We start from the raw sequence: 121896 nt of genomic DNA, 5'->3' as shown, positions 1-121896 counted from the left end.
GTAAAAACATCATACAAGATATTCACTAATTCAGACAACTGAAAATTAGAGACATATAATGAAAGTTTCATCAGTTTATCCCTTTGCAGTTTACAATTTATTGTAAGGAATTATCCCCATGTACACATATGAGCGCTTACTCTAAAAAAAAAAAAAAGCTCCCGAAATGACAGGTATGCTTTACTTAACTCAAAAGTATTTACCAGTTTTAGAAATAGTCTCTGAAGACAATAAATACACAAGAAAACTTTCTTTTTGCTTTATTTAGAAATAAATCAAACCAATTTAGATAACTGAATCTTCAATTATATAAAATATTTACATACAAAATATCAATTTTTAAAGCTTGGAAACAATATGACTTTTTTTCCATTTTATGTTTTTTTGTAGTAAATGACATCAAAATCCAGTGCTATACACATTGAACATGAATGATTTATCAGAGTCTTCACCCATTACTTCACACAGTAAGCTGACATTGAGGAAGCAAGCCTAGGAAATTACAATGAGAAAAAGCAAGACTTCCCTTTTGAATTGTGAATCACTTATTTTGTGCTGTTCGTTTCAATATAGTTGAAATATAGGACTCTAAAGGTGAATATATACAAATGTTTAGGGAAAAAAAACTGAAAATGGCAGTTTAAGACTAGAAGCCCTTATATTAATAAAATAAATCTTATTTGGAAGTCCTGTTATCCCAAAAATACAAAAACGTAAAAAAAAAAAGGTATGAAAACAAATATACAAAATGTTTATAATATCAGTGCTATAATAGGCGGTAGCACAATGATATCTGCCAATTTACAGTAAAGCTGCCATCTTTTTGGCCTTACATTATGTAGTTTATGAGTAAAGAGGTCAAATATTCTTACACAGTATAGGCCCATAAAAATGACAGTGAATGAAAAAAATTAAGTGCCTGACCAGATATAATCATTAGCGGGATATACAAAATCTCATGTATACAGCAGATTGCCTCAGGTCCCTTTCCCAAGAAGCAGCTTATTTTGCCAGAAAAAAAAAGCCACATGGCGGCCATTTAGGCACAGATGTAACAAGAACCATCCTATCCATAGTGCTACTCCATGCTACAGTGTGTCTATGCTATTTATGTGTGGCCAGGAGTTCACCTAATTTTAGAACAGCCAAGCCATGAAAAAGGGTGGAGCCGTACGGTGAACGCAACAGCGTAGCGATGGGGATGGAAAGGTTCTTGTTTTATCTGTATATATTAACAATTCCTATACAAGGAAGACCCAAGCCATCAAGATGGGCAGCTGCTTCAGAGCTGCATTTTGTTCTGGCTGATAGTGGAGTGTTCCGAGTAGACGACCCTCCTCTATATCGTACATATGCCCTCAATGGGCATGTAAACTGAGGTTGCCTGTATAAGACAATCCAGAATAGAAATCCTATAAACATCATAGTTTATTGTCACAATGGAAAGAAAAATACTTTTTGTCTTACAAATAACCATATTATATCTATACAATGTAGCCTGGAGTGACCTCTTGACATTATGATATAATTGACAACTGTACAGCCCATTACCTACCCAATTTAATTTAGAAGCAGGGACTACATCAACAACTCCCCAACCACCAATTAATAGATGCTAAAAATTTAACTTTTTTTTAAATTGAGAAGTCACATTACATAAGGTGGAGAGTTGGTGTAAATCTACTAGCACAACCTAGTTGATCACCCTTAATAATAATCACAGGTCACTGGATGGAAGCCATTAGAATTGCCTTTACCCATCTACATCTGTGGCTCTTCTTTTGACACACATGTATCAGACAGACCTTTACGATGACATCAAGTCATGCCAGCTAATCAAATGAAGAGAAGCAGATACCGCCAAGAAAGGTTTCGTTCTCGCCACGGTCACCCAACAGCCTGAGATTATGGTATTTGCCGATTAATCGCGACATGCAAATTGATTGATACCAACTCTAACCCTATGTATTAAAAATGTCTTGCTAGACAAACAAAAACATTGGCAGCAATAGTCAAGAAGAAAAGTGGTGTCTGCAGATAAAACCAAGTGCTTTTACAGACTTGTGTCTAGATTCTTTGGGCTATGAAATATAGAAGCATAATGAAATGTAAAACACTTTGCTATTGTGCATAGGCTTTTTTACACCAAATTCCTTGTATGCCAATTTAATCAACTGTAACAAATGCAAAGCTCCCTAAATAACGGGGCAAAAATGGAAGATTATACTCAAATCTACAGACAACTACTCCTATTCGTCTAACCTTGTTAATTTTCTCCTGTTCAAAAAGAACAGCAACGTTTTAATAAGTGCAACAAGATCCATGCTCATGTGCAATATTCTAGCTCATAGTCAAACTAGAAAAGAAAGCGATATTGACAGGGCCTACAAAAACTGGCACTGGCAGGTACAGAGATATTCTTTTCTTTTAGCTACAGAGAGAAAGCTTCCAGATGTAACAGTGTAGACACAGGGTGAAGAGATCTATCCCCCCCCTTCACCATACAGAAAAACAAAAATATGGCCACCAATTTTACAATGAAATGTAGTCTTAGGGATAAATAGCAAATTCCTTGTTCTTTCATATGAACGTATGGCAGTTTATGGATGATATATATGGCATGTGATCAAATCCTTCTAGACAACAGTTTGTCATCATCCTTCGTTAAGATTAATTAGTCATGCTGATATTTACTATGTAACCACAGTTGATGCATCATTGTCTACACAGGGCTTTATAGCTATGGAGTATTCTTGCTTACATCTCCAACTAATGTCTGCTCACCACTCATCCCTATATATATATATATACACATAAATACAATGACAAATGATTGAAACAGTAGATGAAAATATTATATTGGCCCTGCATAGCAACGTTAACAGGAAAAGCAAGAAGATAGTCATTCTCCCTCTTCCTTTATGCGCTGCTGCTTATTTCTACGAGCATCCATATCGAAATTGAAATCATTCCAGTCATCACGTGGAGGGAAGGAGATGGTCTGGCGCAATGTGAATCGCACGGCATCAATGACTCGCTCTCCACGAGATTCGTTGGATCCCACGCTAACAGTAGAAGCGCTGCTTGTTGTCCGCAGCAGGTGGGGAGGTGATGAGAACTCGTGGATTTGCCGGTGTTCTACTAGACCTTTCCAGATTGCATGGCGAAACTGCTCTGGTATCTTGAGACTTATCAAGTCCTAAAATATAAACGGTAATAGTTTGGTCAAATATAGAAATTAATACGTGGACTCCATCCTTTCTACAAATAGTTTATTAATAGTGATAAGCTGGCGTGATCGGATATAGCATTTTCCAAGCATGCTTGGGTGTTATCGGAGTATTATGGGTGCTCGAGTAATATGTTCGAATCCTCGAGGCTGCTTTTTGCAGCTGATAGACAGCCGCAACACATGCAGAGTTTTCCAATTTGTTAGGCAATCCACACGTGTGTTGAGACTGTATAAAAGCCGCAAATCATGCAGACGCAGGGACACAAACATAATACTCGAGAACCCACAATACTCGGATAACACTCGAGCATGCTGTGATAATGCCATACCCATGCTCGCTCATCACTATTGATTACTCTAGCTGGACCAAATTTGGGTTCATTTGTCACAGCTTCTGAATGTTTCCACGAGGTACAAATAAATTCATCATATATTCAAAAAGAGAAAAATTAAAAATCTTTTCATTTTTCTTGAACCTAGTTTATCTTTAAAATTAGCAACAAAGTCAATTATAGTACTGTAGCAGTGATTTTTATTTTTTTTTTCTTTGTAAATTTAACTTTTATATAGCAGTTCACAAAGATTACTTGGTTATTGGGTATTTTAGTTTCTTTACTAAATTTCTTGAGGACAAACTAACATTGTAAAACTTCAAGCTGGTCTGCATATAACTCTGCAATGATACTTTAGAAAGTCATTGCACAGTCAACAGCTGTGGTAGTTGGAATTTGGCTGTCAAAAATGGCAAACTGCTCCCAGAGAAAGCAGAGATGGTTTGTTACTAAAAAGGAGACAGCAGATTTACAGGGCTCCAATCCATCAGCCAAGTCACTTGTCCATGACGGCTGGACAAGAGGCCTGCAAAGTCATCTTACCTTTCGGCATTTCGGAATCTTCATTGAATTATCAGAGCTGGTGCAATATCTTCATTGTAACATGATATACATACAACTGAGCACCATCCTGACTAATCAAAAGAATCAGGAATGCCGGGAAGTAAGGAGATTAGCATCCCATCCAGGAGTCAGATTATTGGCCAGGTCGATGAATCAGAGTCCTGCGAATCAATAGTCCTTTCTCTATTTATACAACGATCAAGAAGGTAGAGATAATCAACAGTGCCGATCGAGAACGGTGTATACAATACAGGAAGCACTAGCAGCTTTTCCTCTTCTAGCGCAGCAATCATGTGATTGTTCAGTATTAGGAAGAAGCAGGAGCTGTTGGGTCTTCGACCCAGATCAGCTCAAAATTTGCCCTGCAACTGTGGTGAATATGAAAGCCCCAATTAAAGGGGAAATCTTGAATAATAATATATTCAAATGTCAAAATGCTCCCCTGAGTTCTCTTATGACTTTACAGGAGCACAATGTATGAAATAAATAAAAACCATAGAAAGTGGGTAAAAAAAGCCACTGCAAGTGAAATAACTGTTTCAAGCCCCGCCACATCAACATGAAAAGAAACAACAAACGTAAAAATAATCTCTATGGAAAGCAGAATATACAATTGAAAGCATATTTAAGTGGTTCTTTTTGGTTGCAAAGAAAAAAATATAGATAGATAAAAAAAAAAGTTAAAACCAAAAATAAGGGAATACATGTCTGCTTTCATGCCTCCCCCCACCCCCAATACCAGCCAAAAAATATATATATATATAAAAATTAGGGCACACGTACAATGAAAGAGGCAAAAATTATGTAAATGTACAAATAAGAAAAAAATTACAGCTTTAAAAACTGCATGTAAGAAAAAAAAAAACCTTAATGAACCAAAATGAACAGGAGGAAAATTACCTGTCCACCACTAGTTAATGGCAACATATAAACAAGGCCCTAACGGTCAAACAGTAACCACCTACTATATTAAGAACAAAAATAGGAAGCCTTCATTCAATATGTAAAAAATATACTCAATTTACCTAACCACTTCTTGATCTAAAAGCATTTTTTGACATAGGGAATTATTCTTAAAGATCATTGTTGGATCTGAATGCCAAGTCCAGGATTTTAAACTTTCATAGTAAAAAAGGGGTTCCCTTGCTAGATTATTATTAAAACAAAATTTGTCCAAGTTTTAGATTTTCACCAATTTGCTCTCTACTAATTAAGAAGAGACATTCAGATGTGAAAATATTATTAAGTCCCTACGTCACATCTGAAGTTTTCACCAAAATGTAAATGGGCTGGAAACTCACCTCCATGGAGTAGTTCTCAATCTGATAGATGCTGCTCAGGCCCTGGGTAGTGAAATAGTCCAGACAGGATGAACATCCCAATCTCGCTAAAAAACTGCAAGACAAAAAAAAAAGTACTTTGTGTCAAAATCAGGTTCTGATTTAGAACAAGAAACATTTTTTCAGCATACTACATGATATTTTAGGCAACATAACATCTGTTATGTGCTTTCTGAATCTTTTAGCAGTTTGAGGCTTTTCGAAAACATCCCATTTAAGAACACTGACATCAAAGCTATGTCATGTGATTACTAAAAGTGGAGAACCAATCTGCACAGAATTTTATTATAATGGCAGTTTCTACCCTGATTAATGAGAGATGAAGGTTTCTGCTGGAGTATTCAGTCATGCTCTGAAAGTAGAAAAAGCATCAAGACCTAGAGGGACCCAATGAAAGCAAGAAGAATCAACTCAGGAGTATAACGGCAAAGATCAAAGCACCTGACCAAGCAAGTAGCATAGCTGAAAGTGGCAGAGTTGTCGGGTACTTCTAGGTGAACCTCAGTATTTCAAAGTTGAAAAGATTTTGCACAGTTTCACTAATTTGATGTGAAGTCCCCAAAACTTAGCCATGTTTAGCCAGAAATATTCCTCGATACAAAAATGAGTAAAGGACTGGGTTGTAGAGGTAAAACTGGTGTGATCTCACCTCACGTCTTTCTTTTACTTGTCCATACGCATGCACAAATTGATTAGGGGCGGGGGATGAATCCAAGCCCAGGTGACTGTAAGGGGGTGCAAAATACAACCCCTTACTTTCCATATATTTAATAGGATTTAGATGTTGAAAAATAAAGATGCAGAAGGCACGAGTCATACAACAAGTAATTATGTTTATGCTAATAACAGACATGTAATCTATTCTAACACATCTTAGTGAGAACAACATAATTTATAGTTAGCATGATGTATGGAAATTGTTGGAGGTTCCATCACAGGGTACAACAAAAACAACTCGAGACATTCCATACAAACATAGGGCAAAGCAGGATTTTGAAATGATGCCAAATGTTGTGCATATTCAAGCCTGCAGGTCAATTTTGGCTTAAACATATCCAATGCATATTAGCCTAGTATATCAAACATATCTCATGGGTCTTTCTAGAGGGATGGGTATTTGGCATAATGAATGGTGGTGGTATGGTATCTGTAGAACCAGTAGTAGGAGATCTGTAATAAAGATCATCCTTTTAAATACGGAGGAAGCTACTAGATAACCTTCTATGGCTGTATTTCTCTTGGTGCACTTACCTGGAGATGCTACAGTCTGTTGGATATGGAGGAGGTGGTGTACAGTGGGATGCGCTCGTCATAGATAGGGAGGGAGGCAGCGTTTGTGTTGGGCTTAGACCATTAAGATCTCCGGGCATTGGCAAATGTGCACTCATCATGGGAACTAGTAACAAGAAGAAGAGACTCATTATAATGCAACTCAGAGACGTGAAGAACTTTTATTTTTCTCTTTATACACAATTATTTGACAACCATGTGATATTAAAGAGTCGCTATATGTAACATCTGTATGTAAAGCAGCAAAATGAAAAATGGCGGTGATGAACAGATTGAAAAAGGAGCCCATTTTTGGAGCAGGAAAATGGAATCATTACGGATATCGGAGATGGTGATGCTATACTACAGTATATCTGACTCTTAAGTAGAATTCCAACTCGTCTCCAGCTTCTATAAAAACACTGCATATGGGACTCACAATTAACAGTCAATCTAAAATAGACAAAGTGAAAAAAAACTAATCAAAGACTAGTACAGCGCTGGTACTCACTGTTCGCGCCCATGCCATCTGTCATGGCATTTGGAGTAAGGGAATTTCTCTGCTGTGGATTCATCAGCTGGCTAACTGAAGGGAGCTTATTCATGCTGTTCATCTTGCTGAGGGGAGGAGATGCGGATCCATAAGATGGCTGTCCTTGTAATGACCTGCCGAGGTGTAAAAATCCAAGGGTTAGATAGGACAACAAATATTGAGTGAAAATACTCAAACTAATTTTTATTTGATCTTAAAACCCCAGCTTTACAGAACTAATAAGTTGCCCAGATTAAAGAGAATGTAATGTACACGTCCACTGATCCAATACTAGACCAAAGATAGAAAAAAAGGTAGAGTCATTGCTTTACTTCAATCTTGTAGTATTTCATCAATTCATCACACTTTGGTGGTGAGTTAGCAGACGTTTTGGACAAGGCAGATTGCGATATGGAGCTTTTGTATACAACGCCACAAATCTTTGTTCACATATAAGTATGCTACCCAATTGACATAATAACCTTTAAAAGTCCAGATTTTCTATTTTTTTTTTTTATTTCCTGAGCGGAAGAAGTGATCGTTTTCCCCTGACTCCATCATTTCAGTATCAGTGAACACATCTTCCGGGCAGGTATGTGAAGAGATAGGATCACTCTCACCCTCCAGCTATACGGCATCAAGCCAAGCGGAGGAGGTGGTGAGCGCACACCCTGCGGCATTGGCTGCAGGACCTAAAGATTCAATTACACAACTCAGATTCCAGACTTCGTTCATTGGTGTTTTGATAATGAGGAAAGATATATAGTGCATTGCAGGCTATCGCTGACAATGATTAAATGCCTGATTACAGAAAGGTGTATTTAAAATTACGATTTTATCATCATAAAAATGCAGGATTCAGCTTTTATTACTGAACATGATTGGCACTGCTGTCTCAATGGCTGGAGCACAGAGTACAGACCAAAAGTTTGGACACACCTCATTTAAAGATTTTTCTGTATTTTCATGACTATAAAAATTGTAAATTCACACTGAAGGCATCACAACTACGAATTAACACATGTGGAATTATATACTTAACAAAAAAGTGTGAAACAACTGAAAATATGTCTTATATTCTAGGTTCTTCAAAGTAGCCACCTTTTGCTTTGATGACTGCTTTGCACACTTTTGGCATTCTCTTGATGAGCTTCAAGAGGTTTTCACTTCGCAGGTGTGCCCTGTCAGGTTTAATAAGTGGGATTTATTGCATTATAAATGGGGTCGGGACCATCAGTTGTGCTGTGCAGAAGTCTGGTGGATACATAGCTGATAGTCCTACTGAATAGACTGAATAGAATTTGTATTATGGCAAGAAAAAAGCAGCTAAGAAAAATGAGTGGCCATCATTACTTTAAGAAATGAAAGTCAGTCAGTCAGTCTGAAAAATTGGGAAAACTTTGAAAGTGTCCCCAAGTGGAGTGGCAAAAACCATCAAGCGCTACAAAGAAACAGGCTCACATGAGGACCGCCCCAGGAAAGGAAGATCAAGAGTCACCTCTGCTTCTGAGGATAAGTTTATCCGAGTCATCAGCCTCAGAAATCGCAGGTTATCAGCAGCTCAGATTAGAGACCAGGTCAATGCCACACAGAGTTCTAGCAGCAGACACATCTCTACAACAACTGTTAAGAGGAGACTTTGTGCAGCAGGCCTTCATGGTAAAATAGCTGCTAGGAAACCACTGCTAAGGACAGGCAACAAGCAGAAGAGACTTCTATGGGCTAAAGAACACAAGGAATGGACATTAGACCAGTGGAAATCTGTGCTTTGGTCTGATGAGTCCAAATTTGAGATCTTTGGTTCCAACCACCGTGTCTTTGTGCGATGCAGAAAAGGTGAACGGATGGACTCTACCTGCCTGGTTCCCACCGTGAAGCATGGAGGAGGAGGTGTGATGGTGTGGGGGTGCTTTGCTGGTGACACTGCTGGGGATTTATTCAAAATTGAAGGCATACTGAACCAGCATGGTTACCACAGCATCTTGCAGCATCATGCTATTCCATCCGGTTTGCGTTTAGTTGGACGATCATTTATTTTTCAACAGAACTATGACCCCAAACACACCTCCAGGCTGTGTAGGTGCTATTTGACCAAGACGGAAAGTGATTTGGTGCTCCGCCAGATGACCTGGCATCCACAGTCACCAGACCAGAACCCAATCGAGATGGTTTGGGGTGAGCTGGACCGCAGACTGCAGGCAAAAATGCCAACAAGTGCCAAGCATCTCTGGGAACTCCTTCAAGATTGTTGGAAGACCATTTCTGGTGACTACCTCTTGAAGCTCAAAAAGAGAATGCCAAGAGTGTGCAAAGCAGTAATCAAAGCAAAAGGTGGCTACTTTGAAGAACCTAGAATATAAGACATATTTTCAGTTGTTTCACACTTTTTTGTTAAATACATAATTCCACATGTGTTAATTCATAGTTTTGATGCCTTCAGTGTGAATTTACAATTTTCATAGTCATGAAAATACAGAAAAATCTTTAAATAAGAAGTTGTGTCCAAACTTTTGGTCTGTACGGAACATACCTTACAAAGTCCTAGGCCAACAGGTCAACATGGCTAATGATCTTACACTTAATTTACTTTTTTTTTTTAATTTGTAAAGTTATTTAAAGCTACTTCCTTGGTCTTTCATCATTTATAGCTAAAAGTATAATGTTAAAATAAATCTCAAGTTAGACATATGCTTTAGATAAAATTGTGAAAAATTGCTATTAACCATATGGGGTTCATCTGTGGGTTGATAGCGTTCTGAACCTGCCTGATGCCCGCACTTCGAGCCCCGCTGCCATGAGGAAATTAACGTTTTTCCTCTTGACATCATTTGGGTTTCAGTTATGGGGTTCAATCACGTGGTGGCGCTGGTTAGGGCTCTGTTACCGCTCTGATTGAACCCACTCCAGTGTCACCCTCATGACTGAATACCGAACGCTGCCTGGGGAATAAAGTTAATTTCCCCCCAGCAGTGGGGGTAGAAGTGTCGGCACCAGGCAGGTTCAGAACGCCATAAACCTGCAGATTAACCCCTTTTCTGCATGTTAATAGTTTTTCACATGACAGGTTCCCTTTAACATACTTGATTCTAATTATGAAAAACTGAACAGCTCTAGTTTTTGGGTTGAGTACTTAACAAGTAGCTACACTGATGTGCTTGTCTAAATGACCTTAAGACAAACCTGGGATAAGTTCAAGAAACAGAACAGGAAATGGAAGCAAAAGACAACTGATGTCCAAGATAAACCAGTATAAATATTTATTGGCAATTTAGAACATGCAGCCACTCGAAGCAGCAAGTCAAGCGGATGCCAAGTGAAAACCTAGAGAATTTGTTTAGGAAAAAAAAAAAATAGTAATTTCCAATTTTTGTGCAAAATCACATTTTATTATTTTAAAGTGAATGACAAAATATACGAATCACAGTAAGTTTAATGTATACAATCCAGTACTAGCCTTGGTATTAACAGTACAATGGTAACATCAGTAGCGGAAACGGCATTGTAACATGGATAACTGTACCACATTTTCCAATGGTGTTGACAATATTCAAATTAAAAACAAATACAATACATAATACCACCAAGTGACTGATGACCATATCGTAGCCACAAAAGTACATTGTAACAGTTAGTATTTTTCTTCCTTGTTTTCTCCAGTAGAGCATCTTCAAAAAAGCCATTCTAATATGGTTCCACCATGTTACCACCATGTTTAAATCTATTGCAGTTTCCAGGAATCAATATATAACTTCATTATGATGCAATGATAGAGCGATCTTGGAGTCTTAACTATATTATGCATTCTAATATTAACTAAACTACCGTATACCAATTTGCAGATGTTTAAACTGAATCTTCTAGCGAGATGTTCAATAATCCAATGAACATTCCTTCCAGATAGCACCAGTCATTTTTTTTTTCATACATATGCAACCAACTCATTTCTGTTGTCCACCCAAAATGTCTATTAAATATGTGTCAATTCTAAAATGTCATATATAGCCCAAGCCAAAACTGTTGCTCGCACATATAATATACGCCTCTATCTGTCCAGCAGCACATAATCTCACATGCCCAGCATTCACAAACATCAGCAACCTGGAAAAGAAAAGATTTTCCCAGTGTTTTACATTTTTAAAACAAGTAAACGGTCATAAAAAAATAAATGTATATACTTGAGGCCAGCTCAAATAGACACGTATTACAAACACCAATCCATACACATCTGCCATTGAAAAGGACAGGCTAGAAGGCACAAAGTCTGTCAAATTGACAGATCAGTGCTTGAGTCCCTTAATAATAAAACTACATAGCTTTTAAAAACAAGCAAATCTAAAGTAAAGCTGTAAAAACAACTCTCCCTACACCCCATATATCTACTTTTCACAAAAAGAACTTTTACAGCACGTCATCAAAGAGGACCAGTTATGGTGGAACATGATGTACATCTGTTATGACTCCTGCTCCTGATACAGATGCTTAACCCAGGTCCTGGGATTTGTTTCATTATTAAATTACCTTGTCTATCCATTAAGGAAACTTGTCCTCAATCAGGAACCCTTTACATCAGAGGGTTACCTACCATTGCTCAAAAAAACTTGAAAATTATCCACTGAATGGAAGTGATCATCAATCTTGACAACTTCTGTAGTACAGGTACATGTAGGTTACAAATTAAATTAAATTAGTCTTATTACTATAATTTTACATGTGTTCGATTAAAAAAAAAAAAAATAAGCAGCCCCATTTTATTGGGAGCTAGCCTTAAAAGGTTGCCTGCTCAGATCCAGCCCTGTCCAAGAGGTTCGGTGGTTTAAGTACTTTTCAGATCAGAGAGCTGCTCTAAAAAGCACCTCTAACTCTGACATATACTGTATATCCAGCCGGCAAGGGTGTGCACCAGTTTGCAGCTTTCTGCAGTAATAGCAGTTGTTAATTGGGAGATCGATAGAAAATGGACCACTAGAGGGTCTAGCCTTAAGACCCAGAAAAAAATGCTATTTTTGCAATTAATTTGCAGTTAATTAAAATAGAGGGAAAAGATCCTAAAACTTTAGATGTCATTTTTAATGTAAGGCCAATAGTGAAACAATGGTGCGAACATATCACAGGTTGTTTAACTTATCCGAACTGAGTGAATGGGACTGGCTACTTCAATTTTTTACCACAACAGCAAAACAGTGCGCAGATGCTGGGAAAGTTCAAAGATCCCCGGCGCCTGCGCACTGCAGTGCCTTGCTCTGCCCTCAATAGGTCAGATAAGTACGCCTGCGCAGGAGCGCGATGCCGAGGAGATTGTGTGGATGATGCAGGGACGCGTCATCCACATGAAGCAACCAGGAGGACGGTGATCGTAAGAAGATGGGAGGTGCTGGACCAAGAAGAGCAACACCACTTGGACCGGACCCCCCACAGGTAAGTATAATAAAAGCTATTTTTCTTCTCTTACAGGTCAGGTTCGGGGCTGATATACAGCATTATAGAATGCTATATATAAGCCCTGAAAGGGGGTGGCCTTACTTCATATTGGCCAAAACTGGCGACAGGTTTCCTATAAATACAGTCAACTTTCTGCGCACAAAAACGCAACAGAAAGACACCGCAATATTTACGCCACGTGGAAACCTGGCCTTAATGCTAATGAAACCAAATGCGTAGAAACAAACCTTCAGGGAAAACTCGACTCTTGCAGTGATTTCCCAATGAGCGTATATAAACCTCTTGGTTGCCTCTCATCACTTGTAACAGATACTGTGCACACATTACAGAAATTAGTAAAACAGTTACTTAATCGCTAGTAAGGGTTGCAAGAATAAACTTACGAACAATTGCTAAACTTTTACAATTCAAAGCTATACCTCTGATGTAAACAGACCCCAAAATATGGGTGTTATATGAAATATAAATATATATGAAATGCATCTCTAGCTCTATATCCAGATAGTATACTCATTATCATACATACAGAGCCGTCAGTGAGTTATTCCATTAACATTCACAGTAGGTAAAAGTGAATATATGCCATATGCAGAAGAGATATTCTTAAATCTTCTTAAGAAAAACATCCATAAGTATAGTTTATGTAATCTTTGATCAAACGTTCTCGTGAAATTAAGTGCATAAAGGTAGAACTGAAGACTGCTTTATGGCCTCTATATACTGTATAGCAGTCGGCATAGAGAAATACATAGGAAAATGTAATGTCTAGATCTGGTGGAATCCATGACAGCAGTATTGTTCTACAGCAAGGCACGAATGATGAATAGCCTATATTTTATGGAAACATTGCAAGGTGGGGGAATGTTGAGTGTTTTGGGAAGGTATCTTTGTCTTTCAGAGGTTCTCCTCGAGGTTCCATGAGTTCATTCCGGAAACAGGCAGATAGGAGACTGTGAAGAAGAAACCAGAGAAGAAAAGAAGAAAAGATGAAGATAATGAGGAGCTGGAAGTTCAGCGGCACCACTATGACCACAGTATGACATACTAGAGGATGGGAGGAAGAAATGTTGTTACCTACACTAGCATCTATTTTGCAGTAGGAGACTTTCATAAACTTCCAGAAGAAGTGAATTAAGGACAGCAAAGTAGAGCATGCTCCTCTTAACAGTGTGTACCCACTGGCCAGGTGTTAAGAATGTCTTATTCTGTCCTTTATTCTGCTAGAATTGGCACACGTCGAACAAATATTCATACAATATTGCCTTTCTGGGAAAATGGACGTGAGAGAGCAAGTGTACCACAAAGATCTAAAAACAAAGGCTTACAATGTTGGGATTACAACACGTGCCAGCTCTGTAATTTCCTGAAATTCAAGCCAATAGCAGGAGTGCAGGACAAACAGTATGGTTTAGGTGGAATGAAACATAATGCTTCCTCCTACTGTTCCATCTTGATATGTCTCCAGTAACAAAACAATCTTAATGCTTTAAGTTTAAATTATCAGCAAGTCAAGCATACGATTACACAAAACAGCCATTATGATGGTGAGATTTGGACACTGTGATAGAAGGTTATTATTCTTGTGCTATATGTGTTTTCTAATTGGTTTAGCCATCATCCTGTTGACCGAGATTTGCAAAGTTACTTTTCTATAGTCTAGTCTCATCCTGACCCTTAATATGGGAGGATAAAGTGCACTAGTGGAAGAACCTGCTGCCATAATTACGCTCACTTTTATACTCACTGTACAAATAAGGTTTGTTTTCCATCAGGTCATCTTTATCATAGTCATTTTTTTGTATTCTGGCTGCTGAAAAGCTTTCTATATGTTCTGTAGAAGGCAGGTGTGCATAAAACCACAACACACTGCATCACCAGAGATAAAGGAACAAAGCATCAACACCTTAATGGTACAATGGGCGATGAGGGTTTTTGCTCTCTTTGTGGGTGAGCTGTAATTTTAGGAGTCACGCTGTGATCATAGAGGTGCGGGGGTTAGTGAGGAAAAACAAAGGAAACACATTAAACGAAATGTGACATGCAAAATGGAAGACATGAAGACATGAAAAGAAGAGCAGATACAGGAATTATCCACTGCAGTGACAATCTTGAAAAGACCGTCAACATTTCTCCAGACCATATTGTCTTACTATAAAGGAGTACACCACATTTACCCATTAGGCACCTTCTGGGAGCGTCAACAATAGTCTGTGAAAACGCCGAAAGGTGATTATCAGACTAGGTGCAGGGAGCTTACATAAGAAGCACCACTTCAGCGCTGCAGTAAAAAACAAATAAATGCTGGAGTGGTGCTTTAAATGAAAGACTCTCTCAGGACTTTACAACTGAAGCTAGTGATTTCTGATGTGCCATTACTGAGAAATTCAGCTTTGATGCCACTTGCAAATAATCCTGAAAGTGCAATAGAGACATGGTGACAGGCTAATTTACTTATGGTTTCATAGCTTGATTTCTCAGCGATTGCACATCTGATTATTACAAAACCGATATTTTTTATTTTTGTACTGGGACCTATGCAGTAGTACCTTGAAATGCCTGACCTCAATTATGAGACCTGTTCACATACCTTTGGTCATACATTATATCTGGTATCCACTCAATGCCCATTTACCTACAAACATCCGTGAAAAAATCTAGCTAGTTTTGAACTGCATATATATCTATGGCTCTTATGAATCTGTAGGTTGTCAATAACATACATTGTCTCACTGTGAGCTTTAGGAAACCCACATGCATAATAATGGTAAAAGACCAAGCAGTATATACATTACAACCAAAAATCTTATTTTTAGATTAATGTAATTGACAAAAACATTATAAAAACTTTTTTTTTTTCATTTTATGATGGTCTGGACACATACACAGTTTCTTACCCCTCTCAAGCATCTAGAATATATCCAAGGGGGTCACTTTTTTTTGGACAGTTTATTAATAATTAAGCAAAGTTACTTGTTTATTCCTTGTACACGACAAGGCGCTACCTCTAAAGCCGTTTAAAAAGCCAAAAAACAACAATTTTGCATAAACTGAGAACAACAATATTGTAAAGATAAATCTTCCATGTTCGGGAAGGACTTCTAGCTTTGGCTTCAAAATACTGACTAAAATACATCAGCGTGAACATGACCCAACAGTGATTCCTCATAACTACAGCAACTTAATGCTAACTGGGATTTTAGCTCCAAATAAAAAAAATATCTTGTAGTAGGCACTTGTAGTTTTCCACCTTCTTGTCCAATGTGCCACTTTTTATCTATATTTTTTTCAGTTTTCATAAATTTTAATCCGTTCAAAGAACATCAAATGCCAATGATATTTTAATTGTGCTCCAATACATACATCTTAAAATCCTACATCATTTCTACATACACAATATACATAAAACAGTGATATGATAACCTACTCCTACATCCTATAGTACACTGCAGACAGAGCCAGAACATCCATGGATCACCTATATTTGCATATCACGGTGAAGTAAACTAACACAGGTTAAAAGATGGTAGTGAAGTTGTACCGTTCATTTAGGTAATTTTCGTCTCTGACATCTTGTTCTACTGGAGAATACTTTAGATTGTGTTCCATGTAGTTGGGGCTGTTTTGCACTCTTTTTTGCCATTGATGTCTGGAGAAGATGTCACTCCTCCCCGTATTTCGGGGGCCAGGCATGTTGCTTTGTAGGCTTCTGTCCCTAAGCAATTTAATGTCATGTATTAAGAGTTTTAAAGCCAAGTTGATGAAATCTAGCCTATCCTAGGAAGCGTGGATATTTTATTATATGCAGGATATGAATAATTATATCCTGAGATGGGCAATCTTCTTACATGCTAACTAAGACAAAAGGCAACAATCTCACATTTGCATTCATGTGTGCACTTATGGATATAGTGGCATAACTGCAACAAATACATACAATGCTAGGTAGAAAAGCGGAAAAATACTGCAAAAGTAGTCACCTTATAAGCAATAATAAAACATGCAACAAATATTTATCACAGCAAACAAAGCACACACGTAGATCAGTTTAAGAGGTTGTCCAGTCTAACGCTACAAGTCTGCAACCACTATATGACTGCAGACTTGTGAATCTTCACATGACGCACATTGCTGCCTGTGAGGATTCTCCAATGCCAGTAGTGGAAGCAGGTGGTCATGTGAGTGCCAGTATACAATTTACATACATCCGGACACATTCCGACAAGACCGTTTCCAAGTTCACTCAATACACTTGCATTGAGAGTCGGCAAAATTCGAGACTGCATGTATGCAAATCACATATTGCGCTCATGCACACCATGCCAGCGCAGACAATCCTCAAGTTTGAAGTCATATAGAGCGACTACTGAGCTGTACCTTAAGAATGAACAACCCTATTAATTGCTATGTATCTAAAGATACTTACTGTTTCTGCAGTAAATGCTGCTGTTGCTGCCTATAGCTGTCAAGGGTATGTTGTGGAATGTACTGCATAAGCTCTAGAGACTCTTTAATCTTTAATAAAGTCTCGTATATTTCCCGACCTTTCACCTACAATTAAAAAAAATGCATAATGAAGACTAAAATATCCAAATTATTAACCCCTTACCGGCATCGGACGTACTATACCGTCCGATGCCGGCTCCCCTGCTTTGATGCAGGGCTCCGCGGTGAGCCCGCATCAAAGCCGGGACATGTCAGCTGTTTTGAACAGCTGACATGTGCCCGTAATAGGCGCGGGCAGAATCGCGATCTGCCCGCACCTATTAACTAGTTAAATGCCGCTGTCAAACGCAGACAGCGGCATTTAACTACCGCTTCCGGCCGGGCGGCTGGAAATGACGTCACCGCCGACCCCCGTCACATGATCGGGGGTCGGCGATGCTTGTATATTGTAACCATAGAGGTCCTTGAGACCTCTATGGTTACTGATTGCCCGTCGCTGTGAGCGCCACCCTGTGGTCGGCGCTCACAGCACACGTGCAATTCTGCTACATAGCAGCGATCAGCAGATCGCTGCTATGTAGCAGAGCCGATCGGGTTGTGCCTGCTTCTAGCCTCTCATGGAGGCTATTGAAGCATGGCAAAAGTTAAAAAAAAAAGTTTAAAAAAATGTGAAAAAAATAAAAACAACATAAAAGTTTAAATCACCCCCCTTTCGCCCCAATCAAAATAAATCAATAAAAAAAAATCAAATCGACGCATATTTGGTATCGCCGCGCTCAGAATCGCCCGATCTATCAAATAAAAAAAAGTATTAACCTGATCGCTAAACAGCGTAGCGGGAAAAAACACTCGAAACGCCAGAATTACGTTTTTTTGGTCGCCGCGACATTGCATTAAAATGCAATAACGGGCGATCAAAAGAACGTATCTGCACCGAAATGCTATCATTAAAAACGTCATCTCGGCACTCAAAAATTAAGCCCTCAACCGACCCCAGATGATGAAAAATGGAGACGCTACGAGTATCGGAATATGGCGCAATTTTTTTTTATTTTTTTTTTAGCAAAGTTTGGATTTTTTTTTCACCACTTAGATAAAAAATAACCTAGTCATGTTTGGTGTCTATGAACTCGTAATGACCTGGAGAATCATAATGGCAGGTCAGTTTTAGCATTTAGTGAACCTAGCAAAAAAGCCAAACAAAAAACCAATGTGGGATTGCACTTTTTTTGCAATTTCACCGCACTTGGAATTTTTTTCCCATTTTCTAGTACACGACATGCTAAAACCAATGATGTCGTTCAAAAGTACAACTCGTCCCGCAAAAAATAAGCCCTCACATGGCCAAATTGACGGAAAAATAAAAAAGTTATGGCTCTGGGAAGGAGGGGAGCGAAAAACGAACACGGAAAAAAGAAAAATCCCCCGGTCATGAAGGGGTTAATCTTGCATGCTGAGCAAGTTATAAGTTTAAATTCTACTTTTAAAAGGATGGTCTTATCTGAATGGGTTTGTCTCTGAATGTAGCAGCTGTGGATCCGGGTACAACTAATTTGGTTAAGGAGAGCCGAATTTGACCATATATTTTCCCTGCAGTGTTTGCAGTAGGAGAAAAATTGTTTTACATAACAGCTATTCATTCTGTCTGAAGAAGGAGGTGTAAGCAATCCTTTAGTCATGTTAAATTTAAAAACATCATAGTATAATTTGGAAAAAAGAAGAGGTCACAGAGATAGGCATGAGCCTTGCATTGCTCTGTGCCTTCTTGCTGGAGGTATTCATTAAGGAGTTTCAAGGAATTTCGTTGAGGCCCCAATACACAGACCAACTAATATTGGCCAAACCAACTGATATTGGCTTGGTCTACTGGAGGTCTAATATATAGGATGCCTCCTTTTTTTCATCGACAGATGATATCAGGGGAGAAAGATCTGGCACCTCAAATTCAACTGATATTGGCTTGGTCTACTGAAGGTCTAATGTGTATGGTGCCTCCTTTTTCTTCATCGACAGATGATATCAGGGGAGAAAAAGATCTGGCACCTCAAATTTACAATGACTGATCTTTTTTTCTATCCGAATAGGCAACTTGAACAATCAGCAGATAAATCATTGTGCCAACAGTGTTAATGAGGTTTTAATATACGAATGTAAAGGTTACTTTGGCATCTAAGTTGACATCAGATAATGGGTGGTGCAATGTTATCTTAATTCTCTGAAGTGAGATAAAGATCTGTGACAAGTTATCAAGGTAGTACATTGGAATCATAATAAACTTTGCATCATCTGTATATATTGAATCATACAAATAATGGTAGGCTTGAATAGTGTGTGTGACTTACCGGTATGTATAGCACCTCATCATCTGGTAACCGCCGTTTTTTCACAGATGTCATCTGAATACCATGCGTTGTCTGTCGAAAAGCTGTTAAATGACAACAGTGATAAAGATAAACCTTGAAGGCAATTTACAGGTCAAGTAGTGTCTTCTGAATCTACATGACACTAATTGCCAGACTACACTATGGACAATGCAGACCTTCAATGACCAAATATTTCATAGTAAAAACAAAATCAGGCTACATGCCCTCTAACAATTGAAACAATAAAAGTTGCTAGCTTTCTTGGAAAACCAGTGTGCCCTGTAGAAATACAACAGTACTGTGGCAAGTAACCTGATAGTTAGACCAGTGTCATATAGCAGTTTTACAGCTGCATTTTAGGTGCCCTTAGTATGGCTGCAATACACAGATCGCCCAGGCTTCTATTTAACTGGATCACCATAGGGAGTGATGTTCAGTTTTGCAGAACTTCATAACATCCAGATATCGTGGCCATAATATAGATATGAATAAGACTATAGTGCGTGAACTTACATTGTGTCATACCTTCTCCATTTTTTGAGCTGTCTGAGACCTGCTGTTTGCGGATACTGTCCTCATCTGCCTTTCTGTCTCTGCCTGGACAAGCACAAATTCGAGCCTCAAAACACCTGCGTCCAAGTACTTGACCACTGAGAAAAGTCAGAGAACAACATTTAACCTTTTAACAAAGACCCTTAGTGTGGTGAAGCGATTTGTCATCATGACGTATCTTCACAACACTCGTGTCGTGAAAACTATTCGTGAAGCTGGTGAGAGATGTCCAGATACTCACTCTCTAGTTTCCAGGGTTACAATAATCAAAATGGGCCGACGATTCATTCCTCCAACACAACTGCTGTTGCACATAAAATTATACAATATCGTTGTGAATTCGGTGCCAACCTAAATGAAGAGTGAATAGAAGCCAGTTATATTTTTTACATGGTACTGACCGTACCTTGAGGGCACTGCCATTAACAATGATCAATACATATGAATAAACTATGCCTATTAACATTACTTCTTACCTGTGGAGGCTCATAGGGCACCAGAACACTCTGTCTTCCGGTTATTGGATCTTCCACATATTGTGCATGGCTGTTTCCCTCCACTCTTATCAGGTGGCTGGCAGGTGCTATTTGACCTGCAAAATAAAAAATTCACAGAAGTGTCATTCTACAGCTCTACTATGGATCCAATATTAAATATTACCTTTAAGGAGTTGTCCAAGATTACAAAAGTATGGTGCATTTTTAGGAAACACATAAGGGGCAATTCATCAAAGCTTTTTTGCCAGATTTCTTACAAAAAACAGCTTTGTGCAACCTTCTGTAGAGCAAAAGGACTGCAACTTTTTAAAGAAATACAACTTGTAGCATTTTCACTCCATTTTCGCTCTAAGTCCGACAAAGTTGGCAGAGATTGAGTATGATTGGGGTGGAGGGGTCGGTGATGGGACATGGTCATCCCCGCTTGTCAAATTCATGACGAGCAGGAGCGTCTGCTATACCACAAATCTTACTCCACAAAGGCTGAGTACGCCACTGCACATCACGCCTGATTCATTAATAAGTGTGCCCCTCTTAATAAATCTGGAGGGTCTGTTCCAACACACCATCTTGATGAGAGAATCAACGATTTTGATGAATCGCCCCTTTAGATTTGTCTGGTATTTGATCTTAGCCCAATTGAGTTGAGAAATGCGGAGCTTTAAAACACACAACCTGTGTGCAACCTGTAAAGCGCTGCGGAATATGTTAGCGCTATATAAAAATAAAGATTATTATTATTAACCTATGGACAGGTGTAACTTTTTTGAAGAAATGAGTCATGGGATTAAGGGACTGTCCGGGATTAAAGTAAGAAAAATGGCATTTTTAAGTTATCGTACCCTCATTGAACTCTCTGCTGAGCTCATGGTTTGGGCAACGTTTTACAACTTCTGTGACATGTTCGGCCTTCTTGTAGACTGGCATTGCCCTTATAACAGCCCCTTGTGGTGGTGGAGTCATCACTTTAATCTGAATTGGACACGTCTTGGCAATTTGGCAGTAGAGCTTCTTAAGATCTGTAGAATACTAGAAGACAACACATTTAAGAATTACTAGTAAATTCAGCAGAATACATACTAGAGGGTATAAACATGTGAGCCATCTATACCAGTCATTGCTGCCACAGTGCCTACTGTAGGTGTGGCAACAACGCTTAATCCTAAACCTGTCCCGTTCTCAAACATCTTATTGAATTGTTAAGACATTTAACAATAATTCACCATATCCCTGAGATCATAAAATTAACAACAATAAGATTAACACCATTTTCAACTTCATAAGCCTGCAAAGCAAACAGATGAGCAATGAGAAATAGCATTGTCACGGAACCAGGTGTTGGTAGGGTGCAGCACTAACCGGATTAAACCTGTGGATTAGCAAAAGAATATTTACTATTTCATTTTGATAACTTAGTATAAAAGACTGGATAATAAAGTACATTCAAACGCATGTCAAAGAAAAAGCTGCAGTTTTGTTAAAACTAATATATACATTTTATGGGGGGGGGAACTATTGTGATAAACCAAAGTGAAGCCAGGAGGGAACCAAAAATGTCCACAGATGATGATCCAGAGGAAACTGCAGGGAAATTTAGAGTGACATATTACAGTAAAGTCATACCTCTCCACAACCTGGCCTCCTAAAAAAAATATTTTATCACGTGTGACAACTTTAGCTTGTGACTTGTTGCAGCAATCATGTAATGATGAGTTAGCACTATGGACACACATTAGTGGTAGCCTAAGCTTGCATGGCACACGGTAGCACCAGTGGATGGGAGTGTTGTGGCTTTTTTTTCTTCATTTTAAACTGAGGAAAAATGTTTGTTTTTGTCAACCAGCATATTTTGTTATAGGGTAATATGCACCAAAGTTCACCACAATTGGGATTTTCTACACATTTTGACTTCTCATTTAGCCCTAATTGGGAAAATGTGCAAATGCTCAGTGATGGAATTGACTGAACTAAACAACTTTACATTTTTAAATAAAAAAAAAAAAAAGTCCAGTGTGACATGAGAAATTTACAGCAGAAGATTTTTCACTCATTAGTACAACCATTTTAAAATCTCATGTAATCTGCTGATAGACAATTGTGCAATTTTTTTCTGTGCCCTCAGGCAGGGGATTAAAGCATAACAGCTTCCAGTAGCCTGCGGATATACCAAATGCTGCCAGAGGATAAATAGATTTGTGAATACATGTTGTGCAAGATGTTCGTTCTACTTCCCTCTTACAAACTTGAGAAAAGAAGTACATTAGGCAGCTGGCTCAAAAACAAACAATAAAAAAAAAAAATCATGATTGTATGAAAGCATGACTCTAGATCATCTAAGCCTAGTACTTCTGAATGTTCTTTTAACCAGATTTTTTAAAAATTCAGAAACCCTATTTTATAAAGTTAAAGGGAACCACAGGCAACAAATCACAGACAGGTTCCATCTTTACAAATATCCATGTTTCACTCTAAAAGGCTGAATCATTTTAGAGAAAACCTTAAATGGGGTGATTGAGATGACTACTCACAGGACGGGAGGTTTTTTTTTCTACTTCTAACTGGCTATGCTTGACGGAAAGGTCTCTCTTAAGGCTCCTTCTCACTTGCGAGAAATACTCCAGAGCGGAGCGTGCAGCTCCATGTATTGCTGTGTGGCTGCACGCTCCTCTCTGGAGTGTCGGCGCCAGAGCAGGGTTTTAACCTACAAGACTCGAACGTATTTCTCGCAAGTGAGAAGGAGCCCTTATAGGGAGGAACCGGTCAGTCAAACAGTAGGACAAGGAGAAGCCAACTGGACCCACCCCTGTGACTCATCATCGAAGTCACCCAAGGTTTGTTCGCTCTGTGAGACCTTGAGGTTTGCAAAGATGTAATCTACCTCTGATTTGTAATGGAGTCTACTTCTGATTCATGCAGACTGTGGTTTGGACAACATGAATCACCTGACAAGCTTCCACTAATAACAGAGAATCCAATGATCATCACTTATTTACCGCAGGTTATAAAATGTGTTCCCTGCTCTTAAGCACTAGTCTTGTTTTGCATTACACAAACAACCGTCTCATTTACATGGGTAATGCCTTGTAATGTTTAAAATGGCAGGATTTTTCTTATTTTCGAGATGGGACTAAGCACTTATCAGTAGGTAGTCGATAAGTACCTGCCTGTGCTGCCTTGCAATAATCTCTCCAAGCGCAGAACGGCCACAAACCACTCCTTCTGGCAATTCTCCTGTCTCCTCTAACATCACTTAGAGCAGTTCCTTCTCTTCCACACTGCTCTGTCCGTCATTAAGGTTCACTGCCAAGGACAGGCTGACTGACAGCCAACACAACCTAAAAAAAAAAATACTAAATGTATCTCTAAGATGTGTTAAGGATGCTGTATTTACTTTGAAATCCACATCAGAAAGACTATATAAATCTTTAAGAAAGTTTCCCTCAATCTTCGTCCTCCTATACCAAGTGATACCTCATCTGTGTCTTTACTCTCTGCTGAGATCTCCACTGCTCAGCACAAGCTGCAGCTGTCAGGCTGGATGGGCAGAGACTGAATACACTTGGGACTCATGAGCCATTTTATTCTTCAAACAGTACAGGGGATAATGGGTCAAGAAAGCAATGAAGGGAAAAGAAGGTAACCAAACAAAGGAAAAGAGGAAAGGGGTTTATGGAGCAAGAGGAGAGAAGGAAAGACATTTTATTCTGTTATGCTCATCCTACTCTCAGAATTATACAATTATTTTGATGTGCAAGTTCACCAGCCTCATTAGATCTAATATAATATATGCAGTTTAGATTGTGAAATCTGGTGACAGATCAGCTATAAGGCTTATAGCACATGTCAAAGTCGGTCCTCTTACGCCACTGTAGAAATGTCGGAGAAGCAACTCGTCTGTTAAGTACCTGTCCATGACAAGCACTTCTCTCACTCAGCTCCTGGAGATTACAGGGTTATCTGTGTCGCTATACAATGACTACATGGGCGACAAGAGTTTTGGATATCAGAATTGAGTAACACATGGACTTTACATTATGAACTTATATAACAAACATATTTGTGCTCTTCTCCAAATGGCAGGTATACAGAAGTAATGATTGCCTGACTTTCCATACAGTTGCAGTATCTTAATCGCCTTGAAGGTTTATTTGGATCTCAAATATACCTGCTGACCTAAACTAATCCAGTTTAAAAGCCTCTAAATACCCATCCCACGGCCCATCCAATTATTCTGTATGCGCTGGTAAATAAGAACAAACAGTAAAAAATCTAGCCTGGGGAAATATGTCTTGCAAGTGATATCCAGTATTCGTATTGCTGCAATCTCGGATCAGATTACCTGGCATGCCATTTCTATTCAGCCGCTTGTTTTCAGGTTCACCCGCAATGTCATGTTTAAATAAGCAGGCTTCAGGTAGGCAAACCAGGAGAACAACGGCAGATTCGGGGACATTAATAATAACACGTTTTAAGAGAACATTCCAATGAATATGACCCTACTAGCACCACCTGCCTTCTGAGTCACATAGTCATGGCATCCGAGCCAGATTCTATAAAGACAATGGCATGCATGCAAGTTACTGACACTAGACACCTGTCGAATTTCTGGAAATAAAGAAAAAAAAAAGGTTTCGCATCTTTTTTAGCGCATTTTATCTGCAGTAGAGGAAAAAATACATTTTTAAGAAAGAAACCAGTCACTGGATTCATGTTGTGATTGTAGCCAGGTATGTCTTCCGGTGAAAGACATTGGTGTCAAAGACAATTTTGAAAACTGTCCAGGGATCATAAAGAGGCCTGAGTAGTCTTGGCGTAGCCCCCCTGCTGGCTTCTGCCCATCCCATTGCATCACGCAAGGAAGAGGTTCAAAATCATGCTGACCGTGGTTCGGGCAACACGAATCTAGTGACAGGTTTTCTTTAATAATGTGCACTGGCCAGATTTTCATTCACATGGATGCACCAAGGTCTATGTAAATGCTATATGAAGTTTTAACTGCATTATTACTATATAGTCTGTACTTACAGAATATAGATGGTTACCGCACAAGTTGGCCAATTTGTGTGTGCCCATTTTCTATGATAAGGCGTACCCTGTTACAGATGGGAACCCACACTTATCAAACTTACCTCTCCACGTCTCAGGATAGATAGGATTTTTAAATACTGGGCCTCAAAAAACAAAAAATATCTTTTCAACCAATCAGATCACCTGTTTCATTTAGTAATAAGATCTAGAAGATGAATGCTGCATTTTTATTGCTGGTAATGATATTGACATCATCTTTTCTTAGAATTGTTTCTTCATGCTTTAAGAAAAAACAAAAAAAGGACTGTATTATTGTGGCTCAAAACAAAGCATATGGCTTACACAAACTGAATGTTTCTAGCCATATCATTTCTACACTACTTTTTAAACCCTGAATTTACAGGAGGTCTTAGGGAATTTTACCTTAAAGGGAATCTCGGCATGATTTCAGCTCCCAAATTATTTATATGCTCATGTAGCTCTTGCAAAGACAAATCCAGTAATACCTTTACATGGCTGGTCGGTTGCTCAGTTACTGAGAAATCAGTGCTTGAACACATATGCAAATGAAGCGAAACTGCTTTCGACACATGTGAACATTTCCCAAGCCTCTGGCATTCCAGCTCTATTCATTACCCAGGGAAGCCTCCTGACATACAGCTCCTTTACTTGAAGTCACATAACAAAGAAAGCTGTCGATCAAGCAAGAGAATATATTGAAGAAAACAGCCGCACTCAGGTTTGGATTTTTTGAATGCATAACAGAAGCAAAAAGTTTATTCAAGTCACCACAATGTTAAGGCAATTAGGAGAGGGACTCCGTGGCAGGTATAAAGTAGGTAAGTAGGCAATGTTTCGACCACGTGGTGGGTCTTTGTCAAACCTCACTTGAAAGAGGATAGGAATAGTAAAACGGAGATGCAGTGTAGAGAAATCTGGAGAAATTCCCATTACGGACTATAGTTAATGCATGTGGAGATCTGAAATAGCACGGAAGGGGTATGTCCCTGGAAATACTGCAGGAGCTGGAGCTGTGCCTGGTGGTGAAGACATCACCAGGCACCGCTCCAGCTCCTGCAGTATTCCCAGGGACATACCCCTTCAGTGGCATTCCGGATCTCCACATGCATTAACTATATGGAAACAGGAACACATGGGCTACTTGCACAGTGAACAACTTGTTCACTGTGCAAGTAGCCCATGTGTTCCTGTTTCCATAATTGTTCTCTTGTGTCTACAAGACTAGGGAGTTACCCACCACTCCTTGTGGGCTATCTGAACAAAAGCTGTTCCACTCAGCGTGTCCACATGGACATTTCCTCTCTGAACCCTGTTCACACAGGTAATATACAGATGATCAGGTTTTTAAATACATCAGATAAGGATTGCATACGTCAGTTAGGACTGCACTATATGGGTATACCTTGACGTTTGGTGGAGCAGCTTAGTATACATTACCTACTCGAAACATTACCTACTTACCCACTTTATACCTACCACGGAGTCCCTCTCCTAATTGCCTTAACATTGTGGTGACTTGAATAAACTTTTTGATACGGTTATGCATTCAAAAAATCCAAACCGGAGTGCGGCTGTTTTCTTTAATATATGACTTTGTTTGGATCATTTCCACGTCCAGCCAGCACCTATCTAACTATACAATGAGTGCACGCCTTCTCTATAATTGATCAAGCAAGAGAAAGCAGCACTGGGCACAACATAGAGCTGTAGAGAGCAGAGACTTGGGAAGAGCTTTGGGAAGCATTTCAGCATCATTTCCATGTCAATCCAGTAAATAAATATATATATATATATATATATATATATATATTCTAACGCATCGGGTATTCTAGAATATGCATGTCCCCGTAGTATGTGGACAATGATGATTCCAGAATTCGCGGCAGACTGTGTCCGTTGCTGATTGATCGAGGCAACCTTTATGACATCATCGTCGCCATGGCAACCATTATGACATCATCGTCGCTGTGCCCGTTGCTGATTGGTCGAGGCCTGGCGGCCTCGACCAATCAGGGACGCGGGATGTCTACGTCCTTTATGACATCATCGTTGCTATGCCCGTCGCTGATTGGTTGAGGCCGCCAGGCCTCGACCAATCAGAGACGCGGGATTTCTACGTCGATACTGTGTCCATCGCTGATTGGTCGAGGCCTGGCGGCATCGACCAATCAGGGATGCGGGATTTCCAGGACAGACAGACAGACAGAGACAGAAAGACAGACAGACGGAAAAACCCTTAGACAATTATATATAGACTAGATTGTGGCCCGATTCTAACGCATCGGGTAGTCTAGAATATGCATGTCCCCGTAGTATATGGACAATGATGATTCCAGAATTCGCGGCAGACTGTGTCCATCGCTGATTGATCGAGGCAACCTTTATGACATCATCGTCGCCATGGCAACAATTATGACATTATGACATCATCGTCGCTGTGCCCGTTGCTGATTGGTCGAGGCCTGGCGGCCTCGACCAATCAGAGACGTGGGATTTCCAGGACAGACAGACAGAGAGACAGACAGACGGAAAAACCCTTAGACAATTATAGATATACTAGATTGTGGCCCGATTCTAACGCATCGGGTATTCTAGAATATGCATGTCCACGTAGTATATGGACAATGATGATTCCAGAATTCGCGGCAGACTGTGCCCGTTGCTGATTGGTCGAGGCAACCTTTATGCCATCATCGTCGACATGGCAACCATTATGACATCTACGTCGATACTGTGCCCGTCGCTGATTGGTCGAGGCGAATTTGCGGCAGACTGTGCCTGTCGCTAATTGGTTGAGGCAACCTTTATGACATCATCGTCGCCATGCTGTGCCCGTCGCTGATTGGTCGAGGCCTGGTGGCCTCGACCAATCAGAAACGCAGGATTTCCAGGACAGACAGACAGACAGACAGACAGAAAGACAGACGGAAAAACCCTTAGACAATTATATATATATAGACTAGATTGTGGCCCGATTCTAACGCATCGGGTATTCTAGAATATGCATGTCCCCGTAGTATATGGACAATGATGATTCCAGAATTCGCGGCAGACTGTGCCCGTCGCTGATTGGTCGAGGCAACCTTTGTGACATCGTCGCCATGGCAACCATTATGACATCATCATCGCTGTGCCCGTCGCTGATTGGTCGAGGCAACCTTTATGACATCATCATCGCCATGGCAACCATTATGACATCATCGTCGCTGTGCCCGTCGCTGATTGGTCGAGGCAACCTTTATGACATCATCGTCGCCATGGCAACCATTATGACATCTACGTCGATACTGTGCCCGTCGCTGAATCAGAAACGTGAGATGTCGACGTCCTTTATGACATCATCGTCGCTGTGCCCGTTGCTGATTGGTCGAGGCCGCCAGGCCTCGACCAATCAGAGACGCGGGATTTCTACGTCGATGCTGTGCCCGTCTCTGATTGGTCGAGGCCTAGCGGCCTCGACCAATCAGAGAGCCGGGATTTCCAGGACAGACAGACAGACAGACGGAAAAACCCTTAGGCAATTATATATCTATCTATCTATCTATCTATCTATCTATCTATCTATCTATCTATCTATCTATCTATCTATCTATATAGTGCACCCCTATGCCAATAGTGATACAGGGTGCAAAACCTAGTCTGTAAGTCAAATTTGGTACAACACAGAAGAAAACACTGACTGCAGCGTATTGTGTGCTACTAGGCCCATGAGCTAGAGGCATTTTTGCATTTGTACAACCAACTGTACTATTTATATTGATTTGTATCTGTATTTTTTGGCTGTGTTACACCATGTATGTGATATATAGGGGTGATGGTCATTGGTCTTATACTAAGGGTACCGTCACACTATACGATTTACCAACGATCACGACCAGCGATACGACCTGGCCGTGATCGTTGGTAAGTCGTTGTGTGGTCGCTGGAGAGCTGTCACACAGACAGCTCTCCAGCGACCAACGATGCCGGTAACCAGGGTAAACATCGGGTTACTAAGCGCAGGGCCGCGCTTAGTAACCCGATGTTTACCCTGGTTACCATCCTAAAAGTAAAAAAAACAAACGCTTCATACTTACCTTCCGCTGTCTGTCCCCGGCGCTGTGCTTCTCTGCTCTGGCTGTGAGCACAGCGGCCGGAAAGCAGAGCGGTGACGTCACCGCTCTGCTTTCCGGCCGCTGTGCTCACAGTGAGTGCAAGAAAGCACAGCGCCGGGGACAGACAGCCGAAGGTAAGTATGAAGCGTTTGTTTTTTTTACTTTTAGGATGGTAACCAGGGTAAACATCGGGTTACTAAGCGTGGCCCTGCGCTTAGTAACCCAATGTTTACCCTGGTTACAAGCGAACGTATCGCTGGATCGGTGTCACACACACACACCGATCCAGCGATGACAGCGGGAGATCCAGCGACGAAAGAAAGTTCCAAACGATCTGCTACGACGTACAATTCTCAGCAGGGTCCCTGATCGCTGCTGCGTGTCAGACACAGCGATATCGTATGGATATCGCTGGAACGTCATGGATCGTACAGTCGTAGCGTAGCGTGTGACGGTACCCTTAGACCTTTTTAAATGGTTTTATTCTGTGTCTGTCTTTTCTGAGGTGTAATAAAAGTATTTTTGATTTTTTCATATTATTCATGGGTGTGCATACCATCATTAGTCTAGTCTTTTTTTCTTCTGTGTTCTTCCATGTCAATCCAAACACTGGTTCCTCAGTAATGGAGGAATGTCCGTGTAATGGTGATGCTGGAATTGTATTTGAAAGAGCGACGTACACATATAATCAATTTGGGTGGTGATATCCTACGTACAGGAGGATGGGTCAGGATCCACATTCACAGAGGTTCCGAATCCCCATCTCTTGTCCACAGTGCAGGCAAATTACAAAAAGCATCTCAGGAGGATCTGACCTGTTCAGCATTGCACAGATAATCCATGAATTTTAAATGGTCATTATTTTTCCTAATGGTGGCACTGCAGGTCTATACACCAATACAGCTGATTGCTAGGGTTTCCAGCATAGAGATCTTGTGATAACTTTATTGTTAGGGGTGCTTATAACAAGTAGGGATTGTTCAAAGTAGAGAATCCCTTTAAGACAACATAAATCCAAGCTTAGAAAATACTGTTCGGAAAATGTTTTGAAGACAAAAGACCGATGAACCTTTTTAGGCACAATATAGAGGGTATTGCACCTAAGTGACATAGCTCAGTCACAGTTGGCTTAATCATAATTATTGGATAGGAGTAATATATTCAGAAATTACTGTTCCCAAAACACAGATAATCAGAAATCGAAATTTAGGAATCCTATTTAGAAATGGTCTACCTGAGAGAGAAAGGAAAAGGTTTAACCCTTTCAGAGCACACTTTCTGAATGTAGAAAAATACCTGTTTAAACAACTACTTCACCATTTTGCTGAAATGGTCAATAGAGTGATGAATAGATTTATAATGTGGATGAAGAGGTGTTTATTCAGTCTACATAGTATTCTTCAGTGCAGCCCTTTAGCTCAGATGTTGCCTCCTGCCACCTGTCAGTCAAAGCAGATTAATTACTTGGGCGGCCAGTGCTGGGAGCGGCACATTCCAACTTGGCCGCACCCAGAGGTGTTGACATCAGACAGGTGAGGTCCCCCTCCTAAACTACTTGGAAGGTTGCAGACTAACCCCACCCTTCAATGTCCCACTCACTATATGGCCCCTCCAGGCAGAATATGATAGAGGTACATCTCTATGCTGCATGCGGTAAACACTCCCTTAATTTAGCCATGATTAGTCTAAGGCGAAGAGCTATGTCCTCAGGCACAGTTTGAGCAAATCAGTACATTGTTGTCTACTCTGCACATATTTAATCTTAGGGGATTCCAATGAATGCATGGTGCCGAGAGCAAGGCATACTTTTACATAATTGCAGTATCATTGTATTAAGAGTAATATTCCTTACCCATCGCTACTCATTGCCATAAAGTAATTTTTCGGAAAAAGCTAGTATGCGCTTTTTACAACATAGACACCAATCTATACTATTACCTTGTCTTTACTAAACATGTGTGAGGCTGTGGCTGCTGTTCAGTATCTCAGCGCCATTGGGAGAGTTAAAAAACCAGGAGAATATCTGGGATGACCGAAAAGTCCAAAAAACAAACAAAAAAAACCCAGACTTTTCTTTACCGATCCATCATTTCATAAATGTCTGGAGGGCACTTTACATTTTAATTGCATCTGAATCATTTTCAGCGCCATTGATTTCTTCCAGAAGTGAAATCGATAAACAGAGGTTCCTTAGGAAAGTAGTATGGCTTGTGGGTTGCACAATATCAGCTCAGATAAAAACGTTAAGGCTTCCAAGTTTCCAAGTATAAGTTGGAGGGAGGGATATGGCTGTCGTGTGCCTGTAATTGCAGCACCTCCTGCCTGGCTGACAGCCCCGGGGGCTATGCCTCGCCCTGAGGTTTTGGGCCACGTTCCAGCCACGCTGCCCCAGTATAAATGAGAAGAAAGAATAATAGGAAAAACCTGATAACTACCTCTAGTCAAACATAGTTCAGTTTACAAAGAAATTAAAAAGAAAAAGGTTGGAGGGAGGGAACTGCATACTTCAGTTTCTTTGGCATGTATGCCTTCAGGCTATATATATGGACAGAACGGAGGAAGAAAAGAAGTGTTTGAAAAGGCAAACCATTCAGTCCATTAAGCAAGAGGAATGCATAATACAGTCGGCTATGCTTGTTACATCACTGCCAACTAAATAAACAGAGGAAGGGTACAAATGAAAAGGAATAAGCTCTTCGGAGACACTATGATATCACAAAAAAGCACAAAGCTAATTCTGCGTGGTACTGCATGCGGTCTGTGGACTGCTTTCTTGACAGAAGTAATGCTGTATTGTAGACAGTAAGTACACTACATGCATGAACCATGACACAAACAGCAGTTTAGATGTCGAACAAAATAAAATGGTCAAGACAAGAGCATTTTACACACTATCTCGGTAGACCTCGGACTGTGTTCACACTATCGTTCTGTTTTTACCTGAAGCCCCAAGTCTCTGCTGACTCCACCAAACAGATACCATTGGTACCCAACAGAACCTTACAACCCTTAGGCTGTGTGCACATGTTTCGTTTGTCAGGTTTTTTTTTTCTGCGAAGTTGTCAGAAAACCTGAATGGATTCCTGATAAGAGCAAAATGAATAAGAATTCTTAAGTCTCATGCACACGTTGCTTATTTTTGACTTGCAGAATTGGAGCAGCTTTAAGTTCGCAGCATGTCATTTTTTCCTGCAGATTTCAGTTACTAATAAGTGGGGAAAAGTCTGCAGCAATAATGTATGTAAAAAAACAAACATCAAAAACGTACCAAAACCGCAGGTATTATACACTCTTTCCTGCCAAGACGTGCGGAAATGGTGAAAATTTCTTAACCAAATACATTACATGTGCACATATGCATAGGCTAGATTCACACATCAGTTTGTCTATGTCTGAGCACAGACTATGATGCACGAAGTAGTCTCCTGAACCATATTTAGCAGCCTCATAGGAATATATGAAGATGGTGTTATAATAATAAATAATAATAACAATGTAAAGTTCAGGTCAGAAGACAAGTGGCAGCTTCGCGCATCACGACCGTGACAAACGGACATCTGAATTTAGGTTAAAATAATATTTGTCAGATTCCATTACAGTTTCTGTCTTTTTGATGGGATAAATAGTGCTGCGTTCACCATTTCACTAAAAAAATACTTTAAGAATTTCTACGACCATGTAGAGGGAAGAACAGGAAAGTGAACGTTAAAATTACCACTATGAAAAAGTTTAAATTCCACAGGATGCACATGTATGCTTTTATTAAACCAACATAATTAAAAATGCCAAACAAACATCAGAAAGTTATATTAAGGTAATGCTTCATACATAAATTTATAGCAATCAGTATTGCTTCAAGCAACAACATGGCTATCCAATCACTCAAAATTAACCGGCACGCCTAAAAAAGTTGAGTAATGCACAAAATCACAAAGGATAACATAATATCAATAATCAGTAATGCTAAACATGACAATGATAGAGGCAGACTGTAAATAATATGGATGTACATTCAATTAAACAAGCATAGGGTTCAAACAAAGTACACTACAACTGGTGTATATGGTGTATTACTAGTGATTAGTGATGAGCGAGTGTACTCGTTGCTCGGGTTTTCCCGAGCATGCTCGGGTGGTCTCCGAGTATTTGTTAGTGTTCGGAGGTTTAGTTTTCATCACCGCAGCTGAATGATTTACAGCTACTAGCCAGCCTAAGTACATGTGGGGGTTGCCTGGTTGCTAGGGAATCCCCACATGTAATCAAGCTGGCTAGTAGCTGCAAATCATTCAGCTGTGGCGATGAAAACTAAATCTCCGAGCAGTTATAAATACTCAGAGGGCACTCGCGCGTGCTCAAGAAAACCCGAGCAACGAGTACATTCGCTCATCACTACTAGAGAAGAGCTAACGTGCTTGGATAAGGTGTTATCTGAGCAGGCTCGGGTGATAACCGGGTGTCTACAGCGTGCTCAAAAAAATGTTAGTCACCGCCCCTGCTTTTGCCTAACAGGCAATCCCTGCATGTGTTACAGCTTTTGAACAGCCGTGAGACTTGCAGCCGTGGGGACTCAAACATATTATTCGCGCACACCGAATAGACTCAGCACCAGAGCATGTTCGGATAACACCTCATCCAAGCACGTTAGCTCTTCACTGTTTATTACCACCTTACAAAAACCATTGATCAAAAAATCTTATGTGTGAGGCCAATTTCTTTTCATTTTTAAGGACTGTTATTAAAGCTCATTTTTATACATTTTGTGGGGTGGACCTCTTATTTTTAATGGTTATGGAATAATCGCATTGGTAATGATGTGTATTTAAAGTACGGTAATTACTTTATCGATGGCTTGTATAGGTGCTATACATTTCTTGAGATAACTTCGAACTTCAATTAAAAGGGCAGCTTGTAGTCGGGCACTTGTTAGAGTTCTTACAGCTCAAAAGGAGCATAGTATAATTTTCAAAGATCAAACACTTTTGTATTCACATCATAGGCTGGGAACCCAAGACCAAGGCTGATGCCACAATTATGACACTTGTTTCTGCTCTAGGTGTATTGTAAGAAGAAAGTCCTCATAAACCTTTCCCTCTTATTAAAAGACAAATGTAGTAATCATAGATAAATGTAGTGGATCCATTTAAAATGGATTGCTCAGGGGAAGAGTTGTCAGTCTGGAGTCTTAGCTTTAATATGAGTCAGCAGTGTCTGGTTTAGGTCTATACCACTAACATGGAAAATCATTTGATGTTCACATTGAATACTGAAGAATAAGTCAAGTTGGTGTGTTTCGAAATTCACAAGTTTAAAGAGTAAATGAATGAAGAAATGGTAGTCTGAAAATTTCAAAAACACTTATAAAACAGCAAAATCACCTATTCAGTTTCCCACCAAATCCAGGGCAGATGTTCTGGTGTTCCTTGATTTTTGTTTACAGGTGTCTGACTTGTTACGGTTCCAGCATATGAGTGGACTGAGTGTTTATGTGCCGTATGCTGACATCATTCCTCCCGTCAACAATTGGAAATGCTAGCAATACAACATATGACTGCTGAAGCTACTGATGTGCTGGAACAGAGTCATGCCAAGTCTCAGGGAAACTGGGAGAATCTTCGGAGCTTCATACCTGTAACAGCAGGAAATCAGGGGAGTATTGCTTGTTGTTTTTCGTTAATAACAATTGCTGCTGTTTTACTTATTTTTTCAGGTTCGCATAATCCCATTTTTAGTTCTCACATTGTTATTGCTCAGAAAAGCTTATGCTTAAATTACACTATTTGGTGAATGCTAAAATGTTTTTGATAATATAGTGTATTCAGCACTAAAAAGCTATGAAAAACCTAATGAAGACCAGAACAGAACGTTTGCCTCCGGCTTCACAGAAGTGATTATTACAGTCCTTTCTCTGGCCACAGACATCTATGCCCAAGCATCACAATGTACATTAGATAGAGAAGCAGTGGTAATTCTAAAAAAAACAGAACATTCGTACATAAAAATATTGTGCAAATTTAATTTACTAAAAAATTTTTTGTTTTTCTGTTTGTACCTATTTTAATAGATTTTCAAGGTCATATTTCCTGCATTCAAACATAGCAGTTTTTACATTTATCGTTAAAGTTGAAATAAATTAAAATCCATCATTGAAAATCAACACTGGCCCTTGTACACTATGCCAGTAGTCATGTCATTAAGTACCTTGTCCGGCCTTATGCTACAAATCTGGTGTCACAAATCCTCACAAGTGACCGCATGTATGCAAATCCCATACTTGCGGTCAGCACAGGAGAATCCTCACACAGTGCACTAAGTGAGAATTCACAAGTCTGCAGTCACATAGTGACTGCAGACTTGTAGACGAAGTCAGGACAACCCCTTGAACAGCTTTGCGTGGTGTAAGTTCACTTTGATTTCTTAATGCACTGTCTTCTGATAAAAGAAAAACAGAATTAAAGGGGGTTTCCCCACAAACAAAGTAAAATTTTTATCGCTAGATCTTGGAATAATATCTAGTTCCACAATTTAATGTGTTTAAATAAAATGTTCCTGTGCTGACATAATATTCTAAATGTGCACCTGCTGTGTACTGTGTAATGTCTGCGTCTGACCGTGCAGGAACATGGTCTGATCATACTGGGCAGGAGAGGAAAAAAAAAAAAAAAAGTATATACAGCATAGCATGGGATTACTGCTTATTCATTCTTTGAAGTAAAGTATTGATTAAAAAGAGGTAGTAAAATTTTTTGACTTAAAAAAAAGCATCAGTTGTGATCCTGCTCTTTCCTCTCTCTATACTCTTTTCCTTCCTCTCCTGCCCAGGAAATGTGGCATGATCAGAACATGTTCCTTCACGGTCAGACACAGCCATTACACAGTGCATAGAACTTTTTTCCAATTGTGAAATTCATTATTCAAAGATTTATTGAGCAAAATTTTCTGTGTTCGTGTTAGCTCTGATATTGTGAGGACAATACAACAATGTATTTAATTAGGAAAAGAATAGTAAAGCAACCTACAGTGGGTACGGAAAGTATTCAGACCCTTTTAAAATGTTTCACTCTGTTTCACTGCAGCCGTTTGGTAAATTCAAAAAAGTTAATTTTTTTCTCAATGTACACACTGCTCCCCATCTTGACTGAAAAAAGACAGAAGTGTAGTAATTTTTACAAATTTATTATAAAAGAAAAACTGAAATATCACATGTTCGTAATTATTCAGACCCTTTGTTCAGTATTGAGTAGAAGCACCCTTTTTAGCTAGTACAACAATGAGTCTTTTTGGGAATGATGCAACAAGTTTTTCACACCTGGATTTGGGGATCCTCTCCAGTTCTGTCAGGTTGGATGGTGAACGTTGGTGGACAGCCATTTTTAGGTCTCTCCAGAGATGCTCAATTGGGTTTAGATCAGGGCTCTGGCTGGGCCAGTCAAGAATGGTCACAGAGTTGGTCTGAAGCCACTCCTTTGTTATTTTTGTTGTGTGTTTATGGTCATTGTCTTGTTGGAAAGTGACCCTTCGGCCAAGTCTGAGGTCAAAAGCACTCTGGAAGAGGTTTTCATCCAGGATATCTCTGTACTTGGCTGCATTCAAGTTTCCTTCAATGAAAACCAGTCGTCCTGTCCCTGCAGCTGAAAAACACCCCCATAGCATGATGCTGCCACCACCATGTTTCACTGTTGGGATTGTATTGGGCAGGTGAGGAACAGTGCCTGGTTTTCTCCACACATACCACATAGAATTATCACCAAAAAGGTCTATATTCATCTCAACAGACCAAAGAATATTATTTCTCGGTCTGGGAGACCTTCATGTGTCTTTTTTAGCAAACTATATGGGCTTTCATATGTCTTCCACTGAGGAGAGGCTTCCGTCAGGCCACTCTGCCAAAAATGCCTAATTGGTGGGCGGCAGTGACAGTTGACTGTGAAACTTTCTCCCATTTCCCTACTACATCTCTGGAGCTCAGCCACAGTGATTTTGGGGTTCTTCTTTACCTCTCTCACCAAGGCTCTTCTCCCACGATTGCGCAGTTTGGCTGGAAGGCCAGATCTAGGAAGACTTCTGGTGGTCCCAAACTTCTTCCATTTAAGATTATGGAGGACACTGTGCTCTTAGGAACCTTGAGTACTGCAGAAATTCTGTTGTAACCTTAGCCAGATGTGGGCTTTGCCACAACTCTGTCTCTGAGCTCCATGGCCAGTTCATTTGACCTCATGATTCTCATTTGGTCTGACATGCACCGTGAGCTGTGAGGTCTTATATAGACAGGTGTGTGCCTTTCCAAATAAAGTCCTATCAGTTTAATTAAACAACTGGACTCCAATGAAAAAGTAGAACCATCTCATGGAGGATAACAAGGTAATGGACAGCATGTGACTTAAATATGAGCATCTGAGCAAAGGGTTTGAATATTTATGACCATGTGATATTTCAGTTTTTCTTTTTTAAGTTTGAAAAAATGTCCACATTGCATCCCATCTTGACTGAAAAAAAAGAAGAGTGTACATTAATGTGAAAAAATGAACTTTTTTGAATTTACCAAATGGCTGCAATGAAACAAAGTTACAAATTTAAAAGGGGTCTGAATACTTTCCATAACCACTGTATATACAAAATTAGTTATGCAGATCATACCTACAGACTGTTGGACAGTCTTGTTTTGTGAGCAATCTTAAGGCTTGATCACTCGAGCGCATTTAGACAAGTGCTATCTGTCACTCAAACCAACGTTATACTGTGAGGCATTGCAGACCCATTCTTTTCTAATGCAGACTTTGCATGAGAAAAAAACACAGCATGCTGTGAGCGGCTCTGCAAATAAGTGATCATACTCAAAGTGGTAATAAATAGTTGCACATCCAATTGGAAAAGTGTTTCAAGTGGGGTACCACAAGGCTCTTTCCTGGCCCCAGTGTCGTTTAACATTTTTATAAATGATCTTGATAAGGGAACTGAAGGTAAACTAATCAAATTTGCAGACGATTCAAAGCTAGAGGGATAGCTAACACTAGAGAAAACACAAAAGGATTCAGAAGTATCTAGATACATTTGAACAATGGACAGCAACTAATAGAATGGTATTTAACAGGGAGAAATACAAGATTCTACATCTGTACAAGAAATATGAAAATTACATCTATAGAATAAGAGGAATAGAACTAAGCAACTGCACGTGTGAAAAAGACTTGAGTATACTAGTAGATCACAGACTGCACATGAGTCAACAGTGTGATGCAGCAGCAAAAAAGGCAAACAGTTCTAGGATGTATTAAGAGAAGCATAGAGTCTAGACCATGTGAAGTAATTATTCCCCTCTACTCCTCCTTGGTCAGGCCTCATCTGGAATACTGTGTCCAGTTCTGGGCAACACATTTAAAAAAAAAGACATTGGAAAACTGAAGTTCAGAGAAGAGCTACCAGGATGGTAAGCAGACTGTAAAGTATGTCCCACGAGGAGCGGTTAAAGGATCTGGGAATGTTAGACTGCAAAAAGAAGGCTAAGAGGACACTTAATAGCGGTCTAGAAAGATTTGAAGGAATATCACAGTGTGGAGGGATCATCCTTATTCTCATTTGCACATGGGAAAATAAGAATCAATTGAATGAAACCGAAAAGGAGAAGATACAGATTAGATATTCGAAAAAACTTTTTGACAGTGAGGGTGATCAACGAGTGGAACTGGCTGCCACGAGAGGTGGCAAGTTATTCTTCAATGGAAGTCTTCAAACAGAGGCTGGAACGATATCTGCCTGAGATGCTTTAGAGCAGTGTTCCCCAACTCCGGTCCTCAAGAGCCACCAACAGCTCATGTTTTCAGGATTTCCTTAGTATTGCACAGGTGATTGAATGCTTGCCTGTCCAGGTGATGCAATTATCACTTGTGCAATAGTAAGAAAATCCTGAAAACATGACCTGTTGGTGGCTCTTGAGGACCGGAGTTGGGGAACACTGCTTTAGAGAATCCTGCATTGAGCAGGGTGTTGGACACAACATGCATTCTAGCTAATCTTTCCCTACCAATCAATATGTCAATTTGCTCAAGTCCTCTTGCTCTATAATGTAGATTCCATAGAATAAACGGAGATGGGTACTCCGAGACTTAAAAATGGGAGATCTGTTAAGAAATTCAGACATATGTACAGCAGTTTTTCCCAACAAGTAGATTCGTCAAGCAATAGTGTAAATTGAAGCTTGTGGGCCCCAATGCAAAATTTCCAAAGAGGCCCCCAACAAACAGGTTTTTGATAGCAACAGTTTTTTCTAGTCTTTTCACACAGGGTAAAGAGAACCCCCTAGTCTCCAGGGCCCAAGTGTGATTGCAACCCCTGTACCTATTATAGTTACATCCTTGGAATCAAGACAGTTCATATTGTAGAAAATAGATGTTCAGTCATATGACATTTTCATAAATACTTCGCAGAATTACAGGTAAAGCTAAAAATGTTGGATAAAAGCAATATTGGTACATGACCCAATGATGGGTCTACAAGCAAGCATTCGTTTGATTTTTAATGACAGTCTAGATTTTCAAAGCTAACATGAAAGTCAAACACTCAAGAAGATTATATTTCTTTAAATGCATCCTCCTAACTTTCAAAGCATAGGTCTATGAACACATATGAAACAAAAACAAGAGGAAGACTATCTAAGATCAGACAGCACAAAGGGAAGATAATCCACTGCCTAATTCTTATTAGTTTCCAGAAGAATTTTTGCAATCAAAAAGTGTAGACTAGAGACTTCCTTCCAGGAGTAATGGTGTCTGACCAGTCAAAACACATTTCACATACACATGGTACATGGACTTATGCCAACATTAAGTATTGTGCAATGCTATTTTTCAGGGCACATGAAAAAAAACCCTCATTGAAATACTCTTTAGCAATACTTGCATATGCTCCAGAGGGTGTGGAAGGCTTGTTCCAGTTCGGAGTTATAGAATTGATATTATACTGTGATAAATTATATAAGTCTATCAAAGTATTATCTCTGCCAGTAAAACACATCATTATAGAGTGAGTAATTCCCCTGTTTACTTCAAACACTTTTTCCCAACATGGGCAGGTCTGATCAGGCAGCATTTTGGAACGAGTCTCAGCGTCCCAATTTCTACATAATGCTGTAGGCCACAGGAGAAAGGCAAGTCCCAACTGCGCACTATACAGTAATCAAGCTTTACGGCGCCTCTGGTCTTGCCTGCTGCATATTTCACAAGTATCGTCATGTCTTCAAAATCTGTCTCATCTGCAGGACGCACACACAAACATGCTTATCTAGCCTTTACATTTTTACATTTCACACAGTTAAACATTTGGTCTGTTTTACATATTCATAGTTTCCCATCATGGCATTTCCCCAAGAAATTAGATAAAGGTAGCACGTAATTATTGTTACTAGGGTTCACAGAGAACATGGACTAAATGACAAAGATCATAAATGTCTTATCTATAGTACATTTCTCAGTTATTACATTCTGCAAGAGATTATGCTCTTCGCAAAACTGTTCAATCGTGAAGAAACCATACGACTTGTATTCATATGTACCGCTTATTTGATCTTGAGTTCAAAACTACGTAGCTTGGTGGCAGAATATCCAATGCAAATCTTCTACGATCGAAAATACAATTGTGCCAATCCAAATCAGTTGCATGGGAGAGATTATATTCTGTAACATTGAAATATCAATAATTGATCAAATTGTAGAAGATTGTGCTCCTGTAAATAGGGGACATATAAGCTGCTCAAATACACTAGAACATCCAATACCTTTGGCTGGTAATAAGTGGTGTGTTTCAGTTAACATCGTCCCAGTGGTGCAGGCAACAGAGATTCCAGATCACCTGTCTTGCAGTATAGTCTTTATACAGGTGCTGACTAATTTGTTCTGCCTAAATTTATGTTCCTGAATTAAAATTTGAAGATTTTAGCCCACTTCCAGAGTGTTGGATATCTTTTCATTATTATTATTGTCCAAGTGGTGTTGCCAATAAACACTGTTTTCTATGAAAAATGCCTGGCTCAAACAATTACGGTTCTTCTGATTATAGGCTGGATGCCACTGCTCTATGTAATCTAGATTCCTTCACTGCACTATACTATATGAAAAGAAAATGTACAAAATAAAAAAAGAAGGCACACTCACCATTGAAATTACAATACCAAGAAGGAAAAGTTGAGGAATTAAGTAACTTACAAACTTACAGGATCAATAGACTTGTTAGTGATATACAAATGAAAAAAAATGGAAGCAAAATTGTAAAAACATCTGGATTTGTTCAGCATTGAGAATAAACACCAGATGCAGAAATACATTTCACCAACATAACTTGGCAAGCCATTATTGAGGTTATTAATGGTTTCTGAGCATTGTTCTGCCACGATGAATGCTCCCAGGCTTGAAAATCATCAAGATCCACTGCTGGCAGCTTCCTTTGCAATCGCCGACCAATGACCCATTAGATGCGCTTGATGAGAGACAAGTTCAGCAATTAAAATAGAAAAAGAGCCTCCCCAATACTCCTCATTACCCCGATGAAGCCACTAAAGGTGAAACATGTTTGGGAAGCCTTTTTTTTTATTTTAATAGGACCAATAAGGACCAGAGTTTAATGTGTACCTTAACATCTGATTTGCACTAATAATGCTTTTAGTGTAATCAATCCAAAGTAAAACACAACTTTTAATTGTTAAAGTGGGATTTTTGGCCTTTGGCTAGTAGATTTTAAATATTAGGTAATCTCCACTAATGCCATAATGCAGTTTTGGTAAGCGCACGCATGCACACACTACTGTGCATCACTTTTCCATACCTACCTAAAACATTTACAAAGTAAAAATGCTTTAAAAAAAATGTAAGTATTAGTTTTCATTTCATCAATTAACAATGTAAACTAAATTAAAAACAGTGAAATGTAAATTGAATCAATATTTCGCATGACCAAATTTTGCCTTTAAAACATCAAAGTACCAATTTTTTTTTAACTATGTCTACAGTTTAAAAAAAAATGTGCAGGGACATTGTTAAAAACATCTTTGAGATGGATGTAGGCTTTTGTAAATCCTTGTACCTCTTCATATATTTCCACACAGACTATGATGGTGAGATTAGGGTTCTGTGGGGGCCATATCACTTCTAGAGCTCCTTGTTCTTATTTATATTGTAGACAGTTCTTCACTGTATGTTTGGGGTCGTTGTCCTGCTGCAGATTAAATTTGGAGCCAATCCAATGCCTGCATGATGGTTTTTGCATGATGGATAAGTATCTGCCTATATTTCTCAGCAATGAACGCTAGTGAGCAACATTGAAGGCTATAGGTGTAATGGTCAGCCATGGAAACTTACTGCACAAGATGATATTTCCATTGATCTCGGAAGATGCTCAGCATTGTCATCAGCTGAGAACTGGCAGAAAACATTGGAACTGAGCTACACCCATCTAAGGTTTGAAAATAATTTTCATGGAAAAATTTGCAGCCAAAAGCTATGCCTTTGACATGGAAACAAGGACAAGTTACTCAACTAAGCTTAAAAACATATGAACTGGGGTGCTGAAAAATGGCAGCAGGTGCTCTGCAATGATAATTCAAAAAGTTTTTTCATTACAGCCACATTTTATTCACTGAAGGGCTCGAGAGCAATGCAATAATGAGTGTCTGCAGACAACAGAGAAGCACAGGCAAGGTTCCTTGCAAGTTTGAGGCCATTTCAGTCAATAGATTTGAAAATTTGGTCAAGATAAATTGTGTCCTCAATGCTGAAAAATGCAGGCAGATACTTATCCATCATGCAATACCATCAGGGAGAAGTCTGGCTCCAAATGTATTCTGCAGCAGGACAATGACCCCAAATATACAGCCAATGTCATTAAGAACTATCTTTAGCATAAGAACAAGGAGTCCTGGAAAACATTATATGGCCCCTTAGATGCCTGATCTCAACATCAGTTAGTGTCTTGTATTAAAATGAAGGGACTGAAGAATTTGTACAAAAGATCTGTGGTTCGTTCTCCAATATGTTTAGGAGATCCTCCCTGCAGAGTTCCTTCAAAAACTAGGTGCAAGTGTATCTAGAAGAATTGATGCTTTTATGCTGTTTTGAAGGCAAAGGAAAGTCACAAAAAATAGTCAGATTTTGTCGATTGAAAAATACAAACGTCAATTTATTTTTAAGCATTCTTACGCTTTTGAATTTTCCAACACCTGCCTAAAACTTTTAGACCGTACTGAATCTAAAATGAAATGATAGGTACATGTAAATGCTTTTTACTGATCACATTCACTCATTGTTCTCATCCTGTCTAAAGGCCCCTTCACATTAAGCGACGCTGCAGCGATACCGACAACGATCCGGATCGCTGCAGCGTCGCTGTTTGGTTGCTGGAGAGCTGTCACACAGACCGCTCTCCAGCGACCAACGATGCCGGTAACCAGGGTAAACATCGGGTAACTAAGCGCAGGGCCGCGCTTAGTAACCCGATGTTTACCCTGGTTACCATGCTAAAAGTAAAAAAAAAAAAACACTACATACTTACCTACCGCTGTCTGTCCTCCAGCGCTGCGCTCTGCTTCTCTGCCCTCCTCCTGTACTGTCTGTGAGCCGGAAAGCAGAGCGGTGACGTCACCGCTCTGCTTTCCGGCTCACAGCCAGTACAGGAGGAGTGCAGAGCACAGCGCTGGAGGACAGACAGCGGTAGGTAAGTATGTAGTGTTTGTTTTTTTTTACTTTTAGCATGGTAACCAGGGTAAACATCGGGTTACTAAGCGCGGCCCTGCGCTTAGTTACCCGATGTTTACCCTTGTTACCAGTGAAGACATCGCTGGATCGGTGTCACACACGCCGATCCAGCGATGTCAGCAGGAGTCCAGCGACGAAATAAAGTTCTGGACTTTATTCAGCGACCAACGATCTCCCAGCAGGGGCCTGATCGTTGGTCGCTGTCACACAACGATTTCATTAACGATATCGTTGCTACGTCACAAATAGCAACGATATCGTTAACAATATCGTTATGTGTGAAGGTACCTTAAGCCAACGTTACTCACTTTACAGAGACGTGCGGATTTCCATTCTTGCCAGACATGATTCCCACTTAGACAGCCACCAATGTTAGTCATTTGCAAAGTGTAAAATTAACTATTGAAATCACATTCATAGGTATCTGTGAATGACTGCAATTACATAAAACAGTGGTCAACAAATTGGCAAAGACCACATGCCCCAATTGAATTACCTTATCACCAAATTTCAATCATCTCACTACTGTATTTTCTAGTAATTCCCTCAGAGTTTGCATTGTCAAAGTGCTCTCATTTAGAATAGTGGGAAGGATAGTGATCCATTTAAGCCGTTTTGTTTTTATAGCTATCAAAATATACAAATACTACAGCTGCTTAAGCAATTCTGGGAAAGTAATATATCACGGTAGTTAAAAGACCCTACTGCTGTCACTATGTGAGAATAACTGGATCCGCAATGTGCTACATACTACTACAGACTAGAGGGGAATTGCATATGCATCTGAGAGACAAAGGAAAGCAATGTATTATCCATTAAGTAATCCAAGGACAATATTTCTATTCACTCACTCTTGGCTGAGGGTTATTCTCGACATAGGTGATGCATCCTTCCTGTTCCGAACTCATAATTTCATATGAAAAGTTGACTTAATTCAATAATTCATCCTTATCCCTTTTACATCAGGTTTGTAATAAAGGCTCCTTAAAAAGTCATGAAAAGCAAAATTCCTCATCAAATCAACTGTTCTTCCTTTTCTTTTTTCTTTTTAACTTTAAAAACCACTAATACTCCTAACTTGTTATGGTTCCTTACATCTGTCTAGACATTTCTAGAAATAATATGGGGTAACATGAAGTAGGTGGGCCCGCCAGAATCATGTACTTGCCTATGGCAAGAAAACCGCCTGAACAATACATGGTACCAAGCCCAAAGGTGTTTCTTTACTTCTTTAAAAATCAACATGGAATAGAGTTAACAAAACACAAACATTTGACATCATTCATTGAGGGTTCTTTTTTCCATCCCACTTGTGCTTTACAAAGACAGCAAAAATCAACAGTTCCGAGACCTGTTCAGGTAAATGCAGATAGTACGATGCACCACCAGAATTATTTGTTCGCTCCAAAAGAAAGGTTATTTAATTAAAATCAGACAACACGTTTCAAGATTAATCATAAAATAAGCCTGGAAAATAATGAAATTTCAGTCTAAAGTGATTTGGTGGGGGGCAAAATCAGAGGTGGACATATCAAATGGGCAGCCGTTTTAGCTGCACAGGGGCTCCAGTGGGACTAGAGCCAAGACAGGAAGATATGTGGTAAAACGTATGCTGGTGAAGAAATAGCTTTCTCACTCACAATGCTACAATGTTCTTTACTCCCCCTGCGTAGATTCTGCTACTCTGACTCAGGAAATTTACAGATTCCATGGGCCCCTCCTTCACTGCTCAGAAGATTGCTTTACATATAATTATATGCTTTTCTTGAATTGTGGTCTTTCTCAGAATTCAAAGTCACAACCTGTAGCCTAGCAGACAAACTTTTACAGTGAGTCAGTCACTGGCAGCACTAAGTATAGGGGGATCTTCTCTGCCTAAAGATCTAAATAGTATTCCTCTTTACAGGGATATGGTACTGAGTTTATAGAGATGTATCTATATACTGATAGAAACGGGATACAAAAAAGTAGTGTTACTTTACTATAAAATTACTAAACCGAGACCAACACTTCTGTTTTCACAGTCTACCAGGTAAAAGCTCTGTATTTGTAGCAGACACTGACTAATACTTCAGCTCACTTAAATGGGAATAAAAACTGCAAAATTAGGAACAACTACTACCAAAAGAAGACCAATGCCTATAACCCTTTAGTGACTGGGCCATTTTTAAAAAGTCTCACATGCGTCACTTTATGTAGAAATAACTCTGAAATGCTTTAACATCTCCCATTGATTTTGAGATTTTTTTTTGTGAAACATTGTACTTTATGATAATGGTAAGTTTAGGTTGATGTGTTTTGCATTTATTTATAAAAAAATATCAGAAATTTGACAAACATTTTAAATAATTTGCAAGGGATATCATTTTATCATCCGCTCCCCTCAACGTATTCGAAATGGTTACCGGTAGTTCATTAATCCTTCAGGTGCTATTCAGGAATTAATGCAAAGTAGCATGACCAGAATGAAAATGGTTACTTTTATCACCTAAATTTTGATAACTTCTGAATATGCTGCAGTAGCCGGCAATCTCTAAGGCCGTTATTTGGATGTGAATTGCCATGGCAAACATTAGAACCACACGATCAAGATCTCAGGCTGCCAATGGAGTTAAAGAGGAGGCCCCAAACTCTATTAACCATTTAGATGCTGTAGTCACTAATGACAGCGGCATTTAAGGTTTTAAACGACCATTACCAGTGCCAACACTGATCGTGGCTGATGCAGCAAGTTGTCAGCTATAGTGTACAGCTAACAGCTACAGGATTGTCACCTGTCGGGGGATACTAGTCTCTTATCGCAGGTCAGTAAAAAGACATTTGGTGGTCACTAAGGGGATAAACAATTAAGAGATGTAGAGCTCAATGGAGTGCCACGTCTCCTTCACTCAGCTAACTGTTGGCGGGTTCTGGTAGTCAGACACTTACCAATCTGTTATTAACCAGCTAGACAAAGAATAGGAATTTTGTAATTAATAGAATTGTTTTAAAAATTGTAATATTTAGATGATATAGTTAAGGTTATTTTTACAACTGTTTCATTGTCAAGTTCAGTTTACAGCCTGTATTCCATCACTGACTGCTCAGAGGAGCTACAGTAATACCAATGATCTAAGAGTCTTTGTTGTAATACATCTCCAAATCAGAGCACCTCCTTAGGTTCAAAAACATTGCTAGTTGTGTAGGTACATAAGAAGTAGAAAGTTATTTTAAAATGTATTGGCACCAATGCAGGAAATTTCCCGTTATAAACTATTGTGCTCCCTGTGAAGAAAATATCATTCCTGTATTACATTTCTGATATAAGACAGCACCACACATCCCTTAAGCTACTTTCACACTTGCGTCGTATGACGCACGTCGCAATGCGTAGTTTTGGTGAAAAAACGCATCCTGCAAAGTTTGCTGCAGGATGCGCTTTTTCCCCATAGACTAACATTAGCGATGTATTGCCACACGTCGCAACTATTGTGCAACGGTTGCGTCGTGTTGTGGTGGACCGTCGGAACAAAAAAAGGTTGCTTGCAATGTTTTTCTGTGCGTAGTGTCCGCCATTTCCGACCACGCATGCGTGGCCGGAACTCCGCCCCCTCACAATGGGGCAGCGGATGCGTTGTAATAATGCATCCACTGCCCCGTTGTGCTGCGTTGTCACAGGATGCTTTGGTACGTCAGCCCGACGCTAGTGTGAAAGTAGCCTTAAAGGGAACCTGTCAGCAGGCCACTGCCTTTCAGGGCTTATCTACAGCATTCTATAATGCTGCAGATAAGCCCCCAGTCCAACTTGCAAGATAAGAAAAATAAGTTTTATTATACTCACCCAGGGGGCAGTCCGGTCCGATGGGTGTCGAAGGTCTGGGTCCGGCACCTACTATCTTCTTGCGATGCTGCCTTCCTACTTGCTTCATCACTCCCCGGCATCACGCTCCTGTGCAGGCATACTTATCTGTCCTGTTGAGGGCAGAGTAAGGTACTGCATTGCGCAGGCGCTGGGCCTCTGACCTTTCCCAGCACCTGCACACTGCAATACTTTACTCTGCACTCATTGGGGCAGATAAGTAAGCCTGCGCAGGAGCGCGATGCCAGGGAGCGATGAAGCAAGCAGGCATGCGGCATCCCAAGAACATGGGAGGTGCCGAACCTGCGACACCGATCGGACCAAACTTATTTTTCTTATCTTGCAGGTCGGACATAAGCCCTGAAAGCAGTGGTCATATCTTATATCAGCCAAAACTGTTGACGGGTTCCCTTTAATACAATTCTAACTTTATACAGAAAATTGTAAGTTTAACTTAAAGCCCCTGACGGTATGACTTCTGGATTATTAGTCTATGGCAGTCACAGTTCTCATCCCTCTTTGACCTGATGTAAAAAAAAAAAAAAAAACAGCAGTTGATATTGCCAAATTCATTGACTAATGATGTGCACATTCATTTTCCAGACATAAATCAATATGCACTGTATGATTTCTTTTCTCTAAAAGTATACTGTAGGTATTCTTTCTGCCTTCTGCGTGTTATGACAGGCATCAGGATACAAACAAGTCTTGGCCCCATCTCATACAGAACGGGCTGGCTGCAGATGTTCTCCTACATGCCGCATCTTGTCCCAAGCAAGAACAATCATCTCGGAAACACATCGTTTTGTATTCTTTGCCCTCAGCAAAACTGAGGAGTGGTTATATTAATACTTGTATAAAATACTTTCCTGAAGGAACTCAAAATATATGTGTTGTGCTCCTGACTAATTCTTACAAAACAAAGTGTGAAAGCCTTCAATTTTGTCATTTCTTTCCTTGGTGGGTTCTTACAATTAAAATGATTAGATAATATCTGTAGAATATATAGCACTGTCAAAATGTTTGCTTATGTAGATCTGTAAATCGTATCCCAACTCAGATCACTGGCATAAAGTAGTGAAGAGGTCAATTAGGAGATAAGAAATCACTATAAATATCCCTCTATTGACCCAATGGGTAATAAATTCCCAGGTCTTTCTTTAATAGGAACATAGCATGGTGGGAAAAAGGGGACACATTTCGAAAAAATTAAATCAAGGGATGGTGAAGGATATCGATGAATTGAAGGGTTGCGTGTAAACTGTATTTTTTTTTCTGTCCTGTGGATCCAGAGGAAGTCCTAAAATTCCAAAGAATCAAATCAGCCATAAAAAAATCCAAACTATTACTAAAAAGACTGGATAAAGTTTACTATGAATTATGAATCTTAAAAAAAAGTGTTATTTTTAGAGGATCTATGCGTTGACGTATAAATATAAAACTATTCTTAATGTATGCATGTGTGAGGAGTCTCAACTAATCTAAGTAAAACATATGTAAAGATGAATGACATTAGATGTTAAACATGACAACGGCATACGTCAGGGATGCCATCTATTGTGCATTAGCCATCCATAGATGCCATTATTATTATTTTTTTTAATTTATGTATGTTTTAACAAAAATACTTCAAAATTAGATTCTGGTTATAATTTTTTTTTTCCATACACTTGTTTCGGCACTTCGTTGACACTCCTCTAGAATCTTCATAGGGATATTGCTGTTGTGCGATATCCTTATCGTTTGACTTGGGCGCGGTCAAGGGTAATATTTCTTGATATTGTTGTGTAGCTTCCATTTCAGTTGATATATTGTTCACAATTAAGGTATCTCATAGTGGGGGGCACGGAGTTATCCCTGGAAGTTTAATTAACAGCCTGCTTGCACACTTACTGCACACATACGCTGCAGTCAAAGCAATGGGGAGTGATTACAGCCTTGCTCATAGTACAGTTGTACTCAAAAGTTTACATACCCCAGCAAAATGTTTGCTTTCTTGGCCTTTTTTTAGAGAATGTGAATGATCACACCAAAACTTTTTCTCCACTCATGGTTAGTGGTTGGGTGAAGTCATTTATTGTCAAACTACTGTGTTTTCTCTTTTTAAATCATAATAATGACAACCCATAACATCCAAATGACTCTTGACCAAAAGTTTACATACCCCATTTCTTAATACCGTGTATTGCCCCTATAACAAGAATTACAGCTTGACGTCTTTTGTGGTAGTTGTGGATGAGGTTCTTTATTTTCTCAGATGGTAAAGCTGCACACTCTTCTTGGCAAAAAGCCTCTAGTTCCTGTAAATTCGTGGCCTGTCTAGTATGAACTGTGTGCTTGAGATCTCCCCAGAGTGGCTCAATGATATTGAGGTCAGGAGACTGAGATGGCCACTCCAGAACCTTCACTTTGCTCTGCTGTAGCCAATTTTCCTCCAGTATTTGCGGATAACATGCTGCATCCATCTTTCCTTCAACTTTGCCCAAATTTCCTGTGTCTTTGTAGCTCACCCATCCCCAATACACCAGCGATCCACCTCCATGCTTTACAGTAGGAATGGTGTTCCTTTCATCATAGGCTTTGTTGACCGCTCTACAAATATAACGTTTATGGTTGTGGCCAAAAAGTTCAATTTTAGTCTCATCACTCCAAATTACTTTGTTCCAGAAGTTTTGAGGCTTGTCTCTGAGGTTTTGCATATTGTAGGCAAGGTACTTTGTGGCATTTGCGCAGTAATGACTTTCTTCTGGTGGCTCGACCATGCAGCCCATTTTTCTTCTAGTGCCTCCTTATTGTACATCTTGACACAGCCAAACCGCTAGTTTTCAGAGTCCTGTATGTCAGCTGATGTTATTTGTGGGTTTCCTTTGTATCCTGAACAATTTTCCTGGCAGTTGTGGACGACATGTTTGTTCTACCTGATCGTGTTTTTTTTTTTTTTTTTTTTTTACAGAGCCCCTGATTTTCCATTTGTTAATCACAGTTTGAACACTGCTGACTGGCATCAATTCCTTGGATATCTTTTTGTATCCCTTTTCTGTTGACAATTATTTTGCTTTCCTCATGACTCACAATCCAGAAACGTCAGTGACTGGATGAAAGATGCAAGAGTGTCTGTATCCCAGAAACTCACTTTGCTTGTAATCGGTGTGTGAGCAAAAAAAGCGAACAGGTCACAAGTCACAATGCTACCTTTTGTAGCCATTAAAACCCATTTGTGTCAACTTCTGTGCATGTTATCAGGCCAAAATCACCAGGGTATGTGAACTTTTGATCAGAGTCATTTGGATGTTTTGGGCTGTCATTATGATGATTTAAATAGAGAAAACACAGTAGTTTGACAATAAATGACTTCACCCAACCACTAACCATGAGTACAAAAAGTTTTGGCGTTCTCATTCATATTATCTGAATAAAGGTAAAAGAAGCAAAAATTCAGCCGGGGTATGTAAACTTTTGAGCACAACTGTATATAGAGAGTGATGACCGGTACATCTCCCTGCACCGCCCCAATAACTGGAAGCGAGAGGCTTTACGGAGAATAAAAGTTTATTTCTGTTCCATAACCATTGCTCTAGTAACAAAGATATGATTTAAATGCTATTTATCTGCACATCAAGAGATACTGAGACAGCGAGACCAAAAGAGCAAGGACAAGAGAGCAAGCGCGCGAGAACAAGAGCGCGCGAGGACAAGAGCGCGCGAGGACAAGAGAGGACAAGAGAGGACAAGAGAGGACAAGAGAGGTCAAGAGAGGACAAGAGAGGACAAGAGAGGACAAGAGCGCGAACAAGAAGAGAGCAAATGAAGAGAGCAAACGAAGAGAGAGCAAACAAGAAGAGAGCGCAAACAAGAGAGATACCTGCTGATCATAAGAGCTAACATTCTATAGAAGAGATGTACCCAGTGATTCTAGAGATGGGAAATTACTTTGCTGTGCAAAGCTGTGCTCCATTGGGAACCACTGATTTGAGATGGCCCCAATCACAACAACTGTACAAGGAATGATAATCCGCTTGATGTCATAGCAGCAGAGCATTTTGGGAAGCCTACCTGCAATGCATATATCATTGGCCCAAGAACATCTTATTTAAGTATATAGTGATCTACCTTTTATATCAAATTGTTTTAGGTTACAGATTATACATATTTTATTTAAAAGTCTAGGAAATGGACACAGCCTACAATAACTAAAGTATACTGTTCACCTCCTCCATCCTCTTATGGCAAAGATTTTGCCACCGCTGAGGTCACTAATTCACTGAACAGGGGGCCAACCCCTGTATCTGCTAAGGTTTATAAAATCAAGATTTTTTTTGTCATTTTAGAGCATTTTCTGCAATTTTGTTTATTACAAAGGCAGAGAGACCATTTGAATTGTAAAGTAAAAATAAGGGTTCGCCTCCTTCTTTAATACCGATCAGTGGTCAGTCACAACAGGACTATAAAACACTAGCATTCAATAGCATATTAGGAAATTATAAATTGCATTTGTGACCTTAAGACATTTTAGAATTAAATTAACGGCTCGTCATGCAGTACATTAATGAGCAGCACAAGAAGCCAGAAATGGCAATAAGTTATCAACAGTCAACGCTCGTGATAACATCTTCAGGGTAGGTGGTAAATCTCTTAAATTATTACTTGGCAACAGACAAGAAACCAGGTGCTTCTATTTTACGGTAAGTTAAAAGCAGAGATCTAATGTTCTGACCACCTGTCTGATCGCCAGCATGTTTGTAGGGCTGACATGAAAGAAAGCAGACAAAAATCACAACATCCTTATCCTCATAAAAACACAAAACTAAAAGCAAATACATAGCAAATGCCTTTTCTAGGCAACTAACAATATATATGAAGCAAAAGCATGAGACAGAGAAAATCCCAACTTCTGTCATATTCAGTAATCCAATAATCTGCCACTTTCAGTAAACTTGAGACAGATTTTTTATATGTCTACAGTTGCTATTTGGCTCATAAATTCTAGTCTCATTGAATATCGCCATAGGCTTTGGAATGTATTTATTGTTCACCTTCACACGGTGATTTCATTTTTATATGCTGAAAGCAGTTTTAATCCAGGCTTCCAGTCCCATTTTCTATAGTAAAACAGGGTGGAGTTTCATTTTAGAATATGGCAATTAAAAATAACGATCACCCAAAACTAAGAATCAAAGTCCGCACTCACAGCAGGTTAAATCAGAGATACTGGGTGGAAAACCACAAAACATGCGTTTCTTCAGCCAGTATTATGGATTTGGGTGCTCCTTGTGAAAAAACAGGGTCCAAAATTCAGTACAACGAAGTAGAAGTAGAAAGGAGCACTCACCATCCAGAAGAAATGTTCAATCTTTATTGCGGCATAAAATGTATAGCAAGGTCTCACAGGAGAACGTGGGTGTCACGAGACGACGGCCGTTTCACGCTGCTGCGCTTCTACGGGTCTCACGGGACCCGTAGAAGCGCAGCAGCGTGAAACGGCCGTCGTCTCGTGACACCCACGTTCTCCTGTGAGACCTTGCTATACATTTTATGCCGCAATAAAGATTGAACATTTCTTCTGGATGGTGAGTGCTCCTTTCTACTTCTACTTCGTTGTAAAAATAACGATCAACTTTACGAATCTACAAGTCTGGTAGAGGTGTAGTCAATCATTTTTGTATAGTTACAAAGGGTCAAATTTCTATGGGCATTTAAGGAGCAATTATGAGGTTGAAATCGTTGAACTCTGTGAGATGCAGCTATAGACAAAAGGGGCATATTGCTTAGAAGAGAACTATGGACCTTAAGAGGCTGGTGAGGAAACTTCTGTCATCTTCTGTCCTGCCTCTGACCAATATAGTCAATGTTTGTAGGAGGGATATGGATACCATGAAAGTTTCTCTTTAAATGGCTTTTATTTGGGATTAGTTGAAAAGGTAGTAAACGGCAGAGCGACAACCAGAGATAATACCCCAAAAATCTACCTTTGCTTAAGTGCTGCCACTACAGTGCTCCCCAACAGTGTCTGATTACTTCCCTGGAGTAATCATTTGCTTCCGACCGATGTGTCCACTGCAGCCATTCACTTGCCTCAGTGGTGATGCTGGCATGTAAAGCACCAGGCCACTGAGATCAGTGATTGGCTTCAACAATCACATTAGTAAAAGGCATGGAACCACTGCAAAGACAAAAAGATTGACCAGGAGCACTGGAGTCACAGAGCATAGGTTGATTTTCCAGGTAATGTAATGGTTCTTTTGTTATTTTATAATATATACTTTTTTATGATTTTTTTTCCCCAAAAAATATTGAAATTTTAGTTGCAAAGAGATAAAGTCTTAATAGAAAAATAGAAAACAGTAATTAGAGTGTGTTGTGAGAACTTTAGAATGGGTTAAAGAGGACATTTCTTCTCTCCTAATGTGCATACATTATATACACACATACATACATGTATTTGCCATAACATAAAAATTCTGCAGCATATTTTTACATAAAGCCATGTTGTATTGTCATACTGCTATTCTTCCTAAAATGGATGAATTAATTGACAAATGGGTGTCAACTGCCACTATGCAAATCAAGTTCAGACTGTGAGACTGTAGGAGGACACACCCCTTTGACAGGGGAAGTGGTAATGCCCAACTGACATTCTGTTATTCTTCCGATTTATGAATTAACAGCACAATGTAGAGTTGAGAGAAACATGACTTAAAAATGATTTCAAAGGAAATTAAAGTGTTTATTAAACTGGAGAATTTGAAATACTGTGAGGGCATGCTAAAATATGAGAGTTTTGTTACTAACGAGAGGCCAAAAGCAACCACCTGTCAATACACAAATCAATTTTGCTTTTTTTTTCTTACTAAAAAACACTGTATAGAAGATGTAGCTTTATCATATCCTAATAATTACCGGTATATACTGGCACTTAACTTCTAACTCATTTAAGAAAGATAGTAAAGATAGTCTGAGTAAAAACATCTTCCAATAATCAAATAACAAATCAAAATTACAATTTCATGAATGTGATCACTCAGATCGGCCAAACACTGGTGGTGTAACATATGACCACACACTCCATCGGAATTAGATTTTAAGTCAAGCCAAATTAAAGTCACTAAAAATAATATCTAAAGGGCAGGTCAATCACAGCTGCAATCTGATGCGAGTTGATTTAATTACCTCTTAACATACTGACCACACATCTATGTGCACAGAACGATTGTTAATGTGATGCGAGAACTACAATTTTCATGCTTGCTTAAAATTCATCTCACCCAACGATCAAGCATTTTGCTCTTTCACCAAGCGATTGCTGGCCTTTTTAGATAGGAAAGTCATGTTCCCAATGTTCAGCCTGATTAATGGCCATTCTACTTGAGTCTTTAAGGAGTATGTCACGTCAAAACTCAAACTGAAGCACTTATACAGTCAAAAAGGGGACTTAACCCCAATAAATATCACACCAGTAATGAAGATTTCATTACTTTATGTAATAAAATGGTTTTCATGTCAATTTAATTAGTGGTCTTTGATGCACCTTTGGCATGGTCAAGGGCTCAATGCACTGCTCCGACCTTCAATTAGCATCCTATGTAGTGCTGCTTAGTTTGATGGACAGCGCTCGCTTTTAACATGGCATGAATTGAATCCCCATGAATTTGCACTGGTAAGTGGTCCCATAGTTCGAGATAAGCGAATCTGTTTGGGTCCTTCCTTATTCGGCAAGCCATAGCACTTACCGAATAGCCTGTTTGTTGGGCTCTCTATGTACAGTATGTGTTGTGATAGTGAAACAGCCGCGTCACATGCAGCTGCGACACCGGACAACTGATCAGCAGTTTATTCGGTAAGCGCTATAACTTGTCGAATAAGGAGGGACCTCAACAGATTCGCTCATCTCTACCCACAGTGCAAATGTGGGTATACTCTGTCCGCTAATATATGATCCTGAGTGCTGCGAGGTGCTGCTGTCACCCCCATTAAATGATGCCGTGTGTGCGCTCAGCTCCTGAAGGTTCAATTTAGCCATGCAAAACCAGATGTACAATTCAGACATCACTAAAAAAGCGATGTCAATGAAGCCATGTTGAAGTGCAGAGGATGCTCAAAGGGTTGAAGTCGTGCACTGAGTCCATAGCCATTTCAAGGATGCAGCCAAGACCCTTAATTAGCAAATATGACAAAACAGTTTTTATTTAAAAATTAAAGCAATGAAATATACAATAATTTCAGTTTGGGGGTGAAACTGCCCTTAACCCCTATAAACGGTGTGATTTTTTGTTTTGTGCTTTTGTTTTTTTTCTGTTCTTCCAAGAGCCTTAACTTTTTTATATTCCAGCAGATGTAGCCAGATGATGGCTTGCTATTTTTATACATTTTTTTTATTTTTTTCGGGGGGTAGTTTTGAATAGAGTTGAGCGACTTACCTTTTTCGGATCGAGTCGGGTTTCGCGAAACCCGACTTTGTCAAAAGTCGGGTTGGGTGAAATCGGCCGATTATTGCGAAAAGTCGGGGGCCGACTGAAACACGAAACCCTATGCAAGTCAATGGGGAATCAAAGTCGGCAGTGAGTGGAGGACAGGAAAACAACTACAGTGCCCATTTTAATGCCAAAAACAAAAATTCTTATTACTTAAGCTTGTCAATCTTAATTTACTTTATAATAATAGTTAGTCATTGAAAACTGGGGGTCATTTGGCTAAAGTTGTGGGGGGTAGGGCTGGCTCAAGATTTTCGTGGGCCCAGGAAACGCGGAATACGTCATGGCGGTGGAGCAGGGAGAGGTAAGTATTTCAACTTTGCAAGTGCTGTGATCCTGAGCAAGCAGGGGGGGCCCACTTGTTGGCACTGGTACAGGGCCCCTCATAGTACGGTGGTGTGCTTGACGGCGGGTGGTGCCTCCCACTGGCAGAGACACTTGAGTACTATGAGGGGCCCTGTGCCAGTGACGTGACCAATGAGTATGCTCCCCCACCTGATGAAGGAACCTACACTTTCATCTGCACCTTCCTCTTTGTCCCCGTGTAAGGTGGTAGTATGCGGGAAGGCGAACCTGACTTTCAGCAGGGTCAGATTCTGGCTGTGTGGAGTGCAAGTGGAATGTAGTGGTCTGGATCAATGTACCAGCAGACTCATCTAGCAGTGGCTGGGCAATGGGCAGGATGAGGAGGAAACAGATATAGGCCCAAATAATAAAGTAGGCTAAATGCAGTTCAAAATTGGTAACAGGACTAAACAGGCACAGGGCCTGGGTCACCTCCCGACCGACCGCCCCATGCTCCCAACCCCGCCTGCTTGACTCCCACCCACCCTCTTTGAAGACAATACTCACCCTGCTCCAGTGATGCCTTGTCTCAACGTCTGTAGCGTCCGGAGTGAGCGGTCACGTGGTACCGCTCATTAAGGTCATGAATATGTGCATATTCATGACCTTAATGAGCGGTACCACATGACCGCTCACTCAGGAAGCAGGTGCTGCACCGGGAGTCAGGACAGAGCCAGAGGAATGTTGGCCCGGCCGCGCGGCGTGGGATGGCAGATGAATATGAGGGACAGGGGGATGAAGGAGGACAGTAAGCCGAGCCATTGCAAGATGGGAGAAGGAGCGGGAGGGTGGAGAGATGAGCCATGTATACGAGGGGAAATCTGAACCATGCATACAAGAGGTGGGTGGGAATTATGAGCCATGCATACAGGGGGGGATATGAGCCATGCATACAGGAGGGGGTGTTGGTGGAATATGAGCCATGCATACAGGAGGGGGTGGTGGTGGAATATGATCCATGCATACAGGAGGTGTGGGGGGGGGGGATTATGAACCATACATACAGGAGGGGGGATTATGAGCCATGCACACAGGGGGAGGGGGTGGAATATGAGCCATGCATACAGGAGGTGGGGGGGAATTATGAGCCATGCATACAGGAGGGGGGGGAATTATGAGCCATCATACAGGAGGGGGGTAATCTGAACCATGCATACAGGAGGGGGGCAATATGAACCATGCATATGGGATGGGAGGGAGATGAGCCATGCATACAAGATGGGAGGGGGCATCATACAGTATTGAGCATCATGTGGGGTGATTATACAGTATGGAGCATCATATGGGGTCATTATACGGTATTGAGCATCATGTGTGGTCATTATACAGTATGGAGCATCATGTGTGGTCTTTATACAGTATGGAGCATCATGTGTGGTCATTATACAGTATGGAGCATCATGTGGAGTCATTATACAGTATGGAGCATCATGTGTGGCCATTATACAGTATAGAGCATCATGTGTGGCCTTTATACAGTATGGAGCATCATGTGTGGCCATTACACAGTATGGAGCATCATGTGTGGCCATATTTATTTTTGTTTATAATTATTGTATATGAAACAGTATGATCAGCAGTGCTAAATTGGTGTGGTTGGGACGTGGATATGGGTGTGACTAGTTGTGAAATGGGTGTGGTCAGAGGCGTGGCCCAAAATTTGCCGAGGTACAGTGCGCCGCAAACTTTAAACCTCTTTCCCTTCTTCAAAAGTTGGGAGGTATGATACCGCATTTGCCAGATCACGTCAAGTGCCACAAATCCCATGGGGAATGAATGAGGCCGAATGCAGTGTTGCCGTAAGTGATCCGTTACACAGCAGATGCAGAAAAACTGCCCGATCTGCTGCAAAAGGCTACTGTCACATCAGAGATTCTTGCCAGAGTCACTGCCGATAGTGTCATACTCACATATGGGGGAGGCAGCACTAAGAGTGCCTAGGGCAACAGAAACTCTACAGGCGGCATTGCTTTGCTCAGTGGAGGACAACTAATGAGTGGCAGACACAGTTAGTAGGCCCAAATAATAAAGTAGGCTAAATGCGGTTCAAAATTGGTAACAGGACTAAACAGGTGGCATAGCTAGGTACAGGGGTGGGCTCCTCTGCTGAGTAGCAGACAGTGGTAGTAGGCGCAAAGTATTAACTGGTCTAAATGGAGCCAAGGGCCCCTGTATATTTTTAGTATCATCTATCATTTCAACAAATTTGTATTAGCAGTGCCATTGAAGGATTTAACAGCACAGACTACACAGTGGTGGAGCAGGGAGAGGTAAGTTTTGCAAGTGGTAGAGCACTTTTCGAGCTGGGGGGGGGGAACACTCTCTCATCGACGGCGGTACTGGAACAGGGCCCCTCATATTAAGACGGTGTGTCTGACGTTGGTTGTGCACCACCAGAGTCAGACACTTCATTGTACTATGAGGGACCCTGTGCCAGTGCCATTGCCCAAGAGTGGGCCCACCCACCTGTCCAGGCAAACTGCACTCGCACGGGTGCTTGCACCAGGTGGTGACCACGGCCCTGTGGGGGGAGTCAGCCCATTTAGGGAGGTATAAAAATGGCCTATGGTGGACATTCAGCAGCTGCAAATGGAGGAATTGGAGAAGTCAGTAAGAAGAGGCCAAAAGCAAGACATTTTTCTGGGAAGCTACGTGTCAGCAGGGGAAGGTGGGGAAAAATAATTTGAAATCCATGATTGTTTCATTTTAATGAAGGTTAGATCATCAACATTCTGGGTAGCCAGACGTGTCCTTTTTTCGGTCAGAATTGAACAAGCAGCACTGAAGACTCTTTCTGATAGCACACTAGCAGCTGGGCAAGCGAGCTCCTGTAATGCATATTCTGCCAATTGAGGCCAGGTGTCTATTTTAGATGCCCAGTAATCAAAGGGGAATGACCTGTGAGGGAGAACATCGATAAGGGAGGAAAAGTAGTTCGTAACCATACTGGACAAATGCTGTCCCCTGCCACTTTGAATCGATGCAGCAGTACCTGTCGTGTCAGCAGTCATTGCGAAATCACTCCACAAACTCCTTCACTTTTGGTTTGGGTGAAGGACACAAGGAAACGTCTTGTTCCTGACCGGGAGCATCCACTGACGACTCGCTGCTTTTATATTTGGAACTTTCTGAAGAGGAGGTGAAAGAGCTAGAGGCTGAGTCAGCAAGGAAAGCCAAAACTTTTTCCTGCTGCTCCGGCTTTAAAAGCTGTTTTCCTACTCCCAGATAAGGGAGCCTTCGAGGCCTTGTGCAGCGAGACGATGACGCTGGCTCAACACCTCCAACCTAAGATGCTATTGTGCTTTTGCCACTACCACCAGATGCACCACCACCACCACCATCAGTACCAGCTGGCAACCACCACCCACGGGCTCCTCCACCAGACTTCCTAATTTTTTTGAAAATCTAACCAAAATAACAACTGTTATATGGTACTGTAAAACAAGGTAGAAGGTGTATATAAACTTGTTGAGAATTTAAATCTCCCTTTTTTTTTGGGGGGGGAGGGGGAGACTAAACCAAAACTCAGGCCCAGTGTATAACACAACACAATGTAAGTGGCAGAAAGTGGCTGGAAGATATATGAAAAAATACAAGGACTGTAGTACAATTTCAATCTCCTTACAATGATCTCAGGAAAAGCACGGCAGCAATAAAAAGGACTGCTGCACACAAAAGTGTGGACAAATAAACAAGATAACTGTGCAGAAAGGAGCAACAGGATTTTTGCTTTTAAAAAAGCAGTTGGTTTGCACAGCAGCGTGCAAACAGCAATGCAGCCATCAGGGAGCCTTATAAGGCAGCCTAATAAGCTACAGAGCTGATGCACAAAAATATAGCCTCCACTGTCCCTGCAAAAAAATGGTGGTGTTGGACAGTGGAAATTGCTACAGCACAAGCAGTTTTGGGGTTAATCTTCCTTCCCTAACTATATCCCTTCTTCTGATGAAGCTGCAGCAACCTCTCCCTATGCCAAGATCAGCAGAAGTAAGATAGCGGCCAGCGTGCACGCCCTTTATAGCCCCTGTGACACCGCAGAAAGCAAGCCAATCACTGTCATGCCCTTCTCTAAGATGGTGGGGACCGAGACCCATGTCATCACGCTGCCCACACTCTGCGTCCTCCTTCATCGGCTGAAAAATGGCGCTGAAAGTCATACGAAAGGCGACTTTTGAACGCAGATCGCCTACCTCATGGTCGATCTCACACTAGGATTGGGTCGGGTTTCATGAAACCAGACTTTGCCGAAAGTCGGCGATTTTTGAATTTGTCCGATCCGTTTCGCTCAACCCTAGTTTTGAACAACAATATTCAATGTACCATAGAGCAAAACAAAAAACAAACGCAGAGAGATTGTGAAAGCAAAAATGCAATTTGGTCACGTTTTTGGGAAGTTTTCTTGTATGGTAAATTTTACTCTGAATCATGACTTTCCGGTTATGGGCAATTACACGGAGACCAAACCTGTAGAGATTTTTTTTTTTTATTTAAAATAGTGGAACCAAAATATTCATTACAGTCTTTAAAAACATTTTTGTTTTGTGTTGCTATTTTCCAAACACCCAAAACAGGTTTATCTTTTTTCACTTGAGCTGTATGAGGGATTGTGTTTTAAGTGATGAACTGACCATTGTATTGATCCCAATTAGGGGTGCATACAAAATCTTTTGTTTTTGTAGCATTTTTTATTTTTATTTTTTTAAAGGGAGGTGTTTGCGACAAAAAAACCAATTCTGGAGCATTTAATTTTTTTTTTTTTTTTTACTTACAGCATTATCCAATTGGGTTAATTTTGATACATCCAAATAAGTATATTTTAGTACAATTTTAATGGGTGAAAAGGAGGGAAACTCTAAATAGTGAAAATTTCCTATGAGCTCAGTCAGTGGCTGAGCTTCACACCAAAATGGCAGCGGCAGTAGCCTCTTGGGGATCCCAGCTGCTATGGTAACCCACCAGTGCTGTGCAATTGTGGTATGGGAAGCTGATGGACATAGGTGCACATGAGCACCAGCGTTCATTTGTTTAAACACCAGTGTCCATGATTAAGGATAAGCGGACCCGTGGAAGTTCAGATTCCATTGAACTTTAGTCTAAAGTTCTGTTCAGCTACTTAAACACACACTGTCTCACACTCCGATTTGTCCACCATGTGAACATGGTTCACAATGGTTTTTCGACTCATGAGAGTTCATACTGCCAATGACATACAGCCAGTGTGAAAGGGTAAGTAGTAGTCTGAAGGCTCCTTCAGACATCCATGAACATTGGACTAATATTGAATAACAATGTCATGCATCTCCCGACCAAGAGTGTAACAGCCTCATCAAAATATATGAAGCAGTCTTGCTCAGGGGTCGGGAAATGCATGAACAGTCCGTACAACGCCATCAGAGGTCAGACAGATGATCACAGACATCTGAAGGAATCGTAAGACTGTACTGATCTCGGACATCAGCATAGTCAATGTGAATAGTGTTAGGCTGTCTACTCTGTGGGTTAATGAAGGAGAACTTCAGAATTTTTCTTTAAACCCTATGGGGCTCATTTACAGTCCAGTCAATAGACTTTATATTATTTAATTGGAAGAAAAATGCCGATGACCATGCAACTTAGAGTCTTATGAAATTATTTCAACTAGAGCCTTGATGGCTGTAATATGTGTGACACAGAAAACTGGTTTTACAAGTCATATCTGACAGTAGGACATGTTTGCAAACAAATAGAAGTTGTTTTTCCTTCCAGCATTAGGCAGCATAATTTGTGAACTGAGCACAAATCTTAGGTGTAGCACACTCACTGTTGTCTCGTCATTCTGTAACCGATAGGAGGAGACATGGCGAGTGTTGCACATGGGAATCTGAATACTGAGAGTGTCTCACCGTACAGAGAGCAGGATAAATAATGCATCACTAATTACATGTTCTTAATTTCACTGGAGTAATGACACAGTGAACTCGTCAAAGAAACTTAATGTTCACTTCTTGTCATCTGAGGACCTCAATTATCTTTCCTTCCTCGAGTTTGCAGTAATAACACACAACACCCCAAACAGGGACATCAAGATGTTATTCAAGGGGGTTCCTAATATCGAGGCCATTGCTACTAGCCTTGTAGTACAATAAATAGTTCCTATTAATGGGAAAAAAAAACTTTAGAATACCAGCAAAATTGAAAACATACCTGTAAAAAAAAAAATGGAGATGCTCTTAGAAGGTACAAGTTCTCCAAATGGAGATTCATATGGTGTAGGAAATCTTGCAGGCAATATTCCCTGAGAAACCTCATGCAAGTGAGAACTTGTGCAACCAATCCATCTATACCTGGGTAGCTTCCTGCTAATAAGAGATGATCCCCTCTCAAGACTAAAGGACAATAAACCAAAACTTCATTCTACAAATGAATGACCTATTGAGGTCATGAAATCATTCCATGTTTTCAAAGTGTACACTAGTCTGCTTACCGTCCATGTGGCCGACTTGGCTGTACTGGACTGCTGAAATGAGACATCAAAGCTGTGAGGTCCCGGGTAATCAGTATTTGAAGGAATGGCTGGCGAAGGAGACAAGGCATCAAATGTGGAGCTTGGCTGAGCGTATGGCGATGGTGTGGTCACGCTGTTCTGTGCATGCTCATTGGTGTAAGGGCTGGTGGAAGAGGAACCATTCTGTATCTGCTGTTCCATACTGTTCAGCAGGCCCAAGTTTGTGTACTGTGGCTAAAAAAAGAAAAAGAACAAATTAATTTCACGAAGCAACCCAAATAAGAAATACAGCTTTTGGTATATTTAAGTTTTATAATGTTCTATTGCTTCAAAAGTTGTTCATGGATATTAACATTTCTATTGTATATACAGCCAATATCACCTGAACAAAAAAAAAATCATAGGATTCTGTATAGAATAATATAGGAGACCTAAATATGTCTCAAGTATATGGTGATAAAGATAGTGTGAAAAGTGGCTTATTTAAGAATCAAGTGACATCTTGGAACCAACTGGAACTTGTAAACATTGTGCATGGCCCATGTATTTTAGGGTCTATGATGAAATAAAAAACCTACACTGAAATATTCTTTTGTACTACTTTAATGCAATATATTAACAGAGACATAAGCTTTGCTTAAAGCCAAAAGGGTCACTGGTGGGTTGGCTGCCATTTCAGGATAATATATTTTATAGGAACCTGTTTGACTGCTTAAATATTAAACACAAACATGTAAGCTGTAATTAATATAGGACTTTCAAAAGCAACAACTGAAAGACAGATTTGAAGATCAGCATCTCAAAAGTGCAGAATGGGACACTCCCTAGTACATGACTGATCTCAAAAAGGAAGATTAAATGGAAAACTGAAGCATGACAAACTACACCTTACACACGAACATTAAAATACTATTTGTTTATTTTACTCACTTATACAGCACTTAAAAACATTGACACTGTCCCCATTGTGGCTCACAACCTAAATTCCCTATCAGTGGGTCTTTGGAATGTGGTAGGAAACCGGAGAACCCAGAGGAAACCCACGCAAACAGGTGGAGAACATAAACTCCTTGCAAATGTTGTCGATGGTGTGATTTGAACCCTGGACCCCAGCGCTGAAAGGCTGCAGTGTTAGCCACTAAGCCAACATGCTGCCCTCACTAGAATATATACACACAGTATGTAACAAACAATAACTGGACAAAATATTAGAATACACATCTTAATAGTTGAATTCAGTTTTTTCATTCCGACCAATTGTTGCAGATGAATAACATTCATCTTAGCCATGTAATTTCATTGATGTACAATTGTTAAAGAATGGGTCATACTAAAGAGCTCACTGAATGGGAGTTTGGTACTGTAATAAGATGTGACCATCATAAGTCAGTTTGTGAAATTTATTATTATTATTTATTATTATTGAAAAGTGGAATGGCTTTGGAGCTACAAAAAGGCCAACCACGTAAAGTTTCAGATTGTGGACTTCAAGTGCTGAAGCAAATTCAATTTTGCAGTTATTGAGTCTACTTTGGTGACTTGTAAGCTCCAATCCTCATCCGGCATTTACCTCAGCACAAAAACTATGCTCTACTGAGAGCTTTACGGCATGGGTTAACATGGCCAAGACATTGCGTGCAATTTTTAAAATCACTCAGCAAAATGCTAAGTGTTGAACTGAGTGGTGTAAAACAAACCACCACAGGACTGACAATGGAAACATGTTCTACTGTATAGAGTGATGAATCACTTCTATCTGGCAGATTGGCAAATACCAAGACAAAGTTAGCTGCCTGACTGCACTGTGGCAACTATAATTTTTGGTGGAGTCGGCACCATGCTATGGACTGTTTAGTGATCAGCTTTTTAGGACCCCTAGTTCCAGTAAAAGGAAATCTTAATGTTTCAAGATACCGAGATATTTTGTTCTTCTAAGGCCTGCATGTTGTGCTCTTAAAATGTAGTACAGCACTACATTTGGGGAATTTGAGTAGGAGTACTCATCTTTGAAACATCAAATATCTCTAAGATGGTGACTAAGAACAATCTGTTGCTTAATGGGAAGTGTGCATAAGCAAGCAAAAGAAATGAGTCAATCTTTACAAAATGTGTCCATTGTGGTGTTAAACTCCAACTACCCAACTAATCTGTTGTACGTCATGCAAAGAGCTTGCAGAGCACAAAGTGTCTGCTATGACCAATTTAGGTGGGGGGCTTTTATCTGTATTTTGAAGGATTTTACCATCTCTAAATAATAGCACATCCTTAGATATGTTATGAATTTATTATCAGTGGGGAACTGACCTATTGGACTCCAAACCAATCCTAAGAATAACAAAATGTCAGTGCAAAGACGCCTTCAGGATTTTCCCTGCAAAGTGTTCCTCTATCCACCTGCTGTGCAGGGAATGGCTGCTACTTAAATGGAGATGCACTGCTGATCTCTGCACAGCTAGGGTTGATACTGTGCAGAGAAAAACAGCAAAGTGGATGCAATGCCAATCAGTCAAGGATTTGTGGTGAACTGGTACATCAGACCTTGACCAATCAAAACATTGGTGGATTACAAGATTTAAAAACCTTTTAAAGGGAATCTGCCACCAAGCTTTTGTTACCTCTTCTGAGAGAAGAATAATGTAGGAAAAGAGACCCGGATTTTAACAATGTGTCACTTGGTTTACTGGGTGCAGCAGTTGGGACACAGAATACTTAGATGTACAATGCAGCAGAGGTGAGAGCTAACCCCGCCACACTAGGCTCTGCATGTACATTGTCTATAGACAGTGAGCTGCTCATCACAGGGGGTGGAGCATGATGACTTAGCATGAGGCAGCTAGTTAGGGCAATGATAACGTCCTAGTGATATAATAGTCATTATAAGTAAAAATCATCACACAGTCTAATAAGTGACACCGCGTTTAATTCAGTCTTTTAACCCCTACCTCATGCTTTCCTCAGATAACATTGCAAAAACCTGCTGACAGATTCCAATTAATTTAGAGTTGCAAATATTTACATACATGGATTATAAAAAGATAATTAATTTACTAAGCCAGGTCTTCCATATTAATAAAGCAGGAATAATTTTCCTGTGTTTTCATCACTATATCACAGCAGAAAAAAACACATGAAGAAATTCTCAGGCGTAAAAGCCAGCACTACGGAGGAATTCTGCAGATTGAGTTTCAGAGGGTTTGCAGCAGGCAAGGTGAAATGCCTATATCCCAGACAAGTGTGATGCCCAGAGAGAGGAGGCCAGCATCAGACGCTCTCACATTGCTCAGCTAACAAAAGAAATGTCAACAAGACAGACACAAGTATTGGGGGCAGGAAGTGTAAAACCCAAAGTCTAAACCAGGTGAAAAGCTGAGCAAATTCAAGAGCAAAGATCTCATGACAGAATAAACAAATGTCTGGGTCTCACTAACCCTTAAGCTGCTGGTGGGATGGCCACGTTAGGAGGAAAAGTATCATTTATGCCGCCTTAACAGATTGCATGCTCAGACACCTATTCACTTTTGGACCATTTCATATAGCTAATATTTCATTTAAAAAAAATATGTGTCATCAGCAACTCAAAGAATTGTAACTGGATATGGGCTGACAAATAAGGACAGGTAAAAGGATATCGAGGAACCTTGTTCTCCAAGAATGGATGGAGACGGCTGTGATCTGAATATAAGCTTTATACAATGGACTCGTACTTTATACATCTCAGTACAACATATAGATAGAAGGGACAATCAAAAAATCATTTTGTATCTGATCATAGTCATTTTAGCAGATTTAATTAGTGATGTGTTTACTCGGCAGTCAGTAAATCCTAGAATAAGTGCAATTGCATATTGGAGATGATGCCTTCCATACTTTGAATATAATTTGTTCTCACTTTAATCTGAACTTGATAAATTCATAACTAAAAGGTCTCCAGGAATACTGAAACCTGCTTTCAATTGTGGGACATTACTGCTTCTTGACTGCCCTCAAGGCAGGTATTTATAGGGCAAAGCCTAGACTGTCAATTGTACATTCCATGTCAAAAAAAAGTTCCTGCAGGGCACAACTGAAAGTTTACTTTTCGAGAACCTTGATGCTAGAATTCTCCTTTTAGAAGGGTCAAGCTTCTCAGATACATTCTACTAGAATGCTTTGACAATATGTCTTGCATTGATGAGCAATCTTAGGAAATATAACATAGGTTAATATTTACCCATATTGTTATGAGCCAATAACACCTACTAGGACGGGATACAGTTTTTGCCTTTTTGCAAACGGGATTGTGTGGGGTTTTTTTAGTTATAAAACAACCACTCCGTATGGAGTATAAGTAAAAGGCACAAGTTGCCAAAGATTACAAATGTACCATCATCTAGGAGAGTTATTACATTGCAATGAAGCATCATGAGCAAATAGACTGCAGGAGATGGAAGGGAAGGGAGATGAAAGGTTTTTAGGCATCCTCCCACCTGCAGCAAGGTTTCACAAGAGTTTCCCATAACTATTCAGATAATAAGAAGGAAGCACTCTTAAAGCATCAGCTCAATTCACCCATAGACACCCACCCACATGCGGAACCCCCACTATGATCTGCTCTAGCAAACCTTAAAGCCAACATGGCCAGATGATCAACACCATCATGAACTGGTAGTGATTGAACAAATGACTCGATGGGATAATAGTCTGATCCAACACTGAGGTTCAAAAGATCTTGTGATACCTTTAAAATAAAAAACACAAATACCATTGGAGATAGATATGATCAGAGCCCAATTCATACGGTCACTCATAGGCTAAAAATTACCGTACATCAATTTCACAGGTATGTCATGTAAATCTTATGATATCCGCATTCACTTATCCTGTAGGCCAGTCATCCATAGGTACCACATGATACATATTAGTATTTTACTGGACTGTAGTCTATGTCTTTTTTATATATTGTCATTTAGCAGACAGATGGTGTCCAAAAGAACATTTATTTTGGTCATCAACTGATAAATGGACCCCTATGGCACCCCAGTGTACACAAGCAGCAAAGGGTGATGAGCACAGGATACTAAAGCAGTAAACTAGCTATCTGATGGCTTTTCTATCCTTAAACATCCCTCACTTTAAATTTTTTTTTTTCACATAACAGCAAACACATGAAAATAAGTAACTTTGTAATGAATCTAAATCTGCTTCTCTTTCCTCCAGGCCTGATCTTACTCTCAATTAATGGGTAAAATCTATTCATTGAAGACCGTTTCCTATAACTGAGATAGCTGACATTTGGTGCTTTTACAATTCTATGGAGGGAGGAGAGGGAGAATTTTATAAGCACCAGCTGCCATCGATCTCACTAATGGGAAATTCAGTTTCCACTGAAAACAAATTTTTACCTGTGCACTGTGAATTTGGATAATGACAGATCAATCCAGGAGAAGAAAGTAGCAGATTTCTCAATATATACAACAGTTTTTTTTATTTTCTGATGTACTACTGATTTATCAGTAAAAAATAAATAAACTGACTATCACTAACTTTAGCACCTATGAATAGTGAGAAAAGGTTCAGTTGTTTAGTGAAAAATACAGAGTACATTGTAAAACTAACAGGTAGTGATCGGACAAGTGACACAAATATGAGTAGTCACTTCCCTCCTTCCATTTGACATTGGAAGCCCAACTACATTACACAGCATCAAAATTCTTCAACCAAAGGGTTATTTATTATTTTGTACTGATTTAGGGTTAAAGGATTTTTTCTCCTCTTCAGGTTTAAAGTTCACAATGTTGTGCACCTAGTGGTGGACACAGACAGAAGAGGAACCTGATCCAAGAACAGTATATGAACCCTTTGCAGTCCAATAGTTCATTATGCATAATTCTGTTGTGGAGGAAGACGTTGGCTCTCTTGCATTTTAGGCCCCTTTCTGGCTGCACAGGTTGCACCAAAGATGTCCGCCACTGTGTGCTGTGCATTATGGGATCTCAGTGACAATATAGCTAGTCAGTGCTCCCCAACTCCTGTCCTAAAGAGACACCAACAGGTCATGTTTTCAGGATTTCCTTAGTATTGAAAAGGTGATAATTCCATTACCTACACAGGCAATAATTCCATCACCAGTGCAATACTAAGGAAATCCTGAAAATGTGACATCTTGGTGGCTCTTGAGGACCAGAGTTGGGGAAACACTGAGCTAGATAAACCTTCTGGATCCTAGTAAATTCTACAGATTTAGCGCTATCTTTTCTACATGCATCTTCTCATTGGATCAGATTCAGTCATTATGACAATGTCTACAGAGAAAAACTGAACTGCTGTCTGCTCCCAAGGACAACTAGGATCTTTTTGAAAGCAAATATGTGCAAGAAAAGATCTGAAACAACGCAAAAACCCGAATCAGAATGATAACCAGTTGAAATTGGAAATTGAAAAATTAAATCTGAAATTGTAAAACAAAATGTAGAAAAGATGATAACAATTTATGCAGATTTTCACAGAGAAATGTCGAAATAAGAAATCTGCCGAAAATGGCTTTTTCTTAAAAAACTTGCCATAACTTCATCTATCTAGTTTTAGTTTACCAAACTCTTTTATAGAAGCATGCACACATTTTCCTGGATTCTATTTCGGATGGCTGCTTCCTTTGAAAAATAAAATAAGAACATACGGACCCACATGGTGGCAGCTCAGAATGCATAAGGGTATGTTTGAATTACCCTATCTTCCATGTTTTTCAGTGGCATGAGATTGAAGCAAGATGGGGGTGGAGGAAAGCATGACAGACTGAAATTCCTTTCCTCCCAGCCCCCTGGACAGTATTACTACCTTAATCCCCCAGTCTTAGTCCCTGCTTCCTCTCACCTTTTAAAACTGATCCATAATAACCACTTATTGACTTGGATTTCACCAATGGATTTCATCCAAGAAGTTTAGAAAGATTTCAAAATAAGTCTACAACACCAGCGTTTCGGATATTCGGAAATGTCCTGAACCGGTGAAATTGTAACTTATTAATGATGGTTATAATAATGGGAAGAACAAGACTGGAAAATTGCATCAAGTAAACATATTAGAAGGGAGACCTTAAACTTTGTTACTTCACAGGTCTTTTGCACTTTTAGAGGCATTAAGACAAATGTGTATAAAAAAAACAAACTACTTTTTAAACTACGGATTTAAATTTGAAGAACATAGATCACATTTGCGTTAATGTTAAAAAGCAGATAAGTTGTTGTATATGACGACCAGCCAAGGACACTAGTGTAATTGAGCATTACCATGTTATCACATCACACATTATGCACAATTATCTTCTTGAGGAAGATGTTCTAAAAATAACAAAAAATAATAAGAAACCAACTAGCGGAATGAAGATGATGTATTCACATCATTATGGGTTGTCGAATAGTGCTAATAATAACAAATTTGATCAATGTTCTTAAGAAAGTAGTTGCTTTAGTGAACGGCGCTAACTCTAGACAACTGATGAGCTGAACAGATTGTCTTACCCTAAATGGCGATTGTACATCATGAATACATTCCTATACTGGAAATGTGCCCAACATTATGAAAGCTTGTCACACTGGGCTGACCAATCTCATCCAAATTTTAGAAAAGGAGAGTTAATTGTTGGTTTCTCACTTTGCCATTAAACCTTAGGTAAATAATCTTTCTGCATTCAACACCTCATTAGACCTTAATGCAATCCTTCTCAGAGCAGCCCTCTTAGATCACCATGAACAACGACATCTCTGTTTCCACCTGCTTCTAGAACAAACACTATCACCGCTAACAATTCACATAGAAATCTTTGGAAAATTTCCAGAGTCATAAACTACTACTCAAAAAAAAAGAAAAGTCTTTTGAAAACTTGTAATCAAACCATATGTACTTAAACTGAAGAAAGGGTCACTTTTTATCCTGGAACAATGACTAGCTAATCATTCCAACTGCGCTGCATAGTCCTCGCCGGCACAATTCACATTTTGTCTTCTTGCACAATGCCATGAAATTCTGGCCATTGAAATGAGTGGCAGCAGCTGCACTTTTACAGTTATATGCCGGAATGTCACATCAGGATCTCAAGATGTCCCTGGATAAAGCAAAGTTATTTCATCAAGTAGTCACCATACACATAAAGCAAACGTATGGTTTCCAATGTGAATTCTCATTTACAGTGAACGTACAATTTGCTCACAAGTATATAAAACTATCATTTGATGCAATTTGTACACTAAAAGTATGGTTTTCAAGTTTAAATATGTTATATATATCCATATGTAATAATGGAAAAAAAAAATGTATGTATGTATGTATGTATGTATGTATGTATGTATGTATGTATGTATATATATATATATATATATATATATATATATATATATATACACACACATATACACACATATATATATATATATATATATATATATATATATATATACACACACACATATATATATATATATATATACACACACATGCATATATATATATATATATATATATATATATATATATATATACACACAAACACATACATACACACACAAATATGATATTTCTGAATATTCTAATGATACATTACCTCACTGTACTGAGCCTGGGCATTATTTTCCAGGTACAACATCGTTGCCGTGAGGTTAATCAGAGATGCTGTCCTTTCTTCAGGCTCCAGATTCTTTGTACACCCCCCTGAATGGCCCAAAGCACGTACAACTTTTGCAAGAAGACACCAAGAATAATGAGGTTTCTCTCTCCCACTGTCTGTCACATCATTTATTTAAACCTCTGTTTATATATACACCTGGATTCAGGAGCAGAGAGGTGGAGACTTCTCCTTATACCTGTCCAATCTGTCAGAAGTTCCACCTTGGTCCCAGATCAGCCTCTCCCACCTCACTAGGTAGTTAAAATTCCATAAAAACTCTTCACAAAAGAGACAGACAAAAGGGATGTGAGGCCATGTACACAAGTAACTGGTGACAATTTTGGGACACAAAAACATTGCGACTATGAAAGCTCTGCGATACAAGGCATACTTTAGCTCTACACCACCTTATACAGATTTAGCAGGATACAATATTTTAGCTTTTCAAGTCTGTACTAAAGTGTACTTTATATTGTGAAATGCAATTTATTTATTTTATGACGTTTTCATCATCGTTTGTAATAGCTTCCATATAATTCTCCATTTTCTGTGTGGTGGAATTTCAGAAGAATTGAACACTTGCTGACAGATGCCCCTGTAGATTACATCTGATTGGGGTCCGAACAGTGGGATATCTAACGAGCAGCTTATTTTTGCAGACCACTTTTAACAAAGGATTGCCCATTTCTAACTAAATATATGTTGGCATTTAAGCATCACAGATGACTCGATGATGTCTCCAGCTACCAGTAATCTGCCAATGGCCACAACAACAATTCCTTTCTCAACTTGTAGTATGTGTTTCTCTTTCAGACTGAAAAACGTTTACAATGTCAGTCTCTGTTCACACTGGTGAAGGAACATGACTCTCAAGTCACTGGTGTTGGGGACCTGTAGCATCATGCAATGGCTCCGGTACTACGTTGTAGTTGGATTCCGAGGCACTCTAACCTCTCAATCAATAGAATCATATATGTTGTTTATATGACAAAAAACCACAAACCGAAAAACATGGCTATTAAAAGAAAGACGACTATGAAGACCGCATCAAAGACCACCTGATGATTTGGAGAAAAGACTGAAGGCAGATTTGTTATAAATGTTAGCAAGGCTGTCTTTGTAGAAATTAAAAATGGGTGAATTCAAAACAAAATACTAGTATAATAAAAACGATTACTATTTTTTCCACATAATAAAAGTTGAGACTTCTACATAGCACCCAACACAAATTTAAAAGCCAAAAGGTTTGCCATCTTTTTAACCCCTTCATGACCCAGCCTATTTTGACCTTAAAGACCTTGCCGTTTTTTGCAATTCTGACCAGTGTCCCTTTATGAGGTAATAACTCAGGAACGCTTCAACGGATCCTAGCGGTTCTGAGATTGTTTTTTCGTGACATATTGGGCTTCATGTTAGTGGTAAATTTAGGTCAATAAATTCTGCGTTTATTTGTGATAAAAACGGAAATTTGGCGAAAATTTTGAAAATTTCGCAATTTTCACATTTTGAATTTTTATTCTGTTAAACCAGAGAGATATGTGACACAAAATAGTTAATAAATAACATTTCCCACATGTTTACTTTACATCAGCACAATTTTGGAAACAAAATTTTTTTTTGTTAGGAAGTTATAAGGGTTAAAATTTGACCAGCGATTTGTCATTTTTACAACAAAATTTACAAAACCATTTTTTTTAGGGACCACCTCACATTTGAAGTCAGTTTGAGGGGTCTATATGGCTGAAAATACCCAAAAGTGACACCATTCTAAAAACTGCACCCCTCAAGGTACTCAAAACCACATTCAAGAAGTTTATTAACCCTTCAGGTGCTTCACAGCAGCAGAAGCAACATGGAAGGAAAAAATGAACATTTAACTTTTTAGTCACAAAAATTATCTTTTAGCAACAATTTTTTTATTTTCCCAATGGTAAAAGGAGAAACTGAACCACGAAAGTTGTTGTCCAATTTGTCCTGAGTACGCTGATACCTCATATGTGGGGGTAAACCACTGTTTGGGCGCACGGCAGGGCTTGGAAGGGAAGGAGCGCCATTTGACTTTTTGAATCAAAAATTGGCTCCACTCTTTAGCGGACACCATGTCACGTTTGGAGAGCCCCCGTGTGCCTAAAAATTGGAGCTCCCCCACAAGTGACCCCATTTTGGAAACTAGACGCCCCAAGGAACTTATCTAGATGCATAGTGAGCACTTTGAACCCCCAGGTGCTTCACAAATTAATCCGTAAAAATGAAAAAGTACTTTTTTTTCACAAAAAAATTCTTTTAGCCTCAATTTTTTCATTTTCACATGGGCAACAGGATAAAATGGATCCTAAAATGTGTTGGGCAATTTCTCCTGAGTACACCAATACCTCACATGTGGGGGTAAACCACTGTTTGGGCACATGGTAAGGCTCGGAAGGGAAGGAGCGCCATTTGACTTTTTGAATGAAAAATTATTTCCATCGTTAGCGGACACCATGTCGCGTTTGGAGAGCTCCTGTGTGCCTAAACATTGGCGCTCCCCCACAAGTGACCCCATTTTGGAAACTAGACCCCCCAAGGAACTTATTTAGATGCCTAGTGAGCACTTTAAACCCTCAGGTGCTTCACAAATTGATCTGTAAAAATGAAAAAGTACTTTTTTTTCACAAAAAAATTCTTTTCGCCTCAATTTTTTCATTTTCACATGGGCAGTAGGGTAAAATGGATCATAAAATTTGTTGGGCAATTTCTCCCGAGTACGTCGATACCTCATATGTGGGGGTAAACCACTGTTTGGGCACTCGGCAGGGCTCGGAAGGGAAGGCGCGCCATTTGACTTTTTGAATGGAAAATTAGCTCCAATTGTTAGCGGACACCATGTCGCGTTTGGAGAGCCCCTGTGTGCCTAAACATTGGAGATCCCCCAGAAATGACACCATTTTGGAAACTAGACCCCCAAAGGAACTAATCTAGATGTGTGGTGAGGACTTTGAACCCCCAAGTGCTTCACAGAAGTTTATAACGCAGAGCCATGAAAAAAAAAAAAAAAATTATTTTCTCAAAAATGATCTTTTAGCCTGCAATTTTTTATTTTCCCAAGGGTAACAGGAGAAATTTGACCCCAAAAGTTGTTGTCCAGTTTCTCCTGAGTACGCTGATACCCCATATGTGGGGGTAAACCACTGTTTGGGCACATGCCGAGGCTCGGAAGTGAAGTAGTGACGTTTTGAAATGCAGACTTTGATGGAATGCTCTGTGGGCGTCACGTTGCGTTTGCAGAGCCCCTGATGTGGCTTACCAGTAGAAACCCCCCACAAGTGACCGCATTTTGGAAACTAGACCCCGAAAGGAACTTATCTAGATGTGTGGTGAGCACTTTGACCCCCAAGTGCTTCATAGAAGTTAATAATGCAGAGCCGTGAAAATAATAAATACGTTTTCTTTCCTCAAAAATAATTATTTAGCCCAGAATTTTTTATTTTCCCAAGGGTTACAGGAGAAATTGGACCCCAAAAGTTGTTGTCCAGTTTCTCCTGAGTACGCTGATACCCCATGAGTGGGGGTAAACCACTGTTTGGGCACACGTCGGGGCTCAGAAGGGAAGTAGTGACTTTTGAAATGCAGACTTTGATGGAATGGTCTGCGGGTGTCACGTTGCGTTTGCAGAGCCCCTGGTGTGCCTAAACAGTAGAAACCCCCACAAGTGACCCCATTTTAGAAATTAGACCCCCCAAGGAACTTATCTAGATATGTGGTGAGCACTTTGAACCCCCAAGTGCTTCACAGACGTTTACAACGCAGAGCCGTGAAAATAAAAAATCATTTTTCTTTCCTCAAAAATTATGTTTTAGCAAGCATTTTTTTTGATTCACAAGGGTAAAAGGAGAAATTGGACCCCAGTGATTGTTGCGCAGTTTGTCCTGAGTATGCTGGTACCCCATATGTGGGGGTAAACCACTGTTTGGGCACACGTCAGGGCTCGGAAGTGAGGGAGCACCATTTGACTTTTTGAATACGAGATTGGCTGGAATCAATGGTGGCGCCATGTTGCGTTTGGAGACCCCTGATGTGCCTGAACAGTGGTAACCCCTCAATTCTACCTCCAACACTAACCCCCCCACACCCCTAACCCTAATCCCAACTGTAGCCATAACCCTAAACACAACCCTAACCGCAACACACCCCTAACCACAACCCTAACCCCAACACACCCCTAACCATAACCACAACCCTAATTCCAACCCTAACCCTAAGGCTATGTGCCCACGTTGCGGATTCATGTGAGATATTTTCGCACCATTTTTGAAAAATCCGCGGGTAAAAGGCACTGCGTTTTACCTGCGGATTTTCCGCGGATTTCCAGTGTTTTTTGTGTGGATTTCACCTGCGGATTCCTATAGAGGAACAGGTGTAAAACGCTGCGGAATCCGCACAAAGAATTGACATGCTGCGGAAAATACAACGCAGCGTTTCCGCGTGGTATTTTCTGCACCATGGGCACAGCGGATTTGGTTTCCATATGTTTACATGGTACTGTAAACCTGATGGAACTCTGCTGCGAATCCGCAGCCAAATCCGCACCGTGTGCACATAGCCTAATTCTAAAGGTATGTGCACACGCTGCGGAAAACGCTGCGGATCCGCAGCAGTTTCCCATGAGTTTACAGTTCAATGTAAACCTACGGGAAACAAAAATCGCTGTGCCCATGCTGCGGAAAAACTGCACGGAAACGCAGCGGTTTACATTCCGCAGCATGTCACTTCTTTGTGCGGATTCCGCAGCGGTTTTACAACTGCTCAAATAGAAAATCGCAGTTGTAAAACCGCAGTGAAATGCGCAGAAAAACCGCGGTAAATCCGCCATAAATCCGCAGCGGTTTAGCACTGCGGATTTATCAAATCCGCAGCGGAAAAATCCGCAGAGGACCAGAATACGTGTGCACATACCGAAACCCTAACCCTAACCCTAACCCTACCCCTAGCCCTAACCCTAGCCCTAACCCTAGCCCTAACCCTAACCCTACCCCTACCCCTAACCCTACCCCTAACCCTAACCCTAACCCTATTCTAACATTAGTGGAAAAAAAAAAATTTCTTTATTTTTTTATTGTCCCTACCTATGGGGGTGACAAAGGGGGGGGGTCATTTATTATTTTTTTTATTTTGATCACTGAGATATAATCTATCTCAGTGATCAAAATGCACTTTGGAACGAATCTGCCGGCCGGCAGATTCGGCGGGCGCACTGCGCATGCGCCCGCCATTTTGGAAGATGGCGGCGCCCAGGGAGAAGACGGACGGGACCCCGGCTGGATCGGTAGGTATGATGGGGTGGGGGGGGACCACGGGGGGGGATCGGAGCACGGGGGGGGGAATCGGAGTGCGGGAGGGGTGGAACGGAGCACGGGGGGCGTGGAACGGAGCACGGGGGGGCTGGAATGGAGCACGGGGGGGTGGAACGGAGCACCAGGGGGGGGGGTGGATCGGAGTGCAGGGGGGGTGATTGGAGCACGGGGGGGTGATTGGAGCACGGGGGGAGCGGACAAGAGCACGGGGGGAAGCGGAGCACTGGACGGAGGGGAGCCGGAGCAGTGTACCGGCCAGATCGGAGGGCTGGGGGGGCGATCGGAGGGGTGGGGTGGGGGCACACTAGTATTTCCAGCCATGGCCGATGATATTTCAGCATCGGCCATGGCTGGATTGTAATATTTCACCCGTTATAATGGGTGAAATATTACAAATCGCTCTGATTGGCAGTTTCACTTTCAACAGCCAATCAGAGCGATCGTAGCCACGAGGGGGTGAAGCCACCCCCCCTGGGCTAAACTACCACTCCCCCTGTCCCTGCAGATCGGGTGAAATGGGAGTTAACCCTTTCACCCGATCTGCAGGGACGCGATCTTTCCATGACGCCGCATAGGCGTCATGGGTCGGAATGGCACCGACTTTCATGACGCCTACGTGGCGTCATGGGTCGGGAAGGGGTTAAAACACAACTCATTTATCACAATATATAAAAAGGTGTGTAATGTGGCCAGCAAAAAAAAAAAAAAAAAAAAAGATGCTGCTTATTAAAGTAGACTATTGCATTGAATATACCTATAAAAGATGCAAAGAATAACAAAAAAAAACACAGTTACTAAATTACCTCAATTTGTTTCTTTCGGTCAAAAAGATAAATCTGATAAATTGAACCTGTCCGCCTAAATACTTTCCTTTATAGGTTTGCACTCCTAGCAGCCTAAACTGCCATTTGGTGCAGAATTTAAGTGCTCTGGGTTTAGTGATTAGCGAGTATACTCGTTGCTCGGGTTTTCCCGAGCACGCTCGGGTGGTCTCCAAGTATTTATCAGGGCTCGGAGATTTAGTTTTCGTCACCTCAGCTGCATGATTTAGAGCTGATAGACAGCTTGAATACATGTGGGGATTCCCTAGCAACCAGGCAACCCCCACATGTATTCAGCCTGTCTAGCAGCAGTAAATCATGCAGCTGCGTCAACAAAAACTAAATCTCTGAGCACTAACAAATACTCAGAGACCACCAGAGCGTGCTCAGGAAAACCCGAGCAATGAGTACATTCGCTCATCACTACTATGGTTGCCAAACACAGTTTACGAGTCCAGCGTGTACACTAGGATGGTGATTGACTGGCTGGTCTGCATGCTGGTAGAAATAGCATCTTATCAGATACTGCAAAAATGGGCAGGTGGAGTCAATGAGAGGCAGAGAAGTGCCCTTCTCAAATGTACAAGACTATTACGGTTTTTGAATAGCTTAAAAAAAAAAAAAACCACAACAACATATTCATACTCCATTTCAAGCAGAAACTGCTTCAGGAAACACTTCTGTTTTGGGGAGATCATTGCAGCCTTTTGATTCGACAGAGCGTAGTTTGGAGTTGTTTGGCTCATGAACCTATTTTAAGAAGTTGCATGCACTTTCTTGAAGACATTTTTAAAACCTTTTCAGGAATTAAAAAGACAAAATATAAATAGCTGAAACCACTCATCAAATGATTAGAAAAGTAAATTTAACAAAGATGAAAAGGAGGAGATTACCAAAGAGTTTTTGATGAAGATTTTGATGAGGATCTACACCAAAAACAAAGTAGAGATAAGGGTACGTACACAGATTTTTTTTTTTCTTCTAGGTTGCTAGAAATAAAGTTTTCTTGTGAAAAATGCTTCGGAAAATTCCTATTGTTTGAATGAGGTCTACGTTGTAATGAAAGTTTTAGTTTTCTAGAAACAGAAATTGTAAAATTAAGATATTTCTAAAGAGGAACATTGAAGGCTTTTGAGGCTTGTTTAATGATAAAATATCCACAAAATATAGCATTTTCATTACCATTATAAAATTCTCTTAGCACTATAAATGACTGATCCACTACGTTTAAAATGATTAATACATTGCAGATTATGGGGCTAATTACAAAAAAATAAAGTAATCCAAAAGGGGCAATCCACTAATAAAACTCATTTAAAAAAAGAATTATGCAATAGTTGTCAATGCTTTTCATCACATTTTCAATTTAATGATTAAATGAAGACACATTTTTATTTCTTCCCTTGCAAGGTTCATTTGAGATTTCCTATACATTTAAATAACTGAGCCTTACTGCTTATTGCAAGCCAAAACCTTAGGGAAGGAAAAAAAACCAAACCACAAGTTTTATGATGACCTCGAATTTCAATCCCGACTAAGGAGCCTTCTAGGCACTAAGGAAAACTCTACGGTGTCTAGGTCAGCACTCAGAAAGGCTATCATTAGTAAAGAAAGGACTGGTAGTAGATTTAGTTTATTTTTCATGGTTGTTCTAGATCTTCTCGTAAAAGTGGACCTGGTACCCCATTTCTAGTATTTCTCCAGGGCTCTTCCAGAAATGTTTAGATCACTTGAGTAAAGGAATCCTAAGGGCACAGGTGACTAATGTAGACATAGGTACATGCTGTGACTGGCAACATGGCCATCAGCCAAAGTTGTCAGGTCATCCCTCTTCTGTGACTGTGTCACCAAGTATGTCTGCCCTATTGTGCGTCCCTGCCATGCCTTTAGTGTTTGCCGCTATCCTTGTCTGTGTCCTCTGAAAGTCCCCGGTGGTTCAGATTCTCTCCCGAATACTGTTCTAGACCATTTTGTTCAGTTAGCTACATGATCCAATACACAAAGTAGTAATCTAATACAGAAAGCCTGCATGTTCTTTATGGTCATGCGTGTTGTGTGTCATCAGTAGATCCCATCAGATTATAAAAAGTTCTTAACTACTCATCTATATGTATTGTTGTAATAATTGCTTAAGTACAGAAGTAACTTCAACTTAAGGCACCTATACACGTTAGATAAAAGTTGTTGAAGCAATCGATTTTTTGCAGGGCTGACCCACCATTTGATGTATATGGAAGTCTCTTTATCCGAATAGATGATATCAGGTAACTAAGATTCAGGCAGTTGAAGCTTAAAAGGGAATCTGTCACCATGAAAATGCCTTACAATCTGCAGGCACCATGTTATAGAGCAGGATAGCAAAACAGATTGATATATACATTTTGTGAGAAAAGATTCAGTATGACCCATGTGTTCGTCACAAACTTTGCTCTTTCTGGGATTTTTGGTCTGATAGACTGACTGCTACAGTGGCATGTAAAGGTTTGGGAACCCCCCCCGGTCAAAATTACCATTAGTGAGAACAGTTAAGCACGTTGAAGATGACATTATCCCTAAAAAGGCTAAAGTAAAAGATGACATATTTGTAGTTTAGGCAAAAAAATATAATTTCTTTTGCCCACAACATACACATTTTTTAATCTTTTACATTTTAAAAATTACAAAAAGGAAAATGGACCAATGCAAAAGTTTTGGCACCCTGAATGGATAGTAACTTGTAGCACTACCCTTTTGCAAGTATCAAAGCTTGTTAACACTTTTTGTAAACAGCCTACTTTCTTTCAATAATTGTTTGAGGGACTTTCATTCATTTTTGCGTGGAAAATTCTTCCAGTTCTGTGAGAGTCTTGAATGCACTGCTATTTTGAGGTGTAGCTACAGTTCAACCATCTTCGGATCGTGGGAATGTGATGGCCATTATAAACACTTCAGCGTGTGCCTTTTCAGGTAGTCTAAAGTGGATTTTGACATATGTTTAGGATCATTATCTGCTTGTAGAATCCATCCTCTTCAGCTTTTTTTTTTTTTACAGATGGTGCTGTTTGCATCAAGAATTTGTTTAAAGTTCATTGAATGCATTCTACCCTCTACCTGTGAAATATTCCCTGTACTATTAGCTGCAATAAAACTTCAATGCATGATTGATCCACCCTCATGCTTAAAGGGAACCTGTCACCTGAATTTGGCGGGACCGGTTTTTGGTTATATGGGCGGAGTTTTCAGGTGTTTGATTTTCCCTTTCCTTACCCGCTGGCTGCATGCTGGCCGCAATATTGGATTGAAGTTCAACCTCTGCTTCGTGACAGATTCAAGCAACGCTGATGAGGCAGCGCCCGGCACCATGGGGGTGTGAATGCCGGCTGTGCTGCGTCTCATCACGACGGAAAGTACCACCTGTGGGACGGTATCACGGTATCAGGAGACACGTTTTATAAGTGTTTAGTTCACCGTGTGCAAGGAGCATAATTAAAAGAACCACCTTGTCCTTGTGCACCATTAGTGCTGCACAAGTTGGCTCTTTCAGTTGCTAACGCATGGGGGGGTTAAAGGTTCACTTTCAACTTGATCCAAGTAGGCCTTGGCCTACACTCAGCTCCTCCTGCTGTCCCTGGGCTCTAACACCGCTAGTTGGTGCCTGGAAGTGCTGGCTGCCCAGAAAAAAAACACTTGCTCACGTGTCAGTGGGGTTCAGCAATGCCAGCTGTTCCCCTGCTGTGTAGCCGGCAACGTGTCCAGCAAAAGCCACACTGGCACAATAACAGCAAATAAAAGGGAACCGGTCCCCTCCCCCCAGGCGTTTGTAACTTAAAGAGCCACCTTGTGTAGCAGTAATGCTGCTCAAGGAAGAGGTGGCTCTTTTTGTTATGCTTCTTGCACATGCTGCACTTAACACTTATGAAATATGTGTCCCCTCATACTGTGAATCCGTCCCGTAGGTGGGACTTTCCTATGCAATGAGACGCATCACAGCCGGCATTCATACCTGCATGGTGCCGAGCGCCGCCTCCTCAGCGTTGTTTGCATCTGTCCCGGAGCCTACACCATAATGTTTAACCTTGGGCATGCAGTTAGCGCTGCCCTTCTTCTGGCATCATTTGATGTCATGGTGCCTGTGCGGCCGCGCTTGCAGAGATCACGCCATGCTGTGTCTTCTGATTTAGTCACACTGTGGTGCTGTGATTCCTGGGCCTGCGCAGTGCATATCTTTGCCTCTCCCTCTTCTCCCTACGCCTTCTACAGACAGTGTGGCATCAGCGGATCCCAATTCACATGCCACGGCCGTGACGCTGCACACTCCGAAGAAGGCGGATGTAGAGTAGGGAGAGGCGAAGATATGCACTGCGCAGGCCCCGGAATCCCAGCCCCGCAGTGGGACTAAATCAGAAGACACAGCGTGGCGTGATCTCTGGCAGCGCGGTCGCACAGCCACAGCCACCACGACACCAAATGATGTAAGAAGCTGGGCAGCGCTAACTGTGCATGGCCAAGGTTTAACATAACAGCGCGTGCTCCGTTATAGATTCAAGCAACGCTGATGAGGTGGCGCCCGTCGGCATGGGGGTATGAATGCCGGCTGTGCTGCGTCTCATCACGACGGAAAGTACCACCTGTGGGATGGTGTAACGGTATCAGGGGACACATTTTATAAGTGTTTAGTTCACAGTGTGCAAGAAGCATAATTAAAAGAACCACCTCGTCCTTGTGCACCATTAGGCTATGTTCACACTTTGCGGATTTTGCTGCGGATCCGCAGCAGTTTCCCATGAGTTTACAGTACAATGTAAACCTATGGGAAACAAAACACGCTGTGCACATGCTGCGGAAAAAAACGCGCAGAAACGCAGCAGATTACATTCCGCAGCAAGTCACTTCTTTTCTGCGGATTTTCACCTGCTCCAATTGGAAACTGCAGATGAAAATCCTCAGAAAAAAACGCAGTAAAAACCGCAATAAATCCGCAGTAAAAACCGCGACGGGTTTTCACTGCGGATTTTGGAATTCTGCTGCGGAAAAATCCGCAGTGGAATCTGCAAAGTGTGAACATAGCCTTAGTGCTGCACAAGTTGGCTCTTTCAGTTGCTAATGCATGGGGGGGTTAAAGGTTCACTTTAAACTTGATCCAATTAGGGCTCGGCCTACACTCTGCTTCTCCTGCTGTACCTGGGCTCCAACACCGCTGATTGCTGCCCGGAAGTGCTGTTTGCACAGAGCCAAACACCTCGCCAATGTGTTAGTGGGGTTCAGTAACGCCAGCTGCTCCCCTGCTGTGTATCCGGCAACGTGTCATGCGACCGCCATGCTGGCACAATAACAGACATTCAAATGCCTCCAGTGCAGGCTTCGGCCTACACTCTGCTCCTCCTGCTGTACCTGGGCTCCAACACCGCTGGTTGCTGCCCGGAAGTGCTGTTTGCACAGAGCCAAACACCTCGCCAATGTGTTAGTGGGGTTCAGTAATGCCAGCTGCTCCCCTGCTGTGTATCCGGCAATGTGTCATGCGACCGCCACGCTGGCACAATAAAAGCAATTAATAGGAACCTGTCCCCCCCTCTCAGGCATTTGTAACTCTAAGAGCCACCTTGTGCAGCAGTAATGGGTCTTTTAGTTATGCTCCGTGCAGACGCTGCACTTAACACTTATAAAATATGTGTCCCCTCATACCGTGAAACCGTCCCGGAGGTGGGACTTTCCTTCGCAATGAGACACAGCACAGCCTGCATTCATACCCCTTTGGCGCCAGGCGCCGCCTCCTCAGCGTTGTTTGAATCTGTCACAGAGCCCGCGCTGTTGTGTTAAACCTTGGCTAGGCGCAGTTAGCGCTGCCCATCTTCTGACATCTTTTGGTGTCCGGATGACTGCGCCTGTGCGGCCGCGCAGCCCGAGATCCCGCCACGCAGTGTCTTCCGATTTACTCACACTGCGGGGCTGGGATTCATGGGAATGCGCTGTGAATATCTTCGCCAATCGCCTCTCTATCATGTCCTTCCGCCTTCCTCTGACTGTGCGGCGTCACGGCCGTGGCATGTGATTTGGGATCAGCTGATGCCCAGCACACTCTGAGGAAGGCGTTACGGAGATGAGTGAGTTGCGGAGACAGGCACTGCGCAAGGCCATGAATCCCAGCCCCGCAGTGTCTTCCGATTTACTCACACTGCAGGGCTGGGATTCATGGGAATGCGTTGTGCATATCTTCGCCAATCGCCTCTCTATCATCTCCTTCTGCCTTCCTCTGACTGTGCGGCGTCACGGCCGTGGCATGTGATTAGGGATCAGCTGATGCCACACACTCTGAAGAAGGTGGATGTAGAGGAGTGAGAGGCAAAGATATGCACTGCGCATGCCCATGAATCCCAGCCCCACGGTGTGACTAAATCAGAAGCCACTGCGTGGCGGGATCTCAGAAGCGCTGCCCATCTTCTGACCAGAAGATGTCAGAAGATGGGCAGCGCTAACTGCGCATGGCCAAGGTTTAACACAACAGCAAGGGCTCTGTGACAGATTCAAACAACGCTGAGGAGGCGGTGCCTGGCGCCAAAGGGGTATGAATGACGGCTGTGCTGCGTGTCATTACGAAGGAAAGTCCCACCTCCGGGACAGTTTCACGGTGTCAGGGGTCACATTTTATAAGTGTTTAGTTCAGCATGTGCAAGGAGCATAATTTAAAAGAGCCACCTTTTCCTTGTGCAGCATTAGTGCTGCACAAGGTGGTTCTTTCAGTTACTAACGCCTGGGGGGTTAAAGGTTCCCTTTCATCTTGCTACAATTAGGCCTCTGCCTACACTCTGTCATGCAATCCCTGGGCTCCAACACTGCCAGTTGCTGCTCAGAAGTCTCTTTGGCACGGGTGCTCCCTCCTGCCCAGCCTGGTTCCAGCACCGTCAGCTGTTTCCGGGTAGTGTCAAGGTCACTTAGACTCCAATACGTTGTCCCGTCGTGTTGCGGTCGGGCTAGCCGACTCCATGGTGCCTCCAGTTTAGGAGCTTCCTATGTGGGCTGCGGGAAGTGGCAATCAAGGCTGGTTCTGTAGTGCCAATAGGACAAGCTCCCCCTGTAAGACTGTTGGTTTTCGGTAACTGCGGCAGCCTCGCGGCCTAGCTATTTCTTCTCCTGTGGACCTTCTGCTCCCCATCCTGGTTCCAGCACAGTCAGCTGGTTCCAGGCAGAGCCTTTGGCTTAGGTGCCTCCTTCTGGGTATCAGAGTTCCACCAACGTCAGGTGGTCCTTGGTAGTGCTTTGTGGCACAGGTACCTCCTGCTTAGTAACCGGGTTCCAGCACCGCCAGCTGGTCCTCGGTCATGCCATTGGCTCTTCTACCTTCAGGTAGCCATCCGGGGTTCCAGTACCGTCAGCTGGTTCTCGGCAGTTCCTCGGCCTTCTTTTACCTCCTGCTACAGTTCCAAGTTCAAGAGCCTAAGAATGACGACCCTGAAGACCGAAAAGCAAAAGAACAAGAAGCTGCAGAACAAAAAGCAGAACATTAAGCATAAGACTAAAAATCAGAGCAAAAGATATTATATAAATTATAAGCAGAAGACGACTAAGCAGTGTATGGGGGTGAGTCCGTTCCTCCTCGTGGTGCCCCTGGATAAAACCTGCTGCTGCAGGCCAAACTGAACGCAGGCAAATCCTGTTTTAAATCTTTTGTGACAGGCAGAATGGAAGGTGTAATCTTCAAACTTTGATAGATAACTACAGGAATGCCTGTCACACAAGATTTTGATGAAGAAGATTAATATGAAGGAGATTATGAAGTTGAATATGAAGAAGAAGAAGAAGAGTTGAATGAGAAGAATATGAAGATTTAAAAAAAAAAGAATAATAGGAAGAAGGTGAAGAAGATGAATAAGGTGGAGAAGTTGATGAAAAAGATGCTGCTGCTGAGGATGATGAAGAAGAAAGTGTGGTAAAAGTAAAAAAAAGGTGCAGAGCATGGAAGTAGAGAAACAAATATCTGACAAAATCTAACAAATCTAAACATAGTCAAAATCTTTGTAACTCTGAAAGTCTTAAAAAATTTATAATTCCAGCTATTCCATTTGAATGGGCTAAACCTCTATGCCTTTAATGTCCCTTCCACCTCCTCCGATACATTCTACGTTATTCTTAGTTGTTTTCTTTCATGTGGAATTAGGCTAGAAGGAAATAAAGGGTTTATTTTAATTCCGATATTTTGCTCGAATTGACTTGCATTGGTATCGGGTATCGGTATCGGTGAGATCCGATATTTTGTCGGTATCGGCCGATCCAATCCGATACCGATACTTTCGAATATCGGAAGGCATCACTCAACACTAGTCACCAATGATATACTAGCTGCCAAGAGCTAGTGACACTACTCTGTCCTCCTTCTCCTGGACCTGACTTATGCCTTAAACACTGTTGACCATTCCCTCTTGCTACAGATTCTCTCATCTCTTGGCATCACAGACTTGGCCCGATCCTGGATCTCGTCATATCCAACAGACCGAACATTCAGTGTCTCCCACACCACCTCCTCACCTCGCCCCCTATCTGTTGGTGTTCCCCAAGGCTCAGTCCTAGATCCCCTGGTCTTCTCAATCTACACCTTTGGCCTGGGACAGCTCATAGAATCCCACGGTTTACAGTATCATCCCTACACAGATGACATGCAGATCTACCTCTCTGGACCTGACCTCACTAACTTACTGACCAAAATCCCACAATGTCTGCCTGTTATTTCAGCTTTTTTTCCTCTCACTTTTTACAACTGAACATGGACAAAACTGAATTCATCATCTTTCCCCATCTCACTCTGCCCCTTAATGAGACCTATTCATCAATGTCAATGGCTGCTCACTTTCCCCAGTCCCACATGCTCGGTACCTCGGGGTGATCCTTGACTCTGCCCCCTCTTTTAAGCTACATATCCAAGCTCTTACCTCCTCCTGCAAACTCAAACATATATCCTGGACCCGTGCAATCCTTTACCATGAATCCACAAAAACACTAGTGCATTCCTTATCTCCCACCTCGACTACTGCAACCTCTTACTCTCTAGTCTCCCCTCTAGCACCTCTCCAATCCATCCTACACTCAGCTGCCCAATTAATCCACCTGTCTCCCCGTTATTCTCCACCTGTCTCCCCGTTGTTCTCACAATAACAATCTTGACCAGGGGGACCCAAACTTTTACATGCCATTGTATGATAGGTTTGTCCACTGGACCAAAAATCCCATAAAAAGTATTTTCTTACAAATGTATGCATCAATTTACTTAGCTCCCCCTGCTCTATAACATGGTGCCTGCAGATTGGACTGCAATGCTATGGTGACCGATTCACTTTAAATGCACAATTTTTTTGTCAAGGGAGGTCAGCCCCCTTTTCCACTTTGCACACTGAAAACAAATGGTGCATAATGGTTGTCAACCAGATGGCAATCACAAGTGCAAGATCTACTTTTATAAATACTTTTTGTGTATGGGTATTTTAAATGCTTTAATTCTTTCAATGCCTCACTGGAGTTTTATTTTAAGCAGAGCTTAACTCCTAAGCTGAAAAGTTGCCTTTTTTCTTCTGTTTAAAAAAAAAACACTTGGAAAAAAAACACAAAATTAGTGTGTAGTGCACATACTGTACTTATTGATAAAAAAAAGTTTATTCAAAAGAGTATAGAAGCGTTTTTTAATGTGGACTTTGAAAGTGAATCAGCTGCAACATCAATAAATCGTGTGAATGTAAAAAAGGGTTTACCCATAGGATGGAACAGCTTCTTACAGAATTATGAAGGCTGCAGCTGATATCCGTCACTGATTGAGGATGTCAATAGCCACACCCTCAAAGATATAGGAGGATTGAATGTCCAGGAGTAAAGTACTTTACAGTGGAAACATTTTAAGCAAGTGTATAAAAAAAAAAATTTGCAAAGTAAAAATGCATTGAAAAAAGTATTAATTGCTTTTATTATCAGCTAATAAAATGAGAAATAATTGAAAAAGAGAAAGGTAAACAAAGGGTGCTCACATCAAAGTGTTTTATGTCTGCAAACAAATTATTCTTGGTTCTCTTGGGCAAAGTCAGGCATTTTGTAGGTTTAACCCCTTTCTGACCTCGGACGGGATAGTACATCCGAGGTCAGATCCCCTGCTTTGATGCGGGCTCCGGCGGTGAGCCCGCATCAAAGCCGGGACATGTCAGCTGTTTTGTACAGCTGACATGTGCCCGTAATAGGCGCGGGCAGAATTGCGATCTGCCCGCGCCTATTAACTAGTTAAATGCCGCTGTCAAACGCAGACAGCGGCATTTAATTATCGCATCCGGCCGGGCGGCCGGAAATGACGGCATCGCCGACCCCCGTCACATGATCGGAGGTTGGCGATGCTTCTCCATTGTAACCATAGAGGTCTTTGAGACCTCTATGGTTACTGATCGCCGGTAGCTGTGAGCGCCACCCTGTGGTCGGCGCTCACAGCCCACCTGATTTTCTGCTACATAGCAGCGAACAGCAGATCACTGCTATGTAGCAGAGGCGATCGTGCTGTGCCTGCTTCTAGCCTCCCATGGAGGCTATTGAAGCATGGCAAAAGTAAAGAAAAAAAAAAAAGTGAAAAAAAAGTGAAAAAAAAAAAAAAAAAAAAAAAAATATAAAAAAGTTTAAATCACCCCCCTTTTGCCTTAATCAAAATAAATCAATAAAAAAAATTCAAATCTACACATATTTGGTATCGCCCGATCTATCAATTTAAAAAAGTATTAACCTGATCGCTAAACAGCGTAGCGAGAAAAAAATTCAAAATGCCAGAATTACGTTTTTTTGGTCGCCATGACATTGCATTAAAATGCAATAATGGGCGATCAAAAGAACGTATCTGCACCAAAATGCTATCATTAAAAACGTCATCTCGGTATGCAAAAAATAAGCCCTCAACCGACCCCAGATCATGAAAAATGGAGACGCTACGAGTATCGGAAAATGGCGCAATTTTTTTTTTTTTTAGCAAAGTTTGGAATTTTTTTCACCACTTAGATAAAAATAACCTAGACATGTTAGGTGTCTATGAACTTGTACAGACCTGGAGAATCATAGTGTCAGGTCAGTTTTAGCATGTAGTGAACCTAGCAAAAAAGCCAAACAAAAAACAAGTGTGGGATTGCACTTTTTTGCAATTTCACCGCACTTGGAATTTTTTTCCTGTTTTCTAGTACACGATATGCTAAAACCAATGATGTCGTTCAAAAGTACAACTCGTCCCGCAAAAAATAAGCTCTCACATGGCCAAATTGACGGAAAAATACAAAAGTTATGGCTCTGGGAAGGAGGGGAGCGAAAAACGAACACGGAAAAACGAAAAATCCCAAGGTCATGAAGGGGTTAAAGCCAGTTGTAAGAGTAACAAATTATAATAAAAAGGTGATCATGCTCATCATTTTCATTTGTAGGTTAAAATACAGTCAGTTCTAAAAACAGAAACAATGGTTTAGAAATAAGGATGAGTGAACGTGCTCAGTTATATTGAAATATCACTAGAATATCTGGGTGCTCAGATGTGCTCGTTACTGGAATTCCCACCCCGTATGTTTGGCGGCCATTACAGAGCCAATAGGCATGCGGGGATTGCCTGTGCACCACTAATGCCGTAGCCATCTTGGTTGTAGCATTACTGTGATTGGCTGGCCATGTAACATCAGGGGTTATAAAAAGACAGGCACCGCCCGGCTTGGCACACTGATGCCATTGCATAGCTCTGGGACACTTCGCGTTGGAGGGAAAGAGTCGATGTCTAGGCCTGTGTGTACACAGCATAATGAATCATAGTAATGTAATGTTGATGGATACTCGTGAAGATGAGCCATCATACGAACAGCCCTTCTAAGAGCTAATCATTTGCTTTGCTGTTGGTATCACATATTCTGCATTTAGGATAGGGAGGGAGAGAGAGTCACAGAAGCGGGGAAAGTGACAGAATAGAGTCTGTAGACAGGGATTAGAGCTGTGCAGTCCCTTTCAAAATATATAGCTGCGGCTTTCTTTTTTGTGTGTGTGAAAAAAACGGAATATATTTAGTGATCCATTGAGTATTACGTGCTTTGTGGAATATTTGTGCGTTATATAACACTCCAAAACAAAGTGTTGACATTTTTTCTGGATTTAATTACTCACCCATAGAGTATTCCATTGCCTGGGATACATTTTTGTGATATCCAACAACAAGCCAGGAAAATTTTTGAACACTTTTTTAAAACTTCTCACACATACCATATTCCATGGTCTGGGGTACATTAATGTGATATCTATCACTCAAAAAAAGTATTAACAATTTTTTCTGTATTCAATTAGTCATCCAAACAGTATAGCATGCTTAGTGGGCAGCAAAGATAGCAGAACCACACGAGACTCCCGAGGGAGTGACCGGAGGAATATTATATCAGAGTATGTCCAGCGAAGTTTTTTCATATAGTACTAAAGAAGCAGCGGACATCATATCAAATGAATGTCAATATCTCCAGTGATTTTTTACACATTCCATCTAACGAATATAGAACCCGAGATTATGAATGGGATTCAAGACAGCTGATCAACCTAGAACTCCACTGTGCAACCAAAGCAGAGTACCTTAGAGCTTAGAGGATCCCCCGAGGCCTGTGGGTCTTCCAACGCCCTACCATATTTAAAGAAAATGGCGAATTATGCAAAAAGTTTGAGCAGATTTTGAACAAATGCTTTTTTGACCTTATGACTCACCCTGGATAATCTTAAAAAGTCCGTAACGTTGGTTAGTGAAAAAGTCCTATCTACCGAAAATTAACTCTCCTCACTAGTGTTGAGCGATACCTTCCGATATCGGGAAATATCGGATCGGATTGGATCGGACAGATGCCCCAAAAATATCGGGTATCGCCGATTCCGATACCGGAGACCAATGCAAGTCAAAGGGACAGATATCGGAATGAAGATAAACCATTTCATTCCTTGCACATCCAGTTCGGGAAGAGGGGGGGGGGGGAAAGAGTGTGGGCAGTGCGTGGGCGGAGACTGTGCATCTGTTTGTGCGGGCGGGGTCTGTACGGGTCTCTCAGGGGTCTGTGCGGGCCTGCCGGGGCCTGTACGGGCCTCTCAGGGGTCTGTGTGTCTGTGTGCAGGCATCCTCCTATGGGACTACAAGTCCCATCGGGCTATGCCTGCTACAATGTTAGTGATTGACACATTAGCCAATGATGGGACAGTAGTAGTCCCATCATCTGGCTAATGTGTTGAATGTAAAAAATAAAAAACAAAAAAACAAACATACAGTCATGGCCAAAAGTATTAACACCCCTGAAATTCTATCAGATAATACTCATTTTCTTCCTGAAAATGATTGCAAACACAAATTATTTGGTATTATTATAATCATTTAATTTGTCAAATGAAAAAACACAAAAAGTATTGTCCTAAAGCCAAATTGGATATAATTCCACACTAAACATAAAAAGGGGTGGACAAAAGTATTGGCACTGTTCGAAAAATTATGTGATGCTTCTCTAATTTGTGTAATTAACAGCACCTGTAACTTACATGTGGAACCTAACAGGTGTTGGCAATAACTAAATCGCAGCCAGATGACATGGATTAAAGTGGATTCAACCTCTGTTCTGTGTCCTTGTGTGTACCACATTGAGCATGGAGAAAAGAAAGAAGACCAAAGAACTGTCTGAGGACTTGAGAAACCAAATTGTGAGGATGCATGAGCAATCTCAAGGCTACAAGTCCATCTCCAAAGACCTGAATGTTCCTGTGTCTACCGTGCGCAGTGTCATCAAGAAGTTTAAAGCCCATGGCACTGTGGCTAACCTCCCTAGATGTGGACGAAAAAGAAAAATTGACAAGAGATTTCAATGCAAGATTGTGTGGATGTTGGATAAAGAACCTCGACTAACATCCAAACAAGTTCAAGCTGCCCTGCAGTCCAAGGGTACAACAGTGTCAACCCTTACTATCTGTCGGTGTCTGAATAAAAAGGGACTGTATGGTAGGAGACCCAGGAAGACCCCACTTCTTACCCCGAGACAAACAAAAAAACAGGTTGGAGTTTGCCAAAACTTACCTGAAAAAACCTAAAATGTTTTGGAAGAATGTTCTCTGGTCAGATGAGACAAAAGTTGAGCTTTTGGGGCAAAGGCATTAACATAGAGTTTACAGGAGAAAAAAAGGCATTCAAAGAAAAGAACACGGTCCCTACAGTCAAACATGGTGGAGGATCCCTGATGTTTTGGGGTTGCTTTGCTGCCTCTGGCACTGGACTGCTTGACCGTGTGCTTGGCATTATGAAGTCTGAAGACTACCAACAAATTTTGCAGCATAATTTAGGGCCCAGTGTGAGAAAGCTGGGTCTCCCTCAGAGGTCATGGGTCTTCCAGCAGGACAATGACCCAGAACACACTTCAAAAAGCACTAGAAAATGGTTTGAGAGAAAGCACTGGAGACTTCTAAGGTGGCCAGCAATGAGTTCAGACCTGAATCCCATAGAACACCTGTGGAGAGATCTAAAAATGGCAGTTTGGAGAAGGCACCCTTCAAATATCAGGGATCTGGAGCAGTTTGCCAAAGAAGAATGGTCTAAAATTCCAGCAGAGCTTTGTAAGAAACTCATTGATGGTTACCGGAAGTGGTTGGTCGCAGTTATTTTGGCTAAAGGTTGTGCAACCAAGTATTAGGCTGAGGGTGCCAATACTTTTGTCTGGCGCATTTTTGGAGTTGTGTGTGAAATGATCAATGTTTTGCTTTTTGCTTCATTCTCTTTTGTGTTTTTTCATTTAAGACAAATTAAATGAAAATAATATCAAAGAATTTGTATTTGCAATTATTTTCAGAAAGAAAATGAGTATTATCTGACAGAATTGCAGGGGTGTCAATACTTTTGGCCATAACTGTACACACTTACTACACACTTACTACCAGGTACGGACTGGGGATGAAACTCAGCCCTGGCATTTGAAATCACACAGGCCCATGGTGTCCCCGTACCCAATAACTAGATGGGATATATTACTAATATTGCCCTGGATGGAGAAAAGAAAGATTTACTACAAGACCAATATTTCTAATTATACCCACTGCATGCTGAGGTAAGTGACGGAGTGACCGGCTTTGTGTTCCGTCACAACTGTTAACAGTATGGGTGTCTTGAGAACATTGATTCTGTTAACAAAGTAGCACACAAGGCAGCCCACAATCAGACCGGCCCTTCTGGCATTTGCCAGAATTGCCATATGGCCAGTCCGGCCATACATACTACATACATACTACATACATACTACATACATGCATACTACATACGTACTATATACAATGCATTCATACATTACATACAATACATACATTTAGACATACGGTACATATAACAGAGTACATACTCACCATCACTTGTCACTTTGTTACCTGAAGCCAGTGTCATCTGTAAAAAATATTAAAATAACAAACCAACAATATCCACAGAAATCCACGAGTGTCACATTATGATCTCCCAAGGAGAACGGCAGCATCAGCTGATGCGGCCGCTCTCTAGGGGCTCCAGGAATACAATGATGGGAGGGAGGTATCCTTCCGCACTGTATTCTTCCACCACTGTAAAAAAAAATAGTCCATAGTCTCACTTTTGGCATTGCTATGTGAGAAAGTTCCCATGCAGCTTTTGCCATTAAGTGAGACCAGTGAACTAAGGTAACCTCTCAGTGATGCACTGCAGGAGCCATCGTCTCCTGTTACTCACGTGATGTCACTGTTCAATAGGGGAGACCGTAGTGGGACACTCATTATTAATTGGACTGCGTCGGACAGGTAGTATACGGTTTATTATTTTATGCTTTTTGACGACCAAATAAAGTTCCGGACTTTCAGCGACGACCAGCGATGTCACAGCGGGATCCTGATCGCTGCTGCGTGTCAAACACAATGAGATCGCTATCCAGGACGCTGCAAAAAAACGGATCATTGTCGTTCTCGTTGGTAAGTTGCTTAATGTGACGGTACCTTATGAGTAGCTTCATGCCACCTAAAAATAGTCACCTGGTAGAGACCTTTAGGCTCTGTGCCCACGTCACGTTTCAGCCGCATTTTTCCGCTGCAGAAAGACTTTAAAAAAGCCCACAAAATGCATCCCATTAATTTTAATTACATTCTGAATTTGCGGTGCCCATGCTGCGTATTTTTCTGCAGCAGAATTGCATAGCGGAAAAATATGCAGCATGTTCATTAATTTTGCGGAATCGCAGCGATTCCACCGCCAGAGACTTGTATAAGAAAATGCTTAGAAAAAACACTTGAAAAGCACGACAAAAATGCATCAAAATCCGCAAGCATTTTCCTTGGCAAGGGAATGCGATTTTGATGCGGAAAACTCTGCTTCTATTCTGCAACGTGGGTACATAGCCTTATAGGTCTTATTAATAGGGAGGTTGATCTTTTTAAGATATTGAAAGGTAAGCTACACTGCTCCTCTAATGTGCCCAATGATGAACACCAAGCCCTACACTCTCTTATTAAAAGATAATGAATTAATAATCAAGCTTGCAGATAAGGGCGGGGCTGTAGTGATCATGTACCATAGAGATAACCTTGCAGAAATTCACAGACCATTATCAGACTCCCAGGTTTATGAACCCCTTTCCTCCAATCCCGCTTTCCATTGCCCACAAAATAGAACATACTATTAGGCTCTCTCTTAATAATAGAGTCATAGAAAATAAATTCTATGAATTTTTAAATTAATCACCATCCTATTACCCCAATTTTTTACATCTTAACCAAGGTGCACAAACTATTAGATGCAACTATTGGATGTTCTGGAGGTATATCTATCGGCTCTATATTGTTCCTTTTATCAATCCTACTCTAGACCATTCTTACTCCTCTCACAAAAAGCACTAGGTCCTTTAGGCTGCCGACACACTAGCAGTATTTTACATCAGTATTTGTAAGCCAAAACCAGGAGTGGAACAAATAGAGGAAAAGTATAATGGAAACATATGCACAACTTCTGCATTTATCACCCACTACTGACCAAATACTGCTAGTGTGACAGCAGCCTTATTCTAGACACAGAGGATTTCATCAACACTATTAAGAAAATCAATCAGGTTCCCACCACCTCTTATTTTGTTACATGGGACGAAAACAGTCTACGCTTTAATCCAACATGAAAAGGATCTAGCAGTGGTAAGGGAATTATCAATCCAATTTCATAATAGATCACAGTGTCACTCAATTTTGTATGGATCTCCTGGATCTGGTTCTTCATGAGAACTTTTCTCTCTTTGGCGAGTTCTTTTTACAGAAACAAGGTACAGTTATGAGTTCCAACAATGACCTGCCATATGCTAATTGCTATAGGGCCCATTTTGGGGAACAGTTCGTTTACTCTGATTTCAACTTTCTAACCAATGCCATTGTATGGCGACACTACATTGACGATATTTTTTGCTTATGGCGGGGCCCATTGGACTCCCTTCTCTCCTTTCACAATACACTTAACCAAATTTGGCCCGAATTACAATTTACTGCATATTCTGATTCTCATTCAGTCAGCTTTCTAGATACCAGAATTATAAAAGATAAGGTCTTTTTAGAAATTGATTTACACGTTAAGGACACGGACCATAATAATTTACTGATAGTTTCTAGCTGTCACCCCAAAACTGTAAAGGAATCAATTCCTTTCTCACAGTTCAGTCGAGGGCACACAATTGTGTCCAATCTAGTCATCCGTAATGCCAGACTGGATGAAGTGTCTAAGAAATTTCGAGATAAAGGTTATCTGAACATACTTCTGAACGACTCTAAACAACCCTCCAGAATGCCACGATTGAATGAATGGAATTCTGGTCCCGGAATTCATATGTTTCATCCATTTATGTATTGAGCACACAAAAGTATTCGGAAGCACTGATACTTAAGGACAGTTATCCTCATATCCAAGAATTCAAAACCCCCCTTTCTGCTGTGTTTCAGACTACCTAAAAATTTGCGGGATCAAGTGGTTCGGGCAGATGTTGGCTAACTTAATAAACAACTTTTACAGACCTTTTTGGCTACCCCTAGGTGGGGTACCTTCCCCATGCCTCCGCAGCCCTCAGTGTGGTAGTATCCGTTGTGAGAAAACCTATTTACCTATTTGCATCATTTTATTCTAAAAAACCCAATATCTCGCAGCTCCATTTTCAAGTGTTGCAACACATCCCATGTCCTAGAAGAGGAGGCAACAGAATAAACTCAAACAACTTGAGGATTTCTGGATCAATAAACTTGAGACCTTGGAACCAAAGGGACTAAACAGATTATGGGATCTCCAGTTTCATTTCTAATGCTCTAACCCCATTTTCTTTTCATAGACACATATAGGCCGGCTTCACACTCAGCGTATGAAAATACGGTCCGTATATTATGGCCGTAATACGCTGAAAAGTCCCGAAAATAGTGGTCCGTAGCTCCTCCGTAGGCAGGGTGTGTCAGCGTTTTTTTGCGCATGGCATCCTCCGTATGTAATCCGTATGGCATCCGTACTGCGTGGTTTTCTCGCAGGCTTGCAAAACCAACATAACGCTATAGAAGTGATCCATGTGTCCCAAAAAGAAAAAAAAAAAAAATATATATATATATATATATATATATATATATATATATATATATATACACACTGTGTAATATATATATATATATATATATATATATATATATATATATATATATATATTAATATTTTTTTGCAGCCATGAGCTGCAATAGTTTTTGCAGCCATGAGCATCATTGCATTAGCAAAGCTCGTGGCTGCAAAATATTTTAACCCCTTCAGATGGATTTACATCGTTGGACGTTACAGATCTGCGAAGGGTAAGGATATTGTTGGTTTATTATGTTTTTTTACTCACAGAACGAGGGTCTTCAGTGACTGGATTGGGCGTAGAATAAAATACTCCAACAACCATTGTTTTTATTTCATTAAAATAATTTTTAATAATGTGTGTGTGTTTTTTTTAACCCTTTCATTCAATTGGATTAATAATGGATAGGTGTCATAATTGACGCCTCTCCATTATTAATTAGGCTTAATGTCACCTTACAATAGCAAGGTGGCAGTAACCCTTCATTACCCCATATCCCACCGCTACACGGGAATGGGAAGAGAGTGGCCAAGTGCCAGAATAGGTGCATCTTCCAGATGTGCCTTTTCTGGGGTGGCTGGGGGCAGGTCTTTTTAGCCAGGGGGGGGCAAGAACCGTGGACCCTCTCTAGGCTATTAATATCTGCCCTCAGTCACTGGCTTTACTATTCGGCGGAGAAAATTGCGCGGGAGCCCACGCCAATTTTTTCCGCCATTTAACCCTTTAATTTAGTAGATAGAACGGCCAAATTTTGCAGATACACACTACTGACATTAGTAGTGTGGAATCTGCAAAAAAAATGGAAAGAAGACATGGTTTACTGTATGTAAACCATGTCTCAAATCATGTCGGGTTTTAGGAAGGAGAAAGAAAAAGCCGGTAATTGAATTACCGGCTTTCAAGCTGTATAGCGCTGGAATAAATATTAATATATATACATATATGTGTCTCACTGATATATGATATAAATGTGTACACATTTATTCTACCTATTGGACTGGAAGCTGTCAGTGTGATTTTACTGTACAACGCACTGAATTGCCGGCTTTTCTCTCGAACAGCGCTGCGTATTTCTCGCAAGTCACACTGCTTGTCCGTGTGTAATCCGTATTTTTCACGCTTCCATAGACTTTCATTGGCGTATTTCTTGCGCAGTACGGTGAAAAACGCAGCATGCTGCGATTTTGTACGGCCGTAGAAAGCCGTATAATACTGATCAGTAAAATACGGCAGATAGGAGCAGGGGCATAGAGAATAATTGTGCCGTATTTTTTGCGAGTTTTACGGACGTAGTTTCTGCGCTCTTACGTCCGTAAAACTCGCAAGTGTGAAGCCGGCCGTAGGCTGATCTATCACTCCACATCTCGTGAACGGTTATAGTTTCTCTAATGCACCTCCTTAATATTACTTTATTTTAAATCAATTTTTACATTAATTTTGGATTTTGATTAACATTGAATTCTGCTTATTTTGTCTTAATTTTTTTCTGTATTAATAGTTATTTTTAATGTTCTTTATTTTTCTTACCATCTTTTCATGTTTTTAATTGCTACTATTTTCGCCGTGTAGTGATATTTCATACATCTTACTTGAAATCTGCAGACCATTCTTGTTTCGCTACTCCCTCTCCCTTTCTTCATTCTTTCACTCCAGAACCTCTTATAATCATTTATGTTTACCCGATGGGGACTCCTTATGTACTCCTGAACCTCTTTCATTATATAGGTCCTTATCTATTAACACAGTCATTTCCCACCAACTGACACACAGAGGCGACATTAACATTTGGTATTATATCACTTCCTGTGACGTCCGATAAGGGGAAAACATTCCTCTTTACACCGCCGAAATTATCTGACCGACGTAATTTATGGTAGGGTCCTCTGTTTACAGAGGAGCCGCGGCACTTCTGGTCATGCGGGAACACAGGACACTTCCGGGTGTACGGCAGGCACTTCTGCAGCACGCTGTAATGGAGCCCTATTTAAGGCAGCACTGACACTCCTCACGCAGCGCCATACCTATGTAGCAGCAGTGCCTTTCCAGAGCGCCTTACACACTTTTTCCACGAGACTCCCGCTGGTCAGTGTATTACTAGTCTCCTAGTTACATCCTTATGCCTATCATCCTGTCATTTTGTCTTACGCCTCCTTTAACCCCAACTTCTTTGACGATTTATATCTTGATCAGTCATAAGTGTACTGCTGGCAACTGACCTATACCTTCCCTGCACAGTTCCATGTGGACTTACCATTCCAAATGTCACAATATTGCCCATCCCAAAAAGGGAAGAACTATCATGTCACCATTAGTGATGGGCGAGCACAAAAATGCTCGGGTGCTCATTGCTCAGGTCGAGCAAATTGGAGCCCAATGTAAGTCTATGGGAAACCAGAGTATTTTTACCGCAATCTCCCTGGGGGCCATTTAAGGTCTAAAAAAGTCTTAAAATGATGAAAACACTTCTCAAAGGACATGGGGACATCATGGGATTGCCCATGGAAGCATTTCTGAGTCACAGCTGTAAGCAATGTTGTCAGAGTTTCACGCCATTTTTCCCGGTGTCACAAAAAAACATACAAAAACAAAACCAAAATGGATTTTTCTGGGAAATATGTTAAGGTACATCCTTCCCAGGGTAATGACTTATAAGGCATAATAATTAACCTCAGACCAAAATGTTCCATTTGGGCTATATTATACTGTATGGAGGATTATGGGGTGTGTATTATACTGAATGGAGCACTATGGGGTGTGTACTACTGTATGGAGGATTATGGGGTGTGTATTATACTGAATAGAGCACTATGGGGTGTGTGTATTAGTGTGGAGGACTAAGGGGCACATACTAAACAAGAAAAATGATGCCTATTAATCGAGTGATTGGATTACTTATGACGGAACAGAAATCATTGTTCTCAGCAGCACATCGCCTGGAGAAAACTGTAGATATGCTGCTGATGGACAGATATATGCCTGTGGACAGATTGATGTTAGTGATTGTTCTGTCCCCATTACTCTTTGTCATCCTGTGTAAGGGTAAGTTCACACTAGGTGTTTTTTTCAGCTTTTTTTCTGCAGAAAAAACTGATCTCTTGGCAGGAAAGAAGCTGCAGAAAAGATCATGTTTTTCTTGTGTTTTAGGTGTTTTCATGTGTTTTTTGCAGTGATTTTGGCATACTACATGGCAAGTGACCTAACCCTTAGCATGGGAATTTGCCATGTGTGGGTGCTGTGGGGAACAGTTGCCTGCGTTCTCCTTCTGGCCACCCCAGTGCCTCTTCCTGCCTGTTGTGGATCCCTCCCCCTCTGCGCTACTGGCCTTAATTTGCATGCAACCTTCCCAGGTTGGGTCAGTGATCCCAGGTGTAATGTCCACACGGTGTAAGGAATTTAAGAGAGAGTCAGCTTTAACTGTATTTTATTCTCCTCTTTTCCTCCAGCACACAACATAACAGCAGCATAAGATTTCCTCCTCAGGCCAGAACTGAAACAAACTCTCCTCAACTCCCGCCCTCGCTTTCTTAAAGAGACAGATCTAATTCTTATACATTACAAAATAACCTAAAACAAATATTGACAATGTAACAATACGAAAATGTCCAAGAAAAACCATATGTCTGTATTGTCTTATTCCCCCTTTTTTTAAACTATATCTCTTCAATAAGTCTCGATGGAGCCCTTCTTTCCCGTGTAGGGTAATGTCTGGGTTTATTGGGGGTGTCCAGTGCTGATGGATCAGTCACCTCTTGTTGGTCCTCTCCACTGTCGGGTATCAAATCTTCCACTGGTGGGAGTTCATTACCATTGTTCTGCGGTATGATTTTAAAATGTGAGGAATTTCGAGTGATGGAGTGTCCGTCTCGCTCAGCCGTGACCATACTGCCTTTTCTCTCAGTAACATTATATTTTGCAGGACTATATACAGCTGAGGTTTTGTTGGTTGATTGGTCACCTCTTGATGGCACATGGCTTTGCCCGTCGCCTTCTGTCTGCATAATGTTTCATGGCTTGCTTGTTAAAGAAATCCGTTGATCGCACTGAAGAGTCATTTGGCAAGGGATGACTGGTCACATCAGGGATCCGTGTACGAAGAGTTCTGCTGAACATTAGATGAGATGGCGCAGCATTAGTGGTGGAATGTGGCGTGTTGCGGTAATTGCGCAGGAATTTGTATAGTGACTGTTTCAGTGGGGTGTGCTCCAGGCTAGCTGCCTTGATTCGTTTCCCCATGGTGCGCATGAAACGTTCTACGATTCCATTATCTTGCGGCCAGCAAGGCGTGATTTTTCTGTGCCTGAACCCCAAGTATTCAGAAAACTGTGCAAACACATGTCCATTGAATGGAAGTCCATTATCTGTTTTGACCACTCTTGGAATGCCATATGCAGAGAATATGTTGTCCAGTTCTGGTATGACACCATTAGCAGACGTTGAAGAGATGAATGAAATGACAGGGTGTCTAGAATATTCATCAATTGTTACTAGAATGTATTGGCCATTTGGTAATGGTCCATATATGTCGACTGCCACTTCCTCCCATACAGCAGTGGGTAACGGAGACATTTGTAATGGCTCTAGAGTTGATGATGGAGTAATTAATTGACAAGTGGAGCAATGTCCAATCTTCTCTTCCATCAATTTATCCATATTTGGGAACAACACTTTCTCTGAGTAACTTTTTTTTTGCCAACAATTCCTAGATGACCTTCGTGTGCTATCTGTATGACTAGGTTGCGCAAGGCCTTAGGTACAACCAGTTTGGTACCACGAAGGATGAGTTGATCTTCAGTGACTGATAATTCCTCATGTACATTTGAAAATAGTTTCAACTCTTTCAGATCAATCCCATCTTCAGGAAATTTTTTCTTTTGTTTAAAGTGAGTCCAGCAGAGAGCAGACATTCAAAGATAGCATATAGAGCACGATTATGTTCAGCTTGAGTTTTCGGGTCAGTGACTTTATTGTCCACCATCTAGTCTTCAACTTTCGCACCCTGGTCCTCCTGACTTGTTCACTTAACATAACTTGTTGGCAACGGTGTCTCATCATCATCTAGTTCTTGAGACGATTGCTTTTCCACATTGTCATCTTCTTCGGACAGTGACTGCTCAAATATTTGGGCATCATTACCAGGGCCAGCCTTAGCCTGAATGGTGCCCTGTGCAAAACTACTGTTTGGTGCCTCCACCCTATTCATTTTACCCATTTCCCAGGACACAAACAAAGAACAAAGTTTTTTTTTTTTTTTTTTTTTTAAGCTGCAGAACCTCATATCAGAAACCTCAGTTGCTGCAGAACATCATAATTGATGCCTCAGCTCATGCATAGTCTCATTACAAACCTCAGGTGCTGCAGAATCTCATTAAACAGATGATGCTTACCTCAGCTGCAGCATAACATCTTACACACCACAGCTGTTGCAGAACCTCATAATACACACCTCAGCTGCAGCATAATATATCATACATACCTCTGCTGATGCAGAACCTCATAATACACATTTCAGCTGCTGCAGAATCTCAGACACCTTACCTGATAAAGTTACACAGAATGGCTTTTATTTCACATTAAACCATTACATGTGATCTGCCCAGGGTCTACCACAGCTCTGCCTCCACCTCTCAAAACCTTTTACAATCCCACCACCCACTTTTGGAAAAAAACTCCACTTCTGCACCACATCCTCACCAAACACACATTAACAGTTCCCAAATGAACACTAGATGACCTACATAGCCAGCAGCTTTTGTTTTGGCGAAAAGATTTTTTTTAAGCCGACATCATGATGAGGTAGACTCTTTTGGGCAGACCCTACTCTACTCAAGCCTATAAAACATTTGTTAAAATATCCAATACTCTTATATAGGTATATTTTTATTTAGGTTTCAATTTTTAAAATGACTAATAATATCACATAAAAAAGGGACAAATACCGTCACACCATGGCCGGACCACATGTTACCACCACATAGTGACCGAATACTACAATACTGATCATTAATAAAAATGCAATACTAATATTAACATAAGTGCCATTATACACAGGAGATCTGTACATAGTACGCAGTGTATAGTGTGAGTGTACAGGTAATGCAGTGATCACCAGTGTCTTTATACACAGGAACTCTGTATATAGTGTTTAGGTAACACAGGGATTACCAGTGACATATACAGGAGCTCTGTATATAGTGCATAGTGTACAGATAATACAGCGATCACCAGTGACATTATACACAGGAGCTCTGTACATAATATACAGCTTATAGTGTCAGTATACAGGTAATACAGGGATCACCAATGACATATATACTCTTATCAGGAATGGTGGGGGTTTCAGGAGTCTGACTACCTGTGATCTACACACTTGATAAGCGATTACCAGTCAACGTGGGAATAACCTTTTTAATACTATAATAACTATAACTAATACTATACGAAGGATACCATAACCTTTTAAGATAATTAAATAGAAATCAATGAAATTGTTGATAAAAATCCAACTTCTAAAACATGCCATATAACGGTTACCAACACCATACCAGAAGATAGTCACTTAAAGTAGCTTGCTTTTTTTTTTATTTATTTTTTTTATCAGAGATCAATACCAAACATGGGAACCATGCCACACCCAGGTAGGAGTGTGCCATCTCCTGTGAATGTCACAATAGGGCTGCCCTTTGACCTTCTCTAAACATCTGCACTTGCAGCCCTTTCAGCAGTAATAGTTTACCTTGTATCTAGGCAAGTTGCCTTTGGGGCTAATCAGACTGTTACTGATGTGTAGGCTGCAGATAATAATGAGCATGAGAACCTGGAGCTGGAACTTTTTCTAATTTGTGAACATAAAAAAAAAAAAAAAAAAAATAATTCAATATGGTTTTAAATTTAAGGAAAATATGTGAATGAGGCTGTATTATTGAACGGCTCGCCATCACATTTACGGTCAGTTACGTAGAACATTGCATTTTTGCCATTTTTTCTATTTATGACTATTAAAAATGATGCTCATTTACAAGACTACTCACGCTTTATCCCAAAGGTGGTGGGCTTTGCGAGGCATGTTTATAGTCTCTTAAGTTTAAAATCATGTGGTCGATCATATGTGGCCGATCCATAGTCACTTTCTATTCTCAGCAATAGGACCACAATGACACTCGTATGAGAAAGCGGGGTGGTCTGGGACTTGCCTATTGATTACCCATTTGTATAAATAGGTCAAGACAATCCATTTAAATGAAATTCACCTGTCTCAGCTGGCACTGTACAAGACTAGTTGAAAGTTGAGCATGTGAGTGATAGTTTTGTAAAGAATCAGCTGAAGGTAGAAGGATCGCATCTAACTGGCACATGCAGAATGAAAGTCACTATGATCCTTCTACAGAAAATGTAAGAATTGGTCTCACATGCTCAGCAGTCTGATGTGAAATTTTCCAGGGTTTCAAGATTGTCACTACTTAGGGTATGTGCATACGTTGCGGATTTTGCTGCGGATCTGCAGCAGTTTCCCATGAGTTCACAGTACAATGTAAACCTATGGGAAACCAAAACGCTGTGCCTATGCTGCGGAAAAAACGCGTGGAAACGGAGCGTTTTATTTTCCGCAGCATGTCAATTTGTGCGGAATCCGCAGCGTTTTTATATCTGCTCCAATAGAAAACTGCAGATGTAAATCCTCAATAGAAAACGTGATAAATCCGCAGTAAAAATCTGCAGGGGAGCTCTATACGTGTGCACATACCCTAAAAATGCAAGGGTGTGCAGTCAATGGAATAAAAAGGTGAACAGCTTTGTAAATAAGTATTTTTAATAGATATAAATAATAAAAAGATAGATTAAAATACTGTTATCAATAATAAACTGAAGAGACAACCCCTTTTAAAAGGGAATCTGTCCGTAGGATAAACCCTCCAATACCGAATATATGGGCATGCAGGTCATAGGAAACTGAATAAAATACCTTTATATCTGCAATCTAAGGTCTTATTCCAGAGAAGTCCATGTTTTCTTATATGTAAATGAGCTGTTCCAGGCTATGGGCCAGACACTGATCTGCATGAGAATCTGCCTCCAGAGCTTATCATAAATAAAAGGAGGCGTTACCAGCATGGGGTACACTTGACTCACCAGCGCCTCTGATACTATCCCCTTATTCCCAAATTCTTATCCATACCACCCCCACCCTATAGTAACATCAGTTGTAACACCCAAAAATGACATTACACCTGTTTTGGATTAAATGGCCACAGCAGCCTTTTATTAACAAACAATTACAAAATTAAATAAAAACCCAAACTAGGAAGAGGTGGTCCTCGAAGCCACAAATTAAGGATTTTCAATGTTCCTATTATAGATATTCCTTTTGGCCTCCAGGCTTAGTCTTACCCCCAGCCGCAAAGCACCAGCTCGGAGGCAGCTAATGACCAGCCCGGCCAAAACCAACCAATACCAATTCCCATAATTATCCATTCCACCGACTGATCGACCACATTTCCTCGTAAACTACTCCGGGGGAGTCCAGGACCAATAGAGATCCCCCTGCAATCCGCCATCACCCTTTCCACCAACTTCGAGGACCTCCCTCCCCCGCCTTACTGCTATGACATAAAATTAACATTCACCATTTAACGTAAAACATAAACACCGTGTTAGGAGTCGAGTTTCCTCTGCTGCACAGGGGGAATCTCGATCCGTGTCTGCTGCGGTCTCCCATTCGGTATCGGCCGCAGTGGGCTCTGCTCAGCGGAGACGTCGCTCCCAGAGTCTCGCTGGGGCTGATTCGGTGCATAGGGTTACTACTGCCTTTTCTGGCTTTCCTATGGTACCCTGCACTGATCTGCGGCGAGCGAGCCTCTCTGGGACTAAGTCCTTGTTTACTCACACTGAGCATGCCCAGGGCAGGGTCTCCCATTGGAGGTCGAGGGCCACATGTTCGGTCACATGCTCAGGTGCTGCAGTACATTCCACTGGTCCTTCTGGAAGGTCCTGAAAGGGCAAAACATGCTCAGGTACTGCAGCACTTTCCATTGGTCCTTCTGGAAGGTCCTGAAAGGGCAAAAACTTCAGTAGCAGCTTCCTGTGCTGCAACTATATAAACTGCGCATGACCGCACGGCCATGCGCTAGTATCGTCTCATGCTATATGCTTTGCGCCAATGTGGTCATGTGTTTGAATGTGTTCAGGGACCCGGCTGAAATAAGCCCCTAGAATGCTGGCATCTCCGGCGAGTAGTTTGTATGCATGCATGACCACTCACTGCTCACATCTGGGTAGTTGGCCTGTGCCTCTGTGAAAGTCTAACAGGGCATAGAGCTTTCCTCTCGCGGTTACTCTGTGAAGCTAACAGAGTTGGTATATACCGCCATATAGAGCCGCCATTATTTAGCAGCAGGTGCTTTCCTGCACGGTGGATCCCGGGTTGCGAACGCACCAATTCCATTTAATAAATTATATATTTGGTGCGTTCCGCCAACCCTATCAGTATACTAGCGCCAGGATCTGGCTAAGTAATGGCGGATGAACAGCGATTGCAGGGGTACATCCAGCTGCTGGAGGGCCGGTTGGCGTCTCTTGAGCGTGCAGCCTCGGCGGTGGATGTTACTGCAATAGCTGTTCAGGCTGCTAGCGTGGCTGCAGCAGCTTTACCCACTGCCACCTCTGTTCCGACCCTATCTCACCTTCCTTTGCCTGAGAGATACTCTGGGGACAGTAAGTCCTGTAGGGGTTTCGTGAGCCAATGTGGTATACACCTCGAGCTTCTGGCTGCACGTTTCCCTACTGAGCGGGCAAAGGTGGGATTCATAATCTCTCTCCTGTCGGACAGAGCGTTGGAGTGGGCTACGCCGCTGTGGGAGCGCAACGATCATGTGGTGCGGAGTGTTCCTAGGTTTCTGGACACTCTGAAACCGGTCTTTTTAGGACCTCAAGTCACCCATGATACAGCGCTCTAACTGCTGGCTTTGACTCAAGGTTCAACCATGGTCAGCCATTTTGCTGTTCACTTCCGGACATTAGCATCTGAGTTGGAATGGCCAGATAAAACCCTCATTCCCGTATTTTGGAAGGGGCTGGCTGACCATGTGAAGGACGCTTTGGCCACTAGGGAGATTCCCGCCACACTGGAGGAGCTCATAGCCGTATCTACTCGTATTGACCTCCGTTTTAACGAGCGGAGGTTGGAGCGAGCCCAGTGTAGGCAGAGGTTTCGGCTGGCTCCCACCTTCGCCAAACCTTTGGAATCTCCAGTCCAGGCATCCGAGTCACATGAGGCCTTAGAGGTGACACGAGCGGGATCCAAGTCTCAGTCTGCCCGTGCACATAAGGTCCGTCACGTTTGCCACTAGTCAGGGCACCTTGCCTCCAAGGGTCCTCAGCGGTCGGGGAAACGTCAGCGTCTAGTGGCAGTTGGAGGAGGTACACTAGACACGGTGACGTTTGCCTCAAAGTTGTCCTTCAAGGGGACAATTACCATAGGCCCATCCACTCTTATGGTTGAGCTATGCGTGGATTCTGGGGCAGAGGGTAACTTTATGTCTTCCGCTTTTGCCCAGCGTCACGCAATACCCTTGGTGATGCTCGCCAAGCCGGTAACCGTTCGAGTGGTAAATGGGTCAACACTACCTTCACAGATTACCCACCAAACCATTCCTTTGACGCTATCTGTGTCTCCATCACATCAGGAGATAATCTCCCTATTAGTCATTCCTGAGGGAATTGATGAGGTCCTGTTGGGGATACCATGGCTTCGCTACCATTCTCCTCATATTGAGTGGTCCTCTGGGAGAATTTTGGGTTGGAGTAAATCTTGCGAGGGTAGATGTCTGAGGGAGTGCATTCAGGTTGCTACTACACAGGTACCCGCAGATCTTTCCTCTCTCCCCAAGCACTATTGGCCCTATGCAGACGTGTTCTCCAAAAGAGCTGCGGAGACCCTTCCGCCTCACCGCCCCTATGACTGTCCTATTGACCTCTTGCCTGGTGCTGAGCCTCCCCGGGGTCGAGTCTATCCATTATCTCTCCCGGAGACGGAGGCAATGTCCCAGTACATCCAGGAGAATCTGGCAAGAGGATTCATTAGGAAGTCAGTGTCACCGGCAGGGGCAGGGTTCTTCTTCGTACAGAAGAAGACTGGAGACTTACGTCCATGCATAGACTACAGGGGTCTTAACGCCATCACCGTTAAGAACAAGTACCCACTACCCCTGATATCTGAGCTGTTTGATAGGCTACGGGGAGCGAGGGTATTTACAAAGTTAGATCTGCGGGGTGCTTACAACCTGATTTGCATCCGTGAGGGGGATGAATGGAAGACGGCTTTTAACACCAGGGATGAGCACTATGAATATCTGGTGATGCCCTTCAGGCTCTGTAATGCCCCAGCCGTTTTCCAAGACTTTGTGAACGACATCTTCCGGGATATGCTCACCACCTCGGTCGTAGTCTATCTGGATGATATTCTCATCTTCTCTCCAGATATTGACTCCCATCGGAGAGATGTTCGCAAAGTCTTCGACCTCTTACGGGCAAACTCCCTATACACCAAGTTGGAGAAGTGTGTGTTTGAGCAGGAGTCCTTGCCTTTCCTTGGTTATATCATCTCTGCCCAGGGTTTGGCTATGGATCCTGCCAAGCTACAGGCTGTAATGGACTGGCAGGAACCCCATTCTCTTAAAGCGGTGCAGCGCTTTATGGGGTTCATTAATTACTATCGCCAGTTCATTCCACACTTCTCAACTTTGGTAGCTCCCTTGGTTGCCCTCACCAAGAAGGGAGCAAATCCCAAGTTGTGGTCAGAGGAGGTCTCCAAAGCCTTTCTCTCGATCAAGTCACACTTCGCTAGCGCTCCCATCCTACATCGCCCCGATGTTGATAAGCCATTTATCTTGGAGGTGGATGCCTCATCCGTTGGTGCTGGAGCAGTCATTTTCCAAAAGGATGCTCAAGGTCGGAAGCATCCTTGCTTCTTCTTCTCCAAGACCTTCACACCAGCGGAGAGGAATTATTCCATCGGGGACAGGGAGTTGCTGGCCATGAAGTTGGCTTTTTCGGAGTGGAGACATCTCTTGGAGGGAGCTCGCTTTCCCTTCCAAGTCTTCACTGACCACAAGAACTTGGTGTATCTGCAAACGGCCCAGCGGCTGAATTCTCGCCAGGCTAGATGGTCCCTGTTCTTCTCCCGGTTCCATTTTACTCTCCATTTCCTCTCCGGGGAGAAGAACGTTCGTGCTGACGCTCTCTCCCGCTCCGTGGTGTCATCGGAGGAGGAGGAGCCTCGGCTTATTGTCCCTTCTGAGAGCCTTTGAACTGTAGCTCCGGTTTCGCTAGAGTCTGTGCCCCCGGGCAAGACTTTCGTACCAGCTAACTTGCGACCGGAGGTTCTCTCTCGGGCTCACTCCTCCAGAATGGGTGGGCATTTTGGGACCAAGAGGACATCTGAGCTTCTGGCGAGAACATACTGGTGGCCGCATATGGCCTGAGATGTCAAGGACTATATTCAGGCGTGCGTTTCTTGCGCCCAGAATCGGTCTCCTCGGCAATGGCCTGCTGGGTTGCTTTACCCTCTACCGGTGGCAGACAGGCCCTGGGAGATGGTCGGGATGGACTTTGTGGTGGGTCTACCCAAGTCGCGTGGCTGCTCCATTATTTGGGTTGTCACTGACCATTTCTCCAAGATGGTGCATTTGGTGCCGCTTCCTCGGTTACCCTCAGCATGGGCCTTGGCGGTGTTGTTCATTAAACACGTTTTCCGTTTGCATGGTATGCCTGATAAGATTGTCAGTGATCGGGGTCCCCAGTTCGCATCTCGGTTTTGGAGTGAGCTCTGCCGTTTACTCAGCATAGAGTTAAACCTCTCCTCTGCATACCATCCCGAGACGAATGGGTTGGTGGAGAGAACCAACCAGACTCTGGTGACATATTTGCCACATTTCATCTCTGCTAGGCAGGATGACTAGGCATCTTTGCTACCTTGGGCGGAATTTGCCCTGAACAACGCCGTAGCCGATTCCACTGGTCAAACTCCTTTTCTCCTTAATTACGGCCAGCATCCGCGTGTCCCTGTGCCCATGCCCGTGTCATCCACCGATTCTAGGGTGGCAGACTGGGCGGTGGAGGCACGTGACATCTGGGACCGCACACAGGATGCCATCCGGGCCTCCAAGGAGAGAATGAGGGTTTCGGCTGATACACACCGGCGCCCCGCTCCGGTCTTTGCTCCTGGCGACTTAGTGTGGCTCTCCGCCCGTAACATCAGGCTGCGAGTTGAGTCCACTAAGTTTGCTCCTCGCTACATTGGCCCGTTTAAGGTTCTGGAACAGGTCAACCCTGTGGTCTACCGTTTGGCTATTCCTCCACGCCTTGGCATCACCGATACTTTCCACGTTTCCCTCTTAAAGCCCGTTCATTTGTCCCGGTTTTCCGAGTCATCTGCTGGGACATCGGGTTCATCCACGGATGAGTTTGAGGTGAATGCTATTGTGGGGTGCAAGGTGGTACGTGGCAAGAAATTTTATCTGGTGGACTGGAAGGGTCACGGCCCAGAGGATAGAACCTGGGAGCCTGTGGAGCACATTCGGGCTCCACTGCTTATCGCAGCTTTTGAGCGTAGTGAGGCTCAGGGAGGGGGGGGCCCTAGGAGGGGGGGGTAATGTTAGGAGTCGAGTTTCCTCTGCTGCACAGGGGGAATCTCGATCCGTGTCTGCTGCGGTCTCCCATTCGGTATCGGCCGCAGTGGGCTCTGCTCAGCGGAGACGTCGCTCCCAGAGTCTCGCTGGGGCTGATTCGGTGCATAGGGTCACTACTGCCTTTTCTGGCTTTCCTATGGTACCCTGCACTGATCTGCGGCGAGCGAGCCTCTCTGGGACTAAGTCCTTGTTTACTCACACTGAGCATGCCCAGGGCAGGGTCTCCCATTGGAGGTCGAGGGCCACATGTTCGGTCACATGCCCAGGTGCTGCAGTACATTCCACTGGTCCTTCTGGAAGGTCCTGAAAGGGCAAAACATGCTCAGGTACTGCAGCACTTTCCATTGGTCCTTCTGGAAGGTCCTGAAAGGGCAAAAACTTCAGTAGCAGCTTCCTGTGCTGCAACTATATAAACTGCGCATGACCGCACGGCCATGCGCTAGTATCGTCTCATGCTATATGCTTTGCGCCAATGTGGTCATGTGTTTGAATGTGTTCAGGGACCCGGCTGAAATAAGCCCCTAGAATGCTGGCATCTCCGGCGACTAGTTTGTATGCATGCATGACCACTCACTGCTCACATCTGGGTAGTTGGCCTGTGCCTCTGTGAAAGTCTAACAGGGCATAGAGCTTTCCTCTCGCGGTTACTCTGTGAAGCTAACAGAGTTGGTATATACCGCCATATAGAGCCGCCATTATTTAGCAGCAGGTGCTTTCCTGCACGGTGGATCCCGGGTTGCGAACGCACCAATTCCATTTAATAAATTATATATTTGGTGCGTTCCGCCAACCCTAACACACCGTTACCAAACAAATCAAATCCCGATTTAGGAAAATAAGGGAGGGTGGGTGGTAGCTTCGCTTGCTGGCAGACCGCAGGTAATTAAGTGCTCCAGCCGATTGCCGACTTGTCCTTTGGCAGTTTTCCAATAATTGCCCTGCAGTCTCTCAGCCCAAAGCTCCTTCACTCCGCCCTTCTGGGTCCCTCCCCCTCACCAATTCAAAAAACTCCCCACAGCCCACTTAACCCTGCAATGCCCATTAACCCCCTGTGGCCCTGATTTTGCATGTGACCCCGTCATGGCGGCCTCCCCTGATGGCCCGAGGGGCCAGTATGGCCTTTGTCTGGTGTGCCTCCTTTATGTAACATAAAACAGTAGAACCAAAATTTGTCATATAAGAAACAGGTGAGCAGCTGCAGCTCTTGAGCTCTGCTGTACTAAAAACACTATTGCAACCTTGGCTGCCTGTGAGATGGAAGCTGAAGCACAGAGGAACCTACACATGTGTTAGCTTGGCCATGTTCAAACGTTCAGTATTTCACCTCAGTATTTGTAAGCCAAAACCAGGAGTGGGTGATTAATACAGAAGGGGTGCATATGTTTCCATTATACTTTTCCTAGGATTGTTCCATTCCTGGTTTTGGCTTACATATACGGTTGTAAAATACTGACCAAATACTGAACGTATGAAGTTGGTCTTCTAATCACACACAGCTTTGCAGTGGGATTAGGAGAGCGGAGAATAGCCATAATACATCACGCTGGTAATGCCCACTTTGAAATAAAATGAGCCCTGGAGACAGATTCTCATGCAGATCAGTGTCCAACTCAGTCCTGAACATCTCATTTAAATGTTAAAAAACAAAACAAAAAAAACCCCGGATTTCTGAGTAACCCCGAATAAGACATTGGATCCCAGATACCAAGGTATCATTTTAGGCAGGCTTCACACTAGCGTTCGGCAGGGCTGTGGACGGCAGCCTTTTTCCTCCATGAAGCCCCGCCCACTGCAGCACCCCTTCCTTCAGCTCCGCCTACGTCTGCATGCCTTCTGCGCACCCTATCATTAACATTGGGTACAAAGGCCATGCGGATGCCTTCGCATGTGTCTTGACGCTGTGCTGACCTGTGTCAACGCAACGTTAGGATTTTGTTGCAGTTAGCGCAGCTTCAAAACGACACATGCGGAGGCATCCGTATACATCCACAAGGCCTGCATACCCAAGGTTTCAGACATTAATTAGCCTCTTGGGGCTATGGCTTGTTATACACTGCTCAAAAAAAAAAATAAAGGGAACACTAAAATCCCACATCCTAGATATCACTGAATTAAATATTCCAGTAGTAAATCTTTATTCATTACATAGTGGAAAGTGTTGAGAGCAATAAAACCTAAAAATTATCAACGTAAATCACAACTAATATCCCACAGAGGTCTGGAGTTGGAATGATGTTCAAAATCAAAGTGGAAAATGAAGTTACAGGCTTATCCAACTTCAGTGGAAATGCCTCAAGACAAGGAAATAATGTTCAGTAGTGTGAGGCCTCCACGTGCCTGTATGAACTCCCTACAATGCCTGGGCATGCTCCTGATGATGCGGTGGATAGTCTCCTGAGTGATCTCCTCACAGACCTGGACTAAAGCATCCACCAACTCCTGGACAGTCTGTGGTGCAACGTGGCGTTGGTGGATGGTGCGAGACTTGATGTTCCAGATGGGTTCAATAGGATTAAGGTCTGGGGAACAGCCCAGCCAGACCATAGCTTCAATGCCTTCATCTTGCAGGAACTGCTGACACACTCCAGCCACATGAGGTCTAGCATTGTCCAGCATTAGGAGGAACCCAGGGCCAACTGCACCAGCATATGGTCTCACAAGAGGTCTGAGGAGCTCATCTTGGTACCTAATGGCAGTTAGGCTACCTCTGGCGAGCACATGGAGGGCTGTGCAGCCCTCCAAAGAAATGCAACCCCACACCACTACTGACCCAATTCCAAACCGGTCATGCTGAAGGATGTTGCAGGCAGCAGATCGCTCTCCATGAGGTCTGCAGACTCTGTCACATGTGCTCAATGAGAACCCGCTTTCATCTGTGAAGAACACAGGGCGCCAGTGGCGAATTTGCCAATCCGTGTGTTCTGTGTCAAATGCCAAGCATCCTGCATGGAGTTGGGCTGTGAGCACAACCCCCATCTGTGGATGTCGGGCACTCAGACCATCCCCATGGAGTCGGTTTCTAACAGTTTGTGCAGACACATGCACTTTTGTGTCCTGCTGGAGGTCATTTTGCAGGGCTCTGGCAGTGCTCCTCCTGTTCCTCATTGCACAAAGTCTGAGGTAGCGGTCCTGCTGCTCAGTTGTTGCCCTCCTACGGCCCCCTCCATGTCTCCTGGTGTACAGGCCTGTCTCCTGGTAGCGCCTCCAGCCTCTGGACACTACGCTGACATACACAGCAAACCTTCTTGTCACAGCTCGCATTGATGTGCCATCCTGGGTGAGCTGCACTACCTGAGCCACTTGTGTGGGTTATAGAGTCCATCTCATGCTACCACAAGTGTGAAAGCACAGCCAACATTCAAAACTGACCAAAACATCAGCCAGAAAGCATTGGTACTGAGATGTGGTCTGTGGTCCCCACTTGCAGAACCACTCTTATTGAGTGGGTCTTGATAATTGCCAATAATTTCCATCTGTTGTCTATTCCATTTGCACAACAGCATGTGATATAGATTGTCAAACAGTGTTGCTTCCTACGTGGACAGTTTGATTTCACAGAAGTTTGATTTACTTGGAGTTAAACAGAATAAAAGTGTTCCCTTTCTTTTTTGAACAGTGTAGTTAGGAGTGGCCATGTTATAAAAACTCTGTAATCTTTGTGAAGAAAATCAGCAGCCATGGGTTCTTCTAAGCAGCTGCCTAGCACTATGCAAATGAAAATGGTGGATGCCCACAAAGCAAGAAAAGGCTATAAGAAGATAGCAAAGTATTTTCAAATTGCCCTTTCCTCAGTTCAAATATAATTAAGAAATGTCAGTTACCAAGAACAGTGGAGGTCAAGGCAAGGTCTAAAAGATCAAGCAAAATTTCAGTGAGCCGTTTGTAGAATTGCCCCTTGCCTCCCTAATGGGGAGCACACTTGGTGGGGCAGGGAAGGGAGAGAGCAAAATGGCTAACCGGCCTCAGACATTCAGCACAGTGACATCCAGCGTGCAGGCAATGAGGTGATTAGCGTCTGTCACTAACACCACTCACCCCTCTCTGTATTGCACCCTGATCATCAATACCTCTCTGCACTCAATTGTATTCACATCTATCAGACGCGAATACAATTGATGTCAAAACCACGCTGCACGGGACAGGAGCAGAGAAGCTCCAGCAGAACGCAGGCCGATTCCAACCTGTGCCCTGTTGGAGAAGGGGGATGCTTGATACCATAATGTAATGGCACCATCCAACATACACTGTTATACAGGAAGCAAGAGGAAATGGTGGCCGCGGTGTACATGAAAGCTGGGATTAGGGGAGTATAAGATTTTTTAATATTTTGCCAATGAATGAGGGACATGTGGGTCTGGCATTGGAGGAACAAAAGATGGGCTGTGGGGGCATATGAGGGACGGACTGTAGGAGTTATAACAAGAGCAGCTGTGGGTGACACATGACACATTGGGCAACATACTGGGAGCAGTGGGGACATTATACCTGGGCTGTGGGGACACCATACTATATAGAATATTTGGGGGACATCACTGAATAGGGGACTGTGGGGTAATCGTACTGCATAGGGGGTAGGGGTGGACATCAGTGTATATTGGGGGGATGTTGTGGGTATCACCATGTATATTAGGGAGGATGTTGTGGATATCACACTGTGGTCACCATCATACCATGTAGGAGAACAGCATGGGAAGGGGCTGTTAGTGTGAAAAGTGGAAAAGAATGAATTTGGAGAGGGGCATCATGAAATGGAGGCACAGTATGGAGAGGGGTTAGCATGGTGGGAAGAAGACGACAGCGTGGAGAGAGTAAGAGAAATAGTGTAAAGGGGACAGCCATGGTGTAGGTGGTGTTTCATAAGGGCAGTGTAGTGATTATAACTGATAATGGCAGATAGTGTGATGGATGTAGCTCATTAAGGTGAACAATGTGGCAGTCTATGCAATAGGTGTCTTATTTAGGTCATATTATGGATAACATTTTTTGCAGAGGGCATTTTAATAAGACTTATTTTCAAAGGGTACAATGTCTAGATGTGTTACAGAAGACCAGCAAAGAGGGAAGTCTGCAGAGACTAGCTGTGGAAAGTCATCATGCCGTCTGGAGAAGATGGAGATGAAAGCAAAGAAAAGACTCGGAGAAGATGTCAGCTATAAAAAGGTACCTATATGATAATGTTTACTGATGAGACATACTGTGGTTCCTGTATTGTCAGCAGTCTGACAAAGACTCCTTTTACATTAGTTTCTGACCAATTTCTTTACATAAGTGCTGAGCGTTTATCGTGGTTAGTGTGGGGTACGTCATCAGCTTCATCTGCCTTGGTCACCTAAATACCTTTTCACAGCCCTGGGTCTCCCCGCTTGACTGCAGAAGACATTCAGAAAGATTTAGAAGGCTGGAGTTGTGGTTCATTGTTCTACTCTTTGGAGACACCTACACAAATATGGCCTTCATGGAAGAGTCATCAGTAGAAAACCTCTCCTGCATTGTCACCATAAAATTCAGTATCAGACTTCTGCAATACAACATCTAAAACAAGCCTGATGCATTCTGGAAACAAGTCCTGTAGACCGATAAAACTCTGGCCCCAATGATCAAAAAGGTACAGTACAAACCAAAAGTTTGGACACACCTCATTTAAAGATTTTTCTATATTTTCATGACTATGAAAATTGTACATTCACACTGAAGGCATCAAAACTATGAATACATGTGTAATTATATACTTAACAAAAAAGTGTGAAACAACTGAAATTATGTCTTATATTCTAGGTTCTTCAAAGTAGCCACCTTTTGCTTTGATGACTGCTTTGCACACTGTTGGCATTCTCTTGATGAGCTTCAAGAGGTAGTCACCGGGAATGGTCTTCCAACAATCTTGAAGGAGTTCCCAGAGATGCTTAGCACTTGTTGGCCCTTTTGCCTTCACTCTGCGGTCCAGCTTACCCCAAACCATCTCGATTGGGTTCAGGTCTGGTGACGGTCATCTGACGTAGCACCCCATCAATCTCCTTCTTGGTCAAATAGCCCTTACACAAATAGCCCTTGCACACTGGAGGTGTGCTTGTCCTGTTAAAAAATAAATGATGGTCCAACTAAACGCAACCTGGATGGAATAGCATGCCGCTGCAAGATGCTGTCGTAGCCATGCTGGTTCAGTATGCCTTCAATTTTGAATAAATCCCCATCAGTGTCACCAGCAAAGCACCCCCACACCATCACAACTCCTTCATGCTTCACGGTGGGAACCAGGCATGTAGAGTTCACCCGTTCACCTTTTCTGCGTCGCACAAAGACAAGGTGGTTGGAACCAAAGATGTCAAATTTGGACTCCTCAGACCAAAGCACAGATTTCCACTGGTCTAATGTCCATTCCTTGTGTTCTTTAGCCCAAACAAGTCTTTTCTGCTTGTTGCCTGTCCTTAGCTGTGGCTTCCTAGCAGCTATTTTACCATGAAGGCCTGCTGCACAAAGTCTCCTTTTAACAGTTGTTGTAGAGATGTGTCTGCTGCTAGAACTCTGTGTGGCATTGACCTGGTCTCTAATCTGAGCTGCTGTTAACCTGCGATTTCTGAGGCTGGTGACTCAGATAAACTTATCCTCAGAAGCAGAGGTGACTCTTGGTCTTCCTTTCCTGGGGCAGTCCTCATGTGAGCCAGTTTCTTTGTAGCGCTTGATGGTGTTTGCCACTGCACTTGGGGACACTTTCAAAGTTTTACAATTTTTCATACTGACTGACCTTCATTTCTTAAAGTAATGATTGCCACTCGTTTTTCTGTACTTAGAATTTGTATTATGGCAAGAAAAAAAGCAGCTAACAGTCTATTCAGTAGGACTATCAGCTGTGTATCCACCAGACTTCTGCACAACACAACTGATGGTCCCAACACCATTTATAAGGCAAGAAATCCCACTTATTAAACCTGACAGGGCACACCTGTGAAGTGAAAACCATTCCCGGTGACTACCTCTTGAAGCTCATCAAGAGAATGCCAAAAGTGTGCAAAGCCGTCATCAAAGCAAAAGGTGGCTACTTTTAAGAACCTAGAATATAAGACATAATTTCAGTTTCACACTTTTTTGTTAAGTATATAATTCCACATGTGTTAATTCATAGTTTTGATGCCTTCAGTGTGAATGTACAATTTTCATAGTCATGAAAATACAGAAAAATCTTTAAATAATAAGGTGTGACCAAACTTTTGGTCTGTACTGTATATGTGGAGAAAAAAGGCCACAGGATTTCAGGAAAAGAACATCTCGCAACCATTAAGCATCAGGGTGGATTAATCATACTTTGAGGTTGTGTTGCAGCCAATTTCACGGGAAGAGGGAGATAGTGAGTAGATGAAATTTTAACAAATTATTCATGCAAACATAACACCATCTGTAAAAAAAAAACTGAAGTTGAAAAGAGGATGACTTCTACAAATGGATAATTATCCTAAACACGTCAAAATTCACATTAGACTACCTCTAAAGGCGCAAGCTGAAGGTTTTACAATGGCCCTCACAGTCCCTTAATCTGAATGGCATTGAAATTCTGTGACTAGCCCTCAAAACAACAGTGTATGCAAGACGACCCAGAAAACCCACAGAGCTGGAAGAACTTTTCCATGGAAGAAAGGATGAAAATCCCTCTCAAACTAAAACTCTTGGCTGGCTACACAAAGCATTTACAAGCTGCAATACTTTAAAAAGGGGGTACTACTAGGTACTAACCATGCAGGGTGCCAAAACACATCTGCCCATTTTCCTTTTTGTAGTTTTTAAAATGTAAAAGATGGAAAACACATACATACAGTATATATTTGCCTAAAATACAAAGGAAGTGTGTCATCTATAACGTTAGGCATTTTAGAGATTATTTCATTTTCAGCTTGCTTAACTGTTCACAATAACAGTAATTTTGACCAAGGGTACATAAAGTTTTACATGTCACTATATTATACATACAAACATATTGAACTTTCGATGGTTCAAAGAAAGCACAACAGCCTCAGGCAGGAGCAAGGATTACAACTAAAGGACTCTAACTAGACATATGTAAGAGAGAGAAATAAAAGGAGAAAAATGTGTATAGACAGGGCAGAGAGGGTAGATAAGACAGAATGCAGAGATAAGACAGACCTAAACCCTTGTAGGTAAAGAGTGTTAGCGAAAGGGCAAGGAGGGGTTATCCACTTCTACAATTCTACTTGTGATCTACTTTGCAAGTGAATCTTATTCAAGCAAATATTTACTTTCCTTTTCTCATTCTGGCAACATCATTTATATACAAAACTAAGTACCAGAATAATAATAATCATAATCTTCATATTGAACATATTCTGCAGAGATTTATAAGTGGGGAAGTAACATACAAGTAAAATGACAGGAAATCAAATGAACAAACATTCAAAGAGCAGATGTTCCCATCCATAAAAACCTATTATAAACTTTGATGCTCTAAACACAAATAAGTTTATCCAATAAACTCCAATAAGAAAAACGGCTTTTGAATTAACAACAAAAAAAATACACATTTAAAAAACTACAGTGCTAAAAGAATCCTGCATGCCATTACATAAAAATATACCAAAAACGTGCCTGCAAAATGTTAGACTGTCTACTGTGTTGGTATGGATTCTGTTGACTTAATTAGTCTTTAAAAAGCCTATGCATTCTGTATATTCAATCATTGAAAAAGTTTTTGAAAATGTTGAAGTTCAAACTTTTTAAGAATAGAAATCAGTGTTTTATGTGAATCCTTATCAATGGATCTGTACTTTGTCATTTAGTGTGCTTTCACATTGTGTACAGGCATCCGTTCATCGGTCCCATCGGGGCCTGTGTCTGAAACTCTGAAACTACCCCACTCCCTTAGTCTATTTTTGGTAGGACAGGTTTTAAAATAAAGACGCTTTATTTTTGGTACTTTCTGTTTTTTGGCATTTGACTACGTGCATTTTTAGTGCATTTCGGTAGCAGAAATGCATCAAAACCTGCATGTGCATTTTTTACCTGAGGATTTTCCGCATCTAAGGCCGGGTGCCGATGATCTGGAACTAGCAGCTCTGTGGATGCAGCGCATGCACTGAACCATGTGGATTCACCGCACAGAAAACTCAGCGTACCTGCCAGATAAATTGGCATGTTGCGTATCGGAAACTCACCACAAGTCAGTTAAATCCGAGTAAAAAAAAGAAGCAGAAAGTGCAGGAGATTTCTATAAATCCCATCCACTTTGCTGAAATTGTAAGACTCTGCATTTTTAATGCAAAAATATGATGCATCAAAAACGCACCAAAACTCATCGTGGGCACAGCCTTACAGTCTGTAAGGGAAATGCCTTTGCTGTTTACCATGTGACATTTAAACTTTTGATGCTTTCTTCTATGGGATAGGGTTACTGGGTTTTATAAAGTCACAAATAACGTAATACGGTGAATCAGGGTTACTGTGAGGCACAATCCCATCTCTTAGGCAACTAAGATGAAATCATATGTATTGAATGTGTTTATATGACTCCTGCATGCAAATCATGGGAAAAGACCATGCTGAATAAGCTGCGGATTTGTTCAGAGTGTGATTCAAATCTTTTAGTCATAGTCAGGCCAAATACAATGCAATGAGCTGTCTGACCAACACCCACAACAGGATGTTGCAGGAAATGAAAAGTAGGCTCACTTTTACAGTACGTTTTGCTATATAGTTGATAGTATTTATTTTACTCCCTTATATAGCGCCATTAATTCCACAGCGCTTTACAAACATTAGTGACACTGTCCCCATTGGGGGCTCACAGTCTACACTCCCTATCAGTATCATGTCTTTACATGGGTTTCCTCCCATACTTCAAACATGGGGAGAACATACAAAGTCCTTGACGATCTTGTAATAAATAAATGATCTCACCGTGCTAAACTGTTGCATGCCTGTTAGATCCCACAGAGTGCCATATCCAAAAAGCTGCTGATCCGCAGAGAAGTCCCTGAAAAGTAAGAAAGAGAAAGGCACCTCTGTTTAAAATTCTTCAAAGTTTATTTTCAAAGGATTAAAAACTCAACATTTAGCACAAAAAACTGACCCGTTTCTGGCACTAGTGTGCCCTTAGTCAAAGTCCATATTTACATACAAGTACTCTGACTAAGGGGACACTAGCACCAGAAATTCATCAGTTTTCGGTGCTAAACATGTAAAGTTTTTAAGCCTTTGTTTAAAATTCTTCAAAGTTTATTATCAGAGGTGCCTTCCTCTTTCTTACTTTCCGTAAACTCCTTGTAGATGTCCTTGGTAGGAGATTTGAACCCAGGACCCCAGCGCTGTAAGGCTGGAGTGCTAACCTTGCACATACCTGGGTCATAAACCATATCCAGACACCTACGGTGTACCACATGGGCACACTAAGGTATATCTGTTACATTCACAGAGTACCTTTTTGAATGTGTAGCAAAAACATAAGTTTAATAAAATAAATGGCAAATTGGAACAAACTGAATGGCAAAAAACCTGATCCAAAAGACTCTTTTACAGGGTAACAAATGTTAGTTTATGGGGCTGGGCACATGTCCGATTTTTTCCTTGGAAACAGTGTCATAGGTAAAAATTGCAGCATGCCAGAGTTTGAGCTAATATTCGGATCACACTCAGCCATGCAACTTAATATATCTGTGGAAAACAACTGACTGCAGTCCGATTTCCATGGACAGAAAGAATGGAGAAGATGAAGATTTTTTTCTTCTTTCACATGTTTTCCTCATCCAAGAAAATCAGATGGCACTATGATCACACTCTGATCAGAGTTTGATCAAAGAGTTATTTTCACAATTGACCCGAATCTCTTGGATGAGAACATATATGGTCATCTGCACCTGCCCTTAGGGTATTGCTCTTGATCTCCCCATGTACACTCGCTTTGGAAAACAGAAGATCAGGTATGTCAAAATTCAATATGCATGATACTTTATTTTCCCCCACAAAGGCCAAACAAGCACAGATTGGTAGATTAGATAGGTTGCTAAATGTTTCAAAAAAAAAAAAAATGCACTTGTACATCCTATCGTAGTTTAGCATGTATGGCCACCTTTACCTGAAGTGGATACACATGCGTGATCATTCTCCACTAAAGTGTAAAAGACTGCCTATATATGCATATATGGAGATATAAAAAGAATAATCCAGGTCTGAAAAGGTTTACATTGACCACTGCAAATGTTCTTTAGGAATTCCTAGCCTTCACCGCCAAGTGAACTGCACATGACACTACAT

The 121896-nt window shown here is 41.5% G+C and overlaps 1 protein-coding gene across 8 annotated transcripts; it reads right to left on the bottom strand.

Annotated features, from left to right (window-relative positions):
* Nucleotides 1–245: 245 nt before the first annotated feature.
* On the bottom strand, nt 246–72338 carry TP63 (tumor protein p63). Of its 8 annotated transcripts, none has more exons than XM_069727104.1 (14): nt 72152–72338; nt 63556–63810; nt 21406–21592; nt 20543–20658; nt 20308–20417; nt 20028–20164; nt 19494–19576; nt 17132–17256; nt 16247–16420; nt 7249–7403; nt 6720–6864; nt 6118–6193; nt 5430–5523; nt 246–3199 (listed from the first exon to the last, which is right to left on the bottom strand). In XM_069727104.1, exons 1-13 carry the CDS (start codon nt 72191–72193, stop codon nt 5446–5448), a joined length of 1683 nt encoding a protein of 560 aa, XP_069583205.1. In that variant the 5' UTR covers nt 72194–72338; the 3' UTR covers nt 246–3199; nt 5430–5445. The 8 variants fall into 8 exon arrangements, with proteins under 8 accessions (XP_069583205.1, XP_069583206.1, XP_069583200.1 ...); XM_069727105.1 differs by having other exon boundaries at nt 20040–20164; XM_069727099.1 differs by lacking the exon at nt 6118–6193.
* Between the last annotated feature and the right edge of the window lie 49558 nt (nt 72339–121896).

Source organism: Ranitomeya imitator, chromosome 5 (assembly GCF_032444005.1).
Source record: "Ranitomeya imitator isolate aRanImi1 chromosome 5, aRanImi1.pri, whole genome shotgun sequence".
NCBI classification, from domain to species: domain Eukaryota; kingdom Metazoa; phylum Chordata; class Amphibia; order Anura; family Dendrobatidae; genus Ranitomeya; species Ranitomeya imitator.
This window is presented reverse-complemented; position numbering and strand designations above follow the sequence as displayed.

Coding starts and splice junctions, on each gene's coding strand:
- TP63 (XM_069727099.1), bottom strand. CDS start 72,193: ATGTTGTACCTGGAAAATAATGCCCAGGCTCAGTACAGTGAG. Junction 19,577..20,027: donor TGGAGAAGGTATGACACAAT/GTAAGTTCACGC, acceptor GTCATTTAACAG/CTTTTCGACAGACAACGCAT. Junction 16,421..17,131: donor CAGCATTTACTGCAGAAACA/GTAAGTATCTTT, acceptor TAAATTGCTTAG/GGACAGAAGCCTACAAAGCA.